Source organism: Rissa tridactyla, chromosome 1 (genome assembly GCF_028500815.1).
Source record: "Rissa tridactyla isolate bRisTri1 chromosome 1, bRisTri1.patW.cur.20221130, whole genome shotgun sequence".
In the NCBI taxonomy this organism is placed as follows: domain Eukaryota; kingdom Metazoa; phylum Chordata; class Aves; order Charadriiformes; family Laridae; genus Rissa; species Rissa tridactyla.
The window spans coordinates 8,958,510-9,099,879 of NC_071466.1; the positions used below are offsets into that span (position 1 = coordinate 8,958,510).

General features: G+C 49.8%; 4 protein-coding genes across 5 annotated transcripts; 3 read left to right on the top strand and 1 right to left on the bottom strand.

The window, feature by feature from the left end:
• Positions 1-6,929: 6,929 nt before the first annotated feature.
• On the top strand, positions 6,930-9,703 carry LIPT2 (lipoyl(octanoyl) transferase 2). Its single transcript, XM_054193086.1, has 2 exons — positions 6,930-7,485; positions 9,033-9,703. Exons 1-2 carry the CDS (start codon positions 7,014-7,016, stop codon positions 9,263-9,265), a joined length of 705 nt encoding a protein of 234 aa, XP_054049061.1. The 5' UTR covers positions 6,930-7,013; the 3' UTR covers positions 9,266-9,703.
• On the top strand, positions 9,516-13,334 carry KCNE3 (potassium voltage-gated channel subfamily E regulatory subunit 3). Of its 2 annotated transcripts, none has more exons than XM_054193106.1 (2): positions 9,516-9,632; positions 12,484-13,334. In XM_054193106.1, exon 2 carries the CDS (start codon positions 12,497-12,499, stop codon positions 12,812-12,814), a length of 318 nt encoding a protein of 105 aa, XP_054049081.1. In that variant the 5' UTR covers positions 9,516-9,632; positions 12,484-12,496; the 3' UTR covers positions 12,815-13,334. The 2 variants fall into 2 exon arrangements, with proteins under 2 accessions (XP_054049081.1, XP_054049071.1); XM_054193096.1 differs by lacking the exon at positions 9,516-9,632 and adding an exon at positions 10,645-11,226.
• Positions 13,335-24,752: 11,418 nt separating this feature from the next.
• Positions 24,753-66,717, top strand: PGM2L1 (phosphoglucomutase 2 like 1). The gene is made up of 15 exons (XM_054193074.1): positions 24,753-24,849; positions 24,938-25,147; positions 41,422-41,589; positions 46,796-46,902; positions 49,041-49,125; positions 50,092-50,175; positions 53,201-53,394; positions 54,331-54,520; positions 54,757-54,854; positions 55,665-55,845; positions 57,206-57,299; positions 57,649-57,778; positions 59,067-59,256; positions 59,777-59,910; positions 62,220-66,717. Exons 2-15 carry the CDS (start codon positions 25,037-25,039, stop codon positions 62,320-62,322), a joined length of 1,869 nt encoding a protein of 622 aa, XP_054049049.1. The 5' UTR covers positions 24,753-24,849; positions 24,938-25,036; the 3' UTR covers positions 62,323-66,717.
• Positions 66,718-70,976: 4,259 nt separating this feature from the next.
• TPBGL (trophoblast glycoprotein like) lies at positions 70,977-76,367 on the bottom strand. Its single transcript, XM_054215481.1, has one exon. The coding sequence runs from the start codon at positions 76,342-76,344 to the stop codon at positions 75,268-75,270; it is 1,077 nt and encodes a 358-aa protein (XP_054071456.1). The 5' UTR covers positions 76,345-76,367; the 3' UTR covers positions 70,977-75,267.
• Between the last annotated feature and the right edge of the window lie 65,003 nt (positions 76,368-141,370).

Sequence of the window (141,370 nt, forward strand, 5' to 3'; positions counted from 1 at the left end):
TGTCTTCTCAAACAAGGTTCCCTTACGGCCACTGCAGCTCCCGGATGGACACTTGCAGGTTCTGCTCCTTGTCACACAGAGCAAAAGCACCAGGTCTGAGCCCTGACAGTTGGAGTAAATGATCTTTTTTTCCAGTCTGTTGTCTGAAATAAGACCTTTTAAAAGAGACAACTGCTTCAAATCAGAAATAACTTTTCCCGGGAGATTAATCCCTGAAAAACATTCTGAACTGGCAGGTTTTTGGCAGCAGAAAGAAAAGACAGAAGGAATAGCAATTTTTACCATCCCGACTGTCACTTTACACAATTCTTTGCATGAAGAGACCAGTATCACAGCAAAGGCACCTTGAAATTCCTGTTGGATAGAGATAAAAATGAAGAAGTTGGGATTGGGGTGTGAAGAACTTTACTCGCCAGGATGGTGGCTCTGAGCCCTGCTAGCCTGGCCATGAGCGCACACTTATGGTTCCGTAACAGTAACTCCTGGCCAGTTTGTGCTCATTTTATTAATCCCCTGCCCGCGTCATCCCCTGCCTGCATCAGTCCCTGCCTGCATCAGTCCCTGCCTGTGTGGTGATTGCCGGAGCTGGGTAATCTGGCAGAGCATCTGCAGTGGTCCACAGAGATGAAGGCAACAGGTTCAGGTCTGGGTTCTCCTCCTGGCCCTGGGTTGTGGCACAAACACGATTGCGGTGTGATTTCTCTCTGCCTGTTTTCCCACTGGTCAAATGGATCCTGATCTCCCTGGTAAAATATTTCGAGATCTATCGATACGCACTCGCCCCACCTTTTTCTTCTTCCTCTGTTGTGCTAATTCTGAAGTTTAACCCCCAAGGTTTGAAAAGCAGAGTCAACAAGGTTACATCAACAGAGCCGAGTTTCTAAAGGGCACATGGACAAGCAGATCTGACTCCCGGCTGCCGGGGATGAGTAACAACCTGTCTGAGCGACTTCTGCTCTCGCCGGTTGAGTCAGAGGCCATGTGAAAGTGCACCAGAGAGGTAGAATTCTGGGACAATTTGAGGCTTGGCTCTATTTGTACCAAGGCATTTGGCTTAGGTAGCCAAGACACACATTACTTGGTGTGACAGATGAAGTTTGGGAGTGATTTCAAATCAGCACAACGAGGAGGTAAAACGCCCTCAGTGCACTAACCGGGCTACAGGAAAGCTGGGGACAGGCTTTTTCGCAGGGCCCATCGCGACAGGACAAGGGGTGATGGCTTTAAACTGGAAGAGGGGAGATTCAGACTAGATCTAAGGAAGAAATGTTTTACACTGAGGGCGGTGAGACACTGACCCAGGTTGCCCAGAGAAACTGTGGCTGCCCCATCTCTGGAAACATTCCAGGCCAGGTTGGACGGGGCTCTGAGCAACCTGATCCAGTGGAAGATGTCCCTGCCCAGGGCAGGGGTTTGGACTAGATGGCCTTTAAAGGTCCCTTCCAACCTAAACCATTCCATGACTCTATGACATCTCTCCAGAGACACAGTCTGGACCCATTGAGATTGGAGCCCCAGAGCTGGAGGCAGCACTGCAGGGGGGGTCTCCCCAGAGTGCAGCAGAGGGGCAGAATCTGCCCCCCTCGCCCCGCTGGCCATGCACCAGCTACCAGTCTTGCAGTTATTGGGAAGGACAAACATTTCCACTCCATCTTATTCCATAAGCCTCTCCCTGAGGGTGTTGGGAGGGAATCACTCGGGCTGAGATCTCCAGTTCATTCAGGCAGGGTCTTGGTGGATGTGACCCACAGGAAGAACCACTCCTGCCCCTGCCTCCCCCCCCGCCGATCTGTCCATTGACTCCAAAAAGCACATTCCCGAGGCTGTGACAAAGGGCAAGAAAAACAAGGAAACGCATGTGTAAGGCTGTGCCGTGGGCTGCGTGCACCGCGGGGTGCATTAAGGAAGTAGTTAAGGAAGCTCCTTGCTGTGCCTGGGGAGACGGGTCAGAGCCGGTGTGAGTTTCCGTGTTGATTGTGCTGCTCTTGGTGGTCGTCATCTTTTGACCCATCTTGGAGTCGATGTGGCAGGCAGTGCCGCTCCTCCAAGCTTCCCGTGCTGCCGGGAGCTGATGGTTCCACTTGTAAAGCTCAGATGCACCGCTTGGCCTTCATCCACCCCAGTGAAGATGCTCTCATCTCTGGTTTGTCCCCAGCTGCTGGCTGGCCACCCTGCCAGAGGTCACCCTCCCCTCTGGTCAACCAGCACGTCTTCACAGTCTTGCCGAAACCATGCCAGTTAGGTTAAACACTCATCCCAGCATTGCTTTTATGCAGGATTCTCTGGAAGATCTCAGTTAGGGAACGGGATGGCATGCAGTTATGTTGGCAGGTCTTTGAGGACAGCAGCCCCAGAAGGGACACTGGGGACATTTCCAGATGAGACCCCTCTGCAGTGCTGCCTCCAGCTCTGGGGCCTCAGCACAGGAGAGACACGGAGCTGCTGGAGCGGGGCCAGAGGAGGCCCCGGAGATGCTGGGAGGGCTGGAGCCCCTCTGCTGGGAGGACGGGCTGAGAGAGTTGGGGGGGTTCAGCCTGGAGAAGAGAAGGCTCCACTGAGACCTTGGAGCCCCTTCCAGTTCCTCAAGGGGCTCCAGGAAAGCTGGGGAGGGACTCTGGATGAGGGAGAGGAGCCATGGGACGAGGGGGAAGGGGTTTCCACTGCAAGAGGGGAGACTGAGCTGAGATCTCGGGCAGAAATTCTTGGCTGTGAGGGTGGTGAGGCACTGTACCACGTTGCCCAGAGAAGCTGTGGCTGCCCCATCCCTGGAGGGGTTCAAGGCCAGGTTGGACAGGGCTCTGAGCAACCTGGAATAGGTGAAGATGTCCCTGCCCATGGCAGGGGGGTTGGACTAGATGGCCTTTAAAGGTTCCTTCCAACCCAAACCATTCCATGATTCTGTGATTCTATGCTCTGATGTCTTTTTGGACAGGCTTCTTCTGAGCTTGTGCAGCCCGTATAAGAGCTGGGCTCGTGCCCACGTGCTGAACTCCTGCACGCTTCAAATAGTTCCTGTCATTAGGAAGCAGAGCCGCTGTTAGCCCCATTCCTGCTGTGGCTCTCGAGTACAATTTGCTTGAAAAAAAATAATGTGGGATTTTTCTGCAAGGCTCACGGCTGTGTGGGGAGGGGGTTGCCCCACCTGGAGGTGCCAGGGGCAGCCCGGACTGGCCACTCCACTCCTGGCTCTGCCAGTGATGTCAGGACAGCTCGGTCACCTCTCCGTGACATCCCGGCTTTGCCAAAATCAACAGGAATTTTGTCCCGGACTTCACCGGAGCCAAAATGTTGCCCTTTGCATCCGTCTGGAGCTTTCTGTGAGCTGTGACAGTCCCTCTTGCCAGGCACCTGTTTCACGGCCACCACCTTTGTCCTCCCCTCCCCTTCCTGCTATTAAGCCCTGACTTGCCGGAGCTCCAAAGCTCCCCGAGGGAGGTTCTCCTGCCAAGAAAATGGGCTCAATCCAAGGAATTTGTGAGGATTCAAGTGACTCCACTAACGTTTATGGCACCCAAAGGACAAGGTACAACAGGACAGCAAATTGCCCTATCGTGAAGAAAAAAAAATACCCTTAAAAAATACTGAAAGCCCAATGGAAGGATAAAACGCAGGGCATCCATGGCTCCCGGCCACACAAATTTCCTCCCTGCTTCAAAAGCAGGATATTGACAGTAAATACCCCAGTGACGTGACCGCGCTCATCTCTGTCGTCTTATTTACGAGGATCCTAGACCTATTATACACAACTGGCCTCATCTTACGCATGCAGCGCCGCGGCAAGCCAAAAAGGAAGAGCGTTTGGCTTTGATCTCCAGCAAAAAGTTGAGGCTTAATCATAAAAAAAAGGAAATCACTCGATACACACACAATGTTGGTGCAAAATACGAGTGTCCGCTGCCAAGGGCAGAGAGCCGGAGTGGCCGGGTGAAGCTGGTGGTCGAGGCGAGGATCCCACCCAAAGCAGACTGGGTGCTGCTCCGTGCGCTCAAAAACCCAGTGAGGTTTATGGTGGGTTTTTTCCCCATTTTTTTTTTCCTCCGGGCTGTATTAATTTTATAGCGCTTGCTCTTTTCCAGTGAGAAAATCGAGTAAACAAAGGGAAGCGCCTTCCCTTCCTCGCAAATACCTGCACACAAGTTAACGCCAACAGCTCGATTACCTGCGGCGACAGAGGGGAGATTAACAGCAAGGCCTATTTTTGATAAAGCCGAGAGTTTATTAACACCGTCGATGGCTCTATAAAATCCAAATGTACTTTCACACGCTTAATCCGGTCGATAAGCTGGAAGGACAGCGGGTTGGGAACCGTTTGCTCGGGTTTTAATCGTTGACTCATTAGCGGCCCTGGCCAGATGTGCGTATTTTCTACATTTGCAATAAAAAGTTGAGGTAGGAAGGTTTTATGGCATTGGGAGTCACGGGGTGACTAACTGCAGCGCTCGTCAGCGCGTTGGCAGTGCAATGACTTTATTTACCCTCTGCGACCTTGAGGGGCCACCCCAGAATCCCAATTTTACCCCGTTTTGAGCACTTCTGCCCAGCCCACCCTGCCCCAGCCCCACTGGGACGCCCTGCCCCCGTGCCCCGTCACTGCCCCCTGCCCGTGCCCCACCTGCCACGGCTGCGCTGTCCCCCCCTTGCTCCCCCCCCACCCCTGGTGACCTGTGCCCCATGCCCTATGGTGACGGGGACCTTCTCTCTGCTCCCTGTGCCCCTCCTGCAGCCCTGGGCCCCACCAGCCACCCCCAGCCCCTCACCTTGTCCCCTGCCTTACCCCCCTCCGCAGGCCCTGTCCCCTACCCCTAACCACTGTCCCTGGGCACCATCCTGGGGGTCTGTCCCCAGCCTCCTATCCCCTGTCCCCAGTCTCCTATCCCCTGTCCCCATCCCCTGCCTTCTCTCCCCCATCGCAGGCCCCATTCCCGGTATCATGTCTCGGGCCACGTCCCATGTCCCCAGGCCCTGTCCTCCGTGCCCCAGCCCCAAACCACCATCCTCCATCCCCCTGTCCCCTCTCCTCTGTCCTCCATCTGTCCCCATCCCCCTGTCCCAATCCTCTGTCCCCATCCCCTGTGCCTGTCTCCTATCCTCCATCTCTGTCCCCTCTCCCCTGTCCCTATCCCCGCCTCCCTGTCCCATCTTCCATCCTCTGTTCCATCCCTGTCCCCCCATCCCTGTCCCCTATCCTACATCTTGGTCCCCTCTCCCTTATCCCCTCTCCTCCATCCCCCTCCCCTGTCCTCTATCCTCTGTCCCTATCCCCTCTCCCCCCATCCGTCCCTTCTCCCCTATCCCCATCCTGTGCCTGTCCTCTATTCTCCATCTCTGTCCCCTGTCTCCAATCCTTCATCTCTGTCGCTTGTCCCCTCTCCCCTGTCCCCATCCGCTGTGCCTGTCCCGTATCCTCCATCTTTGTCCCCTCTCCCCGTCCCCTATCCCCCCATCCCTTTCCCCTGTCCTCCATCCTCTGTCCCCATCCCCTCCCCCCCACTCCGTCCCCTCTCCTCATCCTCTGTGCCTGTCCTCTATTCTCCATCTCTGTCCCCTGTCCCCATCCCCTGAGCCCGTCCTCTCTCCCTCCACTCCATCCCCTGTCCCCTTCCCGCCTGTCCCCAACTTCCCCCACGCGTTCCCCCATCCTCCCTCCCTGTGCCTGTCCCCGCTCCCCCCACCCCCATCCCACATCCTCCATCTTTGTCTCCTCCCCTGTCCCCTCTACCCCCATCCCTGTCCCCCGTCCTCTGTCCCCGTGCCTGTCCCCTCTTCCCTCTGCTCCATCTCTGTCCCCTGTCCCTATTCCCCGTGCCTGTCCCCTCTCCCTCCACCCCTCTCCCCGTCCCCCCGTCCCCTATCATAGAATCATAGAATCGCTGAGGTTGGAAGGGACCTTTAAGATCATCAAGTCCAACCACTAACCTACCCTGACAAAAGCCACTTCTAAACCATGTCCCTAAGTGCCCCATCTACCCTTTTTTTAAACACCTCCAGGGATGGGGAATCCACCACCTCCCTGGGCAGCCTATTCCAATGTTTAATAACCCTTTCAGTGAAAAAATGTTTCCTAATATCCAATCTAAACCTCCCCTGACATAACTTGAACCCGTTTCCTCTCGTCCTATCACTTGTCACCAGGGAGAAGAGGTCAGCCCCCATCTCTCTACAACCTCCTTTCAGGGAGCTGTAGAGGGTGATAAGGTCTCCCCTCAGCCTCCTCTTCTCCAGGCTAAACAACCCCAGCTCCCTCAGTCGTTCTTCATAAGGTTTGTCCTCCAGACCCCTCACCAGCTTTGTAGCCCTCCTCTGGACACTCTCCAACACCTCAATGTCCCTCTTGTAGCGAGGGGCCCAAAACTGAACGCAGTACTTGAGGTGGGGCCTCACCAGTGCCCAGTACAGGGGGATGATCACTTCCCTAGTCTGGCTCACCACACTGTTCCTGATACAGGCCAGGATGCTGTTGGCCTTCTTGGCCACCTGGGCACACTGCTGGCTCCTATTCAGCCGTCTGTCAACCAACACCCCCAGGTCCTTTTCTGCCGGGCAGCTTTCGAGCCACTCTGCCCCAATCCTGTAGCGCTGCATGGGGTTGTGAACCAAGTGCAGGACGCGGCACTTGGCCTTGTTGAACCTCATACCATTGGTCTCAGCCCATCGGTCCAGCCTGTCCAGATCCCTCTGCAGAGCCTTTGTCCCCTCTCCCCCCAACCACCATTCCTGTCCCCATCTCCTGTGCCTGCCCCCCAACCCCCCTCCTCCCCGTTCCCCCGTCCCCATTCTCTACCCCCGTGGCTGTCCCCTCTCCCGTGTCCCCTCTCCTCCATCCCTGTCCCCTCTCCCCTCCCGCCGCCGTCCCCTGGCCCCGTGTCTGTCCCCATAACGCCGTTCCCCCGTCCCCCGGTGCGCCCGCCAGCGCCCCCCCCGGCCTCCGCCCGCCTGTCCCGGCGCCTCCCGCCGGCTGCCGCGGCCTGCCCGCTCCGCTCCGCTCCTGCCGGAGGGAGCCGGGAGCCGCCGCCATGTCGCAGGCCCCGGTGCGGGTTCTGCGGCTGGGGCTGCGGCCCTACGCCGAGGCGCTGCGGGTGCAGGAGCGCTGCATGGGGGCGGCGCGGGCGGCGCGGGGCTACGGCCCCGACCCCGTCCCCGGGCTCCCCGGGGAGAGCGTGGTGCTGAGCGAGCCCTCGGGGCCCGTCTACGCCTGGGGCCTGCGGGGCGCCCCGGAGGCGGAGGTGGCGGCGCGGCTGCGGGCGCGGGGAGCGGGGCTGGCGGCGGCGCGGCGCGGCGGGCGGATCACCTTCCACGGGCCCGGGCAGCTCCTGGCCTTCCCGGTGCTCGACCTGCGGCGGCGGCGGCTGCCGCTGCGCGGGTACGTGGCGGCGCTGGAGGGGCTGGTGCTGCGGCTCTGCCGCCGCCTGGGCCTGGCCGCCGCCCGCGCCCTCCCGCCGCCCTTCACCGGCGTCTGGATGGGCGACAGCAAGATCTGCGCCATCGGTGAGCGCCGGCGGGGGCACCGCGGGGGGGCGCGTGTGTGTGTTTCCCGGGAGAGGCGGGGGCTGCGCCGGCGGTAGGCACGCACCGAGGGGTGTATGCACCGGGGGGAGTGCACCGCAGGGTGCGGGGGGCGGTGCTGCACCGGGGGTAGACAAGCACCCGAGGGGAGGCGGCACGGGGGGACGTATGTACCGGGGGAGAGTGCACGGGGTGGGGGGAGACATGCACCAAGGGGAGTGTACGAGGGGGTGTGTACCGGGGGAGGGGGATGCACCCGAAGGGCTGTGAAACAGGGGGGTGCACTGTGGGGGGGGCACACGGACCTGGGGGAGACATACACACCGGCGGAGTGCACCGGGGGGTGGGATGGAGGTTTACCGGCGGGGGGGTGTGCCCCAGGGGGAGACATGCACCCAAGGGGTGCATCGGGGGGAGTGCACCGAGGGGGGAGCATGCACCGGGATGGAGACCTGCACCCAGGGGGGATGCACCGGAGGAGACATGCACCCGGGGGAGTGGGTGCACCGGGGGGAGCTTGCACCGGGCATATGTGCATCCGGGGGTGTGAACCGGTGGGGTGAGAATACGCCGGGTGTAGAGATGCACCCGGGGGGTGTGTGCACCGTGGGGATGTGCACTGGGGGAGGGGCAAACATGCACCGGCGGGAGCCATACACCCAGGGGTGTGTGTGTGTGTGCATTGGAGGCGGGGGGGGGGGGGGGACGGGACATGCAGCAGCGAGGTTATGCACAGGGGGGCATGTACGGGTGGGGTATTATATAGGAGAGTATGCAGCGAGGAGGGGGGGCGCAGCGCAATTTTGGGGCCCTGCAGTGCAACCAGGGCCTTGCACCCAGAACCAGGGCCCTGCATTTTGTACCCCCCGACCGAGGCCCTTGCGCTCAGGACTGGGTGCCTGCCCCCTTGTCCCCAGCCTTGCCCCCCTTCTGCCCCCTTGTCCCCAGTCTTGTCCCCTCCTCCTGCCCCCTTGTCCCAAGCCTTGCCCCATTCTCCTGCTTCCTTGCCCCAGACTTATTCTGTTCGCCCTCCCCCTTGTCCTCAGCCTTGCCCCGCTCGCCTTCCCCCTTGTCCCCAGCCTTGCCCCCTCCTGCCCCCTTGTCCCCAGCCTTGCCCTGTTCTCCCACCCCCTTGTCCCCAGCCTTGTCCCCTTCCCTTGTCCCCCTCCCCGGGCCCCATGCTGTTCCCCTGCCAGCCAGGCAGGCCCTGCACCCCTTCCTGGAGCCCTGCATCCTGAGTCGGGTCCTGCAGCCCAGACCCCCCCTTTGCACCGCATTCCCGTGTCCAAGCCCACTTGGAACTCCAGCGGTGGGAGGTGCTGGGGGATACAGGGCCGGGGTGGAGGGCGCTGGACATGCTGCACCCGCTCTGCCCCAAATTTGGGGAGTCCGCCTATGGGTTAGGGGTTTTCCCTGGCAGAAGTGGGGAGCATGGCATGTGTGTGGGGGGCCTGAGCAGCACAGTCACTAAATAGCTCACGCTGGGGCATCCCTCGGTGCTGACGGGTGGGTGCTTTGCCCCCCCGCAGGGGTGCACTGCGGGAACCACATCACCTCCCATGGGCTGGCGCTGAACTGCTGCACCGACCTCACCTGGTTCGACCACATCGTCCCCTGCGGGCTGGAGGGAAAAGGCGTCACCTCGCTGAGCCGCGAGCTGGGGCGGCACGTCACCGTTGACCACGTCCTCGAACCCTTCCTCGACGCCTTCCAGGAGGTGTTCGACTGCACCTTGGTCTTTTCAGAAGACCCCGGGGACTAGGAGAGCTGCGACACCTTGGCTGGGTGTTTTGGCAAACCATCGGCACGGCCGACGAATGGCGCGGCAGCTGCCTCCGGCTTCATTGCAAGCCAAGAGCTCTCGTGCCTTTGCCTATGGATTGTGCATGAATGGTGGCACAGAGGTTTGCGCTGTTGCTTAAACATCCACATTTCCATCGGGGCTCCTCTCCCCAGCGCCACGGGTCTCCATCCCTCAGCACAGGCCTCCGAGGGTACCACATCCCCGTTGCTCGCTGGGGAAATGCCCAAACAGGCACTTCTGTGGGGTTTTTCTGCCTCTCTCCCTCAAAAAATCCAAAATTCAGGTGAACACTCGCACAGCCTTTGGACAAGAGCAAGAAGGACCGGTAGGTTGAGCATCCTTCCCTTGTTGCTGCATAAAAAGAGGCAGATTTTGTATAAAGAGAGTTGCTGTGAACTTTGGCTGCTGATCCTTTGCTCATTTATTTACCCAAAGACTTTATGAGTAACGACTTTTTTCTTGCCCTGTGCCTGAAGAAATCCTTGCATGGCTGAGATCCTCGCTGTGGTGTCAGGGCAGGTGGAAAAATCGCTGATAAGAAGCTGTAAATGGTGGTTAAAAGGCCACTGGAACAATGCTGATGCGGTGGGAAGGCAGGAGGAGGGGAAGGAGTTGGGGTGTCCGAGGAGAGGAGCCGCGGCCATCCCGGACCCCATGGGATCACACAGTGTGGGATGGAGCGTCCCAGCTGGGCAATGGGGACCTGTTCCTGCTGGGTCTGTGGTGCTGCCGTGGTCCATGCAGGTGACATCAGGTCCTCCAAAATCGCTGCTCCGGCTGCAGCATCCACAGAGGGCTTACAGCAGCCATCCTGGGTGAAGGGACACGGCCACCCTGGGGTCCCGATGGCACTGGGATCCGTGCCTGTCAATGCAAACCTATAGGTAGACACATATAAACTGATTTTAATTGAAAAGTTTCTTAAGGGGTAAGAAGCCAACCTGAGACTGAGCTCCCCGAAGCTGCCTGCTCCCCCTCGGGGATGCTCGTGGCTCTCCCAGTGCGTGGGCAGGAGGGGCAGCGCCCAGTCTGGGCTCCCCGAAACCTCCCCCCGTTGGTGTGTGGCACAGCCACGGCCACTTCTGAGTCACCCCCATTGCTGGCAGACCCAGTGCCTGTGCTGGAGACACTGATCACGGGTGGGTGGAAGCAGCCCCGCAGCCACACAGGTGCTTCGGGCTCAGGAGAAATGGAAAATGGCAAATAAAGTCCCCGCGCCCTGCTCGGAGCAGGACCTGACCCCCACCCGCAGCCCCTCACTGCTGCTCTAGGCCTTCTTTCTGCCCCACAAGCTTTGGGGTACCCCTGCTGCGCAGTGCTGGTGGGTCATAGAATCATGGAGTTCATAGAATTATAGAATCATGGAATCATTTAGATTGGAAGGGACCTTTAAGATCATTGAGTCCCCACGGGCCCCACAGCCCCCAGGGGTTTTGTGTGGGCAAAGCTGGGAGCAATGGGGCTGGAGGAGCCCCGGGAGGGAGTAATGAGGAGGAAAATCCCATTTCATGGAGCTGGCTCAGCTCTGGGAGGGGATGGTGAGTGGGGACAAAAGTGCCCTGGGCAGGCTCAGTGCCCAGTGTGAGGGCTTGGGGACAGCAGGGACGGACGGACGGAGGAGGGACAGGAAAGCGTGACCGGCAGCGTGTGCTGGGAGGGAAACGCAGGGTCCTGCTCTCCCGGCCCTGTAAAGCCTCCTGTATCCGGCCGGGGCGAGGGGGCCACGTTTGGGACCCACAGGGTTGAGGACAGGCTGGTGGCCCGTGTCAGGGCTGGGTGGCTTTGGCAGGTGGCTCTGCCCCTGGAAGGGGAGGAGGCTGGGCGGCACTCCCAGCCCGGCCGGCATCCCTCGCTGCCGCCCCACGATGCTCCAGTCCTGGCTCAGCCTGGCAGCAGCGCAGGCAGGGAGGGCACCCTGGGTGAGTGCGAACCCCCCTTCCCACCCCTCCGGCCCCCCTGTCCCCTACAATCCCCCTAACATGGGGTCCCCCCCATGCCACACCCCATCTGTGGGTCCCTTCTTGGGATAAACCCAGATCTTGCCCTAAATCTCCCAAATTTGGCCGCCTCCTGCTTCAAAGTTGTCTCTAAGTCGGGCAGACAGCCAGGTCTGAGCCCATCCCTGTGGGCTCGTGGCTGTGCAGCCCCTTCCTCCTCCTCCCTGCTGGGGTCTTGTCCTGGGAGATGCACCCTGGGTTTGAGGGGGACCCTTTTTTTTTGGGGGGGGGGGGGCAGCCGCCTGTGCATGGGGCAGAGCTCCTGTTGCTGCAGGAACAGGGTGCTCAGGAGTGTGTGTGTGTGTGGGGCTTTACCCTGGGGAATGATGGTGGTTTGTGGGGATGGTGTGTCCCAAAGGATGGCACACGTGGGGGACCGTGTCCCTGTGTCCCTTCCCGTCCATGCCTGCCCTGAGGCCCCGGCAGGGTGCGAAGGTGCACGAGGACACAGAGGGGCACATGGGGGTCCAGGGTGGGCTGGCAGAGGGGCACTGCATCTTGGGGGAGGTCACAGTGGGTCTGGGACCCATGGGGAGGGAAATCCCCAAGGGGATTAGGGCAGCAACCCCTCGGGATGGGTCCACGGGGGCATGTGGGGAGCTGTGCCCCCCTGCTAGGGTGGTCAGGGCTCCTGGCCCCAGGTAAAAAAGGGGGTCCCTGCTCACCCCAGGGGACCTGGCCCAGAGCGAGTAGGGTTGATGCACAGCAGGATCAGTCCCGCCTGGAGTTGTTATTTAGGATGGGGGACCCCAGACAGCCTCCCCGGGTTCCCTTGGGTGCCAGCTCCGCACCCTGCAACAGTGCAGGACACGGGTAGTGCCCACCAACCCCACCGCGTCCCTGGGGGGAGCAGGCTTTGAACTCAGCCATCCCAGCCCCCAGGGACAGCTGTGTCCCCCCATTGTCCCCAGCCCCGGGGAGGAGAGTGGGACAGGCAGCTGCCCCGAAGCTCCGGGGACTTTATTCCGTACTTGGAGGGAGTGAAATTTGGGGAGGGGGTTGCCGTGAATGCAAAGGGCTTGGATGCCCCCACTTCTACCTTTGCTGTGTGGCAGAGCTGGTGCTTCAAAGACCGTTTTGGGGTCATCGTTGGGTCTGGCAGGACATCCCTGGCATCATCCCAGGGGGACCACTGCCACAAGGGCAGCCCTGGCTGACCCTCCCTGTCCTTCCCCTCAGGCTGGGCGAGGACATGGAGGAGGACAACCGGACGGAGACCTGGCACCAAAGCCTCCAGGCGGTGCTTAATGCCTTGAACCAGACGCTGCACGGGGTCATCCTCTGCCCCGCCGACCGCCCTGCCGCCACCAGTGCTGCCACCCGCAATGCCAGCACCCGCGCCAGCCGTGCTGGCCGCAACGACAACGCCTACATGTACATCCTCTTCGTCATGACCCTCTTTGCCGCTACAGTGGGGAGCCTCATCCTGGGCTACACCCGCTCCCGCAAAGTGGACAAGCGAAGCGACCCCTACCATGTCTACATCAAGAACAGAGTCTCCATGATCTGAGCCTGGGCCCCTACGCCTTGTCCCTTGGGAGCCGGTGGGTTTGTGGGTCACGTCGCTGCTGTGCATCCCGCTGCTTGCGGGATGAGGCAGCGCTGACGGCCAGCCCGGCCCCAAAGCTGCTGGGAACCCCCCTCGGTGCCCCCATGGAGGTGCTCAGCCCCAGTGTGAGCAGCGTGGGGACGTCCTGGCTGGGCCACGGCTCCTGTCTGGCAGGAGGTGGCAGGGTGCGACCCATGGGCAGGTCCCGGTCCCGCAGACCCACCTTGGCTGAGCCCCGGCGGGACGGGGATGACAGAGGCAGCTCCTCTCCCACCGTGGCCTGAAGAGGCTGGCAGGGGTCTTCAGGAAGAAAAATTGACCGTTTCCCCAGACAGATCAGGCAGCGTTGACCTCCGTGGGCTGCCAGCATCTTCGTGACATGGGCTAGTGAGCTTTTCTGGTGCTAAAACCCTGTAATTTTTGAGCTGGGCTGGGCCCCGCTTTTCTGGCGGGGAATTAAAAGAGGTGGCGGTTTCCAGTAGGGTCGTGTTTGCTTCTTCTCCGAGTAAAGTCTGCGCTGGGGGATATCCATGGGTGCCCTGCCCTGGCTGCCAGAGCCCAGGGGATGCTGTGAGGGCTAAACCTGCTCCCTGGACATCAAGGGCAACCCCGTGGTGGCATCGCAGCCCGCGTCCCAGAATACGAGATGCTTTCTCCCTGCTGCCAGCCAGGGAGCATCGCTAGAACAGCGGCACAACGCTGCGAGCATGGCCCGAGCCTGGCCGGAGGCATCTGGCTCTGCGCGTCCTCGAAGGTCTCTCTGGGCTCTGGTCGGTGATGCCGAAGTTTTTCCTGCTTCCTTCCTGCTGTCGGCTGTAGCTTTGGCCTTTTGTACTGCAGGTCCCAAATGTGTTTTCCACGGGGCGAGGGCGCAGCGGCGGACGGGAAGGGGATGTTCTCAGGTCCTGCTGGGCTCCTTGGCTTCATCTCCGCTATTAAACTGGCCGCGTTTGGGACTGGTCTGTGGAGTGGCCAGTGTCCAGGACAGTAAACGTCCCCGTCCTTCAAAACAGGCTGTGGGGCAGTGCTGGTGACCCCATCCCTCGCACGTCTTAACCTGTTAATAATGGCATAATTAATATCTTTAATTGCAGCTAGATTAGCTGACCCATAGGGGCCTTTCCACCTCCGTTCAAAGGTTAAACATGTCTGTGATGCCTGAGCCCAAACAGTGACGCCAAACCCTAATCCAAAAAATAATACTGGATGTGAGCGTTTTTAGGGTAGGGCTGGAAATCTTGGCACTGGCGGCACCAGGACGGCAGCAGCTTGGTGACCAATTCCTGATTTCCCATGCCCTTGGCTTGGGCACAAAACCCAGGACAGGGGATTTTGGGGAGCCCTTGGGGGTGCTTGCTCTGGGGCTGAGCCCGCTGTAGTTTCTGAGATGGGTGTGTGGTGCCAGCGGGGCTTTCCAAGGGTGCGGGGACAAATGCCACCAATGTGCCCCGGCGCCTGGCCCAAGCGGGAAGTAGCTCAAGAGGCTTTGCTGTGTTTGTTTTGCAGTTGCAGCGCTGGGAAAGGAAAATAAACCCTTTATCTGCAAATAAATCGGGGGAATCAGGCCAGGAGGGGACAGCCGAGACAGCAACCCTCTGTCAGGCTGCTTTGTGTAAACACACACCGCGCTGCAATTTTCTCCATCTCCACGGTGTTTGTCCTCCTCTAATACCAGCTCCTCTGGCGGGATGAGCCGCAGAGCAGCCGCTCATGCCAGGGCCAGAATGGGGGTCCCCGTGATGGGACAGGTGCTAAACGGTGAGTGTGGTACCCCAAAACCCTGAGATGATGTGGTCTTCTTGCCTCTCCTGATGGCCGCTGGCCCTCCTGGGAGAGGGGGAGGCTGGCATGGATCTAGTGACCCCAGAGTCCTTTCTGCTGCTATGACCGGGGTGGGACAAGTCTGTTACAGGGTGGAACATCATAAATAAATTTAAAATGCTGCTTTCTCCTAATCCAGAAGACCCTAAGGGGGAAAAACGCTCCTGCAAGACACAGCTCCTGTGGTGATAGTTATTCACACGATTTCCTGCCCATCGGCAGCTCCTCCTGTCTGTCCCCACCATTAAATTCTGACCAGAGCCTGCAGCAGGGCTGGGGGGTGCCCTGCGTGCCCCACTCTGGGGCCTCGGGCTAGAGGCCACCGGGCTGGGTGACAAGGTGCCAGTGCCACCTTGTGGCAGCTGCCTCAGAGTCCCTGTGCCACAGGCACCTGCTCCTTCCCCGGGGCACCCTGAGATCCCCGGGGCCAGAATAGATGGACTTGTCCCTAGGGAACCCATGGCTCCAGGCTGGCTGGTGTCCCCTTGGAACCCATGACTCCAGGCTGGCTGCTGTCCCCTTGGGACCCATGGCTCCAGGCTGGTTGGTGTCCCTATGGGACCCATAGCTCTGGGATGGCTGGTGTCCCTATGGGATCCATGACTCCAGGCTGGCTGGTGTCCCCACGGGACCCACGGCTCCAGATTGGGTTGAAGAGCTCATCCTCAGCAGGGGGTTACAATGGGTACTAAGGATGCTCGTAGGGGTATGAAAACAGGTTGTTATGGGGAGGACAGCTTTGGGGGCCCCCTGAAATGGGTTTGCTTCAGTTGATGGAGAAAGGATTTTGAGACTAATTAGATGCTCATCCCAGAGCTCAGAGATTCCTCATCAAAGCTGATGGGGCTCTGGCCTGGCTCCTTGTGCTGCAGGAACAGACGATTTCAGAATAACACTCATGCGGTTTGTGTAAATAACAAGGAAACACACTCAGGCACAGAGAGACGAGAGCTGGGGAAGTGGTAGCCTTGGCTGAATCCCTAAATTCAACCACGAAAATCATAGCTGACTACATTAGGATTTAAAGCAATGCAGCTAGTAAAAAAAAAGGGCTCATGGGAGGCCAATTTATTTAAGATTTTTTTTTTTTCTTGGCACGCAGCCATGAATCGCGGGCGAGATGATGTCTGTAGCATTTTGGTCCTTGGAAAAAGATATGGAAAAAGATATTGAAACATCATGTGCATGGGAAATTCAGGCTGACCTTGGCTTAGCGAATCAATGGTAGGATTGTCGGAGCGATGGAAATTGCGGAGGCCTGTTCCTGGGACTGCTTTGATGCTGGGCATTTCGATAAGAAATGTGCAAGGTGAAACAGTAGCTATGCAGGGACTGATAGCGATGGTATCGCCGAGCGATGCCAGCGGGTATCAGTAAATGTTTAGCTAACAGCATGAGGGAACCGGCAGTTTGTGGTGTACTGGTTTTGGCAGGTGAGTATGCGGCAGAGTGGGACTGAGGTGTGTTCAAGGGGAGCTGCTTCTCCGAGAGAGCGGTCAGTGCTCGGTGGGAGTCCGGTGCTGCTGACAGGGCGGGCGTGCAGGGGAGGAGAGGGCTGCTGGCCTGGGAAGGGCACACTGCTCTCCCACCAGGCGTGCTGAGCCAGGCTCAAGGGCACAAATGCTTATTAGCAGCCCGCGGTAGACAGGGCTCATGATGGGGAAAGTTAATCTTGCGAAACATTAAAAAAAAAAAGGGAGGGAAAGGGAAAGCGGTCCCAGTTCATGGCAGGGCAGAGAAGCGCTGGACGAGCATCCCCTGCACTGCAGTGAACGGACATCAAACGAGCATCCCCTGCACTGCAGCAGATGGACACCAAACAAGCATCTTCCGCGTTGCAGGGGGGGGTTTCCACTGTACTTCCCTGTGGTAACTTCCCCAGTCCCCTCTCGCCCTCACTGTCGGCCCTTCTTGCTGGTTACGCTCTTTGTGCTGGCTGGAGCACACTGTAAACTGGGGCAGGTGCTGCAGCACGATTTGGCTGGTAGATTTGGTGCATAGGTACCACTGGGTGACGTTTATTTGCTAATTAAATGACTCTCAGCTACTAAGGAGTTTCAATGAGCTCTGTTTGTCCCATGCAGAGAGCTACAACTAAATGCTACAAAGCAAGAGGTGGAAAAGCCGGGGAGGGGATTAAGGGCAGTTCATGCATCAGTGGCAATCACTGCCCACAAGAAACGGGATATGAAGGTGTAACGATGTCCTGGCTGCACAGGCACAGGGCTGTGGGGCTCAGCGCTGCAGGTATCGGATGAAAACCTGGCACCACAGCTCACAGCATCCTACGGAAACATGAGCAATTTCAAGCAACGACATTACTTATTTGTTATTGCCCATCTTCCTCTGGAGGGAGAGCAGAGGTGATGTCCTCCTGCAAGGTAACTCAGTTGGCCCTGCTCAGAGATGGGGTTGGCCATTGCCTGTGCTGCCTTAAAAGGATTTTCTGGGAGGTGACAAGATCCTTATTACAGGAACAGGGCTGCTCCTGGACACACAAGCTCGTCCTTCACATCAGAAACCCTCAGTGCACAAAACACATCCATTTCTTCTGAACACATCAGTTCATCTCACCAAAGATGAGATATTCCTCAACCTGCCTTGCTGACAGCCCTGTGGTGTCACGGCTGGAGTGACACCCTTGTTCAGAGGCATGAGAGAAATTAAAGTGACTTAAACCAAAGAATCTGACCCGTTTGGAAGCTCTGCAGGAATTGCCATACCTGGTTGGTCACTTGAAGTCCTCCATGGCCCTCTTTGTTTTCTGTCATCCTGCTGCAAGAGATATCTGTCCATCTGAGTTGCCTCTCTCACTGCGGTCTGGTATCAGATGCTTTAAATAAAGATGTGGGAAACCAAATTGATTATGTGCAGGCATGAAAAACATTTATTCTGCCCCTTTCCATTTTCTCCCTGTCTGAGCCAGCCCCCTCCAGCCCCTCTGCAAGGTCAGATTTGAGTGCTGCTGGCAGTGTGAGATGCATCTCTGCGGTGGCAGAGGGAGCACCGGTTCCTGATGGCTCTTCTCCAGGGGATGCTCAGCACAAAACCCACCTCTGACATCTCCCTCTTCCCTAAAGCAGCTCTGATGTTCGCTGCTGTGGTGTTTTTCACTCACAGCCCTTCATTGAGCAGCGCTGGGCGCAGCTCACGCTCTTGTCTAACCCAGATAAGTCATTTTACAGACTTTTTTTAAAAGTACATGATGGAAAAATGCAGCATTCGGGAGACTTTGGCTTTCTGAGCCTCTGGGCAGAGCACCAGCTCCCTTCCCTGGTGTCTGGTAGTGTGGTGGTCTGCACAGGCTGCCTGCATGCACTCCCAAATTGGCACTGAGAACTGCCAAATTAATTAGCGGAGGAGCCCTCAGCAGGCAGAGTCTGGATTTGGGGGTGACATTGGACCCTCTCTATGCGACATCTTGCACTGACAGGCAAGTCACCGCCCCAGCTCCCTTTGCACCGTGGCTGTTCCAGCAACACAGGTCTGTCTGTGTTCCCTTTTTCTGCTCCTTTCTTTCCCTTTCCTCCCCCATCCTCATCCAGGTGAGGGGAACAGGGACACCTGGGATCAGTCCAGCTGAAGGATGATATGCACATACTGGTGATAAAGTATAGCAATGTTATCAAAATCTGGTCATAAAACTAACCGTTGGGACTATGTGATCAAGGGCAGTTCAGTTCAGCTTGACTGCCCTATGGCTACCTACAAAACCTGCACCACATGGTAAGAAAAAGCAGCATTTCTTAATAAAGATCAAAGCATCATTTATTTTTACTGACAATCAGGAAATCCCGGACACCCGGGATCTCATGTACTCCCCTTGCAGAAAGTTTTCAGTACAAATTTTCTTAGTTCCACACAATTTACCCCATACTTTGGGATTAATTGAGGGGATAAATTGGGGTGAGAAGCCCGATCCATCCTCCTTTCTTGTTCTCTCACCAGAAGCAATCGGTCCATCACATTTCTTTTCTGCAGAAGGATGCGGCTGGTGGACAACTGCTCAGCAGAGCACGCACGTGGGCTATTAATACCTAGAGGGGAGGATTAAAAATAAACCAGGTCTGTGTTTGGTTTCTGGTTTGTAAAGGACAGGCGTTGATATATGAGGGGATTGGTGACCGAAGCCAGCTTCCCCGGGGTGCTGAGGCCCAAGAGAGTGGGAGGCGCCGAAATTTCCCCCAGCGAAAGAGCAGCCCTGGAAGGAGCCTGTGCGCCTAGCAAAGGAAGAATGTGGAGAGCTGGATCAGTGCCTGCTCCAGAGGGGTGCTGGGGACCGGGATGCTTTCCTGCACCTACACCTGACACACTAACACACTGCACTACCCAGCCTTGGTAAATAGCATTGCCCCTGTGTACAGTAGTTGATTAAGCCCTAGATTAAATGTTTAGTCACCGGAGCCTATAAAATGGTTTTTATCATAGAATCATGGAATGGTTTGGGTGGGAAGGGATCTTTAAAGGCCATCTAGTCCAACCCCCTGCCATGAGCAGGGACATCTTCAACTAGACCAGGTTGCTCAGAGCCCGATCCAACCTGGCCTGGAATGTTTCCAGGGATGGGGCATCTCCCACCTCTCTGGGCAACCTGGGACAGTGTTTCACCAACCTCAGCATAAAATATTTCTTCCTAATATCTGCTCTGAATCTCCCCTCTTTCAGTTTAAAGACATTAACCCTTGTCCTATTGCAACAGACCCTGCTAAAAAGTCTGTCCCTCTCTTTCTGATACGTCCCCTGTAAGTATTGAAAGGCTGCAATAAGGTCTCCCCGGAGCCTTCTCTTCTCCAGGCTGAACCCCCCCAACTCTCTCAGCCCGTCCTCCCAGCAGAGGGGCTCCAGCCCTCCCAGCATCTCCGGGGCCTCCTCTGGCCCCGCTCCAACAGCTCCGTGTCTCTCCTGTGCTGAGGCCCCAGAGCTGGAGGCAGCACTGCAGGGGGGTCTCCCCCGAGCGGAGCAGAGGGGCAGAATCCCCTCCCTTGACTAGTGTGGGAAAAGGTAATGATGATGGTTCCTCTCTGCTCGCTGGTTCGGGGCTGCTGCCTCGGACATGTGCCCATGGTTAGAAATGGACTTGTGGCGTGGTTTTGGCTCCAAACTGCCTGTTGTGAAAGATCTCACCAGCTGCGTTTACTGTCTGCAGCAGGGCCCATGAACCAGGGAGCCGAGACTGCAGCAACAGCAAGGAGAGCTGCTCCCTGCCCTCCCTTTGGGCCGAGCGCAGAGGTTTTTCCAGCGTCTCCGAGCTGGATGTTACATACTGCTTTTAAAGCGTGGGTATTTAGGGTGTTGTGCTCCTGAGGAAGCTGAGAAGTGTGTTGTCAGTGCCAGAGGGTGCAGGATCAGGCCTTTCCAGGGCTGCCATCATGAAGCACCAAGCCAGGGTCAGCTGCAAAATTTGAAAGCCATTTCCTAATCTCAGCGGTCCCTGCTGCATCCTTCCCACATGCCAGCCCGCTCCTTTTCTTCGTGCTCTGCCTGCAGGGTGCCTGCGCTTCTTCAGGACAAAGCGCTTGGGCTGCTTTGACCCCAGATGGGATTAAAAATGGCATTCAGGCCCAAAAATGCACCTGCCCCTTCCCGTGCAGCACACCATCAACCGGCAGGGATGTCATTATTGCCTGCATTTAGAATTGTGCTGCCTTTCTGGCAATACACTGCTCTGAAAGAGGGAAATGAAAGGATGGGAGTTGCTGTGTTATCGCCAGGTAACCCAAGAGGCACAGGAGAAGAGGGTACATAAATAATAAACAGATACATAAATAATAAAACAAAGATATGCCGCAGGGCGAGGGCATGCACAGTGCCTGCCGAGAGGCTCAGCAGCGAGATGGAAGGGTGTGCTGGGTTCATCCCACACGAACCCAGCTCACTGCAGAAATTGGGGGCAGAAGAACCAACCTGGAATATCATGGGAGCCCCGGGCCGTTTGCAGGCAATCTGGAATGAACTGTGTGCGGTAAAATTGCCATGGAAACACTGTATCGGCTGGTTTCAGACCCCAGGCTCTTCGTCGCAGGGCTGGGCGGAGCTGTGCAATAGACGGAGCTAATCCAGTTTGTTGTGGTTGAGGATTTGGGCTGCGGTACCAGATTGCTGAGGATGCTAACGTGACCGTACAGATGTGTTTTAATTCTGATGTGCGGTGACATCACTGCGTGCTTAGCCCTTCTTCTGCAGAAAAAAAAAACATTAAACACCACATTGATAAGAACAAAGTATGTGGATCATTGTTCAGGGGTACGACGCTGAGATGCTGCAAACCCAAACTCTGCTGGGAGGACTCGTGCATTTAACCATGCAAAGGAGAATGGATATGCTCTCTACCCCCCAACATTGCATAACTGCAAATCCCAAACAGGAGCTATGTGTTATTAACGAGTCTCTCTTAACTTCCATGATTTTGTTTACATCAGAAGAAACCTCTGACCCCCCATTTTGGGGGGACAGAGAGTTATCTGCCATTTCACAGTTGCAATTATGCTACATGTGGGAACTCTGGGTTTCATAACAGCGGCACAGAGAGCAGGGCCTTTCCCTGAAAGCGCAAGCAATGCGTGCACGCAGTTATACATATGTATGTGGATGCACACGCTCGTTTTGGCTAGGAACAAGTCATTCCCCCCAGCTGAGCCCTGCCACGGTCCCCGCTGGCTCTGGCAGCTCCCAGCACACGAGCTGGCGGCTGCCAGCAGCCTGTCAGCCCTTCTCCTCCCAGCCTGGCTCATATTCATCGCTGGCAATGTGGCCTCTCCTGTGTCTTTTAGCCCCCAGACTGTTTGCTGCTGCTCAGTTTGGTCTGAGCATGCTGTGCCTCAATTAGGCGAAACGATACGCAAGGGTGAAAATGTAGAGATGTTGGCTTTCCTTCACTCGAATATTAATTTCCTATTTTCTGGCTTTCCTCCATGGCCGTGAGGACTGAAAATTGTGTCGTCAATAATAGATGAAAATAGAGATTTCTCCTGGCAATGTGCATGGCCAGTGAGTGCAGGGAGGCTCTGCAACCACCCCAAAGTGCCCAGGAGAGTCGTGATGCGCTGGGCCGCAAAGCAGCGCAGGCCAGAGTCATGTCGGCTTCTTCACTATTGCTCTCTGCGACAGCATGAAAGCAGATGGCAGTCAGTTTAGCTTTCCTGTAGCAACATAATCAGCTTTAAAAATTCTTCTGGTGGCTGATTAACCCTCAAATACATTGGATGCAGTTGTCATCTCCCGTGAGGTCAATGTTTTCTCCAGGCAAACATAGCAAATCTCCATAAGCGCGATCTAAGCCATATCACCTATAATCTTTTTATATGATTGCCCTGCTCGGGAGCTGTTTGGGCTGCCTGGCATCTGCTATATGCACTGTGGTGCTTTGGAGGTAGGTAACCAAACTCCTCTCCCAGGGAAATATTTGGAAGCCAGACCGTCACACTCTGACTTTGGATGCATTGGTGAGATCCTGAGAAGTTTCAAACCCTCCACGTTGTGCTTATTCCTGGTAAAGAAATAACACGGACAGCCTTTTATCTTCTATGAGGGTGTTTTATCTGCTCTTCAGGGAAATAATCATGGAGGTGCATTGACATCTCCTATCTAGTATCCGAAGGGAAAATCCCACTTTAATCATGGCTATGTAGCTGAGCACTGATAACGCGGGCTGTGGGCATGGCTGCCACTGTCCCGTGTGAAATCACTCAACGAGGTTCAAGGTTTCATGTACAGAAAGAGTCTGCCTGCTCTGATGGCAAAAAATCACCATTCAGAATAATTTAAAACTTTCATTAAGCACATAGGGAAAAAAAAGGAGGCAAGAATAGAAGCATTTGAAGGATGAAGTTTCATTTTAACAACATCTCTGCCTGCCTTCTCAAATAGCTCCAAAGTTTTTGTAAGAAATGCTCCTGTTTGGCAGGCTTTGGAGATATATTTAACATGACCATTGTCCTTTTTTGGCAGGGGAAACAAAGGTTTTATAGGCTGCAGCTCCTGTTACGCCAGGCTCTAGCCTTCTTTCCTTCAAGACAAAACACAAAGGAGGAGAAAAGAGCAGCAAAGGTATGAAAAGCAGGTGCTGCGTCTCATGCTGATTCTCAGGTGCAAATTCACTGCAGGAGCCACCCTTGTCAGCTGTTCTGAGATCTGGAGAAACATGCCAGCATCTGGCTGTTTTGGACATGGTTTTAATCAGACTGCTGGGCTCAGGATGGCATCAGCGCTGCCACAGATGCCACCTCTTTATGTGGAGAAGTGGGAGAAAGAGAAAAAATAAGAATGGGAGAGGAAACAACATGTGAGGGTGGGTGCATCGGCTTCAGAAGTCCATGGGGTGAAGCCAGAGCTGGTGGAAAGTGTGGAGCTGTACAGTCCTGCTCTTGGGTTGGGCTGGAAGGGTCACCTCTGGCTTGTGGTCTGGCAAGCCTACCACACAGCAGCTCTGGTTGTAGGGCCTTTCCCTACTGCCTTGCAGGCCCACTCCTTCTCCAAGCATCAGTATCAAAGGATGGATCCCCCAAATCCATCCAGAGATGGAGTATCCCACTCACTGTTTGTGGGATATTATCTATTATGTCTGATTTCCTCACTCTAATTTTATCAGTGTCCAGACTCCTCTTCTCCTTCTCTACCAGAAAAAACCTTAGGCTAGTCCTTTAGTGATAACAGAAAACTTATTTTAACTTACTTCCTTCTTATCATAATCTTCTGTTGACTTCTATCAGTAATTTACTGTAATAGACCAATTTAACACACCAGAGTCAGACCTCTGCACTGGAGGATTTGTGTCTCAGCCAAAGAAGAGGTCCCTTCAGGACATGGACTTCAGAGCTTTGAAGGGGAGAGATAATAAATTGAGATTTCTAAGCTTTCTTATGATGGATCATTCCCTTCTATATTTAGTTTTCAACACCATCCTTTGCTATGCTGCTTGGGTATCCCAAACTGCTTCCTCACATCTTTGTCACCTCTCCATTGTGCCTTCCTCGCCCTTCAGTCCCTCTTTCCACCTCCTGCAGGAGCCTGTGCTGCTCACAACTCCGGCATTTTGAACCTCCCTTCATGTCCAGCATCCCCCGGGCAGCAATCCCACCGCCCTCTGCCTGTCTTGGCCCTCTGCCTGTCTTCCCGAAGCCTTGCATCCCTCAGCAGTTCCTGCTGTCACTATGGCAACCTCTGCGAGGACGAGCAGCGGGATGAGGACGCTCTGTGGGATGAGGATGCTCCGCGGGATGAAGATGCTCTGCAGGATGTGGTCACCAGACGGCCTTCTGCTCAGAGACAGGCAATTCAATTAGAACTGAAGTGGCCTGGGAAGGGGAGATGGGGGTTACGATTTGCCTCCTACTGGCAACTTAATTGCTGCTGAAGCCTGTCTGGAAACGCTTCTGAACAACGAGCTGGTCCCCTGGGGTAGCACCCTTTCCATTATCCTTTCAGAGCGAAGAGATGATGTGCTCAGCAGCGTTGAAGTCCACCTCAGAGGCTGAAGGAGGGGACCAGCCAGGGTTTTTTACCTTTTCCTCGTATAGATTACCCAAGAGGTAGAGAGTGCCCGTTTAGTGGGACTGCAAGAGATATACCATGCTTGGTTTTTGTTTTTTTTTTTCCATCAAGTAAAAGGAGGAAACCTCCACCCAGCCCTCCCTGCTCAGGTCTCCTGAGGGCCGATTGCTATGTGACACTGAGTGGTGATGGCTGCTCACCCGCGGGGCCGGTACCGCCACCCTGGGGAGCCCGGGCCGGCAGCAAGATGGGGTGAGAGGCCCTGAAGGCAGACACATGGCTACCGGAGACGGTATGCGGCCAGAGAGGCCGAGCACCCCGCAGCTAAAACGGCTGAAGACAGGCAAAACCACTGCACCCTCCGCCCTCTCTGCTCCCCCTCAACCTGAGGTGAATGGGGGCGCGCCGCAAGGGCTGCCGGGAGTTGTAGTTCCCCCGCCCGCCTGCCCACCCCGCCCCTCTGTAGCCCACCGCGGCGGCCGGACTACATTTCCCGTCATGCATCGCGGGGGGGGGGGCGCCGTGAGGAGGGATTGGCGGGGCCGCGGTTGTTGTGGTCGGTGCTTGGGCGGGGGCGCGCGCGCGGGGCGGGGCGGGGCTGCTGGCGGGGGCGGGCGCGCGCCCCGACCGTTGCCGGCGGTGAGGCGGCGATCGCCGTTACTCGCCGTTACGATCGTTGAGCTGAGGTAAATCGCGGTTGCCGCGGTTTCACCCCCGCCTCCCCTTTGAGCCGAGACCACCGGCCCGCCTCCTCTGGCTGTCCCCTTCCCTCAGGCGATGCGCGGTGCCGCGGCCGGTGTCGCGAAGTGAAGCCGCCGCTGTCGTCGTCGTCGTTCCGCCCGCCCCCACCCGCGACCCCCGCCGAACGGCGACATGGGCGAGTGCGGAGCCCCCGGGGACGTCAACTCCAACGTGCTCATCGCCCGCAGCACCGGCGACGCGCAGCTCGACAAGGCGGTGTGGCAGTGGCTGAACTGGGACAAGGTGGGTGTGTGGCGGCGGTGGCGGGGGGGGGGGGGTGATGGCGGCGGACACTCCCCCCTCACCGGGTGGGGGCTTCTCCGCCCTCCCGGGGCTGCTGTCATCGCTCCCATGGTGTGTGCCGTCTGCTTCCCACCCTGCCCAGTGACAAGGATGGCGTTTGGTCCCTTCTCCCTCCCTTGGGGCCTCTGTGATCCCTCAGCAAGGCCCTTTCCCCTGAGACTGGGGGTGGCAGGTGCCCTTCGAAAAATATCTATCTAGATCCAGCCAAATCCACAAAGCGTGACGTGATGGAGAAATCCTTAACCTGGGAGAGGGGAAAGGTGAGGCATGCAGCCATCCAGGGGCTTTACCTGGCGAAGGGATGGCATGATGTCATCTTGCTGGTACCTGGAGCCTGGCATCTGCTTCGTGTTGCTGCCGCTTCTTCGTTAAGATGGAAAACGTGTGTCTTGTGAAGTCAGGTTGAAGGAAGGATTGTTGAATGGCTTAAAATGCAGCTAGAGTCGAACGGCATCATTTTGTTTTCCTCAGCTTCCCAAATTTAACACCCTCTGCAGGAAATAAAGAGGCTACAGAGGTCTAAGCTCTGCCACGGTCCTTTCCTTTTCAGCTCCAGTAGGGTGTCAACAGGAATGCAGGCTTGGTTAGTTCTGATTAAACCATCCAAAGCAAATTTGGGGCCATAATAATATGAGATTGGAGGTTATTTTGCTGAACTCATTGTTGGAAGGGTTTACTTTTCTTTTCAGCTGCTTTGTCCAAATGTCATGGCCTGTGCTTTAAAAAATATTGTGGAGATGGGGGAGGGTAAACTACCAGTGCACCAGTGGTTTAGGTTTCTCTCTGTGGCTTCTTTCTTTTCTTTTTTTTTTTACTTTAGAGTAATTGTCAATGCGTTTATACTATTTCCTCTTTAGTTTTGTCCTGTCACGATCAAAGCAGGAGGGTTACAAGTAAACTTTACCTGACGCCTCTTAGATGAGCTTTCTGCTGCTTGTAAATACGTTCTGTTCGTTCATTTTTGCAGGAATTAACACTTGCCATCTGCATGTTCTGGGCTCAGAGCTGCTGTTGTGACAATATCTGGGAAGAGTGTCATGGGGGAGGGAAGGAGTGGAAAAGGGAGATAACATTCCTGATAATACACTTGATAACCCAGATTGAACTGTAGTAAATAGGGTTTTTTTTAATATAACTTCTGATTAGTGTATTGAAAGGTGTGTCGTTGTTGTTTTTTTTTCTTTTAAACAGATTACTATATGTTTATCCTAAAAATGGATGAAGTAGGAGAACTTACCCTTTTTAATGTTAAGGTTACTGGGGAAAAATATTTTGATTAAAACCCAGCAATAGTGAAATATTACTGTTTCTATAGCTCCTTCTAAGGCCAAAATGAACCAATAAAATACAAACTGAAGCGTTAGTTTGATTGTACCTGTTTACCCTTGCTTCCCTAGGTGATAATCATGAGGTTTCTTACAAGGCTCTTTGAACTTTTTACTGGGAGAGATTTCAAAGAGAGTTCCTGTGAATTTTGAAAATTCAAAATCGCCTGGAGAAGGACTCAGTGCTCCTGCAGGAGATGGGCTGCAGGGTGGCATGGGTGGCTCTGAGGCACTCACAGTTGCTCTGCAGAGGATGTAAATGAAAGAGGTGACAGTCCTGTGGGACAGGAAGGTGAGGAGAAACCAGCAAGTACAGATGAGGAAGGGCTATTTGTCCAATGTCCTCCTATTTCACCGCAAACCTAGGAAATGAGGTCTCTGTAGGTTTGCTGCTTGTCAACAGCTTTACAAGGAGCTGTCTCTGTCTCACCCCTTCCCCAGCCACAATTTCCTTGGCCATAGGGACTTTTGCTGCCTCTGATCAAGGAAAAATCTATGCGCTACATTCACAGCTGTATTTAGCTGTGGGGAGCTTTCGTCCTCTAGCTTAATTGAAAATTACTTGCTGTAATTAATTCTTAGAGCTGTGCTCTTCATCCTTTTTGATTTGGATGTACGTGCTAACCTCTTCTAAAACTGTTACTGGTTATGGGCTGGGGCGTGGGTGGGTGGAGGAAACCTAACCATATGATCATCTTTTTGCTTTCCTTCTCTCTTACAGCAGCATCTTCATTAATATTTACAGCAGCAGTTCACTAACTAAAACTCCCTCCTTTCCCATTCTCTCTCCTTAATTGCTGTCTGTTTACTTTTGTCTTGGAGGCAGGAGACACCCACCTTTTGTTTGGTCCTCATTGGTAAACTATGTGAACAATTAGTCATTGTTCTATATTTTTCTCCCTTTAATTCCTCTTCATCCACTCTCTAACTTTCCTATTGTACTTCCACATCTGCCTTGAGTCTCCTGAAGGAGTCTGGCTTGTGTAGAAAGCTGTGTCAGAGCAGTTTTCTCCAAGAAAACTGCTTTTCTTTAGAGCAAATGTTGGAATTTTGGACCTTGGTTGTAGTAATGATTTTACGTGCTTGTCTTAAGTGGCTTTATAGAGTGGCAAGAATGTGCTACACACACAGAGTGGCATGAAAATGAGGTGTGCTTGGTACACTAGCTGAGCATTTGTTGTACATGGCAGCGGAAGAGGTTTCACCCTAAGTCTGAGGGTCAGATACAGGCCCAGCAGCTGGTGGGAGAGCACAGTATGATTAAGATCCTGACCTACTTAATGAAAACCATGGTCCTAAGGGAAGATTCACAGCTTTGCCTGAAAGTCAATGCCCTCTTGCTTTCCCTCAGTTAGTCCTCCCTCTGTAAAAGTGAAGCCTAAGCTCAAGATGTTGGCTGCTGGTTTATTGATTAGCCCTGTAGGATTCCTGGCAAGACTCCTGTTCCTGGGCATGCTCTGTGTAGGGTAGCTTTGCCCATCTTCAATAAAGATAAGGAGGAGTGTTTGCACACAGACTGTTCCTGGGCCGTGGTGGTTGTGGTGGAGCATACCTGGGAGAAGGGGATTTTCTGTGCTTATTACAAAGGCACTGTTAGAACGTTGCATGGGGGGAAATACTTGAATTATTTCTGCAGGAGCTGCGTGTGCGGTCCCCTTTCACTATACTCTCATTTTATTTTTACTAATTCATGGACTCATTGTTAGTGCACAAAGGTAGCATGAATAGCTTCCTACTTGCTAACAAGGTGGCTTGGTTGGTTTTAGAGGTTTTTTTTTATTTTAATGACCCTCAGTGTTCTTTCAACTTTTGTGATTTTTAAGATGCCTTTCAGGAGGAAATGGACTTGGTAGTTCGAGACCAATAACCTGCTCTTGTCATTCAACTTGCAATATTTTTTATTAAGACTTCTAAGTGATTTTTTAAGAGTAAAAAGTCTAGGAATTGGCCATAAGTGACAAGAGAAATTCTTCAAAATTACATGTATGTGTTGCAGGCTCTAACATTAAAACATGGAAGATAAAATTGTGAACTATTGAAACAGTTGATTCTGGGTAGACTGGGCCGCAAAACCTGTATTGGAACAACCAACACTACTGAGAGCGCCTAAACAAGTTTGTGAAATGAAGGAAGCGCTGAAATAACACAAGTACTGTGCTTTAGTGCCTGTTCTAAGACATTAAACTATATGAAGTCCATCAGAATAGTCTTGAAACTTGTACTTCATGGGATTACTGTCTGTATTGATAAATTAGCTATATTGCTGTCTGTGTTGTCATGGGGGCAGGAAAGGATATCGCCGTTCTGTGTTTAGAATTTCAGATATCAGAAATAAGACGTGAGCATTAAGACTTGCTTTGTATAATTTGGAACTTCCCCATGTTAGGTGCATCTGAGTTCATAAATGTAAGTATTCTATATGATGTAGGATCTTATGTGTTTTTTTAACTGCTGGTCTGCACGTATTTGGGTGGTCTAATGATTTTAAAATTTTTATTCTGCTTCAGATCATAATGAGAGAATTGCAGAAAGAAGGTAGTCTCACCCTTCCTCATTGCTATACTTCCCCCTCACTACCTGCCTGAGCTGGCACAATATTCATGTAGTTGTTTAGGGAATGGATCCAGGGTGGTGGGGGGAAGGGAGTGGATTTGTTATTGATCAGACTCACTGCAGCTGCATAAATGTTTTTCCTGACACAAGAAAGGGGCCAGCACATTAGTGGGAGCAGTCTGGAAATGTGAGAACTGCCTCTTTCAGCAGCAGTGAGCTATAAAGCATTACTCCAATAAGTTTCAATCCAGTTTATTTAAAAAGACATGCGGAAGTGGCTGTAAAAAAGCAGTTATGTAAGGTTTTTTGTTTCTTGTTTTGTATTGGGCCAATATAAAAGCGGTGGCTTGTCTGCTGGCCTGTGCAGCTGCCTCCTGGGGAGTCCTGCAGCACCCAGCCCTGGTGGCTTCCACCCACCCGGGTTCCTCTGTGCAGCTCTCAGATTTATTCATAGGTACGCTGTATATATGTGTATTTATGCATGTGTGCACATCACAGACATATATATAAGGAAACAAGGACAGCAAGGAGCAATCCCAAAAGGTACCAAAAAAGATAGTACAAACTGGAGGAACCAGCCAATGGGTTCATGAATCAGAAACTTTATTTTGAGGAACTTTATGTACTTAAGGTGGGTGATGGGGCAGTTACTCTGTTCATGGCTGTGGGGTTTCTCTAGCTGCCGGTAGAGCAATGGAGAGGAAGGATGGAAGGTGGTGGAGAGGTTACTTTGTCCGTGGCTGTGGAGAGCTTCTAGCTACTTGTAGGCCAACGATGGGGTATGGAGGTGGTAGAATACAGAGGTGGTAGGTTGTGTGCAGATATCTTTGTCCTCAGCTTTGGGGAGCTTCCAGCTGCCTGTAGGGCCATGATGGAATGTGGAGGTGGCGGGTGGTAGGGTACAGAGATGGTTGGTGGGGCAGTGCTGTCTTTGTCCATGACAGATAAGCTTCTAGCTGCCTGGAAGACCATAATAGGGTGTGGAGATGGAGGGTGGTGCAGAAATCCTTTGGTCATTAGCTGTTTGGAGCTTCCAGCTGCCTATAGGCCCATGATGGTATACAGAGAAGGTGAATGGTGTGGAGATCCTTTGTCCTCGGCTGTGGGAAGCTTCCAGTTGCATGTAGGACCATAGTGGGTTGTGGAGACGGAGGGTGGTGCAGAGATCCCTTTGTCTATGGCTTTGGGGAGCTTCCAGCTGCTGACAGCCCATGGTGGGTTATGAAGAAGGTGAGTGGTACAGAAATACCTTTGTCCTTGGATTTGGCAAGCTTCCAGCTGCCTGTAGGACTGTAATGGGGTGTGGAGATAGAGTGTGGTGGGGTGCAGAGAGGGTTGGTGGTGTGGTGCTCCCTTTGTCCATGACTGTGATGAACTTCCAGTAAGCCTGTAAGTCTGTAATGGATTGTAAAGATGGAGGATGGTGCAGAAATCCTTTTGTCCTCAGCTATGGGGAGCTTCCAGCTGCCTGTAGGTCTGTGATACAGTACAGACAGGGGCTGTGTGTGTTTCCTTCCCCGTCATGGTCCTACAGGCGTCTGGAAGCACCCCATAGCCGTAGACAAAGGGATCTCCGCACTACCCTCCATCTCCATGCTCCATTATGGTCCTACAGGCAACTGGAAGCTCCCCACAGCTGAGGACAAAGGGATCTCTGCACCACCCACCATTTTCAAACACCATCCACCCACATTCTCCGAACCCTGTCATGGTCCTACACGCAACTGGAAGCTCCCTGCAGCCAAGGGCAAAGGCAGCATTGCACCACCAAACATCTACGTACTGCATAACCTATCATGAGCCAGATTAAAATAGAATTAAAAGCAGCAGGTCCTATCTACTGCTCAGTTTTAAAGACTTATGCTGCTGAAATTGGTGGGTTTGAAGGCTAAATTCTGGAAGAAAAATGCTTGTCAAGTTGTCTGTGGGTAATATTTCACATGTTAGAGATTAAAGACACATTCAGTGCTAAGCCCTGCATCCACGAGTGCACTGAGGACATCTCAGTGTGAACCTCAGGACTCAAGTCTTTCTCTCCCTGATATGAACCAGAGATTTTGCTAGGACTGTCCTGTGCTACACGCTTCAGTTAGACACTGGAACAAAATACATAAATTAACTTCCATCTCCTTGGTTTACTGCAGCAGTATTACATCCTCTTTAACTGACAGGACCAGAAGCCATCGGCACAAAATGAAACACGGGAGGTATCTTCTAAACACCAGGAAACACTTTTTTACTGTGAGGGTGACCGACCACTGGTACAGGTAGCTCAGGGAGGTGGTGGAGTCTCCGTCCTTGGAGATATTCAGTAGCTGTCTGGACAGGGTCCTGGGCAACTGATTGATTGTCAGTGTCCCTGCTTGAGCAGAGGTCATTGGAAAAGATGACCTCTGGAGGTCCTGTTCTGTAAAATGAAAATCTGCTTTAACTTGTTTTTATGAACTGTACAAAATCTACCACAAAAACTGAAGTAGTGAAATGAATGCCAACAGAAAGATGTTCTCTTCTTTACTGGATGCAATCTTAGCATGATCCTCAGGAAGAGCAGAGAACCAAGTGAATTCTGTGTGCTGTGAACTATCTCAGATTGTTGAACAACACAGTGATGTGGTCTCCTTTGCCCGTGACTTCTTCCTGTTTTGTATGCTGAGACACAGAATTAAGTTAAAGGACGTTGAGCTGTACTTCTGTTTGCTCCTCTTGCCATTAGTGTTTGGTCTTGTGTTGTCCTTCCTTTCTGAAATGCGACTGTGGGTCCCTCATCAGACAGTTGCTAATTCAGAGCTTTTTACAATACTTCCTCGCAGATACAGATTTCCAGGTTTTCGCACTCCTGAAAAAACAGCACGACGTGCCTGTCCCCCTCTCTTGGAGGGAAGTAGCATGTCAGCGGTGCAGTCTCTGTGTGCTTTCTGCAGTACAGTGTGGCTGTAGTCACGCTGTTTGTGGCCTTGTGCCCATCCACCTTGGAGGGTACGAGGCCACAAACGTACCCTCCAGGGCGGATGGGCGCATAATGCTTGGCTGAGCCCATCTTGTACGGTACGTGCAGCCTCCCTGCCTCAGGAACTCATTGCTCTTGTTAGTTCAAAGTGCTGGTGGGATGGTGGTTTTGATAGCGTGAAGACTTGAGTCCTTTGTACATGGGTTGTGTGACAAATGGGGAAGGTATCGGGCCTTTGGGGGACAGTATTGGAGGACTGTTTTTGGTGCATGGAGCAAAACTATTCCACGTTTCACTCCAAAGAGGGAGAATGGATGTAGACTGTGCCTAAAACATTCTTTCAACCTGGCTTCCTCCACTCTTATGGGCTCCCTACCAGAAGCAGCCGACTGTTATGGAGGTGTTGTGGCTTATTGAGGCACCAGGATTTGGGAACAAAACAGAACAAGACAAACTCATAATATAAATGTTCCCCCAGTGGGTTGGCAGAGACAAGGGATGTTCTGTAGGAAACCTTCTGCCTCTCAACTATGGTACCTACAGCCACGTGTAGGGGCTGTGATTTGCTCTACCATCACCTTTCCCTCTGCCACTGCAGTAACTAGCTTGAGTAACTGTTTGCCTGGAGTTACTCATCTGATTTCACGTAAAAATGTTGGTGCTGTTGCTGACCAGAAAACAAACATTTATTGCTTAAGAAGAGGTAATGAGAACCTACAATTTCTAAGAGAAATTGTAAAGGAGAACTTGATGCAAGTGCCACTGCTGGTCGTAAGTTGTGTATATGTAAGGTGATGAGCTGTGCCACAGCCAATGCTCCCTTTCTCTTTGTTAGCGGCTCCTACAAGTAGATACTCTGGTGTGTTTGGGACTTCAGGACTGATCCTGATTTTATTTGAAAAAAAGCTTATAACAATTGCTGATGAAAAACTAAAGGCTGGTTGGCAAAGCTTGGTGCACTTAATTTGTGGCTGTCACATTTGCTGAATTATAAGCAAATTTGAGACCTCTTCTTTTTTTTCACTTCTTCCAGGCTACGTATGCAAAGAGTTGTCCTGCAAGACAAAAAATGATTGCTATGAGAGTTGTAAACTGCCACTTATTTTGACAGGATATTAGCTTTGAAACCTAACTCTGGCAGTAAGTACACATTATTAACATGATTGGGAGTGAAAGAGCCAGTAAGAAATACTCAGCTAATGCCCTTTTAATTCTCCAGTTGTTTCCGATTATGTATCCTGATGAGCTACAAAAAAAGCATCATTCTGTCTCAATAGGCAACTGTATAGTATGTGGAAAACTGAGGGTGAAGAAGCATAACATTTAATTCAGTGAGAATTTTTTTTGTTTGTTTAATAAAACCTCAAGCCTTTCTTGATGTTGCTACATTGGACTGCAGCAGGATATGACCCCACAGTTCTGCCCCACATTTGATTCTGGCAGTAAATTTTTATAAGTAGTTGTTTAAAATATATCTTGCATCCCCAGCAGGCTTGTCCCCTTCCCTCTTCTTAAAAGCCATTATAACCATTTTCAAATTTAACTCCTCAGGACCACTAATATAGGTCACATGAAGTTCCTGACTGGGAACTGAAGTCAGAAACAACACGGGTAGCTTGCAAAAAAACACTTTGTGAGGAAGTAGTATTAGCTTTCTAGAGATGGCATGTATATATATTAGTGTAGTAATTTTACAGAAAAAATAATGTAGAACTTATTTTTTTTTTCTGGTGCTCATGTAGGTGCAGTACTATGTTCAGACTCTTACCCATTCAGCACCCTGGCTGTCTCTGTCCTAAATGATTCTTATTTCCATTTCTTTGCGACGGTGAATCTGAAATCCTGAAGGGAAGGTTCTGGTAGTCTCATTCTCTCTCCTCCCAGCTTGTTAGTATCACAAAACCCTGCTCTCTGTGAGAATGAGAGGACTACCTGAATGCACTTGGTAGAGTCTTGAAATGGGATAGGAAAACATTGCCTGACCTCTGGTTGCTCTTCACTTCTCACGTATCAAATGGCAAGCCTCAAAGCTATTTAAAAATTAAGAATGCTTCACAAATTTACATCTTAAAATGGTAGATAAATGTCTCTGAGGGCACTCATACCATGTTTGTAGGTGCTGCCAGATTGGGAAGCAGACGGTTGAGAGCAGAGCTGCTATTCAGAGGGGAGGTAGACAGGCCAGGGGAGCAGACCAGCGGGGACATTAAGTTAAATTTAATGAAGACAGGCTGCGCTTAGGAAGGAGGAACACCCTACGGCAATGCTGGGAGTCTCTGTAGGCAGGAGCCAGCAGCCTCCCCTGACAGTGGCGGAGGTTGACAGCATCCTGGGCCATTATAGGAAAGGAATTATCTCCCTTTACCCAGCACTTGTTAGCCAGCATCCAGATACCGCATCTGGTTTTGCGCCCCCCGGTACAAAATAGATATGGACAAACTGGTGCAAGTTCAGCAGAGGGGCTCCAACATGGTCGGAGGCTGGAGCACTCGCCCTGTGAGGTGAGACTGGGGGAGCTGGTGCTGTTTCTCCTACTTATCCCTTCCCTGAGAGCCACAGTCGGAAACTCAACTCCAGCCCACTCACCAGCCAGAGGCACCTCTTTCCTTCCCTGGCCCTTTTCTGTCCGCAGCAGTGTATGTTCAGGTAGCACGAGCCTCTCCTTGCACCGCCGTGGTCACTGTCACCTTATCTGCTGCCTCCTTGTGCACTGCTGGCAGTGCCCAGGACCCCTTCCCCACCTGGAGCAGGAGGAACGGCATCTGTTGCGTCTTGATTGCTGCCTTGTCCTGCCTTCTGACCTTTATATATGTGTGCATGTGGCTGCAAGGGGAGTGGAACCCTATGGCACGATGGCTGCTTGTCACATGCATGGGAAGCTGTTTTGCTGGCAGCAGAGGTTCCCCCATCCCTGTAGGGTGTGGGTCTGTGTGGGTCTCACTTCCCTCACCACTGCTGCCCTCTTTCTTGCCCTCATTGCCTTTGGGAGGTTGGTCCCTGTGGGCTTGAAGGACCCTGCTCTCTGCCAGACGCTTCTTCCACTAGTAAGTCATCCTCTGAAAGCCAGTAGCAGCTTTGAAGGGTCTGTCTCCCCCTTTTTTGGGGAGAGTTAGTGCTGCTTCTGCCAGACATTCTGCCCGGTGCTCAGCTCAGGCCTGTGCCACACGCATTCCTATCGCAGCAGACAGATCCTGCCAAAGCCATGGTACTCAGCCTCCTCTTTCCCTAACCACTTCCTAGTATGGGATAGTAGCCTCAGGCTGGTTACTGGGATATACGACCTAGAAAGTTGAGCAGTGAGGAACCTAATGAAATTCAACAAAGGGCATGTGTAGGGTCCTGCATCTGGGGAGGAATAACCCCCTGCACCAGTACAGGTTGGGGCTGACCCGCTGGAGAGCAGCTCTGCAGAGAGGGACCTGGGAGTCCTGGTGGGCAACAAGCTGACCAAGAGCCAGTGATGTACCCTTGTGGCCAAGAAGGCCGATGGTCTCCTGAGGGGCATTCAGAAGAGTGTGGCGAGCAGATGGAGGGAGGTCATCCTCCCCCTCTGCTCTGCCCTGGTGAGGCCTCATCTGGAGCACTGGCTCCAGTTCTGGGCTCCCCGGTTCAAGAAGGACAGGGAACTGCTGGAGAGAGTCCAGTGGAGGCTGTGGAGGGGCTGGGGCATCTCTGTGCTGAGGAAAGGCTGAGAGCCCTGGGGCTGTTCAGCCTGGAGAAGAGCAGACCGAGAGGGGATCTCATCAATGCTCAGCAAGAGCTAAAGGGCGGGGGGCAAGAGGATGGGGCCAGACTCTTTTCAGTGGTGCCTGGGGACAGGACAAGGGGCAACGGGCACAAACTGGACATAGGGCATTCCATCTGAACATGAGGAAAAACTTCTTTCCTGTGAGGGAGGCAGAGCCCTGGCACAGGCTGCCCAGAGAGGTGGTGGAGTCTCCTTCTCTGGAGATGTTCCAAACCTGCCTGGACACATTCCTGTCCAACCTGCTCTGGGTGACCCTGCTCTGGCAGGGGGTTGGAGTGGATGATCTCCAGAGGTCCCTTCCAACCCCTACCATTCTGTGATTGTGTGGTTTTGTGATATTCCCTGCTCACCTTTACAGGGCAGTGAAAGAGAAACCAGTCCCTGGCAGTCAGCCCCTGAACCCCTTGGGGTGTCCCTCCTAGACAGGTCACCAGTGCTTCTGGAGCGTCTGGGGGATCCTAGGAAAGACCACAAGTCACATCGGTAGGGTAAGGCTGCAGACACCAAGCTCACCCAGCACCTTTGCCCTCCGGAAGTGATGCTGCACTTGCTGGCACAGCTCTGGGGTCCCTGCCCTGACCTGCCATGCCTGAGCTGCTCCACTGTCCCTGGGTGCTTCAGCTGGTCTTCCAGAAAGTCTTGTTGGCCAGCAGCACAGAGATTTGGCATGCTGGGTGGATAGTGAAAGAAATGCTGTTTCCGTACTATTGACATCCATGTACTGCTTGACTTTAGAAGCAGCACTGAATTCTGCGGGCTCTTCAAATCACTGAATCCATGAGAAGATTTGAATTGCTTTGTTAGAGCCATTGGGGGTGCGTGAATATCTTAGAGCATTGCTTTTGTTAAGGAATGGCTATTTTTTTATGAAACAGCCTAGTTTATTTCTGCTTAATACAGGAAGCTCTCTAAGGAACTTGTCTTTTGCTTACGCTAGGCTTCTGCGTTGTGATTAACAGAGTTTACTAACATACTAATCCAGGCAACGGTTGAGAGCGGGCACTTAGTTGTTCGGTGTTTGTGTTTCTAAGCTAATTGAGTTTGGTGCTAACACGGTGCTGCTGCCTTGCTTGGCTTCAGAAGCTTGAAAAATTCTTTTCTAAGCAGTGATCTGCTATAGTTACTTTTTAATACATCAATGAACTACTTAAACCTTCTAGTAAGCCTCTCACCTCAGCATCATGTAATTGCATCCATAGGTGTTATTGATTATATTTCCTTGGAATTTAGAAATACAATGGGATGCTGCATACCTTGACTAATCTGATTTACCCTCCTAGTGCTTCACATGACTGGAAAGTTAGTGTTGGTGGAGAGAGTGACTATGCAGTGACTAATGACTTCAGAAAATATGCTCTGCATAAAGGAGTACTAGACTTTCTTCCTCATAACCCCAGTCTCTAATGTTAAAGTCTGTTGTGTATTTTAATGTTACAACTATTCCGCTTTGAAAAAATAAGAGCTACTGGGAAACTTTCATATGTATTACTTTATTTCATCACTGTAAAGCAAAACAGCAATAAAACCCTGGGTTTTTTTTAGAATTTGCATGGGATTGAACTTCAGTGGTGGAAACCATCATTATCTTTTAGCCACACCTGACTGCAGTGCTGTTTGAAATTCTCAGTTTAGTATGGTAAATGGTGTTCATACCCAAGCAGCATATTGCAAAAAGCTAGACTGGTCCATAGGCTTTGAAGCTCCAACTCCGAGAAAACTTGGAAAGCATGAAACAATGAAAAGCAATAAGGATCATGCCACGGTCGGTTTTGATAATAGCTGTCTTGAGATCAGTCTTCTAACGCTATTGAATGCGTAACCCAGAGCATGAGACAGGTCATCACCACATCTGAATTTACACCAAGTCTTGTAAAATACCTTCTTTTTTTCCCCTCCGTTATTCTTTTCTGATTGCAGGAAATTTTAGCTGAGTGTGACCTGAGCAAATTGAAATGTTATTTGGATGCTATTTTGTCTGTGTCGTTTTTGTTCCCTAGGAAATAAATCAGGTAGTTTCAGTCAAAAATGCATGATAGTCTATTTGTAAAATAAATGTTTGTGCTACTGCTTCAGAAAAGTCTTGCCTCAGTTTTGCAAAACTCCAGACCATATAAAACACGTTATTCTGTTTTTGCAGGCAAGCAATACAGCGTATCCTAGAAAGCTATTAAACATACTGTGTAATTTAGTAACCTTATTTTAAAGCAAAATGATGTATTGGATTATGATAGTGTGAAATGAGGATTTAATGTACTCTTGCCGCAGACTCTCTTCAGATTAGTCATTTGTTTCGTGGCTGACTGCCTATGAACAGCTAAAAGAGAAGTTTTCACTTCTGGGATTTAATATTTGTCATGCCCCATTGTTTTTGTTTTATTTTTAGGCCTTTTTTTATCTGTGTTGTGAGTAATGGCTCGTTTAGGTTGCAGAGTCATCGGAGAGCCTGAACAATAATGGCTTGCCTTTTTATTTTAAAGCACAAAGAAATTAAAATTTATTTTAAATTCACATGGCTTATCCTGCTAGTGTGCAAGATCTGTTATCAAGCTGTGGAAATAGCTTCAGATTTTTCAACAAGTTTTACTGAGTATTTTTTTCCTAATGAAAGTGTGCAGTTCATATCATTGTGCTTTTCCCAGCGTTTTTCAGATCCTCACGAAGAGCCTCTGTCTGTGCAGAACACGTTTCCCGGCTCTTCGGAGCCTGCGGGACCTGAGGCTGGCTGACCTCTATCTTAAATGTCAGGGGTGCTTCACCCTTGCCTTTCAGATTCCATTTGCCTTTTTTAACCCTTCCTCGGGACCCTGCTTGAAGCAACACCGTTTTAGAGAACACTTGTGCAGCCTGAGCTGTACTATTATACAGCTGGAGTAATTATTTTTTACAGCTGTGCATCAATTGTCTTCTAGACAGTCCATGTTGTTGGTGAGCCGGGCTGGGTTGTGCTGTTTATGGGAGCTGTGAAGCGTCTTGTCCAAACTGCATTTCAGTGGACAGGTTGAGTTTCTTGATGACCAAATGAATTTATAAAGCCTTCAAATGTTATAAAATATGGTACTTACTCAGCCACTTCTCTGAAAACAGCATTATATGGGTGAATCATTCCCTGTTAGTAGATGTTGTAAAAGGACACGTGTCGATATTCTTTTGTCATTTGTCAAACTGGACTCGCCTTCTCTCACTTCCCCCCAGCTCTCCCCAGGCATGTCTGGGATAGTGTGGTTGGTATTACCAAGACTATCTCATTCTAATCATCATAGATAATTAATATTAAAATTTACCTGTTTTCTCCCATTGTTTCCTAGCCTCAATATTAGGTGAGGGTGCAGAATAACTATGAAGAACAAATGGAGTGTGTGCACATGCGCTTTTTACACTTGGATGTTCATAGCTTCGAGAGTGGTGCAAGTTAGGGAAAATACTGAATGAACAGACGCAGATTTCAATAATCAGTGTCTCTTATCCACCCTGCTATGTAACATACTGCGTGCTGTATAGGATTGACTCTAAAACACTCGTAGGATTGTAACTTTTCCTACCTTAAGGTAAATACTGGAATTAAGCCTTTTGGAGATGTGTATAATCACTCCCTCAGCTGAATGAGGAATGGTAGTAAATGTGTTCTTCATACTTGGGAATGACAAAGGTTTATACAATTTTGTAAATGCAAGGCCTCTGTTTAAAATGGAATGGGTTTCAGATCACAAGAATTGCTTCCTGCTGTTCTATTTAGCCAAATGTTTTTCTTGGTGAGTGGCCTTTCATTTTAGTCACAGGTTTTAGATAATAAAGGCATGGGATGACAACATTTTTTGAAATGTTCTGTCCTGACTTGCCTGGTGTTTGTATCCCTTTTGTTGGTACAAAGAGCCCTTCTGTGCAGATGTGGAACTGCCTACGTAGGGTGTTCTAAGGTGGCCCTTGCACCTTTGTCTACCTTCCTGCCATGATTTTGCTGTCCTTAGGCCTTTTTCTAGGCATCTGCTGTTGGGGTGCTGAACTAACCGACCCTTTGGTCTGACCTGCTGCAGCTGCTTTCAGGTAACGGTGGAGCAGCCGACAAGCGAGTCCCTGCTGCAACACGGACTGTACGAACACCAGCACTAACTGCAGGGAGCGTTGGGTTCCAGTAGCTGTGGAAGTGGAGGTGAAGTGGTGTAACAGCCGTCTGACAATGATACCAGAAAGGGGGAAGGGCTCTGGCTCTTCTATATGAACCGCAAGACTGTTTATAAATTGATATACATCAAATTGACTGATTTACATAGTCTTTTATTTTTAAAAATTCTTCTGAGTAGGTTAGTGGGCGTATATTTTGCTGGTTTTGGGGGCAAATCATAAAGCAACTGCTATCTTTGTGTTCTCTAAGACCAACAGTAAAGTTATGTTTCACTGACAGGAGTACTGCTTTTGGGAGCAAAATGTTTGGTTTTTTTCTTCAGAATGGTACTAACTCTTAAAGATACAACCAGTGACCTCTTTGGAGAATTCTTTGTTTGGTGGCTGTATCACAACTGTGTATAAAATGCATTCTGTCAGAACTTTTAAGTAACTGGGGAAATTTGTTTTTAATTCTCTGGGTTTTACCCAGGTTGACATCCTCCTAAATAACGTTAAAAATCTAAGTTTGGAGAGCAGTGAAAGTGGCTGCCATAATGATGCATGTGATACTTACCTTCAGGAATAGGACTTATTTTTCAGCCCACTCATATCCAGGGTATTTACTGAGAGGGGAAAGTGTGAAAAATGGATTTTCTGACAAATACCTATCTTTATGGGAGAGTTTGTGACAAATAGGGGCTTTGACTCTATTGTACCTACCTCACTAGCAATTAATGTAACTTGAAAAGACAGGCTTTATTTTTGGTTTGACAATGTCAGCTTTATTTTACTGTGCCTGTTTACAGACCTTTCCTGCGGGTGGGGAGGAAGGAAGCGCTGCTTTGAAGTTAGGATTTTTGTCTGTCTTCCAGCAGCACGGATTGAGAATTAACTTGTGCTGCCTGCCTTGGAAAAACCTGTTGTAAAGTCTGTGCTCCTCACTTACAGGCTTCATGTGGCCGGAAGGTGTATTAACGTCAGGGCAAACACATCAGCGTATCAATGGCAGCAAGAGCTCTTCAATCTTTTATAATTAAGGATGATACAGAAAAGAGAATATGATAGAAATGAGAGTTACAATGGAGGCTAGTTTGTGCAGACAGGCATTTTATAGGATAGGAATAACTTGTTGCACTGCAGAACTAGGAATTACTTAAAAACAATGTGCATATAGAATCATACAATCTTATAATGGTTTCGATTGGAAGGGACCTTAAAGATCATCTCATGCCAACCCCCTGCCATGAGCAGGGACACCTCCCACTAGACCAGGTTGACCCAAGCCCCGTCCAACCTGGCCTTGAACCCCTCCAGGGATGGGGCAGCCACAGCTTCTCTGGGCAACCTGGGCCAGGGGCTCACCACCCTCACAGCCAAGAATTTCTGCCTGAGATCTCGGCTCAATCTCCCCTCTTTTAGGTTGAAGCCATTACCCCTTATCCCATCACTACATGCCCTTATAAAAAGTCCCTCTCCAGCTTTCTTGTAGTTCAGATCCTGCTTTCAAGAACTAAATGAAGACCTTCGTTTTCTTTTGCAGAACCAAAAAACAAAAGAACAGATCGAAAGCTTGTTACAGAATGGAAAGCATAAAGAGTTACGGGATCGTCTCTGCTGCAGACTGACCTTTGGGACTGCCGGGCTGCGCTCTGCTATGGGAGCGGGCTTTTGCTACATTAATGATCTTACGGTGATCCAGTCAACACAGGTGAGCTGAATAGTTGTATGGGAGAGGAGTGGATGGTTTCACAGTAAATGTTTGGGTTATACAGTGTACGGCTGAAATATACAAGCTGAGGGTGAAATACGGCAGCCCTTCAACAGGAGAGTTTTCCTGAAAACAAGTAGATTAAATAACTACTCTTTACAACTAAAGTTCATGAGAAATTAATTCAGAGTACATTTGAAACTGGTATTATCTGGACTTTGAGCATGTGAAAGAAGAATCTGAATTTGAACATTGATTTTTGTAGGGTTGTAGTCCTGTTAAACTGTCATTCCTGACTTCAGTAGTGATTCTTGCACATACTTTATTACAGTAAATATTAATCAAAAAGTAGGTGGGTTCTTAATCTGCAAAATATAGTTTTCTCTCACCTCAGTGAAGGTAGTGGGAGGCAAGGAAAGAGAAGTACTGAACCCTTTTGAGATTGAATAGCGTGAGTCAGAAAATGGATGTTCCCCATTTCCTTTCCTTATGAACATATAAAATAAAAATGGGTTTGGACTGTGTATGTTAAATATACTTAAACATCCTATCTGTTCCTACTTCTTGACTATTGAAAATATAATGAACTGATGTATTTGTAACCATTGTACTTGGAACATCAATAAAAAGTTTTTGTTATGACAAACCTATTGAATCTTACCTACTTTGTTAAGTACTTTTTTATAAATGGAACTTCATCCATATGATAAAAGGTGGTTTATTACATGATTTACAAAGGGTTGGTAAAATCTCTCATTTAATGCTGTGTACTTAAACGTTTTATAATAGCCGTCTCTTTGCAGGTTGATGCTCTGATACAAGTCCCTCAGTAGACATGACTGAAGGAATTTATTTTATGTTGGCTCGCTTAAAACTTGGAACAGCTGGGGCTCTATTAAGCTGTTGGACATACTGCTAATGTCTGACTTATACAACTGGAGCCCGAACTCTTGCAGTGAAACCAAATTCCAATAGCTGTTTGTATGGGCTTTGAAAAGAATAGAAGTAACGTGTTGCAACTCATTGGTAGTGTTTGAAATGCAGCCTTATGTATATATATGAGCATTTTTTCTCATCAGTATCATCTTGGATCTGTCTAACAGAAAGTTTGCTTTAGGCTTCTAACCTCTAAACTGGACACATCTTAGAATGATGCTTTCTTTAATTCCAGCCTTACTGAGCCGAGTATGCCAAACTCATCTGCTACAAATACCATACGGGTGTGAACAAAACTTACTGGTGTGGTGCAGGTGGTCCCCACTGATCCAGTGGGAATGACCTGAAGAGATTAAGAAAAATAGTTTAAAAACTAGTAGTTTGTTGCCAGTGATGGAATAGTTAAGAGTAGTGAAGTTGCTTTGAACAATTCCAGTTTTCTTTGAAGCAGAGTAAACATCTTAATAATGCAGAGGAAGTGAATAATAGTCACTTTGCTTTTTGGCCTGTGCAGCCTGTTGAATTTGGAGTTGCTCATGCTCCCAGCGCCTGAACGTTGCATGCTGCCTTTGTGTTTCCAGTCTCATGAAAGCGTGACGGAGCTTGGATCGGCTGACTGATATGCATTCTTGGCAGAAAGCAAAAAGTTTCATTTTGGTCAGCAGGGAATGTGTTTGCAAGTTCAGTTTCTTGGGCATTGCTGGTTTCTGAAAGTAACAAACTGGGTTGTATTCAGTTGCTCCCTCTGTGGAGCTTCTATTTTTAGTTGTTTATTAAAGCCATATATCAAGTTGGGAAAAGCAATCTGTCATGGAGACGCAATCTCTAGGAAGCGGATTAGAGCTTGTTTTTGAAGTAAACTGCATCAAATTTAATCTCTTTGTTTGAGTACTCTTGTTTCAGAAGCTAATGGCATTAACAGTTTTGCTGAACTGAACCTGAAAACAGGCAACCCTGTCTCTCTATTTGTCCTCACCTGCTACGGGAATAAATAGACATTCAAAAAAGTAGACTTCAGTGTAACTAAAGTACTTCCTTCAGTTAAAATAAACCTGAGTTAAGTTGCATGCCTAAGCACATGCTCTGTTCTTCATTTGCGTGATTATATTGATATCATGAAAATTCAGATCCAGAAAGGCACAGAATATCCAGAAGTTGCTTTTGACTCTTTGGAAGACTGTAGGTATGTAACCTAGGCATAAAGCCTAGATTTTCCTGCTCAAGTATCGCTTCTGTCCTGCTGAACCAATTGCTTTTGTTAATAGGCAAGTAACTCGTCCCTGACCTTCACAATGACAAAACCAGTCATCTTTGCATCATTGCTCTGAGTTTCCTGTTGCTATATAAACAAAGCTAAAGATAGTAGTTGAAAAACTAAATACTGGACTTCATAAAGCTGTTACTGTCTTTCTTGATTTCATCAATCAAAAATCTTTCCATCCCGTTTGTGATACCATCACTTTCCCCTCACTTCTCTTTTGAAATTAAGGGCCTAGATGTGCAAGAGGATTATTTAAAACGTGACTGTAGAAGTAGAATAGATCTATCTGTGAATTTTGTACACTGAAATCACCTGAGCTGTGCAGTAGTATAAACACTTTGGTGCTCCTAAAGAGAATTTATTTTTTTTTAGATCCACTGAGGTGGTTATACATTTGTATGCTGACACTTGCTAATAAGTTATTAATTATCACCAAGTATGTAATGGCAAAATGTTGACTTGGATATCTTCAATTTAGAAGCAGTAGCTGTCCCAGGAGAAATTAGATGGGGACACTATCAAAACCTGAGTCTTGTAAAAAGGAAATATAAATTCTTTAAATTGAGAAACTTATTAAAGAAGAGGACTTATCCCAAGAGGTGTTGGAGCTGCTGATGGCCCTCTGAGAAAGGGGGAACTGCACCTGGAAGAAAACAGGTGTGTACTTGAGTAGAGGGTTCAGATAGTGGAGAGAGTCTGCATTCACTTCCTCTCACTGTCATTTTTTATTTATTTTCATTTCCTGCAGCTTTAATAGAGGTGTTTGGATGGTAAACACGTCCAGTAGGGCTGGACTAATGTCAGCTGTGGGATCTTTGGCTAAGCTTAGGTATATTGTTCTCGTACTGCATATCGTGTTGTCTTAATTTTAAGCAAAACCTCTCCATGGCAGAAAGTAAAGACATTCCTATTTTTATTCATATGGAATCTTTGATCCCTGTCAAACAGTGAAGCTGGTTTAAGAGGACATCTTAGGAAAAATCTCATCTCACCCTTGAGGAGAGCGTTATTTAGATTGTAGTGGCACCCAATAGCTGCCAAAAATGCTCAGGCAGAAATAGCTGGGATGAGGTGCAGGGGAGAAAGTACAGAAGATCAAATCTACTAAAAAGACCCTTTGCAACAGAAATAAATCAGTTCTTCTGTGTTTGAGGAATGAGGGAATGGAAAGCTGGGGGATGTGTAAGGGCGTGGGCACCAGCTATGATGGGTGTCATTGGGAAGTCAGGGGTGAGGAAGAGATTTGATGTGCAGAATCCTAGAGATGCCAGGGTTGCCAGAATGTTCAGCTGGCGAGGGAGAGCTCCTGGGGGGTAGGTGTAAAATAGAAATCATGGGGAGCACTTTTACATTTGTAAAGAGCGTTTTGTGATTGGTGATGTATTGACTTTCTTATGTGAACAAGAGTGTTACTGAACTTACCTTGGTACATGCTGCTTCTGAAAAGGTTTTCTTCTTCTAATTAGTACTAGCTCCAGTTTGTCTAATAGGGTCCTGCTGCTTCTGTAAATATTTTTTTTTGGTGCATCTTCTTGATGTTTGAGGAGCTAGTACAGATAAAACCCTGCAGTGTGCTCTGATGTCAAGATACTGCTCGCCTAAATAAGGATCTGTTGATAAGAAATCTGTTGTTCATCTCTTTAAATGTTAGTCGATCTGTTCAAGTCAAAGTTAAACAAGTTTTTCCCATTCCTCTGTCTTCTATCACTTTACAACTGTGAATGAAATTCTTGAGAAGTTGTCAGAGTGCTGTGAATGTGTTTGTGTATCAGCACATTTCAGTTCTGTGTGAAGGCGACTTCAGCTGGCGATCGTGCCATGACACAGCTTCCAACTCCTCCAGTATTGAAAGATTTTTTAATTTATTTTGAAGTTTTTCTCTCTCAGTGAATCCTGTAGAAACACTACATTGGTGACTGAAGTGATTCTCCAAAGAGATGCCACAATCCACTTGTTCATGTTTGATGCAGATTATTTGGTGGAAAGGGAAGTAACCATTAAAAACATTGAGCTCAACTGAATTTCATGGGTAGGAGCTTTCTGGTTGAGAGATTGCTTACTGGTGATATCGGGTCAGATCCAGATAAGGACATTGCAAAGAATTGCACTAAACGCTGGAGGAAAAATCTGTTTAATTCTAGTACAAAACACCCCCACCCCTTCTCTCCAGAGGAAGCTTGTGCCCTCATAAGAGATAGATTTTGTAAGATAAGCTTGGCCGTGGTGAGTTTTCTGCTGAGGATGTTTCAGCACGTATTTCTTTTCATCCTCAATGTGTTTTAAAAATTTACTCCCTTCATCTGCTCCCCTTTCTTCTTCCTGACGGGGGTCTTCTCTGATATCTTGCCATTGGAAATGTTCTGCCTTGATATATGGAAGACAGCTTGTATTTGTGGTAGTGTGTCTGCATAGTACATAAATTGAGGTCTTTAATCTGTCCATCTGGAGCAGATCACTAGCAATAAACTTTCTTTTGGAAAAGTGGGTAAGCATGAAACATCCTTTTTAATGCGAATTTAGAACTAGTTTTGGAAGCAGTGCTGAAAAGGTGCCCGACTTATACTGGGAGCACAAGGATAAAGACTAGCACCACCTAACACTAGTCTTATATTGCCTGAATGGATGGACTTTGCAAAAATGGATTTTTCCTCAGTTGGGTCTTTGGGAAGATGGTTTGAATACACAAAAGCACAGTATGGATTGAAAACAACTGTTTGCTGCTTGAGGATTTTGCTGGCTCGAGCTTTCTGTTTATGCTGCTTGGTCACTTATGTTGTACCGCTTTTATTTCCCACAACTGTTTCTCTATTTGCGTTCTTTGTGTGAACACCTTGGGGAAAAATAAATATGCTGCTTTTGTGAATATCATTATTGACGTTTTTGCTGAGCTGTATTTTGCTTACAGACATTATACATCCTATGTGAAAGGTCATTTTTAATGTTTGTGTGCTGCACTAGAGCTAATTCTTCCCTGCTTTATTTTTCTTCTTTTTTTTTTTTTCTTTCCAGGGGATCTACAAGTATCTCGAGGGGTGTTTTTCAGACTTTAAGCAGAGAGGCTTTGTTGTTGGATATGACACACGAGGTCAGGTGACCAGCAACTGCAGCAGTAAGAAGTATGAGTATTGATTACATTTGCAAGACTAGAAATTAAATTGTGGCTTTAAATGCATTCTGTTCTATCAGAATATTTTTGTCATGAACCGCACACGCTCTTTCCCCTCCCTTAGTCCAGTTGTCTGCAAATGCGGAATGTAAGGCTAGTCACTTCACCAAAGAATTTACAGTCTAACTCTAATTTACAAGAACATTAGAAGTTGATATGCCCGGAGAAAAATTTGAATATGAAGGTAAATTCAGAGTACTAACATCTAGCTTGAAATCACTAAACGTTAATGCACTGTTGTTAACACTCTTCTTTAGTATGACATCTGATTTAAGCTTGCTTGGGGGAAAATAATTCTACCTGCAGCCTACTGTAACCCAGTGTTTTGGTACCCTTATGCTAGTCTGCAATCCCATTGTATTTCCACATTGGGAATATTTCACTTGGGGTGCTTAAAATGTGAACTTCAGTGATGCCAGACTGTGCTCTTTGCAGGGAAAGGGGAGAGGGAATCTCTGAAAAAACTGCTTTCTGAATTCTGTAAGGAAACCTAATTCCCTGGGGAGCGAAACACATGTTGTAATGGCATGCTTTACAAAAACCCCAAACCAGTAGCTAATTTATTTAGTTAATTAGTAGTTAATTATTGTAGTTAATGTAGTTAATTGTTCTAACTAATGTAGTTTGGGGTTTTTTTATTATTTTTATCAGCATTTGATGTTCTAAGGATGTGAAAGTTGTTTGTATAATACAGCACAGAATGTAGTGACTGTCTTCTAAGAGTTTCTCTGTTCCCCTGAAGTCTGCCTCTCCAGGCCTTCCTGTCTGGTTTCAGTTACGTGTGGCACGTTATCCACCCGGCTTTGGCATAAAGGTTTTAAATTGATCTGTTACACTGTGTTTGTAAGGCTATTACCCAAATTGGGTTATGCACAGCTTAAAAATGTGGAAATGTAAGAAATAAATTCCTTTTCAGGCACATAAAGCTTGGAATTCAGACTTGATGGCAGTGCAGTTGTGTTTCACATGTCTAAGGAGCAAATCAGTTCTCAACTACATATTTCTTTTGTCCCCTTGGGATGACATACAGTTCCAGTAGCGCTAAAGTCAAATTGAACCTCCCCAAGAGAGTGTTTTCAGTTGGATCACCGTGCTTATCCAGCACTATGTGAGCAGGAGCACCCCTTTCTTTGCATCGGTTCCAGCGCCGAGGGAGATGGCAGACCTTCTGGCTGCATCCTGTAATTAAGTTGATGTAAGCCATTGTGATACACAAGCAACATTTCAGTAGCTTCAGCTACAAGCTGAGCTCTCAGAACTCTTTTAAATGGTTTCGGGTTACATTTGATAGGTGCTATAGTGAAATTCTAAGTAACTGAAAGTTAGGCTTACAGTATACTCAGCGTGGGAGATAAGGAAGCAAGGAGTAATGCTTGTCTGTAAAAACAAGTGAGCAAAGCAAACTCACCCTATTTAATCTCTCATCTCTTTCGTCTCTGAGACTTCCCATTAACCGCTGAGCTGTGTGTACCTGACTTGAAAAGAACAGTTTCATATCAGTTACATGAAAGAGAATGAGTTTCCCTGCTGCTTGAAAGGAAAAGTTTATTATAAAGGCAAGGTTTAAAAACTCAGCTGCTGTTACTGTTTCTCAACTTCCTGGAGTAAGAGTGTGCTGGTTTGCAGAAGTATATTTCAGAAATAGATCTGCTCCGTGAATATTGTCTGAAGCTGCTTAGCAAGGCTAGCAAACAAGCTGTGCTGTCTGGGATACTGAATCCTTTCCCAAACCTGCTGTTGCAGCCATCTGGCACTTTAAACTTTCTGGGAGATTGGTTCTGTCCTTGAATGAAGGACAAGTGTCACACCAGTAGGTCCTGTATCTTTGTTTTTGATATCACTGGTTTATTTATGTGGTTAACTGGAGTGCCTTGTGCTTTTCAAGTCACAAATAAAAGCACTGCCTTGGATTGTATAACCTGGAAACTGTGTTACATTGACTGTGTAAACTGTAGGATACCACTTTTAGTGTAAGAAAGAAAAGGGATTTAAGAAACAAGTGAAATAAAGGTTACAGTAATGTCAAACAGCTGTTGGGTTGTCGTGGGGAGTTGGGTTGACTGAATCTTTTCTTTTTCATGTTGGTAGACTTGCAAAGCTCACTGCAGCAGTCCTACTGGCTAAAGATGTGCCCGTGTACTTCTTTTCTACGTACGTCCCTACACCGTTTGTGGTGAGTCACCTTCTCCTTTATATTGTAGAACCATCCAGTTAAGGGAGTATTTGAAAGTTTCCTAAAAATGTGAAGTAGCAATTTTCTTCTCAAATTCCAGCCTTTATACAGAGCCATAAGGGCTGCTTGGTACGTTTGTCTCTTTGAGGAGTTTGTAACGAGAATGTCGCTGAATTTTTCTGTACGCAGATAGTCAATAGAATCCCATTTCACCCTAGGCTGCTATGCCAGGGCAATAGATATTGCAGTCCAGGCTTTGCTCTGTTAGTTACAGGTGAAGCATTCTGGTCTTCTTTTATTCTGTGCTGAAACACCTGAGGCTTATAAGGGTCAAAAATGATACTTATGTGTATGTGAACGTATACATATATGTAGGGACTGTATGGTTTTGGACATAAGGCTTACGCTGTTTAGAGTGGAAGAAATGAAGAGTCGCCTCTACTTCTAATATCTCAAAACCCAGCATTTTCTGTTCTAGTCACAGCAGCTTTTTCTTGCAGGGCTTTAAATCCTTGTTTTCTATTCTGCAAGATTTTCTAGTGCACTCTGTATGCTGTGGATCTTGTTTTGAGGGGAGGACTGAAAGGAATGGATGCTCTTTAGCTGGAAACCTTTTTTTCAACAAGCCTTTTGGTGAATTCCTTCATTCTGTTTCAGGCTTTTTTCCCTTTCTCAAATACTAGTGTAGTCTGAGTGTAGACTTTCTTTAGGTGTCCAGTTAACAATTGTGTTTATGTAATTAGTAAACAGAATAATGTTCCTATGCAAGAGAATAGAACAAGCTTTCTCTCTACTCCAGGACACGGAACGATGAGCATTCACATATACAATTTTCAAATAAACTGGTGAAACTTTGAGCCACTTCTCCTGTAGCATCCTATCGCATAACTGTCCTAATAATATAGTATTACTTGTGCCAGCTGCAAAGCGCTTGGGTAAACTGGCATTTCTGGGTTTCCTTTGTAGCCCTATGCTGTTCAGCAGCTCAAAGCTGTGGCTGGTGTGATGATCACAGCATCCCACAACCGGAAGGAGGACAATGGGTACAAGGTAAGGCTGAACTTGAAGTTTGTAGCCTGGTCACAGCCACCTGCTTTCCAGTATTACCTACTGGAAGTGCCTTTGGCATTTGGCTGCTTCTGGAGCACATGCATACGTTAGAAGGAGAAATTATTTCAAGTAATTCATCCTTCTATAACCTGAATTACACACACTTTCTTTGCGACTAGGACTTAAGACCATACTGCTTGCGTATCTTGAGAGCAAGTCTGTTGTGGCATTCCATAGAGTCTAATCAGCAGCTGAAGAAATGCTTAAGCAATTTATGTTTTCACTTCTTAGACTTAAAAATGAGTTTAAAACTAAGCTAGAATTTAGGTGAATTAATCCACACAGTAGGTAGCTGTGCTGAAGATGGGTGAGGGTTTAAGAGCTGATTAATAAAACTTCGTAGTAGTGTGTTGCTCCCTATAGGGTTGGTTGTTTTTCTGGGCATTGAGAGAGGGGTGGGTGGCTTAATTTTGAAAGCTTGGAACCGTAGAACCATCCATAATAGCAAATGCTGCTTATGCAGGATTGTAACACAGTATTTCCTTTCTAAACTTTATAAGAATCTGAACTAAACTCTAAACTTTGACTGAACTTAGCATTCTAGAAGCTTAGTAGGAGGTCAGTGAGTAATGGCAATGATAGGAAAACCAATCTTACTCTGCACAGAGAGAACTCTTGGAGGTGATTGTACTGCACTTTACAACTTGTTCCACAGAGGACAAATACTTCACCAGCCTTTGCTTTTGCTTAGCCATAGCAATGAATAAGAAAATAAGCCACATCAGTTTTCCAGGTGTTTCATTTATCAAAAAGCTATTATTTTTGTGTCTTTTGACACAAAGCATGTTATTTTTGCCAGGATATTGCTTTGTCTAGTCTTTCACAATAATAGTTTTATCTTTCACTGTTTCTGCTGTGAATTCAGCAGCTTCTGAAGGTTTTGGACAATTTTAACCAAACTTGACAGACCTGTAGTTTTGAAGATACTGGGTGTACCTATGGGTTTTGTGAAAGCCAGCAGACAGGAAAAGAGAGACAGATCGGTCTGAGTAAAAAGTCTACTCTGTGAACTCAACCATTCTATTGGAAACAAACTGTGGGAAAACTGGCATCTAAATACTTCTTTAACAAAGACTTTTTATAGTTCAGAGTTTGATAGTGTTTCCAGCTGAAAGATTACAGTTGTTCAGTTATGGAAAAACATGTACCTTGGCACACTGCTTATCTTGTTTTGCTTTGATATCAAAACCAAGTTGTGCTTCTTTTTCAAAAGAAATGCCAGACTATGTAGAAAGTAATGTTTTTCTTCTGTTACAGTTTGCACAACACACTCAAACGTTAAGTGCCCAGTTTTGGTTTCTCACATCCTGATGATTTCAGTCATAATAGCTGAGAACCAGCTATTTTGAGAATCATAGAATGGTTTGGGTGGGAAGAGACCTTTAAAGGCCATTTAGTCCAACCCCCTGCCATAAGCAGAGACATCTTCAACTAGACCAGGTTGCTCAGAGCCCCGTCCAACCTGGCCTGGAATGTTTCCAGGAATGGGACATCTCCCACCTCTCCAGGCAACCTGGGCCAGTGTCTCACCAGCCTCAGCATAAAAAATGTCTCCTTTATATCTAGTCTAAATCTTCCCTCTTTTAGTTTAAAACCATTACCCCTTATCCTATCGCTACAGGCCTTATTAAAAAGTCTGCCCCCATCTTTCTTATAAGCCCCCTGTAAGTATTGAAAGGCTGCAATAAGGTCTCCCCGGAGCCTTCTCTTCTCCAGGCTGAACCCTCCCAGCTCTCTCAGCCTGTCCTCCCAGCAGAGGGGCTCCAGCCCTCCCAGTGTCTCCGGGGCCTCCTCTGGCCCCGCTCCAGCAGCTCCGTGTCTCTCCTGTGCTGAGGCCCCAGAGCTGGAGGCAGCACTGCAGGGGGGTCTCCCCCGAGCGGAGCAGAGGGGCAGAATTCCCCCCCTCGCCCTGCTGCCCACGCTGCTGGGGATGCAGCCCAGGCTGTGGGGGGGTTTCTGGGCTGCAAGCGCATGTTGCTGGCTCATGGCCAGCTTTTCACCCTCCAGTATCCCCAAATCCTTCTCGGCAGAGCTGTTCTCCATCCCTTCATCCCTAGCCTGTATCGATACTGGGGATTCCCCCAACCCAGGTGTGGGACCTTGCACTTGACCTTGTTGAACTTCATGAGGTTCATACGTGCCCACATCTCCAGCCTGTCCAGGTCCCTCTGGATGGCATCCCATCCCTCAGGCATGTCAGCTGCACCACTCAGTTTGGTGTCATCTGCAAACTTTTTGAGGGTGCCCTCAATCCCATTGTCTATGTCATTGATGAAGATACTGAACAGTACTGGTCCCAATATAGACCCCTGAGGGACATCACTCGTCACTGATCTCCGTCTGGACATTGAGCCATTGACCACTACCCTCTGGATGCAACCATCCATCCAATTCCTCATCCACCGAACAGTCCACCCATCAAATCTGTATCTCTCCAATTTTGATAGAAGGATGTTGTGGGGGACCATGTCAAAGGCCTTACAGAAGTCCATATGAATGACATATGTAGCTCGTCCCTTGTCCACTCATGTAGTCACTCCATCATAGAAGTCCACGAGGTTGATCAGGCAGGACTGTCCCTTGGTGAAGCCGTGCTGGCTGTCTCGAATCACCTCCCTGTCCTCCATGTGCCTTAGCAGAGCGTCTAGGCGGATCTGTTCCATGATCTTCCCAGGCACAGATGTGAGGTTGACAGGTCAGTAGTTCCCAGGGTTCCTCCTTCTACCCTTTTTAAAAATGGGTGCCGTGTTCTCTTTTTCCATAGGGACCACAAATAGGTCCAGTAGCTATCATTATATAACTACAGTTGAAAACGATATGATTCCAAATGGCTTTCAAGAATTGAGGCCTTTTCTGTGTGACTTCAAGAAGCAGGAAGTATGCAGAATCGTGTAGCTAAAAGAATTTATCAAGTTGATAATCTTTGTAAATAAACCGTGTCTTGTTTTCTTTAAACTTATACCAGGTTTATTGGGAAAATGGAGCGCAGATCACCTCTCCTCACGATAAGGAAATTATAAAATGTATAGAAGAGTGTGTTGAACCATGGAATGGCTCTTGGAATGAGAATCTAGTAGACACCAGTCCCCTTAGACAGGATCCTTTGAAGAAAATTTGTGACTGTTACATGGAGGATCTGAGAAAGATCTGTTATCACAGGTATTGTATAAAACAAAAAGTACTTAAATTGTATTTTAAAGTAATTACATTTTTAAGTCTGGGTTACATGTGGAAAACTGACTGCTGACAGATAGACTTCAGTAATAAAGCATGGGATGCTGCCATACATAAACACTTTCAATTTGGGTATAGGGCATGGGCTGTCTTCCAAAATTTTAATAGCTTTGGACCTGCCTGTAGTGATTTTTATCGTCACAAATTAGTGACTTGATTTCTGTCTTTACGGTTCACAGAAGCTGGGTGCTTCACTCTGCCACAGACGTCACGGTCTGCTTGGGGCCATTGCTCTGTGCCCTTCATGGTGGGAATAATTTTCGGTTATCTCCCCATTCTGTCTCGCCCCATCCCTTCTCTGATGTGTCATTAAATTAGGTGGTCGCCATCATTAGGACTAAACCATACTTCTTGACAATAAAGCAGCCTGCCTTTGGATACTAGACTGCGGTAAAGCACCCCAATGTGAACCATTTTATGCAAATGAATTTGCTCAGAGTTCTGAATAAAATGCAGAAATTCAGAGTAAAGGTGAGGTCTATATGCATGGAATAGAGGTGAGAAGATTAAGTGTAAAGGTTAGGAGGGGCAGAAGACAAGAATAAAAGGAGGAGGATGAATAATGTAGGCCCTGAAGAGCTGGAGTAAGATCTTCATGGTGCTGGAAGAGCTCAAGTTTGATGCAGAAATTAACAGTTCATTCTTGGGAGACTTTCAGCTGATTCAGCAGAAGGTAAATTTCTCATTTTCCAGGAAAAGCAGCTCTAAACCAGCAATTTCTAAGGAAAGTTCACTCATTCCTTCTTTGAAATTAATGGAGAAATCAGTAGGATAGTACAAAGTGTAATTGCATTTTCTTTTGCTTTCCCGCATGAAAGTAGTCTTACTAAAACCTTACTGAAATTCTTTTTTCCTTCTCAGGGAGCTAAATGTGCAGACAAACCTGAAGTTTGTTCATACCTCTTTTCATGGAGTTGGACATGACTACGTGCAGTTGGCTTTTAAAGCGTTTGGCTTTCAGCCCCCCATTCCAGTACCTGAACAAAAAGATCCAGATCCAGACTTCTCTACCGTCAAATGCCCAAATCCTGAAGAAGGAGAATCTGTGCTGGTATTTTTGTTTCTACATCATCAGATTTCTATGAGCTTTCCTCCGTTTGGATATGATACTGTGAAAAACAAATCAGGGGAAGAGAACAGGGAGTACCTGGCTTTCAGCTGTATTAATACAGTGGGCAATCCATATGAGATTTTTCTTTCACTGCACGTTATATGTAAGTAGGAAAAATGTGAGTTTATTTGCTCTTGTGATTCTGTTTTTTTCCCCCCTCCCTCTTCTCCCACCAGGAGTTGTCACTGAGGCTTGCAGAGAAAGAAAATGCTAAAGTAGTAGTGGCCACTGATCCAGATGCAGATAGACTAGCAGTGGCAGAACAGCAGGAGAAGTAAGTGATGGGATCTTTTATTTTATCTCTTTCTGCAGAAAAGGTACTGAAAATCCCAAAATGTCCCCCAATAGTAGACAGGCACACACGCCTTCAGCCCGCTCTTTCCTGTTGCGACTTAGCTATTTGGATATTTTTCTTGCTAGCTTCATCTTGTGGTATAGCTCCACCTGAAATAACGTATTTTAAATAAAATGAGTTAATAACTCAGAAAATATTAGATTAAATACTTACCAGTGTTACAGTAAATGGCCAAATAAAACGTAACTGAAAAGTTGCGTGACTACTAAAAACACTTAAATCTTGTTGTTACTGTTTTTTCACTTCTGTCAGGCAAACAGATTCTGCCTTGGGAGAGCTAGCTGTTGTGGGCTTTTTTTTGTTTGTTTGTTTGTTTTTCCCTGGCTGCTTCATATTGAATAGAAATTATTTTTCTTCCACTAACAGGCCAAAATTCTGATCGTTGTGTAAGTAACTGTCTATAATGCGCAGTTGCGCAGGCATTGCCTGACTGCAATGTATAGACTGCTATACTTGTGTTTGATAAATTAAAAAGACCTGAGCTGTTTTCAAGCTGACAGTAAGGATACTTGATTTGTATCTTTGCTTGCTAACAGAACGCACTGGGCTTGTAAATCATTGAGACGTGATAAATGTGGAGTCCTGTTAGTACGGTGGCTTCGTATAGAGCAGCTTGTCAGTCGTGTGCTCAGATCCCCGTTGTTCCAGTGACTGCAGAAAACATCTCCCCTTGCATGGATGCTTCTGAAAAACGTGAAAACGCTCTTCTAATTTCTATCCTGTCCGCAGTGGCTGCTGGAAGGTGTTCACCGGCAACGAGCTGGCAGCTTTGTTTGGGTGGTGGATGTTTTCTTGCTGGAAGGAGAACTGCTCCCAAGATGCTGATGTGAAGAATGTTTACATGTTAGCGACCACAGTCTCCTCGAAAATTTTGAGGGCAATTGCACTTAAAGAGGGATTTCACTTTGAAGTAAGTGTGGGTTTTATGATGTCGTCTTGGCAGAGTGAAAATCTGATTGCCGTGTTTTCCACCTGCCCTCCCACTTAATGACTTTACGAAATGAAAAATAGATGGATAACTTCCAGTCTTGTGGCTGGGAGTTTTAATGCGTTCCAACTTGCAGAGAATGCTGTTGTACCTAGACAAGCCTGATTTCAGCATCTGCAGTGTTTCTCAATGCACCTTACCGTGAATGCAGACTGTGAGATCAATTTATACAAAACTGCAAGGAGCTGTAACAGGTGACACAAATTAAAACCTAAATTAATAGAAAAGCCTTTGTCTTGTCTGGTTTCCTAGAGAGAAGTTCTTCTGTGTGAGAGAATGAAAGTGTGTGCAACTTGGTGTGTTTACTACAAAAATGGAGTGCTTTTTGATGGATTTGTAACAAACACTTACAGGTTACACACTTCCTTCAGGTGCCCAGATCACTAGTAGGTTTTAAATTTGGTTTTGCTTCAAATTGTGACAGACAGACAGATCTTTAATGTAGCTTCATTAAGGACTTGCTAAAAAAGAAAATGGGGGGATGCCGCTGCAGACTGACAGTGATTATTTTAGTTCCTGTGTTCAAATTAAGTGCTTGCTCTGATTTCTGAGACTGTTGAATGTTTGACTGGAAAACAGCTAGGAATTTACAGAACCCCTTGGTCTCCTTTAAAAGCTTCCCCTCTTTGTGCCTTTCTTCTCTCCAAGAAGGACTTTCTAAGCTTTTGACTGCTTTTGCATGATTTGAAGAACACAGGCAGTGCTCTTCCCTCCCATCACCCAAAATTGCTGTTTATATTTCTGTAACTTTTCCTTCTGAATACCTTTGTACAGTTGCCTGACCTGATACGCAGCATGGAGGATCTTATCTGATCTCAGAGTCACAGTCTCTCAGGCACACTTACTCCTTGATTTGATATTCGTGTCCTAGTTAGCGTTTTACTAGTGAATACTCGTCCAGTGACTCTTTGCCTTAGATTCATCATGTTGAAGATACAACTTGTCTAATCTTTGTCTTTACTGTCTCTATTCTGTTATCAATTAGATTTAAATTCAGGGAAATTATTTCAAGAAAATAAAAAAAATGTCCTTAAGCTTTGGTGTTTTGACTCTGCAGTCTTTCCTATTGACCCTAAAACTCAGAATGCATCATTTTTAATTTTATTTTATTTTCAAAGTCTGAGACATCAATTTTTTTTTCTTAACTTCCAAGTCGAGCACACAAGATTCCCATTCGAGGAAGCACCCTGGAAGTGAAGGGAGAATAGTGGCTTACACTATCTTCTTGAACCTGGAACTAAATAGAAAACATGTATTTAATGCATTCTTTTTTCTGTTTCAGGAAACACTCCCTGGTTTTAAATGGATTGGAAGTAGAGTAAAAGATCTCCTAGATAATGGAAAAGAAGTTCTCTTTGCATTTGAAGAGTCTATTGGTATGTGTGTTAATATAATAAAATTTCAACTGTGGGGGGAAAATGCGCCTCAAAAGGAGTGGTCTTAGTCATGAAAAGAAATACAAAAATGCTTTGTTTTTGTCTTTTGTAGTTACTAGTACAGGCCTTTTGCTCTCATCACATCAACTTGACAACTATTGTAATAAATGATATATGGATCTCTGATTTTGATACTGTGCTTCTGCAGTTTCCTGATACAAACCGCTTCTGATACAGGTTGAAAGTCCTGAGATGCCAGTGCCAAATGCCAAACTACTGTTGCTTCATGGCCTTCATGTAATAGTATGTCGGGTTCTTTTTCCACAATCATTTTTTTTTTTATTTCTAGGCTTCATGTGTGGCACATCAGTGTTGGATAAAGATGGTGTAAGCGCAGCTGTGGTCATAGCTGAAATGGCAACCTACCTGGAGGGCAAGAACCTAACACTAGCACAGAAACTCATTGAGATCTATGAAACGTAAGTTGTGTTTTTCATTCGTATGTTCTACTTAACTATTTTGGAGCTGGGAGTAGTCTAGTAAATATTTTTAATGTGTCCCTCGGATGTTTTCTCATTGTAAGTTGTTTTTTTCTGGTGCTATGGTGGACTGCAGTCTTCAGTATTACAGATACTGCTTGAATGCCATATCTCCCACAGGACTAAAGAGGCCCTTTCTATCGTGTTTCTGCAAAAAAATTGTAAGAGAGTAGAATTTTGCATATGGATCCACCAGGGCAAACTTTTCTCTCTGATTCATGCTACGTAACTTATCTTACCTTCTGATGGGTAGCTATATCTTAGTTGTGGTGTGTGTGCCTCCCTTTAAACACTTAATATTTTCACTGACACACAGTCTGGGGATTGTTAGAAGACCACGTGCTTTTCTTGCAGAGATTTGTAACAGGACAGATGTTAAAGGCATGGTCTGTGTTCAATAGCTATGGACACAATTCACAGCAAGAAAACGAGGAATATGTTTATGTCAGAATTAAAAGTCATACTGTGATAAGCCCAGCCCACCAGCAGAAGTTCCTGTGCTCTAACAGGATTAGTGGCACAGTTACAGTAAATCATATATGCCATTCCTTTTCCTGCCGGCCCAGCAGAAAGACAGACCGTGGCTCCTTAGAAACTTGAATGAGACATGGTGGGGAGGTTGGAACAAGATGATCTTTAAGGTCCCTTCCAACCCAAACCGTTCTATGATCTCCCAGTCACTCCTAATTTTTTTAAGCTGCAGAGAAGAGTCTCTGTGGAATGGGGAGTGGGTGGAATATAGTGAAGAACAACTACATTTCAGCGTGCAAACATGGTTGCTGCACCTAGTGAGCACTTGCGTTAGGTCTGCTTGGGGATAGTAGTTTTAACTTGGGTGAAATAATCGGTCACCTTCCTCAGAGGCTGTTGAAATAATCTGTAGTTGTGGCTGCTCGTGTGGCTACAGCAGACAATTTTTGATGGTGTGGGAATGATACTGCACATTAATTTCCTGAGGGCTACCTAGGCCGCACTTAGCCAAATGGTTAGCTCTTATTTCTTTGGAGCTGAAACCTTTGCTTGAATTTAAAAATAGCTTGAGATGATCTGAGTAATACAGTGAAATCTGTTTCAGAGTCCAGACATTTGCCTATAATTATCTGCTTTCACAGCTGTGAGAACTGCATTCTTTTTCTGTTACTGCTTTTCCAAACGGGGGCTTTCTTTAGATACCAAATGTGCAGAAAACTTCTGAATCTTGTAACTGTGAATGTTAATCTACTTCTAGGTATGGATATCACATATCAAAGACTTCCTATTTCTTGTGCTATGATCCTCCTACTATCAAAAGGATATTTGAGAAACTGCGGAACTTCGATGCCCCTCAGTCTTATCCAAAATTTTGTGGTATTTACAATATACTACATGTACGAGATATTACCACTGGCTATGACAGCAGCCAGCCAAATGAAAAATCGGTGAGTTAGAAAGTATTTTTGCAGGAACGGTTCTGTTTTTGAAGAGACTGAAAGTTAAATACACCAAGAACTATGCAGAAAGACTATGTCAACTAAGATGGCAGTATAATTACCACCATCTATTAAAACTGCTTAATAACATTTACTGGGAGAACACTGCTTAAATATGAAATGGCTTGTCTGTTGCATTGGCTATTTTGATATAACAATGAATGAACTTTGTTAGTTGAAGTGAGCTTGATGCTCCTGCAGATCTTAAGCTATCTAGCAGACTTCCAGATGTTAGACTTCCAACGTTATCCTGAAATACTGACTCTGATCTAGGTGATAGACGTGTCGGGCTGAAATAACTTGTTCTAGTCTTTGCATTGGCTGGTGGATGTCACCTGCAGGGGATTTCAGCATGTTTATTTAGCTTTATATTTACTGAATATTGTAAATTTTTTTTAAAACCAAACCAAAAACCCCCACTTTTGTGGTAGTTGGGGGGTTCTGTAATAAAATGTTGTTGTTTATGTAGGTGCTGCCAGTGAGTAAAAGCAGTCAGATGATCACTTTTACATTTCAAAATGGTTGTGTTGCCACCCTTCGGACAAGTGGAACAGAACCAAAGATCAAGTACTACGCGGAGATGTGCGCGCTGCCGGAGCAGAGGTCAGTAGCAAGGCCACATGCACCCGTTGCAAGATGCCTTCGGGCTCAAAGGTCAGTACTTGGGCATCTGTCCCTGCATGGAGGGGGATTCCTCTGCTGCCTCCTTGGAGACCTGAGCCTCAGCTGACTGTTCCAGCCTGTTAAACTGGCCAGTGATGCACATTCCTGCTCATAAGGGATCCCCTCTGTAGTGGATAAGACAAAGAATTGAATTTTCAGCATCTGCTACAGTAGGAGACTTCTTTTATTAACGCAAATCCTCATTCACTTAGAATTCACTTCACTTAAAAAGTGATGAAGTTGTGCTGCTGCTGGCAAGTATGCTTAAACCCAGGTGGATTCCTGTTGCATTTGGGAATCTGCTGTGTTGCTCTGAGCTACTGGATAGTAACTAGAGGTCTGTCCCCTTTTGACAGACAGCTGGATTAAGCTTCTTCCAGTTTAAAAAAAAAAACCAAAATGGTACATTTACACCATTGAAATCAGGAGTGCGACTGAGGAGCCTAGGTTCTTAGTTCAGCTACCGAAGAAAAGCAGGCTCTTGAACTGGATTCCTAACCTAAATCCTGTGAGTACCGCTCCCTTTAGACTTGTGTCCCAATGTTCCTGTGGAGCAGAGAATTGAAAATGACGTAAAGGGATCTCTGATGCGGTATTTATTTCTACTTATTGGCAGGAATTCAGGGCGAGCGTGCTTTTATCACTGAACGGTTTGGTCAGATGTAGGCAGTCAGTGGACAGTGAGTGGCAGATTGCCTTTGCTTGTAAAATGTGCATGGGAGGGGAAACACAGATCCATGCCTAGACAGATTTCCAGAGGCTGCTTAAATATTCTTTAAAATTTTAATTTTAGTTTAGTTTAGTTAAAAGTTTATTACTACGTGAAGTGTATTAATGCAGCTACAGCCCATCTTTTGAGTCATGTTTCTAAATTGTTCTGAATTGATCGTGGAATAACAGCAGGTCGGAGAAGTGGTAGGAATTCTACATCCCAGTTTTATGAATGGCAGCTCTTGCCAGAAGCCTGTATTTATTTGGTCAGAGAGCTTTCCGATTGTCTGGCGTATCAACACGCTTCATTGTTACACGGATATGGAAATTCTCGCTTCAGTTAGAACATGGTTCCCTACACCTGGGAGTGGGCCATGTACCATTTGGTGTAAATACTGAAGAAAAGATAAGATATAGTTGAGGCAAACAGCTCCACCGACAAGGAAGAAATAAATGCCAGAAATATTGCCCTTAACCTAATCTTAACACAAGTGAGGGCCAGACAACTAAGAGAGAAACGAAGTACATGAGGATGCTTTGATGCCTCATTTGGGCTTCTGCTGCTGTTCATTCTGGTAAGTCAGAAAAATACATCGACCTTTAATTTTAGTAATACCTGTGGTTAATGGCAATTACTATCTGGAATGCAAAATTGAAAAGCTTTCATGCTTGCCTGATTCAAGGCGTAAAATGGTCTGTAGGAACCTCAAAAGGCGTTCTTCTCCATCATAGCTTTGCAAATATTTCTCTGAGTTGCTGGTTACTGATTATTCTTAAAAGCTGAACATCAGAAAAGTCAGTTTTACTGCAGCATTTTGGGGTGCTTTCTTTTAAAGTAAGTGGTGACCTGAAGGGCACCAGTTCCCCAAATGAACAAAGCAGATGTAAATAAGCCTGTTTTGCCTATTCTCTGTTAAAAAACAGACTGAGTTCCTCTCCCTCCAGTGAGACTTTGGACGTAGGAGAGGGGTTATGCATTTTTAAAGGAATGTTGCAATGCATTAGTATTTGTGCACGTAGATGTTGGCTTTTTACTGGAATGAATGTCTGGGCATTTAAATAGGGAAGGGATCAGTATATTACAGTGTCCTCTTGTGAGCGGTGACACTTTGCCTGATTACTCAATCCTGCGCTTTAGTCAAAATACAATCAGATACCCATCTGAATGCCATCTAGAAAAGAACATAGGGTATCTATCTTTTTGTTAGTAGCTCATTCTTACTTTTTAATCCATTTAGAGTCTGTGTCTGACCAGTCTTGCGTTGGTTTTGCGGTCATTAGTTCTTGTCTCCGCTCTGCTAGAGCCCTCTAGTGGCGATTACTTTTTTCTTTTCTTAAATGAATTTAAATTAATATTGCAGTAGTCCCTAACCAAAAATTAACTTGTTAAAGCAAGCAGGTTGGAGTCTCTACACGTTGATGTTGGTAGGAAACATAATAAAGTGAGTCCATCACCATCACATCTTGCTTTTTTTTCTTGTTTTTAATAGATGCTTGTTGTTTATCAAACCTCTGACATGGTATTGTTCTCTTTCTAGTGACAGAAGCATGCTGGAAGAAGAACTTCAGAAGCTTATTGAAGCTTTGATCGAGAATTTTCTTGAACCTGATAAGAATGGACTGATCTGGCGCTCTGCTTAGACCTCTGACAGGTGTTCAAAGAAGCGACCGCCTGCACTGCGTCGTGTGAAACAAAGGAACCAAGAACAGAACTCCGTTTAAGACGTGTGCGTGTGTGTATGTGTGTTAAACAGCTACATTTTTATTCTATAAAGAAGAAGCATTCTTTTGTCAGGCTTTTCACCAAAGTCTGGGCTAGAAAATTTGGGATAAGGACAGTACGTGAGAGAAAAGGACGCAATTTATTATTACACTTTTGACCAAAAGACTAATTAACCTGCAGCAATGCAAACAAACTGCCCTGGGTTTAAGACAGCTGATCTTAACCACTAGATCTTGTCTTAAATTCATTTCAGGTACTCAATACTTTTTGTGTGACAAGGTTTTGAAATCGGGTAGTCCTAATATTTGAAGGAAGCGAGCGCTCCAAACTGACAAAAAAAAAGCCTGCTTCTTCCTAGCTGTTGTGCGTGATTGTTACAGGTCTTAATTTCCAAAAAATGTTGAAGTAGAGTTCAGTGCTTAGCATTTCTTGTTTAGGCAAGTTGTTCAATATGACATTTTTTCAGCTACCTAAGTATCTTTCCGTTGTTAAAGGTGCTCTTGGTGCATTGTATCTTTCCTGTGTGCATCTTAAAATATTTACTTTGACAGTGAAACAATAGTGGCAACACATGCAGTTCCACTTGCAGGCTGGGTTTGGAATTACCTAGTGCCTTTCCAAGGCATTCAAAGGAATAGGAACTTGTTCATTCCTTAATTAAATTGCCCATTTTAACTACCATGGGCTTTGCAACCAGTTTTTGGTCCCACATCTCTGAAGAGTCTTAAGCTTTTTTTTTTTAATTTTTTTCCAGAAATTCGGTAACTTTGAGTGAAAATTCCAGTTAGTGACTTTTTTTTTGTTTTGATGGCTTTAATTCATACTGTGTATTTAAAAAAAAACCCAACAACACAAAAACCAACCAACCAAAAAAAAACCAGAAGAAAGTGGAGGTGAGACACTGACACTGCTGATTATTATTTTTAATTACTAAATAATATTATTTTTTTGGTCATGTGTTGTAAGCTAATTTCTGTTAGAATAGCAGTTTGCAAATGCGACTCTTCTTTATCTTTCAGGGCAAATTTTTAACAACTTCCCGTTATCTATTTCCTACTTTTGCTTGAGCAGAAAATGATACTGCTAATCAATTTTTCCAAAAAATAGACTGATACAGAAATTGTCATGTAGATACTGAGGATTTCAGAAAAGAAAAGCCGTGTTTTGGCACAGAAAAGCCATGGAAGATGCTTTAACTGAAAGAACACTTCAAGAAAATTGCATATTGATTAACTGAGAAAAATACTCGTTAATGTGTGCTACTAAATTGCTAATATAAGCCTTCAGCATAAAGTCAGTGGTGTTCTGGCCATCTCCTCGCTATCACTTTACAGTAATTAGATAAAAGAAGTCGATAAAGCTGAACACTTAACCGCTGTATTGAAGGTTACCTGAGAAGAACCTGAAATGCACTTAAATTAAAGCCGTTGTTTTGCCATTATTGTTAAATCTCTAAATTTGTCCTCCATCTTATTATACCCTTACAGCTTGATGCCGCAGGATTGCGCCGAGTGGTTTTGTATGTGTTGCGTCTGGATGGCTTTAAAGAGCACTGAGGTTTCTCTGTCCGTGCGGGTATCGGGTATTTCATGCTGACAGAAGCTTTGCACTATAACCGTGGATAAGTATTTTGCTGTATATGAATGTCCATGTACTGCAGAAGGTCTGTGTTGCACAAATTCTTACTTGCCACCGATATTTATTTATTTTTTATTTTAAGAGAAAATATTTCCAAATTGTTCTGCAATTGAGTGAAATGTATCTAATACCAAAAAACATTGTGTTTTTTTTTTTTCTGGATTGTACATTTGACTGATGTGATGGGGAAAATGAGTGAAAGCATTTACGCTTAGAGTATACTCATGTTATTGTACAGCGCTGGGTAGGTCTCAGAAGGCGTAAAGGCGTTTTTGACTGCTGCTTTGTCTTTAGTTTTCACAAAAAAGTGCAGAACTGGATCCCAACTGCACTGAATTTGGAGGAGGTCTTGTCTTTTTTTTCACGGGCAGCAGATTAAAGCCTTGGGCATTTTGGATTTTGTTTTTGAACAGCCCACTAATAGTTCAGAAGAGAACAAGTGACTTAGAACATAATTTTGAACAAAGGTAAACACTGTAAAAAAAGCATAGTTTATGTGTGCGTATTGTAGCAGTTAGTGTTAGGAGTTACGTCTTGTGAGTTACCTTTTTTTTATGCTCCTATAAAGAGCAGGAATCTGCAATGCCCCAGAGAGATCTGCTTTATAGCAGTAGACAAGCGTTATAAATGCAGTATGGAAGAAAATTGTGATTACGTTTTCCAGTCAGCATTCTTAGAAGTTGGTAACTGTTCATGGTATAAATATCTTTAATAAGAAAACGAATACGGGGAGTTAAGTATCTGGGATTCTTCTCGTCGATAGAGTTGAGCAGTAAGTTGTAGATGTAGTAGTGCTTTTGGAATGACAGCAACAGGCACAATGTGTTGAATGTATTTTAAGGGTATAATAACTTGCTGTTTTTAAGCTGCTGCTACTGTTGTTTTCCTACTGTATTTGAACTGTTTGATATATTTATACTGTTCCATTTGTGGAACTCCTCCTTTATCTCCTCCCTCTCATCTTGCTTCCCTTACTTCTGTTACTGTGAAGGACTGTAATTCTCTTATTTTATTGCCCTGTAACTTTGTTATACACCGTGTTAGAGTTTGCTAGGCTTGTGTACAATCTTCTTTCGGTTGTCAGCTGTTCTTTACTACTTTTCAGATAAGAACAAAGGCTTTTCAGACTTGAGTAGGAAGCAGGTAATAGATCAAAGTACGCTGTGGATGCTGTTTACTAGGCGCTTCCAGTTAAAATACATCTTTTCAAAGGTTGGTCTACAGCAGGCCATTGGCTTAAACTGTAATCACACAGCCAGTGATTTGTTTTTAACGTTTGATAATAAAATTGGGAGGGCTTGTGTCTGTCCTTTCCCTTTTTGATGTCACAGGCTTACTCTCTGTCTCACTCAGACGTGGTGAAGTTGTGTTTCCGTGAGGCTGGGATAGGACCTTTTTAAGTACAGGAGAGCCGCCAGCCAAGGTGGAACGTCTACGTTACGGAGCTTGTAGCTGAATTTTTTGTTCTAGTTGTGATACAGCTTCCAGTCTGTGGTTTAAGTAGCTTCAGGTGCTATTCATGTCTCTCCTCCTGCACTCTGAAGGGTGCCTCCAGCCACAGCAGCAGTGAATCATAAACTCTTGCGTGGGGGAGAAGGAGGGAGCGTGTTTAACACAGGAGAGTTTGACTGGGAGCTCCAAGCACAGCCCTAGCTGCAGCCCGAGGTGGCGTAGCCCCTGCTTTGTTTGCAGTTGGCGTGGTGTCCTGTCCGGCCGCTGAGCCAGTGGTGCCTGCCCTGCCCTGCCCTTGCATCCCAGGTGGGTGCAGCTCCAAGGAGCCAGGTTTCCCCTGGGCTGCGGGAGAACTGGGAACTTGCCTGAGTGGGTCTCTAATTTCCTTAATTTTAAATACCTACCTCTTCCTTCTAAGGAGGGGAAGTGCTTATTTGTGTCATCCACAGAGTGAATTAAGAATTAGTTCTATGTGTTTCTGTTTCAGACATTGAGGTGCGTTACGATGTGCAGCAGCCTGGGGCTTCTTTACCTGCCTCCAGCAGTTCCTGACTGCTCTCAGGCTGTTGCCGTACCTCTAGTTGGAGGATACCTGCATGTTGAAATTCCTGGCGTTATTCCCTGATTTAGTGGTACTTAGGTAAGCACTTTGCATCCGCTCTTTGGCTCCTGAAGCATTAGGGGTTTCAGTTTCAGGGGGTGTGTTTGTGTGAAACTTTCAGAGTATTGAAGGAGGAGCCGCAAGGTTGGAATGGGGGTTTCTGTCATTTGGGGCAGGGTGGAACATGTGGTTGGCTTTAAAAAGCACTTGGATATTCTCTTTAATTTTAAAACTAATATTATCATCACTTCATTTTGTCTTTCCCCTGGTTTTGCCCTCTTCTCTCCCCAAGTAAGGGGGGGGGGGGCTGCATGGTGCCCCCTGAATGGTTAGAGTCCGCCTCGATACCATTTTCCATCCTCCCCTGCCCTTTGCCTGCTCGAGAGTAACTTTGTACGAGGTGGATGTACCTGCAGCTGCAGCGATCTCCTTGGCTAGAATCCTGGGGAGTTCTGGATCTGTGCTCTTGTTTACCCGGTGTCTGTTCTTCTGTAAAACTAGGGCACATTACAAATACAGAGTGAGAATTTGCACTTTCCTGAAGTATTTCTGTGTGTATTGCTACGTGGATTTAGCTGAATGAAGTGTTACAAGTAATAAAATATTCTCTTCGTAGTAGCAATCCTTTGTGTTTCTTCGGTCTTCTTTAGTCAAATGTTGTTGCCCGAAACCCCGAGCTGGCAGATAACTGTTCCTGACTTGGTGTGGGAGGAATATTGACCCTGTGCCACTCGGGTACCTAAAACCCCGGGAACAATGGCGCTTCCTGAAGAACCTGTTCAGAGGCTCATCCTGGTGCTGCTGCTAGATGAGATCTCCCCTGTGACACCATTTCCAAGGGGCTCAGCACTGAAGGTGTTCCAGGGCAGAGCACCAAGGACTAATTGTGACCTGAATTTGCCACCGATGCCACCACAGAGCACGTGGGAAGGGAGGTGGATGTTTGGGGCACAAATTGGAATGAGGAGAGGCCGATCTTTTTGGGGTGAAGTTGCTTCAGGAAGAGCAACAGAAGGGAGGAGGTGAGGGGACCGGGGGAGAGGAGCTGGGGTGGGCACTGCAGGTGACAGAGCGGGTCCAAGCCAGGGGTGGCATTCACCCTAAAGAAAGGTTTCAGCTCTGTAGAGTGCCACCAGGTGAGCTGATGGGGCACAGGGACCACCTTCTTGCTGGTCCCTCTGTCCTCAGGAGATCACCCTGCGCTGGGGATTTTATGCTCATTGTTAAACTCTGAGGCAGGAGGTGATTCCACCCCAGTTTGGCTCTTAATATTAAATTTAATGAGGTTGATGTAAGATGGTTCCTGGGGGCGCAGCAGCGTGTCCAGGAGGGTTCCTGCCTCCCTTCAGCGATGGCTGCAGGCTTTATCTTGGGGGAATCTGCGTGTGAATCGCTGTTTTTTTTCTCCTGCTGTTTTTTTTCTCCTTGCCAAGGCTGATGCTCCACGTCAGAGCTGCCCTCCCCCTCCCAGCTCACCCCAGTTAGCTCCCAGTTATCCCCTGTGCCACGCTGACACGGATGGTGCTTTCCAGGGAGAGACTTCACCATACCCCTGAAGCCTTCAGACTGGTTGTGAAATGAGAAAACAGTAGAAGGACCTGGAGATGGAGGGGTTTATTTGGGCTGGGGGTGAGGGGAGCAGCGGTGTCGCCCATGGACGCAGCGGGGACAGGGACCGGAGGGGACAGGGACCGGTGGGGTCAGCGATGGCTGAGCCTCCGCGGGCTCCACCGGTCTGTAATTGCAGGAACGGGCGCTGGATGTCACCACGAGTCCGTGCCGAGCCCCAGCTGGCCCGCTGCACCCCTCTCGAGCTGCGGGGACAACCAAGGGACAGGCTGGGGACAACCGAGGGACAGGCCTGGCACCCCCGGGGTTCGGGGCTGGGGCGCGGAGCAGCGGGATGTCCTTCAGCAGGGAAGATGGGGGGGACCCTGGGGCCAGGCTCTGCTGAACGGGGACATCTCTCGAGGACCAGCAGGACACAGCCTCTTCCAGGGCAGGTGGTGAGTGGTTTTGGGGACTGGAGCATCGCGTGGAGGTCCCAAGGTCCATCTGTGCTGCCGGTGGATCTGGGGACATGAGGCTGGGAGCAGCCGCAGTTGCTGGAGGCTGGTGAGTCTTGGCTTTGCATTCAGGTCTTGTCAATTTAAATGTTAATTTAGTAACTAAATTAATTACTAACGTGCCAAGCACGGCCCCCATAGCCTGTCCCTTGGGCTTGGCTCTCCGGGGACTCATGAGACATCTCAGGAGCCTGTGTCTCATGGTTTCATCCTGCTGGTTGGATCCATCTCGCCGTGGGAGGACACGGTGCTGGTGGGGGCCGTGGGTCGGTGTCCGTGTCAGGGCAGCGAGAAGCGATGAGGGTTACTTCCTCCCATCACATTACTGGGGGAAAGCTAAGGAGTGATTTCTATGTGCGTGCAGCACATACGGAGCACACCAGAGCACCTGAAGTCCCTTCAAAGGCCTTGGGGTCGGAGTGGGATCAGCAGCCCCCAAAACCCCATCCCTGGGGTCGAGGGGAGGTCCTCAACTGTGCTGCTCCCTGAAAGGGAAACCGAGGCACCGAGCAAGAGAGAAATACCACCCAAAAGCCCAGTGCTACAGCCAAATTTACCCCACGCCCCCTGAGCACCAGCTCTGGCCCATGGGTGACGGACCTTGCTTGTGGGTCACCGACCGGTGGGGCACGGGGTCCTTGTTAAGGGGGTGGCAGGGACACTTCTCCCGTGGTGCGACCGCTGTGCTGGGCAGCCTGGGCAGCTCTTGCTCCTGCCAAGCCACGGGCAGAGAAGACACCATGCGTGGTGCGGGGACAGGGCAGGAGCTGAGTCCACCGGGCCCCGTGGCTGCAACCTTGGGTCCCCCCAGCTCTCAGGCTGCCTTACCCCAATGACACAACGTCACCTGATAACTGCTGCGCCACAGGGATGTCCCCTTGTTCTGCAAGGGACAAGGAGTTGGGCTGGGCCAAGCCGAGCTCCTGGGGTGCTCGTGGTCCCCAACTCCTCTTCTCTCTCAAGCCTGAGCTGCAAGTGGTATATGGAAGCCCACCTCTGATGTTGTGAGTTTGGGCCATCCCGAAGCTGTCCTTCTGTCTTCTGTCAGGGGGCTGTCCTTCTGCTCTGGAAACTTGTCCCATGGGGATGGAAAAGGCCTGGTCGTGTGCATGCACAGCAGCATTCCCATGGGTTGGGAGCACAGGGGTTCATCCTGACCATGCAGAGCAGCATCTCCATAGGTTTTGGGGCTCAGAGGCCCACTGTGCCCATGCAGAGCAGCATCTCCATGGGTTTGCAGGCTCATTGTGCCCATGCAGAGCAGCGTCTCCATGAGTTTGAGCTGCAGGTTCTCCTCTTGTGCATTACAGAGATGATCTTGGCTCCTCTTTGTGAAGAACATGGAAACCTCCCCAAAAGGGCAGCACAGAAAAGTCCTTCTCAGGGGCTTCCTTTGAAGCAGGAAGGTTTGTGCAAATTGTACCATGGTGGGGAGGGAATGGAGCCATGAGCAGCTGTAACATGGCACCATTACCAAGGCCTGGGGCCAGTTACACCAGTGTAAAACCACAGGAAGGGGAAGGAGCTGCGGGGAGGGGACTGGTTTTGTCTCCATCCGAGGTGAGGATGTGTCCTCTGAGGCTGAGGAGCCTGAACAATTAGAAGTGATGAAGATCATCTAAAAATAGGTATCTGTAAATGTCAGGCGGGCGAGTGCTGGGAGGATGGAGCGTCTCTGCGGGGTTATCTGTGCCGCTGCATCCTTATGCGAGACCAGAGACCAATACTGGCCTGCCCTGGGTCGATCCTGCGCACCCTGGCTCTCTGAGAGACCCCCCCAAGTCTCCAGAAATGAGCTGTCATGGATCATCCCAGACATCCACGGCTGGAGGCAGTTTCTGTGCCTTATTATCCCGACGGGAGCTGCAGAAGATCCCAGCTCTGCTTCAGATGGGAGGTGGGGTGGGGAGAGACGGGCTTCAGCGCTGACACCAGTCCCTCAACATAAATTATTTCTCAGGGGCTTTTGATAGGGGAAAACTTCAGCGAAGACCCCCCCCCTTGCCCGCAGTAACCGCCATGGGATAATCCCAGCCCCGCGAGTTGGGTAACGCGATGCCGAAACCCACCTCAAAGCTGCTCTGGTCCCCACTGTCCAAGCAAACGATGGGAGCCTGGTGGCACGGGGACACCCAGCAGACATATTCTCACCTCCATTGTCCCCAGCATGCCAACAACTTGCTTAAAACAGCTGGGAAAGCAGGTTTATTTGGAAAAATAATCCAGATTGGAGCAGATTAGTGGAAACACGTCTTTCCCCATCTGCCTGGGCTGTGCGATGCCAGCTCCCCGCGGGGCTGCCCGGAGCCAGGCTCGGGTGAAAAAACACACCAGGGTGGAAAAACCACCCTGAGGAGAACGAGGTGGCCCCACGCTGGGGACCTGCGTGGCAGGGAGGGCGTGAGGCTGTGGGGCTGCAGCTTCGAGGGGTGCCCTGGGGGGAGCTGCTGGGGTTCAGACCCCTTTGGGGGTGGGGGGAGCTACGTCCCCTCCAGCACAGCTCCGATCAGTCCCAGGTGCCCTGCCTGGGTACCACTGCCCATCCCTGCCCATTCCTGCCTGTCCGGGTCCCTGATCTGCCTGTCCCTTGCCCATCCCATGCCTGTCCGTCCCTGCCTCCCCATCCTTGCCCTGCCCGTCCCTGTCACCCCAGGGCAGGCTCTGGGTGGAGGTGGGGGTGGTGCTGTCACACCGCTGTTCATACCGGGGCTGGGGGGGGGGGGTTTGACCTGCCACCCCGTTCCCTATGGCCAGGCCAGGTGGGTCCCTCTGGCCCCTCTCCCCCAGGACAGGTCCCCAGCCCCACGGTGCTGCCGCCTCCTGCTTGCTACTGGGAGCTCATCACTGTGCTGAGCAGGTCAGTGCTCAGCTGTACCGGCGCCCAACGTTATCCCAAAAGGCTAATTAGAAGAATTCGCAGATAAATAGGTGGGATCCTATTTAAGCCAAATTTCTTTGGCAGGGCCACCTCTGAGCCGGAGGAAGGAGAAACAGAGCAGGGACTGTCCCAGGCTTGCAGGTCCCAAAGCTGCCCAGAGTTTTAATTGAACCCTGCCGAGGTTTGAAACCCAACTCTGTGGGTTTTTTCTGACCAAACTCTTCCCTGCTACCAGGAACTTGTCCCTGCTTTGTTTGTGCCTCGGTTTCCCCAAAGCATGAGGGGGAACAGCTCCCACTTGCTCTTCCTGAAGGAATAAATGAAAAGCAGAGATATTTTTTTTCTCCCTCCCTGTTTGGGAAGGTAACGGAGGAGGAGGATGAAGGAGCCCGGTGTGACACTTCTTGGGGTTGAAGTTGCTTGGGGAGAATTAACTGTTATTAATTCTGTGTATTTTTGGAAGGGGGAGGCAGCCGGTGGCTGCTTTTCTTCCCTGCCCGAGTCCTGGGGCATCGCAGCCCTGCACTCAGCGTAGGGACAATGATGATGCTCCAGCCCAGTTATTTCCTTAATAAAAAAAATAAATCAAGCAGCAATCGCCACACCAATATTTTTGGCCTCTTCTGTGCTAAATGAGACCGTGCTCGGCATCTCTTCTACAGCTCTGGGCACCACGGAGCAAATTCCACCACACTGGAGCAAAAATGCTTCTCAAAACACACCGGGGACGCCCTGGTCCAGCGACACGAGCACCTAAAACCCCCCAAGGAGGTGCGCGGGGGGAGGAAGGATGCAGGCAGGGCTGCCTGGCCCCCGATCCCGCTGCGCCCACATCCACCTCCTCGGCTAAATCTCACTGCTTGCCTCTTGGCCACATCGGCCCAAGAAACAGCCAAGCACTTGGGGAAATAAGGAAGGAAAAGCAGATCTGAAAGAGCACGTTGGGTCACAAAGCACCGGTAGCTTATAAGCACCTCATACAGAGGGTATATAAACAGCCCTTTTGGGTTTGTTTTTTTCCCCTGTTTTTTGGCAACGAGCCACCGCAGAGGGCTCTGAGCATCCTTTGCTTGATTCCTATCACAGATGCTGAATTTCATTCGGCTCACGGAGCTGTGGGGGTAACTTTCTGCTCAGGCAGCAGCCGAAGGCTTGGGGCACGGGGAGGTTTGCATCCCCCTCGCCAAACCCTTCACGGAAAGGGACCGCACGGAAACATGATGGCAGCCGGGTTTCTCTAAACACCCAGGAACCCAAAAAGCACATTTTGAGCCTCGGCTCGCTGCCAAGTCTTGGTTTCGCTAATCCAGAGGTTCCCTAATCCTCCTGATTTGTCATGCGGGGGTTATGCGCTGTACAGAATAATATTAACATTAACAAGCCACAAAAATGATGCTCCTACAGCTGGTTGTCCACCCAACCACCCGCATCTGACCGCTCGCACGTCGCCTTCGCCGGGCTGATGGGACTTTGCCTCTTTGAAGGGGGTCGGCGCACATACCCGGGGGTCTCGGTGCACCCGACGAGGATGGGGAGCGCGATGATCCGAATGCCCCGCTGCTCGGTGATGAAAGGAGGAGCATCCTCATCCCTGGGGACAAAAAGCCACTGCATCCCTCCCTTTGACCTCAGGGAAAGCTGAAACAACCAGTTGCCAAAGCTGGCCACCCGCTTTGCCAGAGGGCTTCGGGGCCAGGATGTGTTTGGCCACTTTTCCGTCTGCCCGGAGGCAGATTTCCTTCCCATTATCTATCGCCAGGCACCGGCGGCCGCTGCCAGGCGGATGCTGTGTTCCCTGGTCCAACAACCACCCATCTGCCCGCAAAGCCCTCCAGGCACTTCTCCTCCTCCTCCTCGCTGCAAGACATTAAATCTCGCCAGGATTTCCCAGCACCGTCCCCACGATTTGATGTTGCTCTGGTGGAATCGCTGCCCGGGGCAAATCCACCCCATCGCCCTTTTTCTTGCTCTGGGGTTGGGTTTTGGCTTTGCGGGGGTGGGAAAGTGAGGGAAGAAGTGGGAAAGCAGATGAGGGTGAGGGGCAGGCTGAGATTTCTCCCCCCTAAACCTGCCCGGTGACTCATTGCGTGGGGTGGCGAGGTGGGGCCGGAGCCCACAAGCTCCTCAAATGGGGAGAAAATATCAGGAAAAGGTTCACAAAATGCAACAAGTTTCCGCCGGAGCAACTCATCTCCAATGAGCCAAGGCCTGGGGGTCTCTGGGGCTTCCCTGGGAACTGGGACAGGGCTGCGGTGGGGAACCAGCTCCCTGCTCAGCAGGACCAGTCCAGAGCACCCGGAAAACTCATTTTGACTCTCGGTGACGTATCCCTACCTGAATACAGCCCAGACGCGTGGCTCTGCACCACCTCCCCTTTCCCGGCTTGCCTGCCTCGATACCAGGCTCGCAAGGGGAGAAAAAACAAAGGGGGAAAATGCAATGGGGGAAAAAGCAAAGGGGTAGAATGCAAAGGACCCTGCACCAGGTTGTATCCTTCCCGGGGTCTCCGGGCACGCCTGGGGTGGAAATAATTATGCTTTTCTGCAGCAGAAGTTTCCACCCGGCAGCTAAAGACACACACACACAGGCTCAGGGACCACAAATCCCACAAAACTCTCACTTAAAAACTCAACACGCCGGGTATTTGCTGCTCCCCGCGTCCAGGATCCCAAAAGACTCGGCACACACCGGCGCTGGCCCCGGCACGGCTGCGGGGCAGCGAGGATGCAGCCCCCATCCTCCCCCCTGCCCGGATCGGCATCCCGGGATGGGGAAAGGCAAACGCAGATATAGCAAAATGCAACGCATCCATTTTCAACCCGGCACCAAAATTCAACATTTTAAGATGCCACATTGCAAAAGCTACAGCTTCGTTTCGGGAAATGCTGCGAGTCGCCGCCTCTCCCCACGTCTGCAGATGCTCAGCGCTCCGGTGTCTCATGAATTAGGTACCAAACCACCCAGGAGATAAAAACTGATTCAGAAATCTATTACCTGGATAATTTTCCCCAGTCCCCGCCTCACTACCGGGAAAGGATCGGGACAGAGCTCTGTGCAGGAGCTGTGCATAAACCCCTCTGCATCCCTGGCCGCCAAACCAGCCCAGGAAAAGAAGTTTTTAAGCACCAGCAAAACTACAGAGGAGCCCAAAGCTGCCTTCCTCCGGCAAAGCAACCGCAGTAACATCGCCCCAGCCAGGGGGATATTCAGAAGTCATTGCAAGAAGCTTTATAGAAAATAGACGATAAGAGTGGATGCAGCTTTCAATATATTTGCTCTAGGATATAGTAACAGGCACGGTTTTGAAGCAAACACGAGCGGGTGAACTAGGTCGAGAGCTTTTGCTTCGCTCGTTTTAAATTACAAAGTGCTGAGACAGCCTAGTCTAGGATATATTTTAGAGTCGGAAAAGGGCTGCCCCCGCACGCCCTGGGGAACATGCACGCAGCCGGCGGAGGCGTTTCCTACACAGCTGCATCGTTTTGTGCCTGGGAAGAGCTGGAAATGTCATCAAACAAAACCAAATGGAGAAAGGGGCACGGAAAAGCACACCGCTTCTCGGGGGGGGAGCGGCTGGACGGTGTGTTTTCCTCTGTGTTTGGAGCAAAAAAGAAAAAAAAAAAAAGAAATCAAGTTAAGTTTTGCATCTGTCAAATAGAAATCTAATAGGAAAGAGAGCTGTACATGGTCAAAGTCAAGTCCAGGCTCCAGGAACATCCAGGAGGACAGTTTCAGGTATTGCCCGCTGCTTCCCGGGATGTGCCAAGCAAACACTCACGTGCGTGGGGTGCCGAGCCCTGCTGGCAGCGTGGCATCCCGCAGTCCGCTGAAGAAACCCGCCGCTGGAGAGGAGACGCGGGAAGCAGCTCGTCAGCCTCCCGGGAGCACCGGCATCCTGTAGGGCCAATCCGGATGTGCATCCCCCTGCCCATGGGCGCTGGGATGGAGGGAACGGATCCAGCCCAGTCCCCTGCGGGAATCAGCGCTATGGGGTCGAGTAGGGCACGGGCAGGGAGAGCCGGTCTGGACCCCTCCGGGGAGGGTTCTCCCCACTCCTACGCACCCCAACACCCATCCCCGAGACCGGCTCGTCCTCAGAAACTAATTTTTGGTGATGTCATGGCAAGAGGATGGAGATGGGGCGAGGTGGATGCCGGGAGCGGAGGTGTCGAGGGGCGGCATGATGGACGGATGCCGGAGGGGCGATGGTGGGATGCCGGGAGTGCCATCAGAGCCCGGGCGTTCCGATGGCGCTGGTACGTCGGGGATCGGCATCCTGCTCATAGCGGTAGTGGTAGCCCTCCATCTGGTCGCGACAAGCCTCACGGAGGTTGTGGAGCCAACGCTTGATGCCGCGGCGGTTCAGGTAGAGCACCATGAGGAAGACGATGCCGATGAGGGCCAACACGATGCCGAAGAAGACGTAAGAGGCAGTCTCCAGCCGACCCGGCTCGCCGCCCTCGTTGGCCGTGCAGGCCAAGCCCTCGGGCCGCAGTCGCAGCAGGGCGGCCCCGCGGAGTGGCGGCGGCGCGGCGCAGCGCAGGCTGCGGGCGTCGGGCACGCGAGCGGCGGTGGCACGCAGCCAGGCGAGGAAGGGGCGCAGGGCGCAGTCGCAACTCAGCGGGTTGGCCCCCAAGTTGAGCCGCAGGCCCCGCAAGCCGGGGGCTTCCAAGATCCGCAGCTCGGCGGCCGTCAGCCGCTGCAGCGAATTGTTCCGCAGGTCCAGCTCCTCCAAGCCGGCTGGCAGCAGGGCGGCCGGCAGTGCCCGCAGCCCGTTGCCCGCCAGCTCCAAGCGTTGCAGGCTGAGGTTGCGCAGGGCCAAGGCGAGCTGGTCCTCCAGCGGGGCGGCCAGCAGCGCCTGGTTCAGCTGCAGCGTACGTAGCAGTGGCACGCCGGCGAAAGCGCCGGCGGCCACCCAGAGCAGGGGGTTGTGGCTGAGGTCGAGGGTACGGAGGGCGGGCAACCCTTGCAGAGCCATGTCCTCGATGGTCTGGATGTTGTCGTGGCGCAAGCGGAGCAGGCGGAGGTCTGGCAGCGGGCGGGCGGCGAAGGCGGCGGGATGCAGGATGCTGAGGTTGCTGCCGGCGATGCTGAGGTTGTGCACGGTGACCGGCAGCTCCTTCGGCGGTTCCTCCAACCTCTCGTACCGGCACTGCACCAGCTCCGGGGTGGCCACGCAGTAGCAGGCGGACGGGCAACCCCCGGGGGGAGCGGCGGCCGGGGGCACGGCCAGCGGCAGCAAGGCGAGCCCTAGCCAGGGCAACCAGCGCCCGCCGCCCGTTGCCCGCGTCTGCCTGCGGGCCATGCTCGCTGCCCGGGCATGCAGGGGAGGGGGGGGGTCGGGGGGAGGGCGGATGGTGGGTGGGGGGGTGTGGGGGTGATGGAAGGGTGTGGGGGGGTGATGGAGGGGTGTGTGTGGGGGGACGGACCTGCCTCCCTTCAGCCCCCCCCCGAGGCTGAGCTGCCTCCGGCGCGGTGCCCGCACACGGCGGCTCTGCGGGGAGCGCCGGCCGCGCCGCTGCCCAAATCGGGCTGGGGGTGGGGGGGAGAGGGGGAGGAGGAAGGGAGGGAGGAGGAGGAGGAAGGGGGACGGGTTGGGGCTGCCTGACGCTGCGGACTGGGCGGAGGAGGGCGGCGGGGAGCTGCCGTCGGGGGGGGCTCGGCTGGGCTCGGCACGGCTCGGCACGGCTTGGCATGGCACGGCTTGGCACGGCATCGCTCGCAAGCACCGGCCCCCACCGTGGCGGGGGGGTGTGTGGGGGGGGCATGGGCTGCCGCCGTCCCTTACAGCCCGGGGGTGGGTTAAGGGATGTCGCTGTCCCCATCAAGCTCCGGAGAGGATTTGGGGGGGTGTCCCCGTCCCTTTCCAGCCCCGAAGAGAGGTTAGGGGGATGTCCCGGTCTCTTTTCAGCTTGGGGTGGATTTGGGGACTGTCTTGGTCCCCTTTCATCCCGGAGAGCGATTAGGGGATGTCTCGGTCCCTCTCCAACCCGGCGAGGAGTTAGGGGATGTCGTGGTCCCCATCAAGCTCGGGGAGGATTTGGGGGCTTTCCCGGTCCCTTTACAGCTCTGGAGAGAGGTTGGGGGCTGTTCCTGTCCCCTTCCAGCCCGGGGAGAATTTGGGGGCTGTCCCGATCCCTTTCCAACCCCGGGGAGGGGTTAGGGGATGTCGCGGTCCCCATCATGCTCGGGGAGGATTTGGGGGGTGTCCCGGTCCCTTTCCAGCCCGGGGAAGCCTTGGGGGCTGTCCCGGTCACCTTCCAGCCCCGGGGAGGATTTGGGGGGTGTCCCGGTCCCTTTCCAGCCCCAGAGAGCGTTTTGTGTCTGTCCCAATCCCCTTCGAGCCCGGGAGAATTTGGAGGCTGTCCTGGTCCCTTCCCAGCATGAGGGGAGTTGGGGGCTGCTGCGGTGTCGTGTCTGTCCTCCCCCCCCAGCCCTGAGGAGGGGGATGGGGGCTGTCACGGTCCCTTTCCTTCCCAGGGAAGATTTGGGGGGGTCCCCTTCCAGCCCTGGTCCCCATTCCCTGACCTGCCCCACAAGCTGGACACCCCTCAGCACCCCTGTGACCGCTGTCTCCAAGTTATCACTGCTTTTACTTTTTGGGACTCGGTGACATTGTCCCCTGTGGGTCCCCATCCCAGCCCTGGCTTTTGGGGGGCCACGGGGTCCAGCTGCCGTGAGGACCCGTGGTCCCGGGAGAAGCAATGCTGAGGGACGCAGAGGTCATCACTTTTATTAGACCGGCTTGGAAAAAACCCGATGGGCATCGGGCACGCAGTGCTGGTCCTTTGTGCCCTCCCGGCTTTATTTTCTCTTTGTTGTATCCGCTGGACTAATAAAAGATATTACCTCTGCTTCAAAGCCTGCTTTGGTCTTGCCGCCGTCCCTGGGCAGGCAAGTGACAGGCTGCTGTGACCCTGGGGATCCCAAACCCCTGGCCATGGGGGATGGTGTTGGGGTGGGCACCGGATTTTCGGATGCTGGAGCGATGCACAGCCAGGGGCTGGGTGCACTGTGTTCGGAGCTGGATGTAGCAGGATTTGGGTGCTGGACCCCCTTCGGGTGCCAAAATACCTCTGCGGACCTGAGCTGGGGGTCGCATTAAATGAACTCCATCCTGGGCACATTTTCTCTCGCGTCTTGATTTTTCCCCTTCTCCCTGCCCTCGTCTTTCATCCTGCTCTTTTTCCCAAAGGACTTTTTCCCTGCCTTGGGATTTCCCCTTCCCTGAAGCTCTCCTGAATTTTGCAAGGACCAAGTCCATTTCGGATGCTGGTGCATCTGGGTGGCTTGAGCTGCTCCCAAAAATTGGGCAAACCCTGTATTTAAAGTGACGGTGTCTAACAGCAGCCAGAGAAAGCAAAGGAGTTTGTGGGAGGGGTGGGGGGAGAAGAATAAACTCGGGAATATGTCAAATAATTGTGTGCCATCAAATATTTAAGCGTGGGGCAGTATCTCCTCTGGCGCCGGAGGAGGGGCAGTGGGGAGAGCCAGATGTCACGCTGAGCCAGCGCCGCAGCACTCATGGATGGAGCCTCCTCTCCCCCAAAATAGCGCTTTGGGGCCCATTTATTACATTTAATCGCTCTATTTAATGAATAAATAGTGCTTCGGAAAACAAGGCAGCTGGTGGGCCAGATCTACCGCTTTGCGTGGAGGTCCTGGCAAGCTCTCATCTGCCGGGCTGCAAAAATCCCAGCACCTTTTAGTCCTTCTCCGTGGCTCCTTGGAGAAGGAGCATCTGCCATAAAAACCGAGGCTGAGACAGAGTACCTTCACTCCCTCTCCAAAAGCCATAAAACACGGTCGGTGAGTGACGTTAGAGGTTATGGGAGAGCACAAAGCTCTCTGCAGCTGAAAGGGAGCTGAACCCTTTGACTTTGAAGGGTGGAGATGCTCCAAGGTTTGGAGGGGACGTGTGTTCTGGTGCTGTACTGCAGCTGGTGGCTTTGAGGATGTGGGGACTTTTGCCTGGTGGGACCATGGTGCCTTCCTTGCCTGCGGCAAACATCCCGGACTTCCCCAGGAACGGCTGGTGTGGGGCCTGGGGGAGGTGATGAAGTCCCAGCATGGGAGCTGGATGCCACCATCATCCCAGCAAAGCTGTGAACCATCAGGGAGCTGGGTTTGGAGTTGTGACTGCTCCTCCCCTGCACCTACCTTTCCCTCTGCTCCTTCTTTTCACCTTGCAACATCTCTGCTTCTCATTTCAGCTTGGCCCAGCCCAAAACCTGATTGGGACCTTTGTCCTTTCAGATGCAGGTGTGGAAGACAAGATTTTTCCCTCTCTCTTCACAGCCACTGTTTTCTGACCTCTCTCCAGGTGGGTCACCACTTTTCTGAAGTGCAGAGCCTCAAAACTGAGCCATGGGGTACCTCAAGGAGCAGGACACCCCCATCTTCCTCCATCCCCAAATGGATGGGTCACTTTTGGATTTATGGTCTGCTCTTGCCAGCCATCCTATTGGTCCTGTGTGTTCATCTCCTTTCTAGCAACACCCCTGTGTCCTTGCTGGGTGGCCCTGGATGAGTTTACCACCCCTTTTACCAGTCTGCAGTCTTAGTCATGACATCTTGGCATCAACCACCAGGATGTTTATTCCCAGTTGTTAATGGTCACAAGGGATTCTAGAGCCTCTGAAGCCTCTGTTGGACTTGGATCAGTTTTGGGTCCTCCTACGCCATGTCCAGGAAAGCCATTGAGGTGCTGGAGCGTGTCCAGAGAAGGGAAAAGGAGCTGGTGAGGGGTCTGGAGCACAAGCCTTGTGAGGAGCGGCTGAGGGAGCTGGGGGTGTTCAGCCTGGAGAAAAGGAGGCTGAGGGGAGACCTTCTCGCTCTCTGCAACTCCCTGAAAGGAGGGCGTAGCCAGGGGGGGTCGGTCTCTTCTCCCAAGGAACAGACCATGGGACAAGCGGAAATGGCCTCAACTTGCCCCAGGGGAGGTTTAGGATGGATATTAGGAAAAATTTCTTCCCTGAAAGGGTTGTCAAGCATTGGAAGAGGCTGCCCAGGGCAGTGGTGGAGTCACCATCCCTGGATGGATTTAAAAGCCGGGCAGACGTGGTGCTGAGGGACATGGGTTAGTGGTGGGTTTGTCAGTGTTGGGTTGATGGTTCAATGATCTGAAAGATCATAGAATCATAGAATATTTAGGTTGGAAAAGACCCTTGGGATCATCAAGTCCAACCATCACCTCCACTCTACAAAGTTCTCCCCTACACCATATCCCTTAACACCACATCTAAACGAGTCTTAAACACATCCAGGGATGGTGACTCCACCACCTCCCTGGGCAGCCTATTCCAGTGTCTGACCACTCTTTCTGGGAAGAATTTTGTCCTAATGTCCAGCCTAAACCTACCCTGCTGCAGCTTGAACCCATTCCCTCTTGTTCTATCGCTAATGACCTGTGAGAAGAGACCAGCACCAACCTCTCTACACTGTCCTTTCAAGTAGTTGTAGAGAGCGATGAGGTCTCCCCTCAGCCTCCTCTTTCTCAAACTAAACAGTCCCAGCTCCTTCCATCTCTCCTCATCAGATTTATTCTCCAGGCCCTTCACCAGCTTCGTTGCCCTCCTCTGCACTCGCTCCAGCACCTCGATATCTCTCTCGTATTGAGGTGCCCAGAACTGGACACAGTACTCAAGGTGTGGCCTCAGCAGTGCTGAGTACAGGGGGACAATCACCTCCCTCCTTCTGCTGGTCACACTATTTCTAATACAAGCCAGGATGCCATTGGCCCCCTTGGCCACCTGGGCACACTGCTGGCTCATGTTCAGCCGCTTGTCAATCAGAACCCCCAGGTCCTTTTCTGCCAGGCAGCTCTCCAGCCGCACTGCCCCAAGCATGTAGCGATGCATGGAGTTGTTGTGGCCCAAGTGCAGGACCTGGCACTTGGCCTTGTTGAAGCACATTCCATTAGCGTTGGCCCATCAATCCAATCTATCCCAGTCTCTCTGTAGAGCCTCCCTATCCTCATGCAGATCAACACTCCCGCTTAGCTTCGTGTCATCTGCAAACTTGCTGATGATACACTCTGTGTCCTTGTCAAGGTCATCAATAAAGACGTTAAACAAATGGTCCCAACACCGAGCCCTGAGGGACACCACTTGTGACCGGCCGCCAGCTGGATTTAGCTCCATTGACCACCACTCTTTGGGACCGCCCACCCAGCCAGTGCTTGATCCAGCAGATCGTATGCTCATCCAGGCCATGAGCCGCCAGTTTTCCCATGAGAATTCTATGCGGAACAGTGTCAAATGCTTTTCGAAAGTCTAGGTAGACAATGTCCACAGTCTTTCCCTTATCCAATAATCTGATCATCTTGTCATAGAAGGAAATCAGGTTTGTCAGACAGGACCTGCCTTTCATAAACCCATGCTGACTAGGCCTGATCCCCTGCTTGTCCGTTATATGACTTGTGATGGCACTCAAGATGATCTGCTCCATGACCTTCCCCGCTACCGAGGTCAGACTGACAGGCCTATAGTTTCCCAGATCCTCCTTTCTGCCTTTTTTGTAGATGGGCGCTACATTTGCTACCCTCCAGTCCATTGGGACCTCCCCAGTTAGCCATGACTTCAGGTAGATAATGCGAAGTGGCTTGGCGAGCACGTCTGCCAACTCTTTCAGCGCTCTTGGATGTAACCCATCCGGTCCCAACCTAGACATCCCTTCCAACCTAGACAATTCTATGAATTCTATGATCTCCCCCAGACCATAATTATGCATTTGAAGCAGCATCAAAGACGTCTTGCCATTAAAGGCAAGGAGATCTGCATCACCCCAATGCTGGGAGTCCATCATCATTGTCACGGGATGAGATTAGGTTGGGCTGATGTGATTTGTTCCTACAAATCAATACCGACCATTACTCATCACCTTGTTATCTTCTGGAGACTTCCAAAGAGAATTGATTACTTGTGCTGTGTCTTCAGTAACCGGTGTAAAGCCACCTGCTCTGCGATATTGCTTCTCCTTCCCCCTCTTCGATGATGACCCATCTTATTTTTGGTTTTGCAGCTCAAGGACGGGAAAGCATGGCTCTGGTTCAGAGCTGAAGCCCTTTGGGCTTCCCAGCTCCTCTCCCACCACGTCCCACCCTGGTTTCTTTGACGCTGGTGCTGCTCTTGTTGGCTGATTGCAGGTGGCTTTTTAGCAAAGGCTGGAAGAAAAAGGCACTAAATGCAATGGCTGGCTCCTTCTTGAGGTAAGGGCATCGTTCCATCCCCCTCCATCCCTCCTCATTTCCAACTGCTGCCAAACGAGGCTGAAGGCTCTCCTTCTCCTCCTCCCTACGCTGCCCCGGAGTCTTGGGTTCTGCAGTCATCCATGTATTTTTGCTTGCATTTTACTTGTGGTTTGTGGACAGCGTGAAAGCTGCAGCTTGGGGTGTAAGGCATCTCACGGTCCCAGTGTTTCCCATGACGGAGAAATGCCGAGGGCGGTGGAGCAGGAGACCGTAGATGGAGCAAAAACGCTTCTGGTGCTCGCCAGCCTTAAATTGGCAATTAGCAACACTAAAACCATGACCCTTTGTCTCCCTCTTTACAGAGTCATGGGCAGAGGAGAAGATCTGAAGATGTAATAGATGATTTTTTTTTTTTTTTTAAATTAATTTTCTGGCCTCTACGCCTCTTTTGGGCACATTTTCAAGTCTTACTGCACAAGTTGAATCGCCTTTGCAGCGGGATGCTCTTGTACAGCCTTGCACCGCCCCAGGCATCGGTGGTGGAGAAGAGCTGGTGCGCAGGTTGCCATATTATCGTGAGATGTGTCTGGATGGAGGGGGAAGGAGCAGAGCGGAGCTCGCCGCTTGTGGCAGGTCTCTGCCTCCTCTGCCCTCTTGGATGGGGCTTTTGCACTTCTTCCGGGTCCCTTTTTGGTTGGTTTTTTTTTGTATTGCGGATGGTCCCTTTCAAGTGGTGGTTTTCTGCCCCGGCCACACGCTTTGGGGCAGCGTGAGAGCAGCCCTTTCACTGCTAAGAAATCCTATAATCCGTAAATTGCAGCGTTTGAACCTGACTATTAACCTTTGCTTGGCAAACACCGGCAGCGGCCGAGCGCAGCATCCCTTTAAAATTCATGCTTGTGACAACTGGAATGGCTCATTTCTCTGTGGGAGGACCCTTGGAAAAATGCTGGAAAATGAGGAATATTTTTTTTTTTGACATTTTCCACGTGAAGGTTTTGGAAATGACACTTCTTTCACTTAGAAAAATCCTCCCACCTGTATTTCAAGGAGTTTGTCACTGAAGTGACAGGTCCCCGTTTTGGGTTTTGCTTCATCCCAGGTGATTTCTCTCCCTCCCTTGCTTGCAACCTCTTGGGATGGCAAAAAGGTTTTGTAAAAAACTGCTTTTAGCCCAGTGTGGGATAGTCCCCAGGATGCGGGACAACAGGAAAATAATTCAGTGGGAGGAACTTTGTGTCTTGCTCCAGGGATGGTGCAAAGAGGTGATGGGTGCTGGGGCTGGGGGTCGGGCTGGGACTCCCCGGTCCCATGGCCAAGCTGTTTCCCTGGGACCTGGCAGAAACCTTGTCCGTACGTCCCGGCTGGTAGCGCCCAGATTCCATAAGCCACTTGGTTAGAGGATGGTGAGGGTCATTTTGGTGGCACAGTCACCATCCGTCCCTCTGCGCTTCTGCTAATTGATTCGTCGGCACCCGGAGAACCGGGTGGAATTGGATCCATTGAGCTAATTGGCGCATATTTTAAGATGGTATCAAAGATTTTGCATTTCGACATTATGGACTTGCAAATGCAGCTGCGGGTGGGCAGGTCTGCAGGGGCTGGTCGTGGTCATCGTGGTAGGAGGTGGGTCGTGGAGGTGGTTCCTGACAAGCTGAGGAGGGAGAGGCAGGGGGCAGGCGAAGGCAGTGCAAGGCAGGTGAAGATGGGGCCTGGAGTCATCAGGGTGGTTTTTCACCCCAAATAAATGAAAAACTGCAGCGCTGGATCGTCACAGCCGGCTCGCTTCGCTGTGTTGCAGAGAACAAGGGTGCAGATTAATGGGCTTCGTGGAGCGGGCGCTTCGGGTGCCCACAGCCAGGCTTGGCTTTGCTGCGTGTCCAACACCCGACAGATCCATGGCGCAAATGCTACACTGTCCCAGCAGGAAAACAAATCCCCCTTGGAAAAGCCACAAAAGCCAGGAGGGGAGTGATGGCCCCTCCAGCTCCTCAGGGCTCGGGTACCAAGGCAGGGGGTCAGCAGAGCCTGTGCTGTGTTTAACCGCCCTATTTATACCGCGATATCCGAAGGAGAGAGGACCTTTCCCCCAAATGTCTGCAAAGCACCGTGCGTGCTAGTAATGCTCTATAAATACATTAGCAATAAATAATGAATGACCTGCATGGGCATTAAAGTGTAAACAGGAGGTGAAGGGCTCTCTCCCATTACTGGTCCCCTGAGAACCGCGCGCAACCCTCTCTCCAGCTCTGCCTTGATGCAATTCCAACTGCAGAGTCACAGCAGCAACAACATCATAGATCAGTGGCTCCATAGTTAAGAAAAACAAGCCAAAAATAGTCCGTAGGGCAGAGTCTTCCTCCCGATGCCGTGCTGGATTTGCTTGCATCAGCGTTTTCGCCTGCGGCGCTCCTCTGCCTGCATGGGCTGACCCTGCCAAGGAGTCAGAGTCCTCTCCGTGGCACTCTCCATCCCCAAAAAGCTTGGGAGCTCCCTGATTTGGGAGGTTTTATCGCCCTCAGATGCAGGGGGAGTGGAGAGCTGTGCCAGCTGGACCTGGTCCCCAAAAGTCACTGGCCGTGACTCAGGGTGGTTCCATTCTTGGCATGGGGGTTCTTGTCCCCTTCGCCATGGGGTCAAACGGAATCATTCCTGCAGATGGTCCCAAGTGATGGCATGGACACCCACTTGAGGTGCAGAGACAAAAGGAGATCAAATGACATTTAGACTGGATATTAGGAAAAATTTTTACACTGAAAGGGTTATCAAGCGTTGGACCAGGCTGCCCAGGGAAGTGGTTGAGGCATGGTACCTGGAGGGATTTAAAAGCCGGGCAGATGTGGTGCTGAGGGACATGGGGTAGTGGTGGCTTTGTCAGTGTTGGGTTGATGATTTGACTCGATGATCTGAAAGATCCCTTACAACCTAGACCTTTTTATGATTCTATAATTCTATGTGACATGGGATCATCCGTGGAGGGGACTCTTGTGCTACTGATGTTACAGGACAATCGGAGAATCACAGAATGGTTTGGATTGGAAGGGACCTTAAAGATCATCCAGTTCCACCCACCTTCCATGGGCAGGGACACATTCCACTTCACTGGAGCTGATCAGAGGCATTCAGCCTGTGTTTGCACATCAGGGGGTCCCATGCTGCTTCAAAAGTGTCCTCACAATCCCAAATAAAAGCAAACCCTCTTGCTACCAGCTGTAAATTGCAGGGTCCACCATCCTCCTGGTGAGGACACCTTGGTTGAGGCTTCAAAAACAGGGCTGCTGGCTCCAAGCTCTTCTCCTGCAGCCTTGCTCTGCCAAATCTGGGCACTAATACATCAATGGGCCGCAGACGGCTCAGAAGTTCTGCTTCAGGAGAAAGCGATGAGTTTTTTGTCTACCTGGCTTTCATGGGAGCCTTGGACCGAGCCATGGAGATGTGATTTGGGAGCCATGCCAGCCCAGCTTCAGGCTTGCAGGGTCGGGTACCAGCAAAACCAGTGCGTGACGGTCTGGTTGGGCTCTTTTCTCTGGTTTTGGTCTTGATTGTGGCTCTGGCAGTGAGCAGGCTGGCCGGCCAGTGGGTGCCATTGCCCCAAGGCCGCCCTGCAGCAAGGCTGGGCTTGGGAAGTAATGCATGGGGTGGCACGGCAGCATCAGCTGGGGATGGGGAAATTACAAGGTCTTCCCCCTTGCAAAGGGGTGATGCTCGAGGTCTGGCTGGTGCTGGGGGCTGCTGACCTGGACATGCAGATGTGGTGCATCTCAAGCATGTCACAAATTCTCCACCTGCTAAAAAGAGCTGTAGGGAGCTGGAGAGTTTGGGGACCAAGGAGCTACATCTCCTGGAGTAAATTGTTTTGCTAGTGTTTTTTCTGTCCCCTGTTTGGGGTGTCTTAGAATCATAGAATGGTTTGTGTTGGAAGGGACCTTAGATACCACCTCTTTCCACCCCCTGCCCTGGGCAGGGATACCTTCCACCAGACCAGGTTGCTCCAAGCCCCGGCCAACCTGGCCTTGAACCCCTCCAGGGATGGGGCAGCCACAGCTTCTCTGGGCAACCTGGGCCAGGGGCTCACCGCCCTCACAGCCAAGAATTTCTGCCCGAGATCTCAGCTCAGTCTCCCCTCTTTCAGTGGAAAACCCTTCCCCCTCGTCCCATGGCTCCCCTCCCTCATCCAGAGTCCCTCCCCAGCTTTCCTGGAGCCCCTTGAGGGACTGGAAGGGGCTCCAAGGTCTCCCTGGAATCTTCTCTTCTCCAGGATGAACAACCCCTTTAGGGTAGGTTTTACATCTCCCTGTGCTGTGCAGACCCCCAGCTGGTGGGAGGATGCAGGTTGTGCTGGAAAAGGAAACGTCAAGGTGGGACCTTGCCTGGAGCTTTGGGCTGCCCATCTCCATCCACCCCTCGTGAGATGGGTCTGTAGCAGAACCTGGAACACAAATAAGGGACACTCCATCTGGGATGCTGCGTGCAATCCTGGAAGGGGGTGGGAGTGGAGGGGAAGGGTGTTGGAGGTGTTGTCAAGGTCCAATTAGTCTTAATCCACCTCTGTGTTGAGAAGGATTTCTTAATCCTGGCAAACAGAGCCAATTTGTGTATTTGAGCTGCCAAAAGAGCTGGGGGCGGGGGGGAAAGTCCCCTTAAACTTTCACGTGCATTTTATCTGCTGGATCTCTCGCACCTGTCACCAAGACCTGTATGGGTAAGAGTGTGCAACGTAGGCCATTAACACACATACAAAAAGGATAATAAGTATAATTCCTGGGCTGCAGCAGGGCCACGTCTGTCCATAACCGATTCCCCCTCTCCCGGAGCGGCTAAGCTGGCCGATAACAGCGATGCTCTTTAATTATCTGCCCGATGCTTTCTGTCTGCTGTGGGATGGGTAATGGAGCGAAGGGCTCAGAAGTGCTCCTCGGTTGTGTCGTCTCTCTTCTTGTTGCAGAAACCTCCCCTCTGCCCCCCCTGGGAGCCCTTTTGGGCTTGTTTATCTTTTTTGTATTGCTTCGGAGAACTATTATTTCATGCTTTTCAGGGTGTCAAATCCATTTCCAGAGTTTAACGAGTGGGTTGGAAACCACGCTAATGACGTGGTCCTCTGGAGAGGGCGAGCAGGACGGCGGTGGAGCTGATGGCGGGGGAGCCGACCTCCTGCTACCTCACACCGCTCCGGGCTGAGCTCTATACCCAGGCGATGGCTGATGTGAAGCTGCTTGTAACATCCCAAATTATCAAGTCAAGTGGAAGCCGAGGGAGTGATGCAATTAGAGAGCAAGCAGCTGACGGGCTGCCGAGCATCCCCTCCGCGGCTCCGGCATGTGCTTCCCTTGGATATTTTTCATCTCCAGCCAGCTGAGCTCCTGCTACTACACCAAGCAAATAAAAAGCTATAAATTTTCCCAAGCCTGGGACTTGGGGAGGGGGGGACACACAATTAGTCATATTGGAGCTGACAATTAATAATGGAGACATGACGAATTACACACTCACTTGCAATAGCGCACGGCACCTTGAGAATATTTAATTAAAGCTCGGCTTTGCGGCTCCCGAGTACCCTGAGCATAGAGCCGTGAGGTGCCGGCTTCGATGTCTGATGGTGGAGCTGAACTCAAAGCTCCTCCCATGGGCAGCACAGAGGGATGGGCATCCCTGGGGACAGGGCTGTCACCTGGGGACACTGCTATGGGGACACCCACTTGGTGCAACCTGCTCCTGGGTGTTTCCTTCTCCATCCTTGCAGGATTAGGGATGGCGTGGAGGTGGCTGAACCTGGCCCCCATGGGGCTGTGGTGATGATGGTGATGGTGATGGTGATGGTGATGGTGATGGACTTACCCCTCCTGGGGTCGGGGAAATTAGCGCTCGGAGCTGTGAGCGCAGATGGGCTGGAGGCTGTTGCAAATCATTTTCCTTCCTGCTATGGGAAATTAAAAAATAACCATGGAGGATAAAATGTCGGGGGGAGGAATTGGGAGGATCCTGCAGTTTCACCTCCCCCATCTCTGCTTGTGCTGCAGCTGCTGAGTCGTGGGGCTGAGGCTAACAAGAGCGGCGGATAAAGGTGTTGCATAGTCCCAGATGGGTTTCCCTTGGGGTGCTCAGTGGTGGCCACACAAATTTGAGGTCCCCGGAGCGCTATGGACCTGCAAAAACATTTCTCCATCCTACCCATGCTGCATCCCACAGCATGGACATGGATTTCAGGTCCTGCCTGGATCTACTCCAAGGAGAGACTAGGTCCGGTGATGTTTGGAGGAGGCCTGTGGAAAAGGCTATAGGGGCTGGTGACCAGTCCCAAACTGGGGTGCAATGAGCTGGGGAGGTCTCTGCACCCTGCCGCCTCTGGGTATTTCTGTCTCCCAGCTGCTGAAACACTGTGGTAGGACCTGTTTTTGCATTATTCAGGTGGCATAAGTGGTGTCCTGCATCTAAAGGGAAAAAAAGCCAGCATTAAACATACTTGGCCGCCAGGGCCATGCCAAGACTCCCTCTTGCAGAGTGTGACAGCTGTGCTCTGGATGGGGACCAGGCAAACGTGGCCTCCTCAGAGAAAAGGAGAACCTAATGTAAGACTTCTGCAAAGGACAGCACGAGACCTAAGTGTCACATAGTCCCTAGAGACCTTAAATGATTGCTCCGACTTTGTTCCTCACCTCCCATGGGCAACAGGATTTTCATGGTATTTGGGGCTTCCCTGGATTTGGGAGGAGTAATGAGTGTGTAGCATCCAGCAGCTCACCTGCGATGAACCTGGGCTCAGCAGATGAGGTTTATGGCAAATTCTTCCTAAGGGAGATTTGATGACAATTTCCGCACAAGGAGTGACAACAGAGCTAATTGCGACGTCTACAAACGCCTGCCTCCTGCCTGCAGACGGGACGCTCGGGGGCAAAGCAGAGGCCAGCGATCAGCAGGATTATAAATAACTTGCCGTGGGGACCTTCCACCTTCCCTTCTGTGGCATGGTCATAAATAGTTTGCTTTGGGAAGCACCGGTGCATTAGTGAGAGCTGTAAAACATCAAGGGCTTTGGCTTGGCGCTGCTGACTGAAACCCCAGCAAAAAAGGGGGGATAAAAACAAATGCCATTTTCTTTTACGAGCCACAGTGATCTGCTGGCTTAAAATGCACTTTAGGAGATTCACAAACCAAAGCCCAGCAAGGACAGACCTGCCCCTGGGTTTCACCCCGTTGTTGGAAAGAAGGTGATGCAAGAACGTGCCCCAGCAGAGCAGTCCATGAAGCCAGCACAGATGTTGTCCCACGTTGCAAGGTGGCAGAGGGAGGGACCTGACAGTGATCCTGTGACCTTGGACACTCTGTCCTTGGCTGCATTGCGAGGAAGAGGGTGCTTCAGGAGGGCAACATGGTGGTTTTGTGGATGCTATCGAGGAATTCCTCCACAAGGGGTAAGTTGGGAGAAAGGTGTGATGTGCAAATGGAAAGAGGTGTTGGACTTGCATGGTTGTGGGCAGGAGTCAGCCCAGCAATGCCAACTCTTTCAGGGAGATAAATGTTACCCCAAAAGGGTAGTTGGGGGCCTGGGTTGGTCACCAAGTGGTTGCAGCACAGCTCTGGGTGGGTGTGGGATGGACAAGCTGCCCTGACACCCCACATGGGCAGGTCTCCTTGAGTTGTGCTTGGAGCCACCAGCTCCAGCCACAGGTATGGTGAGCTCAGACCTTTTTGCCTTTAGTCTGCAAGATGCGAGTGGCAGGTTTGGGGCTGTGCACCATGCTTGAAGAACTTTCCTGCCTTTCCCCATCCATGGTGATGTCTCCAAGCCTCCTCCTCCAGGTCCTTCCCTGACCTTTCCACACCATCCCTGGCCAACATCTTTGTCCTTCAGCCCAAATTGCTCCATTTATGAGGTCTTGAGGAGAGCATGGTAGAAGCTGGAAGGCTGGAGAGCCCTGGTTGGTCTCCTGGGTCCTTGATAGCTGTCACCCTTGTCCATGTACAGCAAAAACCAGTGTGGTGGGAGGTGTTGGACCAAGGGCTCCCAGCTGCGTGGGGAAGGTTCTTGCAGGGGGGGATTGCAATTGAAAGCAGCGGTGTGACTCAGCAGAACCAGCAACCTGATATTTCCTGCAGAAGCATCTCTAGCACCATGAATCAAAGTCATGGACAACCCAGAAGGCAACTGCCCTCCAAAACTTCCCGAGCCTGCGCTGGGGCAGAGCCCTGGCTCTTCTCCCTCTGCTGCTCCTCATGCCTTGCACCCAAGCAGGATGGGCTTTCCTCTGCCACCACAGAGACCTGTGCTGTGGTGAGCAGGGCAGCGGAGATGATACCTGAGCAAAATGCTGCAGCCAGGATGTTTCACAGGAAAAAATGCAGATGAAGGAGGTGATAACGTCTGGTAAATGATCCTTCTGTTATTGCTGTTTTATTGTTGTTTAATGGTTGGCGTATAAAACCCCAACAAGCTTCATCAAAGTTGTGATGAAACCTTCTGAGAAGCCAAAGCAAGGGCTGCTCTGAAACTGCTTCTTGGGAGGTGGGGCATGGAGAGCCCCCGACGTTTGACTTCTCAAAGACATTTTCTGAGTCACCTCCCCAGGGGATCTCTCTGCCGATGACGTGGGAGCTGAAGGAGATGTCACCTCCACCGGATCCCTACACCAGGGAGGGGAGATACCTCTCAGCAGCCCCCAAATAGCTTTTATGCTGGGCTTAGAATAGAGGTTTTTTAAAAAAAAACCTGCTACATGGAGAAGATTTTAGGGATGAGCAAGCCTGATGTGATCACGTCCAGAGTTATTATTAACTCCAGATCTGCTAGAATTGCTCGACTCTGGTGATGCACCAAGGGCGTGGGACCAGCTGGCCCGGGAGCAGAGCCAGGTCTGGTTGCCAGTATCCATCTTCACCTGGAGGCTGCCACACATGGGGAATGGGAGCAGGGAAAGCCACTTCCCTGGGCTGGCCTTTGGGGACACATGGCTGTCCCTAGTGTCTTGTTCTCGGCCAGGGGAATTATTTAGTCTTTGGCTGCCCTGTTCCTCTCCCAGACATGGTCACCTCCCCGGGCTTACAGATGCTCCTTGACATCTTCTCCTTGGGCTGCTGTAAGGAGGGATGTGTGAAACAGCTATTTGTGCAAGAGGAATCTGTCCATCCCTCTTTGCACCCAGGGCTGTCCCATCCATCTACGCTCTAAGAGTCTTTCTCCAGGTACCATCAGGGTGTAGCGTCCTGCTCAAAGCAACCATCTCTGTCATCTCTGTTGAGGAAGCATCTCCCTCCTCTCCGGCACTGACCCATGCCGGTCCTTGGCCTCTGTGCAGAGCAACCCACCGACACCTTGCCATGGTCACCACTATCCCAGGGCTGGAAGGAACCACTCATCCCTGAAGACCCCAGGACTTCATCCCTGGAGGAAGCCCCGCCATGGAGACCCAGCAGGTTGTTTGTGACTGGCACAAGTGACGGTTCAGCGGTGGTGGTTCTTGTTTGCTGGTCTGAAGCCTGCAAAAGATTAGGAGAAAACAGATGGCTCCTAATTGGCAGCACCAGCTTACTTCCTGCTCTCCAGATAAACCATTAAATTAAGGCTTAAATCAAACTTTGTACAAGTTAGGAGGCTGCTTGTAATTATTTCGAAATCTAGACAGACTTAAAGGCCTGGATTAAGGTTCTGTTTACTGTAAAGGATGAAAAACACATGCTCTTTCCTGTGAGGCTGAGCAGCAAGGGGTTGAAGTGGTGGAGACAGGACTAGAAAACTCCTTGGCCTCTGATGCACAGGGTTTGGGGGGAAGAGCATGGACTTTGTCCCCTCTTTTACATGGAAGTAGACCTGTGGGGCCACCTGTGATGGAGCTACTGAGGACCATGTAGCTCTCTATGGGACATGCCAACACAAGCAGGAGATGCTAGAGACCCATGGGGAGCGAGAGCTTCCGTGGTGGCCAGGGAGCAGTTCAGAGTTGATCAGAGACGTGGGATATTTTTAACTGAAGCTGACTTCAATCTTATGCAGCTCAATTCAGACAAACAAAAATAAATGTGCTAGCCATCAACTGAGCCTGCTTAAAAGGGAATGATGCCTCCGGAGCGCATGTGAGCATCCCCCGCCAGAGCAGCACTTCTTCATGGCTGGTCAGAGGGTGTGCAAGTGCATAAACCCATGTGTTTGGGAAAGACTGGTGTCACCTGTGTCACCTGTGTCCCTGTGCCAAGGCAGAGGCATTTTTACTGAGCCATTTCCACATCTCCAGGGTGCTTGAAGGCTATTCCTGGTCTGACTTCAGGTGCATTTACACTTCAGAAAATCCAGGGGACATAAGCACATGCCTAAAGGATTTTCCCAGGTGCTGTGGGACTGCTTGAAACTTCAGACTTTGCTGGATCAGACCCAATGCCCCATCCCTGGAGGTGTTCGAGGCCAGGCTGGATGAGGCTTTGAGCAGCCTGGTCTAGTGGGAGGTGTCCCTCCCCAGGGCAGGGGGTTGGAACCAGGTGATCTTTAAGGTCCCTTCCAACCCGAACCGTTCTGTGATTCAGCTCCTGACCTGTACGAATTTCGAGATGTACACAGCTTTTGGAGCTATTTGATTCTCAGTCGTGAGCGTGGTTCCTTTTTCCCTTCCAGGCAACAAGTAGCAACATCTCACTGAAAAACACCAATCCCCCCCAGAAGTATCCAGGAGGCGAGATTTTTGGTGTTTGTCCTAGAAAAACCAGCAGGCCTGCAACTGTGACCAGGTGACGTCTGAAACTTCTCCCTTTCTCAGCCCATCCAAGCAGGGAGAACGCCCTCAATTCCACCCTAAAACCACTGGGGAGCTGCTATCTTTTCCTAAAATTTTATCTGGGTGCCAAATTTTAACCTCTGCAGGAACTTTCTCAGCTTGTTACCACTACGAGCAAAGCACAAACCTCCAGAAACCTGGAAAGAGGGAAATATCTGGATAACGCTGAGACTCCTGAAGGATAAAGACCCATTCTCAAGGTATTAAGGCAACTGGCCCCAAATCAAGGGGACAATTTTTAAGAACTGGGCCCAAAAACCTTGTCCAGGATCACCCTGGGAGTCTGTGGGCCAGATTCTTATCCAATGTCAAGGTCTTATCTGCTGATAAAGAGCAGGAGATGTTGAGCACAAGTTACGAGAAATAAATGCTCCCCCTTCCCTACTTTTAAGTTTTGCAGCTTGGGGTCAAGTGCCAAGATTAATCGGAGGGCTTTGCAAATGTGAAGTCTTTATTTTGGGGGAAAATGGGGTTTACTTGGGTATGGCGTGAAATGTTAACCTTGATTGTTACATGCATGGCTATGTCTGTTCCAACAGCATCAAAAAAACTACAGATGCTGTGATTTGTGCACCACAGCCCCCTCATCCCTCCGGCCGTGTGGGATTAACTGCCTCTCCTGCCACACGCTTTACTCTCTGTAACGCCCATTAATAAAGTTTCCTTTAATCCCAGATGCTTCACGCAGAGGGCAGAGAAGTGGAGGCCGGAGCCTCGTGAGTGACTCAAGGGGAGATGCATCCCAGGGCTGCTTTTCCTTTCCTCTTAATTGGGTTTAGGGGATAGTTAAACCTCATCTGAATCCGTAATGCTGCAGGGCATGGGAAGGAGAGAGGTTGGGGCGGGCTGTGATCCCGCACCACCCCCAGGAGAGGTTCCCCATGGGAGGTGGCACCAAAGGCCACCCAACCCTGTGGCATCTCGCGTCCCTCCCCTGCGCTCGTCGCCTGCTCCGTCCTTCCTCCCCTCTTCCTCCCTCGTGAACTTTCCTCCCAGGGCAGCTTTGCCGAGCCCTGTTTATTTGGCATCCCTGGCTGACAGCTTGCTGCAGCGCTAATCACCGCTCTGAAGCGGCAATTAGATTTGTTGTTCATGTGCATAGTACAAGCCGCCAGATTTACCGTCCTCTGCAGCTTCGCATGCAGACACTGCTGCTCGGTTCAGTCCTCATCAGCGGCGCCGTATGCTACGCGGGGTGGGGAAAGAAGTGCAATTACATCAAAATTTGACGGTGCTTTCCCACGAAAGGTAAGACCCCCCTGGGTTTTCTTGCAAAGTGTCATCCTGGGTCCCCTCCTCTGCAGCATCCATCAGCCCAGGAGGAGGTGGAAAGCTCAGATGGGAATCACAGGAGTGCTGGCCCAGATCCCAAGAGCTGATTTATTATTTACTGTGTCACACAGTGAAAATAGCAATAATATAATAAGTGACGCTAAGATGTCACCTTGGTGCCTATCCATGACATGATAGGAGCTTCTTTGGCACCACCTGAGAGCTTGGACGCATCATGGGCTCCCTTCTATAAGGGAGGGGAAAATCTGCGTCCAGAGAGGTCCCAGCTCTCTCTCCAGCAGTGAAAGGACACGGTGCTGCATTTTCCTGGCTCAGGGGACCATGTGCTGACGACGGCAGTCCTGCCTCTGTGATCCACACCTTGCTGGGGCCAGAGGGGGAGTCTTGCTCCCAGCCCGGATTTGGCATCCCCCACCAAGGGATGTAGGGACTCATTGCAGCTCAGTGCGGTGCTCTGGGTCTGGCCAAGTGACTCACTGCAATTTTAGTGCTGCAACAAGGCTTCATGGCAATGGTGGCAGCTGCTGGGGTGATGTAGGTCTGGTGGGAAAATGGAGGGCTGCAGGAACCAGGTTGGGCATCCAGGGTCTGATCCCTGGATGAGGATGAGGATGAAAGATGAGGACAGGATATTGCTGTGATGTATCCTGTCTCCTAGGTCTTTGCCTTGAGTAACTGGAGTTGGTTCTGGGGAGCTGGGGGGAGGAATCCTTTTGATCCAGAGCAACCATCTGTGCTCATCCTTGGGCTTTAAGACCCCTCTTTGAATGGGGTAAATGTGATCATCATCCATAGTGTCCGTCTGGGCTCATCCTTGGGCTTTGAGACCCTGTTTCAAACTGGACAAATGAGATTATCACGCAGATCGAATCCAGCCATGGGTCTCAGAAACCAGAAGCCGGGGTGTTTGCTCGACCTTAGGATCTCCACAGAAGTATGGAGAGACCTCCATGAAAGTATGGATTGCTCTTGACCGGAGGAGCATGTGCCATGGTGGAAGCTGAGTCGTCAGGGAAATTTGCTCTGTGATGGTCTCAATTTGAGGGCTCAGTCCAGTGTCCCGGGGCTGAGGGGATCAGGGCTGGGTTTGGAGTTCAGCTGCAGGCAGACAATTCCCAGGAGGGGAAGGGAGGTGGGCTCGTGTCCTCAAGACCTTGTGCCCTTCAGGGGCTGGCACCCTGGCACAGAGCAGAGGCTTACTCTGGCTGTAAGGAATTGCTCTGCAGCCCCATGCCACCCCTCGAGCCCCCATTTCCAGTCTCTCCAGCCATCACTAATCTTAGCTCAGGCTGAGCTGAGAATAAAAAAAGAAGGTTTTGATGGAAGCTACTCTAAAATCTCATGAATAACCCACACAGGGACCGTATTAACCTCTCAGCATGAACAATGACTATTGCTAATTAAACCTTTTTTTAGAGCAAACGGCTCCCAACAGGGCAACTGCCTCCTCGGAGATGATGTCTGAGCCTCTCAGAGCCACGGCGAGCTGGCCGAGCATCCTTGGATGGAGGTGGGAGGGAGAGATGTTGCAAACCCCATGCATCAATCTGTTATCAGCAGCCATGGCACCTCCAAGGAGAGCGACCCACTGAGTGCACCCTGCTGACCCCAGCCCATGCTGACTTCCCAAAAATCAATGTGACAGCCAAAGAAAGGTTGTGCAGGAGATATCCATGACACATCTCCTCCAGCCACAGGCTGTGCCTCCCTGTGGTGTGCTGGGCACGGTGACCAGAGGGAAGGACATGAACTGCCATGCACTAAGGAACCTGAAGATTAAATTGGGCAGGATGTAGTGAGCCAGTGACAAAAACATTGGGAGAAAACAGCAAGGGTACACAGGGACATTGTACGTGGTCCTGGGCAACCTAATCTATGTGGCCTTGCTTGAGCAGGGGACAAGGTGACCTCCAGAGGTACCTGCCAATCTCAACCTGTCTGTGACTCTGTGACGCTGGGATGCTCCACCTGCTGACAATCCCTATTCCAACAGCTGAATGGGTCTGAAGGGCTTTTAAGCACATGGTGTTCCTCTGAGCTGAGAAAGCTCTTCACCCAGACCCAGTTAGTATATGTTATAGCAAGAGCACCTATATACAATCACAGAATGATTTAGGTTGGAAAAGACCTCTAAGATCATCGAGTCCAACCAGTAACCCAACACTGCCAAGTTGCCACTAACTCATGTCCCTCAGCACTGCATCTACCCACCTTTTAAATCCCTCCAGGGATGGCGACTCCACCACTGCCCTAGGCAGCCTCTTCCAATGCTTGACAACCCTTTTGGTGTAAAAATTTTTCCTAATATTCATCCTAAACCTCCCCTGGCACAACTTGAAGCTGTTTCCTCTTGTCCCACCACCTGTTCCTTGGGAGAAGAGACCAGCCCTCCTTGGCTACCCCCTCCTTTCAGGGGGTTGTAGAGAGTGAGAAGGTCTCCCCTCAGCCTCCTTTTCTCCAGGCTGAACACCCCCAGCTCCCTCAGCCGCTCCTCACCAGACTTGTGCTCCAGACCCCTCACCACCTCCGGTGCCCTTCTCTGGACATGTTCGAGCACCTCAATGGCTTTCCTGTAGTGAGGAGCCCAAAACCGAACACAGTAATATATTATAGCAGACTCCCCTGGGTATAAGACAGCCACAGCTGCCTTGCAGAGGGTAGGTTACAAAGAGGGGTGGCCTTGCTCCAAGCTGGGCTGTGACGTGGTGGCCATGGTGGTGCATCTGGTGGGTCAGGCTCTGCGAGCTGGCACTGTGTGCTCTGCTACTGCCCTTCAAGATAAAGGTGATTTTTTCCCATGCAGTCAGGGTTCCCTGGGCGTATCTTACCCAAACCCATCCTTCCTTCGTTTCTTGAGGTCTCCCAGACCTACGGAGGAGTGGGGCAGGGTGATCAGTGCTGCCACAGTCTGCCCTGCTCTATGTGATGTGGAGGAGGTGGTGGTCCCATGCACCACCAGGCACGGGGTCCCGGCAGAGCCGTCAACCAAGCTCAAGTGACAGCAGCAGTGTCCTTGGGAGGTGGCTGCTCTCCTCCCCACCTCTCCCCACATTGAGGTGCAACATTGCAGGCATCAAGTTCTTGCTAAGATGGGTGCATTAACGGTCCTTGGCAGTTTCTTTCTGCTGGGGAATGGGGAGAGGAGAGTGCGTTAAAAGCAAGTTTTGATTTATTGCTGTGCTGGGGAAGGAGGGAGACAGTAAAGCTCCAGTGATGGCAACAACAGGGCTGAGGCACCGCTAGCTGCAGGTGTTTAGAAGGACGCCAGTTGTCAGTTTAGCCTATTGTATCCATGTACTAATTAGCCATACTATTTTATTACAGGATCTTTCCACTTTAACTGTTCCCTTTCCATATCCCAAAGTTTCCCTTTTTCCTCTCTCTCCCATTTATTATTTCTTCTCTCCCTTGTGTTGACTCCTAGACCTTATCTGCAAACCGAGGGAGTTCAAGATTGTCCCTTAAAAGGAACTTTACCTAAACAGAGGGTTTTCAATACCACAAGCAAATAAAGACCACAGAAATCCATGTAATACAGTGGTATAACACATTTGCGTTTCGGAATGCATGTATGGAAACTACGGGAAAATGATGAATAAATGTAAGAAGAAGGAAAAAATGCTTCGAATTAATAGAAAAGATTACTCCAAAGAGGCCTGACAAGGAGTTACCCTACTAGGAGGTAAAATCTGGGCATCCCCAGGTGGGACCCTCTGCTTGAAGTTGGTTTGGAGCTGCAGAAATGCTAAATACTCCTTCTCCCTAATCTCTATTATAATCATTTTAATCCTTATCGGGTGTCCTGGTTTCAGCTGAGATAGAGTTAATTTTCTTTCTGGTGGTTTTCAGATTTGGTATGAAAGGAACGTCAATAATGCATATTGTTTTAGTTGTTGCTGAGTGACGTTTATACTAGTCAAGGACTTTTTTCAGCTTCCCATAGAAGCTGGGAAGGGGCATAGACAGAACAATAGGATGGACCATGGAATATTGCGTACTATAGATATCATGTTCAGTATATAAACGGGGGTTGGCCAGTGGGGAAAATCCATGATCTCTGCTCAGGCCAGGCTCGGCAACCAGTTCACTGGGCGGTGTGAGTGACTTGTGTCTTGTATATTCTATTATTATTGTTGGTGTTATTATTGTTATTTTCCTTTTCTGTTATTGTTCTATTAAACTCTTTATCTCAGCCCACAAGGGTTGGTTTTTTTTCCCTTTTCCCCTCCTTTTCTCCCTCTTCTCTCTACACTTCTAGGGGAGAAAGTGAGGGTGAGCGAGGGGCTGTGTAGTCCTAGTTGCTGGCTGGGGTTAAACCACGACACAGGGCAGCCAGATATCACTGTACATCCAATCTGCATCTAAGTAAGGTAAAAATTATCCCTACTATGGGATCAAGCTGGTTCTGTGTCTTTCTACCTCTCACTTACAATGTTGCCCAGTTACCTCCTTTCCCATTAAACTAACGAAAACTAATTTGACTGCAGCACATCTTGCGGGCACATCTCTGGGAAGGACAATGGTCTTGTTGTGGCTGGTGTGGCAAACGTAGAGATGTTGTTGCAGGCATGGAGGTGTTCCATTTTATCCCCAGCTTATTTCCCATGCTGATCCACGGATGCTCTACTGCAGGGAAAGAGTTTATATACTTCTGCGCATTGCCTAAGAGAGGTGGCAACACACCACGCATGGGTTCTGTAGCCCCAACAATTTCCTAGCAATCTAGAAAAGTATTGATTGTGCCAAATGGTGTATTTGTGCTTCATCTCAGAGTGAAAAATTTGGTCCTGCCGTGCAGTAAATTCAGCAAAGCATTCAGAATTAATGCGCAGTTCCTGGCCATGCCTTTTGGACAGGCTGCCACGCACTGATTGATAGTAGGAATTTTACTAACCGCTTTAAGGAGCAAATTAAAGAACAAGTTAAAATATCTGTGCTTTGAGCACTGAAAAAACAGCCTCAATGAGTAAGCTTTAAGTCACATTAGTCTAGATGAGCCTTTCAGCTGTCCCTGTAGGATCTTCCTCTTCATCCATACCTCCTGTCAGCCCCACTGAAAATGAAGGGCATCCATGGGCACATGCAAAGGCAAATTTATGGCTCAACTCTTGCTTCCACAGAAGGTTTCTAAACTCAAGCTCATCTTACGTATGCCTACGTTGGCAGACAAAGGTCCAAGCTCAACCCGCGGTCTAAATTCACCTACCCATGCCCCGGTGTCTTGTAGACCTATGCTTAGTGGTTGTCTCAGCCAGAGTTGAGGAGCTCCAGGGGCTCTAGGAGGAGATGAGGTTGGTCACCAGGTCTGACTCAGACAGGGCTGAAGGTTTTCTTCATGCAGTCTGGATGGAGAGGGCAGAGCAGGGCAGGCTGGAGCCCTGCAAATACCCCAGACGTGGCTCTTCCTGATCCCTGTGCAGATGTTTTGGGGCTGGTTGCCACCAGGATCATGGGCAAGACACGGCAGGAGACCACAGAAGCCACAGTGCAGGGACGTGGTTAAGGAGAAACTGACACTCCGGTGCATTTGCCGTTGTAGGAAAGATCCGATCAGTGAAAAACCCAACAAAGTAATGATGAAAGGGACTCAAATGCTATTGCTTTTTTTAGCAGATGGATGTGAAAGCTGGAGGTGCACCAGACCTTACAGCAACAGCTAAGTGCCTTGGAAAGCAAATGTCTCAAGGAAAGATTGCCTGTTAAATGGAATAACAAATACCAGTATCAATATTCACTAGAGAGCTTGCGATCACTTTTTCCTTGTCATCCAGGAAAGGAAGTCAGGCAGAACATCTGATGTAAAGAAGAAGGGAAAATGTAGAGGCTTAACAAACAAGATACCTTCAGAAAACACCTCTGAGAGAGAGAAGATGAAGAGGACTTTGCACAGAGCAGACATGCAAAAGGACGGGCAGGGACAGAGATCATAGAATCATAGAACAGTCTAGGTTGGAAGGGACCTTTCAGATCATCAAGTCCAACCATCGATGTAACACTGACAAACCCACCACTAACCCATGTCCCTCATTAACACGTCTGTTCAGCTTTTGAATCCCTCCAGGGATGGTGATTCCACCACTTCCCTGAGCAACCTGATGCCTTTTTTGCCTCCAAATGGGCTGCATGGGAAGGGTCCGGGCACAGAGGACTTTGCCAGCCCAATCTCATAAGACCCAGCTCACAAACCCTCCATGCAGCAGGTCGTTGGGATCTTTCCCATCAAGGTCCATTATTCACTGACCCTCAACCTTCCTGTTGAACGCTGCGTTGTAAAATTAACCAGCATTGAGCTTCACTGTGAAATCACTGGAAGGGGAAAGCAATTTCAGGCTGACCGAAGCAATGGCCGGTCTACTGCTCCGCCAGCTGTGCTGCATAAACACTGAAGACCGAGTCCCCCGTTGAGTGCAGGCACCAGCGACGTAAATGCTTTTGAGCAGCAACCAAGAGAGGCTCAGCTCAGCGTGTTTACATATTCTGGAGATTTTGCTGCTGTTCTCATTTCGTTTTGAGAACAGCCACATTCAGCTGGATGGTAATATCAACAGGAGTTTCGTAACCCCGGCACACTTAGATGTCTCTGCAGGGAAAGCAGGCAAAGGTTGTTTAAAGAGCAAAGGAGCACTGAAAAGCCTAATAGCATTGCAGAGTACGCACGGAAAAGGGCTCTAAGAGCCCATTGAAAATCAAGTGCCATTAAGGCATGAATAAGCAACCGAGGGGAAAATAAAAAAACTCCTCCGTATTATAAAGGGTGATGAGGGAGAAGGGAGCAATTGACTGTAGGGAACGAAAATGCTGCATCAGTCTGATGGCTCCATCAGCAGCCGAAGGGACTGATTGGTATGTGTACCGGGAAACATGCCACCATCTCAAATGAGGTCTCCCCAGTGCTCTCCTGGTCACAAACGCCTCTCCTGAATTGTGGGGGTGATTGCATGAAAAACTACCAGGTGCAAAACACCTCCCTGGCCACACTGGTGTCAACAGACCCCTCTGCAGAAAGGATCTCCCTGATGGAGAGAGAGTGTATTGGTCCTTTTATAACTGCCTGGGTTTCCTAGTTGACTTAGAGCTCCATGGCTTTGTTCCCATGGACTTCGGCTAAAATCCCAGCCAAGCATGGCTGGAACATCTGGGATGGAGGGCTCCCAGGAGATGCTTGGCTGTGTAGCGTTTTCTTCTCAGACACCGAGCTCTGCCCAGTATTTTTCTAACGTGACACGCTCAGTCACATCATATCCTACCTTCTAAGAGACACAAAAGATGGCCCATCTGGTTTCCTCCTGTAGATGCAGCTGCTCTGTGCACCCCCATGTCCCCGTGGCTGATGACCATGTCGTTCCGTTTCCCCGTCACTTTTCATTGCACGCTGTCACATGCAGCCCAAGATGCAGAAAACCTCTAAGGCAGAGACTATGTGTTTTTGTTTACATGGTGCACTGTTTCCAGTCCTGGCCAGCCTCTGAGATTTATGGATAAGGAGATTTTAACAGCAAACAGTTGCAAAATAATATAGATGATCCAGATGGGCTGGTTTCCATCACCCTGGCCGGCTCTTCTGTGGGCTCGTGGGAAGCAAAAAGCTCCTTTGGTTTGTTCCCAACGTCCTCCAGCTTCCTTGGCTCTCAGTTTTCACTCCTGTCCAGCACACATCATCTACGAAGTTCTACCCAGCCGTCTTAGGTGTGTTTCGTGGGAGCAGAGCAGACAAATAAACACCTTTCAGCTCCTGTCCGGGAGAGACTGAGAGCACAGCCCATAGAGTGGAAAGGGAATGCAAGAGCAGGAGCCATGAGGCCATCTCGTAGATGGGATTAGACAACCAACCCCTTTTGATTTCATCCAAGGGGTCCATGAGACACCTTGCTCCAGCCAACAGCCTCAAAGCAAAGAGGTTTATGCCATGAATGAGGATGCCAACCTGAAGGTTTGAGTCCTGCCTTGGCAAAAACACGCCTTTAATGCAGAATTGCCTTCAGATTCATGCGTGAGCAGACATAAAGAGATAGTAGCTTTAGTCCTGACTCCTCCATTACCTTGGAGGACAACCGTCGGCAAGTCTCAGTGACCCACGAGTTCAATCACTGAGCTCTAGAGACTTGAAATAAATATTCAGACATTTTAAGGGAGGGTAATTGCACTGCCTGGAGACTGTGGAGATACAATTTGATTTCCAGCTCTGCCAGTGGGGTACGGTGTGATCAGAACTGCGAAATCTTTCTGGACTCAGTTCCCAAACTGTAAAATGGGGATAATTTTGCTCTCTTATTTCTTGTCTTATGTAAATTGGAAACCCTTTGTGGTCAGCATCATAACAAAGCCTCATTCATCATCTTCCGTTACAGCATGAGCAGTGAAGGGGGAGCACAGGGAGGACACAGCTGGGTTCAAGTGATACCTAAGCATGACCTTCATACTAAGATTCCTGTATAAATGTACAGCACTGTGAATTTCATGTCACCCAGTTCAACTTGGTCGTGGTCCATCTCTTCCCGTCTTTTTCTGAATTATTCCCGTCCATCCCACCCCTGCTTCATGCTGGCCATTTTCCCAGTGATCGCTGCTCTTTAAGAGGAGTCTGTCGAACTCCGAAAGCAGATGAGAGCGTTTGTGTACTGAGGGAGAGGTGATGCTGATGGGCGTCAGGGGAGGAGAGCTAGAAGTGCCGGCGGGTGATGGATGGCTGTGATGAAAGGGGCACGCTTGGAAGTGTCTCCTCCCCGGAGCTGGAGCCGGGGTTACACAAGGGAGAGATAACAAAGGGGAAAAAGAAGCAGATAAGTGGATTGAAAGGATTTACTGCATAAGAATGGGAGAAAAACTCTTGGGGTCGTGAGGGAAAAGGCAGGGATGACTGCACTTGGCTCTGCAGCTGGTGTTGTGGCAAGGTGACCCAGCTGCCAGACGCTGCAGAGTTAAACAACTTCCCTCACTGGCTGGCTTCTGACATAGAAATATGATTTATGTGGGAGAAAGACATATTTTTACAGCCTTAACATAATGCCGTGACATTCTGGACCTTCAGTATTCCCCTGGCAGAGTGCTGGGTGAATGCCATTGCTGGTCAAGTCTAATGGCCTCTCCGGAAATTCAGGGGCAGTTGGACAGTCTTAACTTGGAGGAGGATTTTAAGAGCCTCATCCACGCAGCAAAGGACCAAATTCAGATCAGCACATATTGAACAGCAAACGTCCCACGTCCCATGTCCCCACCAATGCTCCAGTGCCACCAGTTGAACGCTGGGATCCCCTGAAGCCCGAGGCTGCTGAGCAGCAGGAGAGGAGCGTGGCTGTGGTCTATGGCTGTACAATGTAGTGTGGCAAGAAACAGCTGGGAAGAATGTTTTAACATTAAAAAAAAAAGGGGGGGGGGGAATAAAATTGATAAATGCCTAGTGTGCGTGTAGAGAGAGATGGAGTGTGCCCCAGGTACTAGGAAAGTTATTTGTAAGCAGCCATGACTTGTTAAATGAATTTCCCTACATTATCTGTCAGGAGCTGCAGGCAGCTTCGTCATCTTTGCTCCTGACGTGGGATTATTGCCAAATTATTCCTTGCTCCGTTGATGGCTCCTGAGCTGTCAGAGCTTTCCTTGCAAAAGACCGCAAGTGCGAAGCTGGAAGATGTTTTCAGCAAACCCTGGTCCCTCCCTGGCTAATTGACAGGGAGCGGACGCGGCAGGGGCAGTCACATAGCAGAAGGGATTACGGGCGAGGGAGCGGGGGGAAGAGTACAGCGATTTTTTCGGTACAGGTTTCTTCCTGAGACAGATGCATTAGGGACCATCTGGGGATACAGTGGAGGATGCGGAGACTTAACTACTTAACAGCAGAACGAAGTGAGAAAAGGTTTGAAAGCACCTTTGGGCTTGCTTTATACCTTCAGGAGTTTAGGCAGTGGGAATGAGAGTATCTAGGTGGGTGTTATGGTTTGAGGAACCCACAACAATTTGTTGTTGTTTAGATAATTATTCTATCACCCGATGACCCCTCCCCACCTGGGAAGGGGAATTAGGAAAAAATAAGGAAACCCGAGGGTTGAAATATAAACAGATTTAATAGAAGAAGACTAGATAATTAACATTAAAGAACCAATATTGATCCTGATACCAATATAAAGTACACGAGGATTATATTCAGCCCATTCCATCAGCAGAAGCCGTGCACTCCCAGCAGGGGACAGCAAAAGTGGGACACTGCGAGCGCTGCGGCTTTGGGAGGAAGGGAAGGGCTCAGGGCTCCGGGGCAAGGAGTTCTCAGGATCACAGGCATCAAGGGAGAGAGAGAATTCTTTGGCAAACTTTCTGATTATATTGAATATGATGCTCATGGTATGAGATAATCCTGTTGGCAGCTTGGGTCAAGTGCCCGAGTCTCGCTCCTCCTCATCCCAGCAACTGGCAAGGCTCAAAAACACCGAGACCTTGAGACCCGCACACCAGAGCTGGCTATAAAGTAAATATTTTCACAAATTCAGACACTAGAGTCTTCTAAAAGTGCCGTTTTCCCTAGCACTAAAAGAAAAATTAGTCCTGTGTTGCTCAAACCAGGACAGTGGGGATGCCCTCCCAGGAACATGCCGTGGCACCATGGCTCAGGTATTTACCCCAGAGGATCCTCCTCTCTGAGGGTGGCCATAGAAGACAACTTCCATGGTTTAGGGGGACCACAGAAGCCAGTCTGCCTATTTTAATTGCTTGAAAATGCTTGTGTGTCCAGTCCCCAAATAAGTTGTTGCAGGGCTTCGTCCTTTCCTCCTAGGCCATCATTTCTGCTTGGAGCTCCACACCCTTTGATGCAAGCATCCAGAGGTGGTGCTGGCTGCATCCCTCACCTCGAGCTGTCCCATTTTTTTTGGGAAGGAACAAGCTACGTTCACCAAGGCAGAGCTGGGACCTCTTTGTGGGAGTCTTGCAGCTCTTGTCCCCTTGTTTCTGCCCTTCTTGAGTCCACAGCCATCATTAATCACACCCTGACCAGCCGCTGGAGGGCTTGTTTTAAATCTCCCCAGATGGCTCTGCAGAGTTCATTAAACACGAGTGCTTGCCATCCTGAGAGGGAATTAAATGGGAGTTAACACGTCTTAATGAGGAACTTAAATGCTGGATAATAGAAATAACAGCTGAACACGGCAGATTTCGACGCATGGATGGGACGCAGGGGACTCATCGTGAAGTGCCCAGTGATCTTACCTCTTGCTGGCAGATGCCCCAATGGAAACTGTCCCAGAAAGGGGGTGATGTGCTGTGCTTTGCCCCTAAAGAGCTACACCGTAGTGGCCCCTCCGGGAGAGAAATGTCCCTGGGATCCCACATCCAAAGGCAATTTACTGCAAAGCGGAGTGTGACAGGCAGTTGGGTGGAGGAGTTAAGCATGTTTGCATTGTGCTGCTAATGGAAAAGATAGGGAGGGAGGGAGGAAGTCAGGCAAAGAGAAAGAGAAGACAGGTGGCCAGGTACTGGAAATGGAAGCTGGAGAAATCAAGGGGTGCGCTGAGATTATGGGGGGAAGCAATGGATGGCCACACAAACAGCATTGTCATAGAATGATGGAACGGTTTGGGTGGGAAGGGACCTTAAAGACTATCCAGTGCCACCCCATGCCCTGGGCAGGGACACCTCCCACCAGACCAGCTTGCTCCAAGCCCCGGCCAACCTGGCCTTAACCCCTCCAGGGATGGGGCAGCCACAGATTCTCTGGGCAACCTGGGCCAGGGGCTCACCGCCTTCACAGCCAAGAATTTCTGCCCGAGATCTCAGCTCAATCTCCCCTCTTGCAGTGGAAACCCCTTCCCCCTCGTCCCATGGCTCCCCTCCCTCATCCAGAGTCCCTCCGCAGCTTTCCTGGAGCCCCTTGAGGGTCTGAAAGGGGCTCTGAGGTCTCCGCGGAGCCCTCTCTTCTCCAGGCTGAACCCCCCCAACTCTCTCAGCCTGTCCTCATAGACAAGCCTGTCTTCCTTGTCCCCTCAGAGGGCAATTAATACTCAATATACTTCGATGTTATTTTGCTCCCATGTTTAATCTAAAGTCAGCAAAGCTTAGCAAGGAAGATGCTGGACTGCGGAGGAGGTGTTGGCACAGCTCAGACAGCTAAAGGGGGAACGGGAGCTACGTCCCCCAAACCGACTTTGTCACCTTGGTGGTGAGGTCAGCCTCAAACAGCAACTCTCTGCTAGCAGAATGACCCAGCTAATTAGTTAATTGGCTTTGCGTGTAGTAAAGGGGTCTCTTGAAGTTAAAAACCCCTCCGGGGAGGGTTTTCCCACAAGCTGCCTCCCCCTGGATGGGACCCCAGGGAATTAAGCTCAGGTCCGGGTACGACCGGCCCTTCCTTTTGCTCTGCAGAAGAAGCACGGTTGTGTGAGGGCTGTTGCTCCTGCTTTATCAGAAAGGTGGCATAGAAAAAAGCAATGAAAAGAAGCTTTAAAATGGTAATGTCTTATTTTTCTCATGTCTGTATATCCGGGGGCTGATAAATATTCGCATTTCCCTTGATAAAAAGACTGTGCTTTAGAACTGTAATAGGAAGTGGGTCTGCTTTGCGGTGCATTATAGATCTTGATAAATTCTAATCAGCTGCCTAGGAATAGACATGGGGGAGTGGGGAATTGATAGATAAAGCATCAGCTATTAAAAGAAACACCGTACAGTTTCTCTGGGCTGGATAAATCAAGGAGCCCTTTATATTCACGTTCACGTGTAACCAAGGAAGGAGAATTGATGAGGACTTGAGTTGTACTCTTATGTCGGATTAAACCTTGATTTATGGCTTGGAAGATTACGTTTAAATGTGCCTTCTGTGGAAAATTCTTGTCTCTGTTTTTAGCCGTGCTTCTTCCCTACCAGCAAGGTGGTTAGTCAAGAAAATAAAAAAAAAACTTTTCTAGCAAAGTCAAAGAGCCAAACACATATTTCAGCTAGACACGCAGGGGCTCAACTCTGTTCTCCATTATGTCCATGTGACTCTGCAAAGACCATTTTGGAAGCCACATGTGCTCAGACCAGAAGAGCTTAAAGCAGCTTCTGGCCACTTTTCTTCTCTGATCCAAAGTCAGTGTGTTTGGTACTGGACCCCTTGACTCTTGGGGTCTGATGCATGAGGATTCACATGGAGGGAAATCTCGGTGATGACGGAAACACCAGAGGCCTTTTCTCGCCTGCATGTTGACACATCTGTGATGGAGCTGCCTGTAGTTGTCTTTTCTCCAGTGGACCGCGTCCATCCATCTCAGTCAGGCTTTGGACTGCTGCCACCATCAGTGGTGGGGACACCCTGGGGCTCTCTGCACTGCATTGCTGTACTGCTTCAAGGATGCTCTTCAGCATCCAGCCTGACCTCAATGTGTCATGGGTGCACATGAAGCCTTTTGGTGCCTTATTTTGCTGGGAACCAAGTATTATGAAAAGAGGCTGATGAAAGATCTCCTTCTTGTCAGGAACGGAGCTGGTAGCACTTAAATGATCCTGGGTGAATAATTTCTTGGTGCATCTCACTCGGGGGCTTTGCCAGGCTCCGTGCCCTCAGGCTTTCTCTGATTTTTGGTGGCTAGAGTGGTAGGAAGTGGCTGGGGAGATGAACAGCAAGGTTCAGCATGAGACCTTGGGGATGAAGTCCAAGTGCCCGTTGCAGGAGTGACCAAAAAGAGCTTTCCAGACAGAAAGCAAAAGAAGAAATATTACTCGGGTGATAAATTAAGGACAAAGCTAAGCAGGGCGACTGTGGTGTCGGTCCACCCGCTCTGGTGTGTCGGGGTTGGGATGGAGTCCTGACCTTGCTCCCTTGGGACCAGCTGCAGTGATGAGCTGGAGCCAGGAATCATCGCCCTTCCCTGGTGCAAGGGGCCAATTCCCAAAATGTTCATTGTTCATCCCCGTAAGGGAGTTGGGTGAGAAATGAAGAGATTTTACAGATAGTCATTTTAGATGTGGTTGTGTGGGGGCTATTGATGCCCTGGGCCTGGCTGGGGGGTTCCTGTCCTGCTGGGAAGGGTTAGGATTTAGGAAGGCTGCTTGTAATCACTGAAAATAAAGCAAATACAGACCCGACACTCACCGTAGACCTGTTCCTGGTTTTGTTTCTCATTTCTTTTCAAGGTTTAATTTATGACCACTACCTGCCTTCAGAGAGGGTTGACAGTGAAGCTGCTGGGCTCTTGGGGCAGCCTGCAGTCTTGGTGTGACCTTGGGCACTTCTGGGGACACTGGAAAATAAATTTTGGAGGCAAACATTTCCCCGAAGGCATGGACAGGAGTTCGCAGCGTATCCTGCCAGCACCAGCCTGGCCTGGAAACAGTGAAGGAATAATTCTTACTGACTTATAATTAATGCCTTTTGTGTCTCATGTTCTCAGGCTTTCCTCTGAAAGCAGGAGGGCTGGAGAGAATAATAGTTTTGGCATGGCCACTGCTGTTCTCACGTAACCCCCTGACTCCCAGAGCTGCTGCTATAAGCCAGGTTTTTGTAATGCAGTTTGTGACAGTCCAGGAGTGTGGTCTCATGCTCCTGCATGGCGATGGTTCAGGTTGGTCCAGGAGGCACATGGAGAGTGGTGGATTGATGTCCCTTTGGTCTAGTCTCCCACATCTTGCAAACCACGAACTATAGATACCCACAGATCACACCTCCCCTCTCCTTGGCTCTGTCCCCATCTTGTCCCTGGGCCCAACTGTGTCGTGTGACACGGAGCAGTCCATGAAATGCATTTGCCTGGACCTGGCTGCCCAGCTGATGCTTGCCTGAGCTTTCAGTTCCCACCTTCAGCAAGCCCAGAGCTGCTGCCTTTCTATTGCTCTGCTGCAGACCGCTAGCCTGGATAAGAAACTTGTTGGCAATTACCAAACAGGAGGAAATTGCACATCACTCATCAGACGAAGGAAAGACAAGAAAAGACTGGATATCGTGTGGGGCAGGCTCTATCTCACTCTCTTTCTGAAATGCTGGTGGAAGATCTTGGCCACACAGAACCAGAGACACACCGCCGAGCAAACGTCAGTCCCGGGGGGATCACCTGTGGACCTGAGGAGCAGCACAAACCCAATCAATCCCTTTGGGAAAACTGCATTCCCTGGGGTTGGCAAAAGCACAGATAAAGTCCATGGAGCAGCTTGTAGTGCAGCATCTAAGTGTTGCATGAGCATCTCCTTCCATCCTCTTCTGTCCCTGATTCTGCCCCTGTATTTCGGACCCAGTGGCAAACATGCCTGGACCCAACAGGGTGCACACAACCCTGGCCCAGGGTAAGTTTTTCACCTGGGATAGAATCTGGTCCCCCTGCCAAAATTGGTCCCTGTCACCCTTCCAGGGGAAGTCTGCACCTGAACTGCCTACGGCAGGTGAAGGTTTTGAATTGCGTTGATGGGAGGAAGGTGTTTATCCCAGCTGAACTGGGCTGGTTGGGTAGCATCGTTGATTTTCTCTGTCTTTCTCCCCTGCCATGACTGGACCATGACATTAATTCATAGAATGGAGCAAATAAATGCATAACTCTGCCTACAGGCAGATCTACAACTCACCGAGAAAACTGGTGTGCTGAGCCCAGGTATTTACAAACACAGACTTTAATATTCTATTTGCTGAGCCTTGTTGAAAGTGGCTGAAAGCCCAGACGGCCCTGCTCAACTGGAAAGAAAACCCTGTTTCAGAGAGACATAGAGACATAGAATTGCCTAGGTTGGAAGGGACCTTTCAGATCATTGAGTCCAACCATCAACCTAACTCTGACAAAAACCATAACTAAACCATAGCGCTAAGCACTATATCTACCTGGCTTTTAAATACCTCCAGGGATAGTGATTCCACCACTTCCCAGGGCATCGCCTCTCTGATGTCTAACTCTGCCAAGGCTTATCTCTGTTCCCAGAAACAATGTGGACAGCTGTGGTGGCACACAGGGATGGAGAAGGATGGGGTCATTGCCCTCTGTCTACCTGACGCTTTGCATGTCCTGGTGAAGACTGCGTCATTTACAATGTTGGCCTCAGCAAAGTGTCATGCAACAGCCTGATCTGTCTTTTCCAGGCTGAATTTCCCTGCTTATCAGTCCCACCAGTTTGCTTTGCATCTGCTGGTGAGAGCAGGTGCTGGATGAGGCTGGGTTTTCCTTCCCTTTTCCCCACGATGTTGTCCTGGGGCTCCCACCCTTTCCGAGACTCAGGGACACTGTCGTCAAAGAAAGAGGTCTGTGCAGCATCCAGCTCACACGTGGTCCTTGGAAGCACCCCTGTGTCACTCCTGGTGCTGAACATCCCGGCATGTTTCTGATGCAGCCTGAGGGAGAACTTTTCAGAAGCTATTTGGAGTTATTGATAACCCAGGCGGGGAATCCTCATTATCCGATAGAGTGCCAGCAGCCTTCACAGAGTGGTTTGGAGGAACTCTACACACATGGGCTGCACAAGGATTTGCAAGATCCCTCCTTTCCCAGGGCAGATCAAACCCTTCTGCTCTTCTCCATAGAGCCCCCATGGTGAGGGTGAGCCCCAGCGGGTCGCTGGTGTGTTTGCCACCACGAACAAGGTGGAGAGCTGTGTTCAGCATAGAGAATGAGGCAGGGAGCAGGTAGGGAAAAGCACCAAGGAGAGAGGGGACAGCCATGGGGATGCATCATCTCAGGAGGCAGAGAAAAGAGTGATGTGCATTTTAGAGCAGCGATAAACCCATATTCTGCATTGTGTTTACCAGCAGGGAGGGCGTCCAAAGCATTTAGCTCCCCAAAGCACTGGTGTTCAAGCTCCTGAGTTAAGACTGACAGTCATGGCAGCAGTGTACATGCAGAGGAAAACCCAACCAGCTCCTGGGCTTCCCAAACCCATGGCTGTGCCATCCCCACTGCCTGCAGGTGCTCAAGCCCCCGGATAAAACCAGGACATGCCTTTGCACTGCCCAAGTCCACCCTGAGCTCAGGCAGAGGGATGGGGCAATCATCACCCACTTGATGTCATTTAGTGCCAGTGATGGGAACCACCACCAAAGCCTCCAGTGCAAGCAGTGTCCAGCTCTTCCCCCATTCCCTCATCCCTATTCTATGCAGGAAACTGGTCTGAGATGGGTCAGACCAGCCCTGCGACAGCAGCATCGCCAGGGAAATTACACCCACAGCACCAGCCTTGCTTAGAAATTAGGAGAATTTCGACCAAGGGAAGAAGCTGCTTGGCTGACTGCTGATGAAGAGCTCTCATTTCCACCTCCATCAGTGCGCAAACAGCTATTTGCAAAGGGAACTGGCTCAAAGAGGGACATTAACCATTCGCTTCCTCCCCCTCCTTTTCCTTCCGATGCCTGTAACTGATCCTTCAAGCCACCCGCTGCATGCAAAATGCTTTTCTTGCTGGTTTCCAGGTCAAGCTCTGTCCTCAAGAGTTGCTGCAGTATCAGAAGGTTTTGTCTTTGCTCAGGTCCCACGGGGAGGAGGGAAGACAAGAAGAGATCAGCTTTTTATCTTCGAACCAGGACCTTTAAGCCAGTTGGTACGTCAGGGCAGGAAAGGAGCACTGAATGCTTGACCAGAGCTCACCTGAAGGGAGGCAGGACTCTGCTCCTGGATTCAAATAAAGTCTTTTGAAAGTGGAAGAAAAAACACTGCTGCTGTTCCCTGAAATACAGCAATGCACTTTGTCAGAAGCAGTTTTCAGGGCCATGTGAGATGAAGGTAGACTTGGGGCTGGGAATGTTATAGAGCACATGTCAGTTCACCCCACTTCTGGTGTCTGTGCAAAATGAAGAGCATGATATTGCCTCAAAAGAAAGCCTGCAAAAACCCCCAGAGCAGCCTCAGGAGATTTACAGCCCAACCAGCACTAGTGAGAGAAAAGATCTCACAAACTTGTCAGGAGATGGTGGAAACCAGAAGGCGCTTCCCACACAGCTCTCATGAACTTGGTTTGCTCTTTCCTCTGGATGCCTTCTCCAAGGGAAGCCTACAGTGGTCCCATCTGATGGCTGGAGCTGCAGTGTGCTGCAAATGCTCAGGTGCCATCTCCAGCTCAGGTCACTGGGCACCACCATCTCCTGGGAACCTGGCAGGGACCCTGGTGGAAATATCACAGAATCACTGGATAATTGAGGGCAAGGAAGGACCAGCTGGTTCATGTTGTTCAGGACCTTGTTGAACATCTCCAGGGATGGAGAGTCCACAGGTTTGGACTGCTTGGACTCCAGCTGCTCCTACTCCCCCAGAGCAGCTGCATCTGTATCATCCCCAGAACGTCCTTTTCTGGGAACATCTGGGAGATGCAGCTCCCTATTTATTAAAGAAAATAAAAAATAAGCATCATTGTCATATTTGGTTAAAATTGAATCATTATCTCCTGTAGACCTGCTGGCTGGAAGTGGAGCTATCAGCAGACAGCCCTACTGCTGAGGAGCACAGGAGACCTCAGTGCTTTACCAGTACCAGCGGCAGAGCTGAAAGCAAATCCTTAATTCCCTCTTTCCCCATGTCCTTTTAACCATGAGATCACTTTTCCATAAAAAAAGTTCAAAAATAGAAGATGCGCTAGTTGCTCCATCAGTAGGTGAGGTAGATAGAGGGGTCCCTGGGACACCCCGCTCCCCCTCCTGCAGTTGCTGGACGAGGGGCAGGGGGATCTCCAAATCTGGGGACACAGCAGAGAGATGGGTTGGGGACGTGCTTTGGCTTTAGCATATCTGTACCATTTTGGGTCAGGTTTCTGGAGAGACCGATCTCCTCCTCATTCCCTCTCTCTTCTAGAGACCTGAGCAGAGAGTACAATCTACTTTGTAAAACCCCTCCAACTTCAGTTTTGCAAAAAAAAAGAAAAGAAAGAAAAAGGATGGTTTTCATCCCGAGAATGCCTTGAATATTCACTTAAAATCTTGGCAAAGGAGGAGAATTCAACTTTCAGCCTCATTAACTAATGAAGTTCCCCACAGTTTTGCTGTCACTCACCAGCCACGGCTGCCCAGGAGGGCCAGGTCCTCATCGGGGCTATTTTTGAGCTCCTTGTGCGTGTTAATGAAGCTCAGCAGGGGATGTGACCTATTTATTCTTTCTTCGGTGGAAATGCAACCAGCCCGTGGACTCAATGCTTTTGGGTGGATGAATTCTGGGAGCACGTTGGAGAGGTGAATGGATGCACCGGAGCTGATTTCTCTCCACCGTAGGGTGAAAGCCACCGGTGCTCCATTTGCCAACACCTCACTGTGGGGCTACCTTGGGTGAAGTGTCCTCCAGGTGGAAAGGTTTCAGGCTCACCCTTCAGGAGGAAGCCAAAGAGGGGCATGCAGACATCATGACCTGTGTCCACCAACAGCCTTGGAGACACATGGCAGCTCAGCTTGCAAAGCCCCTTGACCACGGTGCCACCAGAGGTGTTTCCAATGGAAAACATCCCATCTGTCCCTGCGGATTTTTGTGTTGTGCTGAAATGCTTTTGCTTTTAGCACAGAAAGAGAAGTGAGGTTTTTCACTACAGGCTGAGGTGACCCAAACTGAGTCACTTCTGTCTGCTGAATCACAGTCCTTTGTTTTGGGTCGGTTTGACATTTATCAGCAATATTTGCTGTAAGGACATCGGAGGAGAGGAGGAGCTTGGTGCTCCTCTTTGCCCCTAGACCAGGAAGGGTACCTGGCTGGTCTGCAGTGAGCTCCATGTGATGATGTGGAGTACTCTGAAACAGAGAGAAAAACCCAGAAAATTTATGAAGCACCTGAATTTGTCCTCCTGTGACATGCTGGAGCAGTCAGACCGATTTCATTCAGGGTCAAATAAGCAAAAACCAGACTTTCTGATATTGCTTAATATTTTGTCCTTGTCCTGCTCCATGGGGAGTTTCTCTATTTTGACATTTCCATTAGGGGTGAAGGTGGGTGTTGGAATTTCCCGAGGGACAGAAATTCTCATTTTCCCGCAGGCCAGACCAAGTAATAAATCTGCAACCAATTAAACCTCCCACTCATCCCTACTCCACGAGCCATGGCCTCTTGGAATTTCATGGCCCTGGCTGAGACGAAGCTGCTCCATTCCTCTTGCTGCAAAGGGAGAAGCTGTTGCTCCTAGCGGACCCATTTTCGTGTCTTTTGGTGACTTTATTCCAGGCATTTACATGGTCTAATTGTACCGCCTCTCGTTTCTAGCCCACAACTGCTCTGATTTGTCTTTACGAGGCTGCCAGCAAGCATTCTGGATTATTCATGTGTATTTCTCTTGCAAACATCGGTTAGTTTGGTCACAGGCAGACCCCGGTAATCATTATTCTTGCAAGGACCAGAAGCTTTTAGCCTGGTTTGTTTATTTTTTCAAATGTCAGAAGAAATCGGTGCAGTTTGCAAACACAGAGAGGGGAAGGGTGGCACAAATGGCCCATCCTGATGTTAAAGCCAGGAATTAGAAGTATACTTAGAGACTTACAGGTTCAGAGAAAGGACTGTGGGCGAGAAGAGGACAAGAGAGAGGAGAAATGGTGGTAGTATCTGATAGAGACATGGAGAAAATTTCTTACAACAGAATACAGGGCAGATAATTGCTAGGTCTGCCAGTAAATCCCCTGGCGCTTCAAGAAGGACCTTATGATCTTTGCACTTAACGAGGGATTTTCCTGTTAACAAGTTCTCAGCAAGTTTGCACTCGGGGGACACCAGTGCATTGCCCCCTGGGCAACAGGGAGGTGAGACCTGTGTCAAAAATGCCTCAAAAGCATCAAGTGACTGAGCTGGAACACGTTGATGCGAAATCATAGAATATAATTATATATAAATGCAAAATCATAGAATATATATAGAATATAATTATATATAACTGAAAAATCATAGAATATATATAGAATATATATACGTATAGATGCAATATAGAATGTACATAGAGAATATATAGATGAAAAACCATAGAATCGTAGAATCATGGAATGGTTTGGTTTGGAAGGGACCCTAAAGCCCACCCAGTGCCACCCCCTGCCCTGGGCAGGGACACCTCCCACCAGCCCAGCTTGCTCCAAGCCACGGCCAACCTGGCCTTGAACCCCTCCAGGGATGGGGCAGCCACAGCTTCTCTGGGCAACCTGGGCCAGGGGCTCACTGCCCTCACAGCCAAGAATTTCTGCCCGAGATCTCAGCTCAATCTCCCCTCTTGCAGTGGAAACCCCTTCCCCCTCGTCCCATGGCTCCCCTCCCTCATCCAGAGTCCCTCCCCAGCTTTCCTGGAGCCCCTTGAGGGACTGGAAGGGGCTCCAAGGTCTCCCTGGAGCCTTCTCTTCTCCAGGATGAACCCCCCCAACTCTCTCAGCCTGTCCTTACAGCAGAGGGGCTCCAGCCCTCCCAGCATCTCCGGGGCCTCCTCTGGCCCCGCTCCAACAGCTCCATGCCTCTCCTGTGCTGAGGACTCCAAAGCTGGACACAATACTCCAGGTGGTGTCTCATGAGAGTGGAGTAGAGGGGTAGAATCACCTCCCTCAACCTGCTGGCCATGCTACAATCCTACCAGCAAATACCTCTGTGTATGCATAGCCTCTGCAGGCAAACCTAAGAGACCCCTCTCAGAATCGAAGCAGCACCTGGGGCTCATCCTGGGTCGATATCTTGTCTTAGTGTCATCATCTAGAGGAGAAAAGTCACATCTCCTCCTTGCAGAGAACCAGGAGCTGAGATGCATCCCCCAATCGGGAACTGTCATCATTTCTGGGGCTGTGTCATCCCAGAGGGACAACAACAACGTGTGGCTGTAGCCCTGTATCAAGTGTCGTAGGGAAGAAGATGAACCTGACTCTTGCAGTGCTCCTTCAGCTTGCAAATAGGAGCTCACAGAGGCTGCTCAGGAACTAAAAGGATTTGGCGAGGCAGCCAGCTTGGACCTGGGCTGTTAGAAAGATGGATGGGCACCATATGCTTTATTTACATCAGGGACACAGATGAGCAGGTTTGAGGCAATGGATGGCTGTCAGCTCTGTCACGGTGTCAGGCAGTCTCGTGTTTGAAGGATTTCAAGCCAGTCCTTTATTTCCAAGTAAACAGTAACGCCAGATGGGTACCCTCACTCTGCCCAGCCATCCGCCTCCCCAGGTCCTCCTGGGCGTTCATGGACGTGCTGTACGAGCTGTCCCATTGTGAGATGACTGCAAAGGGACTTCAGACCTTTCTGACGCAGGAAACAAGAAGAACCCGGATGGCTTTAGAAATGAGGGAAGGATCTTTGCCTGTGCAGAAGGAGGGGTGCTGGAGGGGAGCTGGGGAAGCAGGCAGAGGTGCTGCACACCCATCTGTGGTGGGAGGGGGGTTGAAGTCTGCAGCCTAAGCTGTGGCGGGTAGATGGGAGCACCGCTTGCCTTTAAATCCACTTTTTCCCTTTGAAACTACATTCCTACTGTCAAAGGCCTCAAGGGGAATTGCTCCTGTGGCTTCAATTCACTCAAAGTTCATGGACTTGCTATGCCCAGGGTGGGAAAACAAGAAGTCTGGAAACCTCCAAGACAGCTAAAGAGTGGACAATAGTGAAGCTGGTCCTGTTAGGAGAGGGAACCTGTCCAGGGGACAGACAGTTAAGGACATGGGGATGTTACCAGCACAATTCACCTTACGAGATGGCATTGGGCTATGGTGGGCTGCTGGAAGAGGGATATCTTGGGGGACTTATGAAGGACTTTGTCACATGGAGATGGAGGAACATGTGTCCCTTGCATATGGTCCAGCGTTGACCTTAGTCAACAACCACCAGCATCAGCAGCCTCTGGGTTAAGTTGCCACCAAGAAGCCTCATTACCTCTAAAAATATGTGTCTTCCCTTTCCGTCCCCATTAAACCAAGGTATGAAATTTGGCTGCCCTGATTCCCAGCAATGCTGCATGGTGAAGGGAGCGCTGCAGGGTCTCCTAGAGCTTCCTGACATTTGATTTATCATCCCAAAATGCTGCATCACCATGAGTGGCTTGCGGTTAATAACTGATGCAGCAGAGCACTTGGGGATACGCAGGTAAAAGGTGTTACAAATGTGCAAAACAGGACTTTGGCTCCAAGGTCAGGGCTGGGTAAGGATGCGAGATGCAATGGGGAGCCAAAGGGCAGAGGGACAACTCCTTTTCCCTCTCTCTATTGCATTTTGCAAGATGTGGGAGCGAGCGTGACTCTGCTCAGCATGGGTTGAGTCCAACCCATGTCTCTAAGGGTGCCGCAGTGGTAGAAAACCTGCAAAATGTCCCTCACAGAGACAATAACGACACGGCTCAGGGAAGGGCAGTGGGATGGAGGGAGATGACAACAGATAAATCACAGCGAGACGATCAGGACTCCCAGAAGGACACGATGGCTCCGAGACGCTTGCAGAGCACCCAACTTCCAAACCACCCCAGCCTCCAAGCAGGGTGACCCCCCCAGCTCCAGGGGGTTGGAGTTCATTGCACCCCAAAAGTCACCAGTTCCAGGCTTTTTTGCATAGGCAGGACCCAAAGGAATGGATTCAGGCCTCAGAAAATTGAAATTAACAGTTGCAGACTGTTCTTTTCATTTTTTTATAGCTTTTTCTCTCCCAATCTTTAATCAAATGTTTCTTCAGCTTTTTATATAGTTCCTATCAAAAAAACCCATCTGTAGAACAAAATTTCCCTCATTTCAAGTTTAATTTTTTTTTTCCTGCGAGTGGCAAAATGTTCTTGTCTGAAAAATGTTTAATGAATTTTCCACTGTCGCTTGCCTTTATTAGCCGTGATTTCCTATTTCTGGCGATGCGCTCTGCCATTCCCATGTTCCGGAGCCCACTAAATTATTCAACCCATTTATTTCTGACTTCGGGTATTGTTCTGATCTACCAGTATGCGCTACTCAGATGGTAATGGGGAAGCTTTTCTTCATCAAGCCGGGGAATCAGCACAGGCAGCACCCGACGTAAGTGCACGGGGCCGTTTCTCCCCATCACATTAATTTTTAGCAGCTCCACTGCAAAGTGCTCAAGTCCTTCCCATGCAAGATGCCATGCCCTTGGGTGCCAAGCACCCATCCTGCCCCCTTGCTGTCTGTTATACCACCACCCCACGGTCAGAGAAAGCTTATCCTGTATTCCGGGACTTAACCCAAGCAATGGATATTTGTGGGAACGGGCTGGTTTTAATGACCTCCTCTACGGAAAAAGCTCCTCCAGGACATCACTGCCTGGTGCTATGGAGAAATCCACTCTCTCTCCAGTTTCCCATAAATACGATGCCGTACCCGTTCCAAGAGTGGACTGGGCTGTTAGCATTTATGTGGTGCAAGGGCAGGGGGGGTTAGCTGGGAAGGGAAAGCAGCTCACATGCGGGAAAACTGCATTTTCACACACTGTCTTTCTGACATTTGTTTGCCAGAAAAGAAATATACCTCCAGGCATGAAACAAATTGGTCCTATTTACGTACCCTCAACCCATAAAGCAATCCTTTGCTGCCTAAAAGCTTCGCACTGTTGGAGAAAAGGGCTTTGTTATTTTGGAAAGCAGGGCTTCAGGGAGGAGATCGTTATCAGAATTTAAGAGCTGGATAGAGACTTACCCATTGCTAAAACTCTGCTATTAAATGGGCTTCTGTTTACCGATATTCATGCTTTCCACCTGGCAAAAAAAAAGACCTCAATTTAACAAAGGATATCAGTACAAAGTATAAACTCGACAATAAGATTTTTAGCTGCATGCTCCTGTTGATCATCCAGTACCCAACCTTTCATTAAACATACATTACTGCAAGCAGGTGATTGAGGTGGGATGGGCTGAGACACACTGGGAGACAAGAGGTCACTCGTCCCGCTTTTGCCCTAAAACAAAGAAGTCAAGAACTATATTAAGAATTGAAGATATTCTTCAGAGAAAGTGTCACCCCTTGCTCAGGGATTCGTGGTCCCAGACCACAGAAAAGTTGAGTCCTCACCTCCAGGTGTGCCTTGTTCTCACGCACTCATCCTCTGCAATGTCTTTCCCCACCATTTGGAGCTGTATCAAGGTCTAATCATCTTGCACTGCTTCATAATGGCAATTAGCATGCGTCATGCCTGAGCCAACCCATGACGCTGCTGCACCATTTCCCAGAGCTCTGATTTGACTGTTCTGCCTCGCCAAAGCACCACAAGCTGCTCATCCTTGGTTTAAGCCCCTTTATTGTCTATCCTTGCTCTCTATACCGTTGTTTCTGCGGTGTAGAAAACCTGGCTCAGCTTGGCCTGGGAGGTGGTGGGCATGGATGAGTTTCTGGGGAACGTCCTTTGGGTTTTCTTCTCTTCTTTCCCTCACTTTTCTGCATAAACTTCAGTGCAGCCACATCCTTGGTCTCTCCTAAGTCCCTCCTTGGGTGAGTCCTGAGCTGTGACGACTCCTGAAGTCCTAAGAGCAGTTGGGTTCAGAGGGATGTATGACCAATGCTCCCACCGATGACCAAAACTGCCTCATTGTAGCTCCACCTGGCTGAAGATGCCATCTCCATCCATCTGGGACGTTAGCTGTTCATTAAAACTGGAAAATGCTTTTCCATCTAGCATTTGCACAGCATGCGGCGATGGGATCAAGTCCCCCAGGCGGCTCCTCAGCACTGCAACAACAGAAATAATTGCATTATAGTTGACTCTCCATTGTCCATGGGCAGCTCATCTTTTTTGAGGCTAAACCCTGCCACTGGTGAAGAGACACACATGCCATTTCGAATGCAGAAGGGCTGGTTTTCTCTGCCCACTGGCAGCTATTCTGTCTGAGACCTGCTCAGGTCTGTCTATGGTGCAGCCCCAGCCTGGAGACCTGATGCAGAATCTCCCAGAGGTTCTGCATGTCTCTGGAGGCTTCCGTGGCCAGACCACCGATGCACCAGGTCCTGGGAGGGCTACAAAACTGTATGCACTCATCAGGGACTCAGATAAGTTATTTCCCAACCTGAGCAGCTTCTTGTGTGTGTGTGTGATGCAGCATTTGAGATAATAAATCCTCCTTGAACAGGGTTGTGCTGCAGAATGCACCAGTGAATGCCCAGGCTGGGTCTGGAAGCAGCAGAGCTTGTATTATCTGGGTTTTTCTTCTTATTTGCAGAATTCAGTCTCCTGTTACCCTGGATGAGAGAGAAGCTATTGCAATCATAATTAAATGTCACATATATTTAACAGAGCGCACGTCTCTATTCCACACTCCCTCTTCCATCTGGCTCCAGCACAGCTGAGATCAGACTCTTCGCAGCCTGTGAAATGATATTAGGGCAGTTTCTGTTTATCACAGCCGTGACTGATGTCTGCAGTCAGCTCATGATATAATGAAGGGAGTTCAGGCAGTACAATGGGGGTGTATATTTAGAAGATGAAATAGTACCTTGTAAGCCATTAAGTATCATAACATTAGCACTGGGGAGTGTAAAGAAGAAGCGTAACATAAGGGTTGGTGAGTCACCATATCAGGGAGTTGCTCTCCATCCAATAAAGTACCTATTCTCTCTTAAGAGAGAAGAGTTGGAGCTGGATGACACTTACTCTGAGTCCTTTCATACCAGTGCCTTCCCTTCTGCAAGCTCCGAGTGACTTTCATTTACCTGCACCAGATGGGGGAACAGGCTTGTGAGCGTGGCTGGTGAGTGGTTTGGCCCCCAAACCTGCAGGTTTGCCAGTGGCAATGCTCTCCAAGCACTGCCGAGCCTATCTGCCAAGTGGAGATGACCACATCTCCGTAAACAGAGCCTTCCCAGGATGTCCCGTCTTCTGCTGGGTGGCTCTTTGTTGATACGAGCCATCATACCAGACAGAGGTGGATGGGGGTTTCAAGCTGTATGTCAAATGGGCATATTTTTGAGCATAGTGTCAAGGAAAGCACTATGCATCTTGGCCATGCCACGGGCAGCAGCTATTTCTGATAGGACCTACCTCCAGGGATACAGGCAAACTTGGGCAAGAAACCCAGGGAAGTTCACCTTCTGCAGGAAGATGTAGATGGTAGCAAGAAAAAGACTTGGCCTTTTTCATCATGGTTATTTAGGTAAGGAGTTGTGCGACCAGGCTGACATGGTAGGACATCTCAGATGTGTGCTGACCTCTTTGGTTGTAGCTCTGCTCTTCCCCGTGCGTGTTCTCTTCCATGCAAACACTTTTCTGGTGACTTGTGCAGCTGTGGCTATTTCTTTTGGATGAGACCTATCCTAATGACGGTATCATGATATCATGATTATGTGATAATCATGATATCATGATAATCAATGATAATCATGATAATCAATTCCATCTTTGCTTTGGAAGCAGTGCCAAAGTCTCGGACTTGGTGTGGAGTCGAACATCTGCAGAAGAAAGGAGAAATGATAGTCCAGCACATCAGGTGGTCAGGAGGGTATAGTGTTTTCTTGAATATCCTAGGCCATCTCTGGGATCATGGTGGGAAATCACAAGTTACAGGTATTCCGGGACAAAAGTAGAACCAAGCTTTGCTTCATTTCTCCTCTTCAGTCCCTCTAGATGGATGAAAGACAAGAAGGGGAAATCTCCCCAGAGCTTGAGCTGCTGAGCTTGCACCAATCCCCTTGCATTGCCAACTCCAAGCCACAAGCGCTGGTTCAGCCCTGTGTTTGCCCAGGACCTGACGTGGAACCCACTGCAGTCCTCGGAAACCTGGTGTCCCCTCATCCCGGAGAGCTCGCTGGCACTTCTGTGCAACTGCCTGTTTCCCTGTTCCTGCCAACAGCCTTGTTCAAAACATGTTAGATCAGGTTTGCAATTAAGTTCAGCAGGCGCTGGTTTATGACAGGTAATCACTGGGCTGTTGCTCATAGGTAGTGACAGACCTCACCGATCACAAATAATTCCGTTGTCTACCTTGCCGCATGCCAGTTTGTATCTTCATTTCAGCTGCGATTTCCCTATTTGAGCTGACAGCAGCCCTTGCCATCTGGAGAGAGGTGTGCTCCTCCTTGGCTGAGCTGCTCAGCATGGAGCTGCTGGGGTATCATTAGCAAACATCAGAAACTGGGAAGTGTCAGGTGTTTATTTCTCCACAAGCTGTTCTGGGATGTCTATAAATAGCAAGTGTGCTCTGAAGTGACCTGAGAGCAAAAGCACATTAGATGTCCATGCTTGGGTGACCTGAGAGCAAAAGGATGCTAAATATCTATGGTTTGGTGATCCGAGAACAAAAAGCATGCTAGATGTCCATGGTGGTTGATCTCTGACTAAACTGGGGCTAAAGCTGAGAGCATGTTCCAAAGCCACTGGTTAGAGGGTAGTCCTTCCGCTGGTTGTGGTGAGCTTTGCAACAAGCCCTTAATTTCTACAGGTGAGGTTTCACAGTGAGCTTGAGCTAATGGTAGCAGAGCATGGACAGTAATGGACTCTGCCTTTGGAAAATCTCCTATCCTGGCATGCCCTGGCCATGCCTCCCACCCCGTCCCTGGTCTGGTTGCAGGGGTTTGTTTGGTTGCATCACTCAATTTGGCGAAAGACTGTATTTTTTCCAGAGGGTATTTTCAGCCCCAGCTGTGTGGTGCAGGTCCCTGAGCAGCCCCCTGGAGAGGAGAGGGGAAGAATAGAGGGCAGATGGAGCTCCTCTTTTTGGGTATGAAGTTGTCTTAGAAATAGCAACCTGCAGAGTCTACCTTGGAGTATCACGGTCCCAGAGGAACCTTCTGCTTGGCCTTCCACCTGGGACAAAGCCTACTGCCTTATCCAGGACCAGTTGGCTTTAGAAGAGGTCTTTGCCCTGCAAATGTCCTGTCCTGAGTGAAGAGACCCCCTACAAGGCACCTTGTAGTTGGGAAAAAGTTGTACCATAAGTCTGCCTGCCTGGAGGTGTTCAAGAGCCTGCAGAATGCAAATATCCGTGGATTTCCTCTCTGGGGGAGGTACCAAAAGATGGAGATGGAGACAAGGTGACCCACTGGAGCTTTGCCATCTCTGGTGGAGACATTGCAGGGCCTATTTCCATGATAATGCCAGCTACATCTAAATATGGCTACGTGAAAAGGCTAATCAGAAATTTCATAACGATCTTGTGCCTGTAGGGGAATTTGGGCTCATTCAATGAGCAACATTTCACAGATATGTTTAATTTCAACAAATCGTTGTTTCAGGAAAAATCCCCAGAGCAGAGTGTTCTTATAAAGTTGAAATAGAGCAGGCTTGTTTTCCCTTTTAGAATTGCTTTTGGGGTTTTTAATTTAAGCAGGTTATAATAATAAAAAAAAAGTCCCAAACCAGACCAACCAGACCAGAGTATTGTCCTCTCTAAATCAAAAGCGGAACAAGATCATTTCGTTTCCTGACAAATTTTTAGAAATGTTTGTGAACAGGAAAAAAATATAGAATTTCAGAATAGAAAGGAAATAATTTTTGTCCATATCTGGGGCTGGTTGAGTGATTTTCCAGCATCAACCGTGAGACCACACAGACATTTCCACGGTGCGGATCACCACTTGATTCAGTGCAGAAGAGTGAATTATCTCAAGACATCTGTGTCCTTCTGGCTTTATTAAAGGCATCAAACAAGGAACCAGCACTGCTGAACTACTTTGTCAGAGAGAAGAAAACCTCCTAGAGTAGGAATATTGACAGAGTTTATAAACTCTGTCCTGACCTTACCTCCTTCGCATAAACTTGCTGGCTGAGTCAGGTCAATAAATCTGCCGCATCTCGTTCAGGAAGGGAAATGATTATCCATCTCTCCGTAATGAAAGAGATTTTATTCGGAAGCCTGCCGTGTCGGTGATTTGCAGATCTTCCACGCGGTGGGGCGGGATTTATACAGCAATAACACAGCCGCGCGCCAGGCTGCAGATGCGTGGCACTTCCATGTCCCCGAAAAGGCATCCAGGTGATTTCGTTTTAATGCTGGCCATGGGGAGGAGAAAAAGAAGCGAGAATCATAGAATCATAGAATCTTCATGGTTGGAAAGGACCTTTGAGATCATCGAGTCCAACCATACACACGCAAAAAAAACCCCTACAATCTCTGTCACTAGAGCATGCAAGAAGAAAGATCTCAGCTGAGATCTAGAAATAGGTGGGATATGGACAAGGCCCGGAGAGATAAAGTGGAGAGCGTGCTGGCCCCAGAGCTGGGAAAAGAGGGATTTTGCACCAGTGCATAATAATCAAGCACAAGAATAGACAAAGGGCAGAGAAGCAGGATCTATTTGGAGATTACTCATTAATCTCATTAAATAGAATGTTTTTGCACATTTTGCAAAGGTTTCCCCCAGGACCTTTGGGGAGTGCAGCAGAAACCGGAAGATGTGCTCACTCAGCCAAAGCTGACGTTAGACGCGGGGACCTGAACCGAGGACCTCTTCCCATGCTGGACGCAGCCTTCCTGGAGCAGAGAGGAAGAAGCGGGGTTAATTTTCTTCTTGACAGCAAGAACCAAGAGCTTATTTATGATGGACAGCAGCTTAGCGGAGCCATGTTTAAACAGCCTTATAAAGAGCAGAAGTGGTTTGAAAGCTCTGAATGAAAGCCAGTCGATTTTTATTTTTTTTAAAGCCTCAGCAGGCTCTAAGCAGAGTTTGGCTTTGGTGCATGGCAGATGGCTCAGGAGATGTTTCTCAGCTCTATACATAGTAATTTTTGACCTAAATCTACTTTTGCCTCTTCTACAGGAAGCACACGTATTTTTGCCAGTGCGAGAGATTTCCAGAGCTCTTCCAGGACAGATCTTCTGGAAAAGGAGGGGGCAAAGCCCACTGCCATCCCCTGGCAGGACAACGACCCATCCTGGAGACCATGCTGGGTGTTCTGCAGTTACTACAGCCAATGGATTCCCCCACTTGAGGGCATGGCTCCAATTGGAACAAATTTATTGCACTGCTTGAACATCTTTCTGTGCCACTTTAATGTTTTGGTAACCATTTCTAGGGCATCTCAAGGCTCTGGGAATGGAATGAGCTTGGAGACTGGCTCACCAAAAATACCTGAAGTGAAGCTACTTTGTCCCTGCATGAGCACCTCCACAGCAATGTCGATGACACATATGTCATGACGTGAAAGTGCCTTTGCTCTGGCCACAGAGATGCTAAGACCAACACCTGGTAAAATGTCTGCTTAAAAGCAAGATATGTATGAAGAAGGTGGATCTCCAACTTCAGTGCAGCTGTATCCGAGGTGAGCAAATCCACAATCTCAGTAGGAACTTTAAAACCAGTTAAAATGTAATGCTTCTTGTCTGCAAGCACTGCCTTTTGGCCAGGAACCTCCAGGGGTTTATCACAGAATCACAGAATGGTAGAGGTTGGAAGGGACCTCTGGAGATCACCCAGTCCAACCCCCTGCCAGAGCAGGGTCACCCAGAGCAGGTGGCACAGGAACGCATCCAGGTGGGTTTGGAATGTCTCCAGAGATGGAGACTCCACCACCTCTCTGGGCAGCCTGTGCCAGGGCTCTGCCACCCTCACAGGAAAGAAGTTCCTCCTCATGTTTAGGTGCAACTTCCTATGCTCAAGTTTGTGCCCATTGCCCCCTGTCCTGTTGCTGGGCACCACTGAGAAGAGCCTGGCCCCATCCTCCTGACACCCACCCATTAAGTACTTATAAGTGTTGATAAGATCCCCCCTCAGTTGTCTTTCTTCCAGACTGAAGAGACCCAAATCCCTCAGCCTTTCTTCATCAGAGAGCTGTTCCAGTCCCCTCAGCATCTTGGTAGCCCTTTGCTGTCCCCTCTCCAGCAGTTCCCTGTCCTTCTGGAACTGGGGAGCCCAGAAATGGACCCAGTGCTCCAGACGCAGCCTCCCCAGGGCCGAGCAGAGGGTGAGGATGACCTCCCTCCACCTGCTGGCCACACTCTTCTTGATGCCCCCCAGGATGCCATTGGCCTTCTTGGCCACAAGGGCACATTGCTGGCTCATGGTCATCCTGTTGTCCACCAGGACTCCCAGGTCTCTCTCTGCAGAGCTGCTCTCCAGCAGGTCAGCCCCCAACCTGTCCTGGTGCAGGGGGTTATTCCTCCCCAGGTGCCGCACCCTACACTTGCCCTTATTGAATTTCATAAGGTTCCTCTCTGCCCAACTCTCCAACCTGTCCGCGTCTCTCTGTATGGCGGCACAGCCTTCTGGTGTGTCAGCCACCCGCCCCCCCAGCTTTGTGTCATCAGCAAACTTGCTGAGGGTGCACTCTATCCCTTCGTCCAGGTCATTGATGAATATATTGAAGAGGACTGGACCCATCACTGACCCCTGGGGAACACCACTCGTCACTGACCTCCAACTAGACTCTGTGTCCCTAATTACAACTCTCTGAGCTCTGTCTTTCAACTAGTTTATCTCCAGCCCTAGTTGCTCATCCTCAGAGGATCCTCAGAGATGGGACAGCACCTGAGGCCACCTTCCTCAGACAAAGATGAGGTAGGGTTTATTTGAACCATTCATCCCCAACCCCCAAAGCAGGAGTGTGTTGCAGGGTCACCTGCGATGCTCCTGGCAGGAGATCAGGACCGGTGGCCGAAGTTCACCCTGTGGCAGCCAGCAGCTATTTGCTTTCACTCTGCAGGCTTTCTTCCCCTTACTGTTGCCGGTGTTTAAAGAAGGAAGAAGAAATGAAGTCATCAGGGATGCTGTAACACAGGAATCCTTTCAATATGCTAATGTGTTTGCATTAGTGCTAATGGGCACCACCACCAGCAGGCTCTCGGGAGGAGGGAGGATACAGAGCCGACCCACGCTGAATTCCTCTAATGCTTCCTTAATCCAACCGGTCTTTAAAAGTGTAATGAAAAGAGCTCCTGTTTACAAATAACCAGGACATAGCAAGGTTTTGTAGCCATCTTTGGACTTTCTTGCTCTTTGGTCACCACTGCTGAGACACCAACCCTGGGTTGTGGGTCCTTCCTTGCGGTGCATTTCCAAATCCCACCCCAAAATCAGAAGAAGTGTGTCCTGTTAAACGGCTAGGTTGCCTAAGCTTCATCTGATGTACTGAAACAACATTTGCAAAGTGCAAATCCCGCTGCCAGTTATGTAACTGAATTATCCTTCCATATGCCAGACAGCAATTATACAGTTAATTGATTTTAATCTAATCATTTGTAGCCAGTCACCAGTTTTAATCAACACTGCCCACCCCCAGCCCATCATTTTGCATGAGCCATCTTTCCAGCAATTCCTGTTTTTAATTATATGAAAGTCTGGTTACGTTTCATTAATTCTTGTCACATTACCGCAACCCTCCATTTCCACATCCAGAGCCCAGCCACCTCGGCATCATGATCCATTACAGCGCACAAACGAGAGCAGATCCCCCTCCCAGTTTCATTAGATTTTGAACGCTAATCAGCAAGATTCAGAGGAGGTAAAATGTGGTTACTCACCCCTTTTCCTCTCCCTCCTCTCCACAGCCAGAGCAAAGCCCCAGCCTGGCTCCAACTTTGGAGACTTCTTGCCTGGTGACATCTGGTGTGGGGCCACCCGAACCAGGGCAGAGACCAAAATAGTGCCTGTTTTGCAATATGTTTCATTTTCCCTTGAGGAAAGGTACTCAGGACATCCCAGGTGAGAGGCAATATCCCATTCATTTATACTGCTCTAATCCCAGCTCTTATTAACAGCATTAAATGCATCGTTGCGGGTGGGCAAAGGGAAAGGCACAAAACCTTGTGCTGGTTGGGGTGCGAACACAGCTGTGAGTCACAACAAGGTGGATGGTCTCCCGAGGTGGTGGGTGATGGAGAGCAGGGACAGGTGAAGGAGGAAGAGGAGGAGGAAGGGTGGGAACCGACCTCCAGGAGCATTCAGGAGGGCAAACTGCATGGCATGGACCAGGCAGTGCCTGCAAGTGAAGGCAAGAGCTTGAATTTGGTGCAAGGCTGGAGAAGCGACTGTAGTTGGGATCAGTGGGACGTATCTGGCTAGTACTCGGGATGTGATCTGTGCCAGGGCAAGAGGCAGGAGAGAAAAAAATCCCCCCTGTTCAGCTGGGTTTGTCTGACTCCAGAGGCTCAGAAATGGTGGCACAGCACATGGCCCAATTTGCGTGGGCAGGGTGTCCTTGACCTGTTAGGAAAAGCTGAATTTGGCCAGGAAAACTGCAAGCAGAGCTGGATTTTTAAGCAAGTGTGAAGTTCCGGGGCTCTTGGATGTTCAGAGTTGTTGCTGGAGCGGAGGTGTCTGCTCCAACCTGAGCCCAGACTCAGGTCCCGGCTTTGCAAGATCTCAATACCATTGGATAATTGATCCCCCCAAAAGCAGGCACTGGATCCCAGATGCACAAGCGGCCAGTGCCTGTACAGGGAACACCAACCTCTCCTTCTCCTCCATATAGCTCCATACTCCCTTTCCAGTTTCCATCAGGGACACACCCACACTGGCTGATGGGGTGGTCCAGGTAGATCCCCACAGGTCTGCTCCCGTGGTAGGGAACCCACTTCCTGCTCCCATGACCCAAATGACTAAGTGACGCTGAGATGGAAAAACAGGCATCTTCCCAAGACCAGGGTTTGAGGGATGAGCAAAGGCATGGGAAGATTTTGGCTCTGGAAAAACTCTACCTACGAGCTGCCCATTTTTCTGGGTAAGTCACCGCAGCCGTGGGGTCCAGTTTGTTCCTACTTAAACAAAAATTATGTAATAAACCCAAAGAATTACTCCATGTCTAGTTGGAAACAACATCAAACCCTGCTATTCACATAGGAACATGGATATTTCCTTTTCCCAAAGCATCTTTGCCAGGATCCACTTGCTGCAGTGGGGAGTTAGTGTGGGGGAAAGGAGGTTCTAAGGGGTCTCACAGGGGTTGTCCCTGTATCCTTCCTGCCATCCTCCTGCTGATGCTGGGGGGGACGTGGGCTCTGGAAGTGTCCTGACCGTGGGGCTGGAGCATCTCTGTCCTGTCCTGTGTCCCTCTGGACAAAGCAGGACAATCCCTCCAACCAAGGAGCAACCCCGGCTCCGGAGGGATAGAAATCCCACGGACCCAAAACGGGCCAGAAAAGGGAGCCAATCACTCCAAATAAGGAGGTGTCACATATCAATAATGTATTACCAGCGTAATTGTGTAACGAGGCTTTTATGGACTACTAATAAAACAAACAGTAAAAGTCTCATTGCTGTCTAAGGTAACGCAGCCAGCATGAGCAAGTAATTTTGGCTCTGGGGACAACTTTGTGTTTAATCCTCCCTCTCACCATTTAGGCCAGTTTTATACAGATATGAATTATTGAATCCAGCCAAACCTGCCCTACGCTCCAGCTAGCCATAAACTCTGTTGCAGAAGACTCGTAGTAACACTAGTACAACTACAGCAACAATGGGGCTTCTGTGGGCATATAAATGAGCTAAAATGATATATATAATAATTAGAATGAGTTTACAACCTTTGTGCTGGTAAACGTATAGATTATCCAACTTTCATAGCACCTCTACATGTAATATTAGCATTTTATACACATTCATTATGCTGTAGATAAACACTGTGTTCAATATTCATATTTAATTTCTAAGATTATCTAGCATAAGGCAAAATGGAGAGTACTCCAGTTGAGTCTTGACACTGGGGGCAGATTTCCAGCCAAGAAAGCCTTGGTGGCTTGAGCAAGGTGGCGAGCACAGAAGCATTCCTGCCTTGCAAAGGGAGCTTTGTCCATGTCCAAAGGAGAATGCATTACGGTGTCTGCCAAGCCCAGGATGACCTTGATAGCCCAGAAAGGCTTGTCAACTCTTTGTTGTAGAGAATCCTGCATGGCTGGAATGTAGCTGTTGCAGATGGTTAATGATGGAGATCGACTGGGTACAAGGGAACATGATGTTTGTGCAGGAGAAAGAACTGCCTGGACCTCAGTGTTTTTGGAGGGTTTTGTGTTGGACACCAGAAAGCCCCATCTGTCTCTCTCCTCCCCTGCCTTTGCCAAAACCTTGCCAATCTCAGATCTACTGAAGCCACATGGACCCACTTTTAAAGCAGCATTGCTGGGGACCTGATGAATTTCTGCTAACACAGCAATCTCCACTCACCGTGTCCACCCCAAACCTTCAGTCTTAGGCTCTGGAGAGGTGGTCAGAGCTGGTGGGGACCAGTAAACCCCCAATGACGTGTGGTACAAGTCCAGGGGGCTGGAGGGGTGAACAGTAGAGGGCTCCTGAGCCCTCAGCAAGAACAGACGCCCAGCTGGGAGAATGCTCGATGTGCGCTTGGCCAGTCTGTGAAACTCATTTGGGCAGGATGCAATGAATCAGCTGCTGGAGACAGCAATGGTGCTAATAGGAGTTTACTTCTGCTGTGGAGGAACCTTATTCCCCAGTGAAATGCTGTCCCTGTCGCTGCCAGAAAGGTACGGTGTGATTAAGTACGGCCAGGTTTCCCTGCTAACTCCACTTCTGCCTGGCTGTTTTGCTAAAGCTTTTCTCAATAACTACCTGAGGAATTAAGCATCTTTTTCAGGTAAAAAGGGGGAAAAAAAGAAGAAGGAGAAGAAGAAGAAGAAAAAGGAGGAGGAGGAGGAGAAGAAGAAGAAGAAGAAGAAGAAGAAGAAGAAGAAGAAGAAGAAGAAGAAGAAGAAGAAGAAAGAAAAAGCAAGAAGAAAAAGGAAAAGGGAAAGAAAAAGAAAAAGGGAAAGAAAAAGGAAAAGGGAAAGAAAAAGGAAAAGAAAAAGAAAAAGAAAATGAAAAAGAAAAAGAAAAAGAAAAAGAAAAAGAAAAAGAAAAAGAAAAAGAAAAAGAAAAAGAAAAAGAAAAAGAAAAAGAAAAAGAAAAAGGAAAAGGAAAAAGAGAAAGAAAAAAAGGAAAAAGAAAAAGCTCTGTTTTCTCACACAGCGAGCCTGTCTCCAGGGATCAGTGCTGTGGGTGACGGAGCACTGGAAGATCTTGTGGGATTGGTCATGCTGGGTCCTCCCCTTCCCACGCCACCATCCCCGCCTGCAGGGGCTTGCCATCTGCCTTTGGCTCGAATCTGAGCAAGGGAAGGAGAAACCCCCCCTCCCTTGGGATGTGTTGGGAAGAACCTGGAAGGTTATTTTGGTATTTCAAGTGGGAGTTGAGGGAGGGGGATACCAGACGGGATTTTTCATCCTTCCCACATTCCCCATTGGAAAAAAACCCAACCAGATCTTGCCTCCCCTAATGTGGGAGAGATACCCAAAAGAAGCTGTGGTGGGTTTCCCATACAGGGCTTGGGAGGGCTGACTCCCTTGGGATCCACATTTCCATGGGGTCATCCGCAGCCCTTGCGAGCCTGCATCTTCACTGTGTTTTGGGTCTCATCCATACGATGAGGACAGAGAGATATATGCTTTCTTTGAATGTCAATTTAGGAACACAAGAAAGAGAGGGGATGGGGAAGCCCAGACAGGAATTAAGCACTTTTCTGTGCAGGCTCTGCCCTGTGCAATGCTCAGGGACACCTGCCAGTCCCTTGTACCCCCAGCATGGGCAGCACCAAGCCTCTGCCTTATTCTCTGTGGACATCCTAGTCCCAGAATAAAGCTATCCCATGGGATGAGATTGTAGAGTTCCTGTAGATTCCTGCCATTTCCCGAGGCCGTATCCCTGCCCTGGTGAGGTGGAAGGTGGGAGAAGCTGAGGGTTATCTCCACCTTTGCAAAGCAGGGAAGGAAATTGCCAATAACACCTTGCTCCTTGCCACCACTGGCATCTATTGTTGAGTTTTGCCTTTCTCATTTATGTGTAAATAAGCCCTTTTCTTTCTGACACAGAGCAGGTTCTGCAAGTAACTCTGGGTGCGGACCTTGTCCTGTACCGGGGCTGTGAGCTGAGGACTCTGAACGTGCAAAAACGAGTTTGGGAGAACAAAGGGCTTTCAAAAAACCTGGTGTCTGCCTAATCCCATATGACCTGACATCATCCTCAGTGTGGAGAACAAGGGGGGAGCCTGGCTGCCGCATAGCACACCTATTAAATTGTGTCCGCTCTGGCATGAATTATGTATCTTTGCATTTCCATTTCGCCCACTGCTGCTTGTTTGATGAAATTCTCCTCTGTTGATAAGGATTAAGCCACCTTCTTCAAAGCACAGCGCCGAAGCAGCCCTGGCTTTAATAAGCCGGAGGGGAGAAGGTGTTGCATTCCCGGGGAAAGGTTTGCACTGCAGCGCTCCAAAGCTGCAGCATCGTCCTCTGGTGCCTCTCAGAAGCTGAGATAAGAGGCAAATGCAAACCAAGGGTGAGCACCCAAGTGTAAAAGGTTTAACTGAGGTGAGGGGGTTGTTCTATATGGTACGCAGTGTGTGGAGGGGGCTGAGGGCTGGCAGACCTCATCCTGGGTCTTCCTCATCTAAACATCAGTACCTGATGCTGGTTGAGACGCCCTGTAGCAGCCAACCCACCACTCAGCAGACCCTCCAGGAGCAGAGAGGTTTATCCTGGGTTGTGTACCCAACCTGTCATCCCAATCGCCAACATTGGTGATGTTTAGCTGCCTGCTCTCTCCTCCTCATTAAACCTGGCAGAGAGGAGGGAAGCGATTTACTCAGATATCATAACCTGAGGGGCCAGCACAAAACCAGTCACCACCTCTGTCTTCATCTGGTATTTTGCCTTCTCCGTGGGGAGAAGAGCCTGGTGTCCCTACAAAAAGCACGGCTCTGCTTCGGACAGGGGCCAAGCCTGTCTCTAAACCACCATGAGGCACAGCACCGACTGCAGCAGCTCATGGGTTAAACAGATGAGATGTCATGCAGCCATTTGCAAATATTTGTCAGAGTCAAACACAAACAGCAGAGCACATGTGGACCTGCTGCTCTCTTTGGTGACAGAAGCCAGGGAGGGTTTGTCCTGGTTAAACACTGTCGGGAGAGGAGGAAGGTGTGTGCATGTCTGGCTTGGACATATTTGTGAGGTATGGGGTGTCCAAAAAGGGGCTCAAGGTTAACAGTCCAGTTTCTAGTCCTCAAGAGTTTCCCCCAGACACTTTAAGATCCTAGTGTGCAAAGGCAGGAGCATTTCTACAGCAGATACTACCGAGAAAGCTCTCCACCGGGTAAGAGGCTGGAGGGTACCCAGAGAAAGGAGAAAATAAGGTCAGAGTGAGGGAACACTAGCAAAAGCAAGAGCATTTTTTGTGGTAAATGGTGGTCATTTGTGAAATCAACAGATCAGGAGGGTTCTTGGGAGCCAAGAGTGGTGTTAGAGCAGCAAGCGCACATCTCGCGTGGGATGTAGGTGCTGTGCACCCTTGGAGCAGGACGCACTGGCAGGGATGGGTGCACACCCACACCTGCAAGGAGTCGGGCAGTCTCTTCCATCATCTTGGCAGCTTCCATCCCAAAAGCTGTTAACAGACTTTTTCTTTGGCTTTTGCCCCGGTACTTTATGTGGAGTAAAAGAAGAAGCCACCAGCTGCCGTGGGGGTCTTACAGTGGAGAGAAACAGAAGGTAAGAGTGGAGTAAAAGCAGCTAAATGAGGTATAACCAGGCTTGACATCACCCTTCAGGGCAGTGGTGGCCCGGGAGGAGAGGACACATCTCCTGTCTCCTCATTCCCCTCAGAGCAGATATTCCCAATGAGCAGCCAGGGTCCGCAGTGGGCTCATGAATCTAGAGGTGCAAGCAGAAGTGGGAATCTCTTGGAATGGCTGTCTTGAGCCATGTCCACATCACAGTGCTTAACTTCTGCAGGACAGATAATTATTCCTTCCTTGAGCATACATCTTCCCTGCTTCCCGCCAGCTGACGTCCCCTCCTTATCCCTTCTCAAGACCTTCTCATGCATCAACCCAGGCCTACCTGAAATGCTCCTGCTCTATTTCTGGCTTTCTCTGACGGTATCATGACATGACTCTTTAAAAAATACAAGGCTAACAGGAGTGATACGCCCAGACAGACCCATTGTCCTTTTGACCAGCAAACCAATATTTGCTTTGGTGTTTATTTTCTGAGAGGAGGGAAGACTGATGGGAGAACCAGGCATAATGCTGACATAACCCTGTTTGCCTGCAAAGCTCATCCTCTTCCTTCACAGGAGTGTAAGCACACACACAGTTTTTCCATCGTCTGATTAAAGCAGAACCTCCCAATGCACCCTTATCTCACCTGCACAATAGACCTTTGAGGGTGTCTTACTCCCCTTAGAGTTAAGGGGAGCTCAGGATGACCATGAGCCAGCAATGTGCCCTTGTGGCCAAGGCGGCCAATGGCATCCTGGGGGAGCATCAAGAAGAGCGTGGCCAGCAGGTGGAGGGAGGTCATCCTCCCCCTCTACTCTGCCCTGCCCTGGGGAGGCCACAGCTGGAGCACTGGGTCCAGTTCTGGACTCCCCAGTTCCAGAAGGACAGGGAACTGCTGGAGAGGGGACAGCAAAGGGCTACCAAGATGCTGAGGGGACTGGAACAGCTCTCTGATGAAGAAAGGCTGAGGGATTTGGGTCTCTTTGGTCTGGAAAAAAGACGACTGAGGGGGGATCTCATCAACACTTATAAATACTGAAAGGGTGGGTGTCAGGAGGATGGGGCCAGGCTCTTTTCAGTGGTGCCCAGCAACAGGGCAAGAGGTAACGGGCACAAACTTGAGCATAGGAAGTTCCACCTAAACATGAGGAGGAACTTCTTTCCTGTGAGGGTGGCAGAGCCCTGGCACAGGCTGCCCAGAGAGGTGGTGGAGTCTTCGTCTCTGGAGACATTCCAAACCTGCCTGGATGCGTTCCTGTGCCACCTGCTCTGAGTGACCCTGCTCTGGCAGGGGGTTGGACTGGATGGTCTCCAGAGGTCCCTTCCAACCCCTGCCATTCTGTGATTCTGTGATTCTGTGATTTTCCTTCTGAAAAACAGATTACTGAGACTGGATTTCTCTTAACCTGGATCATTTTGAGGTGGGAGGTGCCCCATCCCTGGAAACATTCCAGGTCAGGTTGGATGGGGCTCTGAGCAACCTGGTCTAGTTGAAGATGTCCCAGTTCATGGCAAGATGTTAGACTAGATGACTTTTAAATGTCCCTTCCAAACCAAACCATTCAGTGATTCTATCATTTTGTTTCACTGGTCCAACTTGCTGCCACGAGAGTTGAGCTGCAAAGAAGGGGTGACCAAGAAGACCCAAGCAGAGGAGGACCTCCTAAATACCCACTGCTTTCAGCTTAAATCCTGAAGGGCAAAGTCCTTACCTGGTATTCAGTACTAGCAAGTCATGAATCACCAATGCTCTCCCACAGCTCTCTCCAGAGCGAGCCGTAAGTGGTTTTTTGGCTGTCCTTAGCTCTCGAGTGCCTTGCAGCTTTGCTCACACGTACTCATCCTTTGTGGTTGCTTTCAGTCCCCAGCAAAACACCCTGTCCTTGACTTTTCTGTGGAGCTTTTCTCCTGGCTGCTATTATTTGAGGACTTTTTTTCTCTTTTACCGGAAAGAAGCATAACTGCTTCATACGCTGTTTCTGAAGATTATCATCTGTACTAACTTGAGCCCACAGAGCAAGTATATGGACTTAATGCCTGAGGAGTTGTCAAGTGCAAAGTCAACAGTGTCGTTCAGTGCAGCCTTTCAGCACTTAAAGGGGGCTTATAGGAAAGATGGGGACAAACTTTTCAGCAGGGCCTGTAGTGATGGGACAAGGGGTAATGATTTTAAACTAAAAGAGGGAAGATTTAGATTAGATAGAAGGAATAAATGTTTTACACTGAGGGTGGTGAGACACTGGCCCACGTTGCCCAGAGAAGTTGCTGATGCCCCATCCTTGGAAACATTCCAGGCCAGGTTGGACGGTGTTCTGAGCAACCTGGTCTAGTTGAAGATGTCCCTGCTCATTGCAGGGGGTTGGACTAGATGGCCTTTAAAGGTCCTTTCCCACCCAAACCCTTCTGTGACTGTGATTCTATGACTGACACGGATAACAACCACATGAACATGTTCCTCCTCTCATACTCATCAAAGGGTAAAAGGTTTGAAACTGTGGTAGGGATCTTACAGGGACAAGTGGAGATGCTCTCAGATGTTTCTGCAATTTCTTGTCAGCTAGTTAGCCACCAGACTGGTCCTCTCCACCAAATTATGGCCAATTTTCCTTAATGAACCTACTAGAAGATGGCAATGCTCTGTTTCTGGTGTTGTCTCTCCCTATCGCTGTCTTGTCAAGCCACGTATAGCTCCTTCACATCCCAGGAGCTGAATGGAGCTTCTTCCTCGCCCTGCCCTACCCTGCATCTTACCTGCTCTCCCAGGGGCCTCCCTGGGACTGGATACTGACCCAGGACATGCCTGCTCCTCCTTTGCCCACATGGGCAGGGAAACTGGGGGTGCATGGGAAGCTGGAGTGAGCCTGTGGGGAGACTTAGGCAGAGCACGGGTGGCAGATGCTGGGGAGAGATCAGGGGAAGGCTACAGATTTCCATCTCTGTCTTGGAGCTGGTGGTGGCCACTATGAGCAACCCAACAAGCATCCTGGACTCTAAGGTGTAAGAGCATTTGGTGCAGCCGCAACACCCCCCAATGCACAAAGCTGCCCTGATCAAAGGGCTGGAGCCCCTCTCCTATGAAGACAGGCTGAGAGAGTTGGGGTTGTTCAGCCTGGAGGAGAGAAGGCTCTGGGGGGACCTTAGAGCCCCTTCCAGTCCCTGAAGGGGTCCTACAAGAAAGCTGTGGAGGGGCTGTTTGCGAGGGCATGTAGCGATAGGACAAGGGACAATGGTTTAAACTAGAGCAGGGCAGGTTTAGATCAGACATTAGGATGAAGTTCTTTACACTGAGGCTGGTGAGACACTGGCCCAGGTTGCCCAGAGAGGAGGTGGAGGCCCCACCCCTGGAGATGTTCAAGGCCAGGCTTGATGAGGCTCTGAGCAACCTGGTCTAGTTGAAGATGTCCCTGCTCACTGCAGGGGGGTTGGACTAGATGGCCTTTAAAGGTCCCTTCCAACCCAACACATTCTATGATCTCCTTCCACTGAGCACTTCAAGGCCAGATCCATGGCATTTAGATCACTGTGGACAACCACATGGTGCAAATGTGAGGAGCAAGCTCATCCACAGCCTCATCCCTGTTCTGTGACACCCACTGCGTAGCAGGAGCCCCTCTTTGCCCATCTGCACCTTGCAAAAGGGAAGGCAGGGCTGAGTCACATCGCAGTGACATTGCCCAGAAGCTCAAGGAGGGACTTTCCTTGCAGCCAAGGGGCTTATAGCAGAGCTGTGCCCCAGAGGTCCTGACGCAGGGAAGGCTGCTTGGATGATTTACAGCAAATGGTATGAAGCTCTGTAGTCTCCAGAGGACCTGCACGGGGTAGCTGGATGAATCAGATTCCTTTATCTCTGCTTGCTTTCCCCAGCCGTTTGTCAGTAAATCAGAGAGATGTCAGATGTTATCAGCACCTGCAACTTTTTTTTTTGGAAGTGATACAGAAGCGCATAGGTGACATTGAGAGAGCTGAAAAAAAAAAAAGGAAACAAGAGGTTAATAAATCTTCCTCTTAGCGGTATCCATTCCAGTGTCCTTACCCCATTCCTGGCCTTGCACAGAGATGTGACACCCACTTATTCCTCGGCCACGTTGCAAAGCCCTGTGGGTATGTCTTGGGAGAAGGGGAATCACGCTGAGGATGAGTTATTGCAGGTGAAATCTCATCAGGCCCCAGTTCTGACCCTCTGCTCCCTGCGCTCAGCACAGCCCCACACTGTTCATTGCACCGTGGGGATGTACGGCAGCTCAGCTCCGGGGCGGGGAGGGCAGCTCCCCAGGGTGAGCCAAAATGAACCTGCTGGGGCATCTGAGACAGCAGCAGGGAAGGAGTGGAAATGGGATGCTCTGCAGGGGCAGGAGTGGTGCTGGGTACCAGGGCTTAAGGAGCTGCGTCCCACCTGGGGCTGACAACCAGCTCCCAGCTGCAGACGCCAAAACAGGAGATCATAGAATTATAGAAGGGTTAGAGTTGGAAGGGACCTTGAAAATCATCCAGTGCCACCCCCTGCCCTGGGCAGGGACACCTCCCACCAGCCCAGCTTGCTCCAAGCCACGGCCAACCTGGCCTTGAACCCCTCCAGGGATGGGGCAGCCACAGCTTCTCTGGGCAACCTGGGCCAGGGGCTCACCGCCCTCACAGCCAAGAATTTCTGCCCCAGATCTCAGCTCAATCTCCCCTCTTGCAGTGGAAAACCCTTCCCCCTCGTCCCATGGCTCCCCTCCCTCATCCAGAGTCCCTCCCCAGCTTTCCTGGAGCCCCTTGAGGGACTGGAAGGGGCTCCAAGGTCTCCGCGGAGCCTTCTCTTCTCCAGGCTGAACCCCCCAACTCTCTCAGCCCGTCCTCCCAGCAGAGGGGCTCCAGCCCTCCCAGCATCTCCGGGGCCTCCTCTGGCCCCACTCCACCAGGCTTCTTTAGAATTGCAGGCACTGCAGGTATCTGGGATTTCTGCACAAAGCTCGGAGCTCAGGGCCGCTACAGGTTGCTCAGAGAGCTGCAGGGTGGCTGGATCGATACTGCAGTGTGGGCTCAGCCCCCCCACCCCACTCCCATTTCGGGGCGGGGGAGGCGCATCACGGACACAGGCTATTCTCTGCCTGCCAGGCTCCCAGTGCTGCACCCATGCCTTCAGGTGACCTTTAAAAAAGCCCAGCTGCCAGGGAGAAGGACCAGCTTGCTAACGAGGCAGACAGCTGGTTTATCAGCCTGGCGGCCTCCATGGGCAAGGAGAAGCGAGAAGGACCTGAAAGCAGTGGCAGGGCTCGTACCGTCCTGCAAGCACAAATGGTCCTTGTGCTCCCCACTACACGGGCTGCAAGGGACCACAGTCCCCCAGCAACTGCCAAATCACACCACAAACCCCATACAGAAGCTGAGCAAAGTCAGGACACCATTTGGGGGGGCGGGGGGAAAATGTCTACATTCAGTGATTTTTTCATGTGTCATGAGTTCCTCCCAGCTGTACCAAAATATTTATAGGAAAAAAAAAATTAAAGTGTGTTTAAAGTGGGAAATTATTTTATCACTTTTTTGTAACTGAAACCTTAAAACTGCTTGAATTTGAAACACCAGCATTTTAAAGAAATACTTTTTTCCACCAATCTTTTGTGTGTAAATTCTCCATCGATTTTTAACGCACTTTCTGAGATGCCCTGTTCTATTCCTCCTCATCTCCAGCCACTGATCTAGAGGGACGCAGGAGTCTTGCAGGTCCTGTGCCATGTCTACCAGCCCCATGTGGATGTCTCAGATGCCCAAGGGCATCTCTGGCGGTGCTGGGCTCCTCCGCGTGAGAAAGGAACCGTGCCAAGATCTCCACTGGCTTCAGCAGGAGGCTGGATGCACAACTTCACGGCTAGATCCTTACATTTTGGGGTCTACCCCCCACACCTATCTCACTCCAGCAGCAGCCTTGGACAATCAGCCCAGCACAAGTCACACAGGCTCTGCACACATCATCGGCCTCTCATGACTGCAGGGGCAGCCGTTGTCACCTGAGTCTTCGAGCGTGACCCCAAGCAGAGGCATTTCAGAGCAGCACGATCCTGAAGCATCAGGGGCAGTTTTAACCACTGTGGAAGTTTGCAAAGTCTTGACTTTCTGTGCAACCTGCTCTAGGTGACCCTGCTCTGGCAGGGGGGTTGGACTGGATGATCTCCAGAGGTCCCTTCCAACACTACGATTCTCTGATTCTGTGGCTTGGTGCAGCTAACGCATTCCTCAAGCCACAGCTGCTGCATAGAGACCCTAATGAACATGTCATCACCACCCCTGGGATAAACTACATCCCTGTGGCCAAGAGGAGAGGGCAGGGCTGAAGCTTTGTCCATCAGTAGACAGAGGACTTGACCAAGCTGTTGGCTGTGATGCTTTCTTAGAGGAGCACCCTGTTGGGTGTTTCACGGGTGTTTCCCTGTTGACTCTGACTACCTCAGGAGCCGCTGGCTCGTCTCCATAAGACCTTGACTGCGACGTAGCATCCCCAGCATGCCTCGGGGCAACAGGTCGAAGGCCCTTCCTAGCACCCCGTCCCTCTAACCCTGATGTGTTATCCCACAGCTTGTCACAGGCAAGCCTAATATTATTATCCCCCTCCCCCTTCACATTGAGTTTAAAGCCCTGTCGATCAGCCCCACAATCTCTTGGGCAAAGACCATCTTCCCCCTTTGAGAAAGGTGTTTCCTATTTGATGTCAATAAGCCTGGTGCCATGTAGGCCATCACATTGTCAAAAAACCCAAAACTGTGGCGGCGACACCAGCCACGGAGCCATGTATTCATGGACTGGATTCGTCTGTTCCTTCCAATGTCACTGCCTGCAACTGGAAGGAATGAGGAGAAAATAACCTGTGCCTCAGACTCCCTCACCAACCTTCCCGAGGCCCTGAAGTCCCCTTTGATTGCTCTTGGTCTACGAGTCGCAGCTTCGTCTCCACCTACGTGGAACATCAGTAATGGGTAATAGTCTGAGGACTGTATCAAACTAGGGAGTCTCCTGGTGATGTCCTTAACCTGGGCTCGGGGAAGACAGCAGAATTCCCTGTCCTCCTGCATCCCACCTGGCCTCCCACAGTCTAGCATGGCACATGTCTCCGTAGGTCCTGTGCCCTCTCTGTCACCCCTGTGAGGATGGTTGGCTGAGATACCCCATGGATCTCACATGGTTTCAGGTGCTCATGTACAGGCAGATGGACTGAGCCAAGGGATTTAATAGCATATATGGGTGTCTAGAGCTGCGTTGGAGATGCCCCAGGCATGGAAGAGACCTGGAGGCAAAGCAGGATGCTAAGGGAGCTGAAGTGAGTCCAGTGGAGGACAGGGTTATTGGTAGGTAGGTGCTTACTTTAGGGTGAGCAGAATTGCTCTCCAGAGTTCACCAACAGCAATGACTATATCTGCATTCAGTATAACAGGAGGTTAGACACCAAGCGCTCACCCAGGCACTTCTTTCTAGACACCTCCATTAATGTGTTTACATGCTAGACCCAAACTGTACCCATATTTTCCACCAAAATGAGATCCCCCAGACTGTTCCATGCCATAAATCTTTTGTGTGGGGTTACAGTTGCTGCAGATCTCTCTCCCACCTCTGCACCACAGGTCTGACCTGCAATGTATGGGGCTGCCCCAGTTCCAGAGAGCCCATACCCAGATGTGTACCAGCACAAGTTTGCATGGGTAAGTAGCAATAGGACGAGGGACAATGGCTTTAAACTAGAGCAGGGCAAGATTAGATTAGACATTAGGAAGAAGTTCTTTACACTGAGGGTGGTGAGGCACTGGCCCAAGAGAGGTGGTGGAGGCCGCATCCCTGGAGACATTCAAGGCCAGGCTTGATGAGGCTCTGAGCAACCTGGTCTAGTTGAA

Bases quoted from the DNA above. Each gene is read 5' to 3' on its own strand.
- LIPT2 (XM_054193086.1), top strand. From the start codon at position 7,014: ATGTCGCAGGCCCCGGTGCGGGTTCTGCGGCTGGGGCTGCGGCCCTAC. The intron at 7,486-9,032 runs GTGAGCGCCGGC...GCCCCCCCGCAG, and splicing joins CAGCAAGATCTGCGCCATCG to GGGTGCACTGCGGGAACCAC.
- KCNE3 (XM_054193106.1), top strand. From the start codon at position 12,497: ATGGAGGAGGACAACCGGACGGAGACCTGGCACCAAAGCCTCCAGGCG.
- PGM2L1 (XM_054193074.1), top strand. From the start codon at position 25,037: ATGGGCGAGTGCGGAGCCCCCGGGGACGTCAACTCCAACGTGCTCATC. The intron at 25,148-41,421 runs GTGGGTGTGTGG...TTTCTTTTGCAG, and splicing joins AGTGGCTGAACTGGGACAAG to AACCAAAAAACAAAAGAACA. The intron at 59,911-62,219 runs GTCAGTAGCAAG...TTCTCTTTCTAG, and splicing joins TGCGCGCTGCCGGAGCAGAG to TGACAGAAGCATGCTGGAAG.
- TPBGL (XM_054215481.1), bottom strand. From the start codon at position 76,344: ATGGCCCGCAGGCAGACGCGGGCAACGGGCGGCGGGCGCTGGTTGCCC.